At 59.6% G+C, this 139,823-nt stretch overlaps 2 protein-coding genes and 1 long non-coding RNA gene across 3 annotated transcripts; 2 read left to right on the forward strand and 1 right to left on the reverse strand.

Annotated features, from left to right (window-relative positions):
- Positions 1-26,206: 26,206 nt before the first annotated feature.
- LOC122471188 lies at positions 26,207-30,604 on the reverse strand. Its single transcript, XR_006294140.1, has 2 exons — positions 29,335-30,604; positions 26,207-28,676 (listed from the first exon to the last, which is right to left on the reverse strand). It is a non-coding gene; the product is annotated as an uncharacterized LOC122471188 (long non-coding RNA).
- Positions 30,605-39,198: 8,594 nt separating this feature from the next.
- Positions 39,199-88,065, forward strand: FAM20C (FAM20C golgi associated secretory pathway kinase). Its single transcript, XM_043559476.1, has 10 exons — positions 39,199-40,625; positions 42,492-42,670; positions 53,353-53,431; positions 76,948-77,040; positions 78,394-78,509; positions 84,489-84,669; positions 85,251-85,360; positions 85,527-85,608; positions 86,435-86,494; positions 87,068-88,065. The coding sequence occupies exons 1-10, from the start codon at positions 40,018-40,020 to the stop codon at positions 87,315-87,317; spliced, it is 1,758 nt and encodes a 585-aa protein (XP_043415411.1). The 5' UTR covers positions 39,199-40,017; the 3' UTR covers positions 87,318-88,065.
- Positions 88,066-101,813: 13,748 nt separating this feature from the next.
- On the forward strand, positions 101,814-103,919 carry FOXL3 (forkhead box L3). The gene is made up of 3 exons (XM_043561385.1): positions 101,814-102,246; positions 102,635-102,803; positions 103,094-103,919. The coding sequence occupies exons 1-3, from the start codon at positions 102,140-102,142 to the stop codon at positions 103,481-103,483; spliced, it is 666 nt and encodes a 221-aa protein (XP_043417320.1). The 5' UTR covers positions 101,814-102,139; the 3' UTR covers positions 103,484-103,919.
- The last annotated feature ends 35,904 nt before the right edge of the window (positions 103,920-139,823 follow it).

The raw sequence follows: 139,823 nt of genomic DNA on the forward strand, positions 1-139,823 counted from the left end.
TGACTCCTCTCTTCCTCTCGCCCGCACACCACCCACCAAGTCACAACTTCGCTTCGTGTCTACAGTCCCGGAGCACTGTCTCGACAACATCAACACCCTCTTCGTTCTCTCTAGGTGCCTGCCTTGCTGCTCTCTCCTGTACTGAACAAGACAGAAACTTCAGAAAACAGTACATTCATTTATTCATTCATTAAGCTGGTCAGGCAGCAAGTATTTATTGTGTCTGTCAGCTCAAATGACAAAGTCCACCCTGTACTTTAGAAGAGGTAAAGAGACACAACGTGAAATCAGCACAGTACTGCTATCAGTAACCGGTTGTGCAAGTGCCAAGTTCGGGAGCTCAGCACGCCCACGCAACCGGGATCCGCGTCTTCTCCACTGTCAGGAAAGGCTACCAAGACACGATATCTGAGGTGGGTCTCCAAAGACACAGTGCAGACGGAGGAACGAGGGAGCGTCCGAAAGGGCATCAGACAGACGATAAATTACGAGATGGGAAAGTGGACGAAACAGCATGGCAATCAGGGGGAGCACAGCAGTTCAGCAAACCTGGAATGCAGGGAGCAGGGCAGAGGCTCCTGGCAGGCAGAGAAGGGAGAGAGCGGGGGAGGGGGGGGGGCAGCAAAACCAGTCCATCAGGTAGGAGCTTAGGCTGGAGGGAAACAAATGTATTAAGGTACAGATATTTACACAAACACTCTATACACACATACACGTGACTTTGTTCACAGGTGCTGTCTCTGATAGTACCAACTTCCATCACCCAATTCTTTTTATAGACATTATGGTAATAAAAAGTACAATTTTACTACTTTAAAACCAGCCATTCACACACTTGAACAGGTTTATCTGCCAACCTGACAACTCCACTTACTCCTGAAGAGACAAAAATGGAGAAGGAAAGTGACCAAAGAATTTTTGGGTTCATCCAGAATACCAACTCTTCACTGGGGGGTAGGGGGGGGAGGGAATCAGAATTGCCAAGGAGAGTTACACAAGACTTGTAAAGGCAGTGGTTTGATAATACATGGGTATAATTATAAAAAGATTAAGAAATTACTATTTAGGGGCGCCTGGATGGCTCAGTCGGTTAACCATCCGACTTTGGCTCAGGTCACGATCTTGCAGCTTGTGAGTTCCAGCCCCGCATTGGGCTCTGTGCTGACAGCTCAGAGCCTAGAGCCTGGAGCCTGCTTCGGATTCTGTGTCTCCCTCTCTCTCTGCCCCTCCCCCATTCATGCTCTGTCTCTCTTTCAAAAATAAATAAATATTCAAAAAAATTAAAAAAAAAAGAAATTACTATTTAAAACCCTAATGTATGCTCATGATCGAAAAATACCAGAAAATATACAGTGCTCTTCATTTCCATGTAAGACATTATTTTTCTCAGCCAAGTTGCTTTTAAGGGACATTAATGAAAATCACATTCTTTCATAGCACACACGAAACACGAAGTGCCCACTGATGGATGAGGAGCAATGCTGCCTCTTTTCCTTTCTTTAAACACAGACAGTTGACAACAGTCAGGCAGTATGTCCGGGCCACAGGGACTCGGGCGCGCCGTCTTACTCCCTATTCTCTGCAGTCCTGGGAAGGCTCGGTCCCCCGGCGGCGGGGACACGGACAAAGCGGCGCAAGAGAGGGGCGCGGAGGCAGACCCGAGCGCTCGCAGCCGGGGTAGGGGGAGGACAGAGCGGCCACCAGCGGACGGCGGGGCTCTCCCTCCCGAGGACACCGAGGGGCACCACGCCGCCCGGGAAGGGGGTCGTGGCTAGCGACTGGAGGTGCCACGTTCACGGGGGCGGGGAGGGGACGAGGGGAAGGTGACAGGAGAGGAAGGGAGCTGGACGGACGGGGCGGGAGGCACCTTCTCGCGAGGTCATAGGGCGGGGACGCGGATGGGGGCCGGGGGCTTCCCGTCGCCTCCCGATTGAGTCACAGGCCTGCGCGCACCCTGAGCGCACAGCGCGTCACCCTAAGGCTCGCCGACTGGAACCCGGGCCCAAGTCGAAGCCGGGGCCGGCTCTCGACGCGCGCTCCTGCCCCGCGGCGGCCACGCGCAACAGGCACCAATAAACACCTGCGGAAGGGGGACCCGCGGACTGGACGGGCGACAAACGCTGAAGGACAGAGGGCCAGCCTCCCCCTCAGCCCGCCAGACTTCCAGAGTCTCGGCCTCCAAACCGCGCCTGCGCAGGGGCTGCCGCCACAGTACGCCTGTGCCGGCCTGAGCTACACTCCGCGCCTGCGCAAGTCCAGCTGCAAGCGGCGTCTGCGCAGCGCTGTCTTCAACGCGTTTTCTCCTCAGGCACATTCAAGTTTCTCGCTGAGCAGCTACACGTCGTCCGCTCAGTTCGGAGGCACACACAATATCTGGGTTTTCTTTAGCTCGCTCGACCACCATCGTGACCCGATCTTCCCCCACCCACCCCCGTGTCTCCCCTCGAGAGCGCAGGAGCCGCCTCCCCGTTTCCTAACGAGTCCTGCAGCCCTGTTGTGCCGCTCTGCGCGTGCGCGGAGCCCCTCACACCCCCCCCCCCCCCTTCAGCCGTTTGGGGTGGCGCTGTCGTAAGGCAGTCCGTTCTGCACGTGCGCAGAGCCTCTCCTTCCTCCCTCAGCCGTCTCTACAAGAGTGTCGTGCGGCGCCCTGCGATAGGCTCTACGCGTGCGCTGAGCCACCCCGCGCAGCCGGCTCCTGTGGTGGAGTCGTGTGGCGCTGAGCCTTTCCGGTCTGCGCGTGCGCGAGACCCGATTTTTTTTTTTTTTTTTTGGAGGGGGGGGTCCTTTGTGTCTGAGTTTGCACCTGTGAGGGTCGCCACCTGCTCGGACACACAGTTCTTCGAGTTTTTCATTTTTAGTGTAACCCTTCACAAGGACGTCATGAATTACGTTTTCTTAAACACGAATGATCTGCTTTGAACGTACATAGGAACGGTCACACTTTAATGCCCTCGTGGTGGCCTCGGTACCACTGATCATCTTGGCCTAATTTGAGTTCCAAAGGCCCGAGGCCAGCGAAGCTCCTCGCTACCTTGCGGGGTGTTTGTGGGGGAGGTCGCTACTCCGCAAGGTTCTCGGCCACCAGGAGCCCAGTTTGGACTCTGTGGGGAGCGTGGGGTCAGACCGGGGAGGGGGGGGGGACCTTGGAGGAATGAATCTGGGAAGTGGGTGGAGGCCACTCAGAGCTGGTTCACTGACGAGCTCAGCACCAGAAGGGACTGGAGCATTTCCAGTTTTAGATGGGGAAATCTGCGGGGGAGGGAGTCAACTAGGGGTGTCGCAGGAATCACTGCCTTTGCTCCAAACACAGAGGGCAGCCAGGCTTCCTTTGATGGCCCGCGGGAATGTGCGGTGCTTCACAGTCCAGAAAGTGGGTGGGAGAGGCTGGGTCAGAAAAGCCAGAGAGCATGGCCCAGCGTGCAATACAGAGGTGCCAGTGTCAATCCCGGGGATAAGTTAACCTGCACATAATGGACAGAGAAGGTACACACACCATGGCCAAATAGGCCCTGTGCGGTCTGGGGCTGAGGGGACAGAGTGATGCCTCCTTTACCCTTAACGTGAGAGATGGGCTGGGTGGGGTTGCAGAGGCTTCTGTTCAGAGTTTGCCCCCTGTGATGGTGCCGGGGAGCCCCCTCACACTCCACACCCCCTGAGAGGCCCAAGCTTCTCACCACTGTGTTTCTTGAGATCTGGGGGCTGTGGTTCTCGGGTGCGTGGGGATGGGAATGGGGAGATGATTGGGAGGTAGGTTCGTAAAAGACCATGAAAACAAACGCCAGAGAATCATGGCCACTCCTGCAGCCCAGTGTTCAAAATGAGACTGAGCAATCGAGGCCCAGGCTGAAATGGAGGCTGAGAGAGAGCCTTCAGGAGCAGGGCGGGGGACCTGGCACCTCCAGGGTGGAGGGGAGGCGAGGGAGCCTTGGACCTGGCAGACTGTAGGGGCCACGCAGCCGAAGCCAGGTCCTCATGGGCAAATTTGAATGTGCCCTGCCTTACAGGTGAGAGCAAGGTTAGACCAAGATAGATATGTATCAGTCCCAGAATGTCTTCTAGCATTTCTATTATAATTTGGTTTTAGATTATATTGCTGCTTGATCTGTCTCTTTCTCCTAAAAATGGAATACAATATAACAATTCTGGCTATTTCAGTTCTGGTTCATCAAGATTTTAGAGCACGAAGATTTTATTAGCTAATTAGAATTAATTATAATTCTGGGATACTTAACAATGCCATTAGACAAGTTTCCCCGTTGCAAATGGAGAATGAAATCAAGTGCACGTGACACTAACAGGATCTGTTCATCATCAGCAACTTTAATGGAGTTAAGTAAAGTAGCCCTGGGTGGGAAGACCCAGTCCATTGAACTGCCTTCACAGCCCTTCCAGAAGCCCCTAACTTAATTCCGGGGTGATGAAAGCGTTTCAGAGATCAAGGGAATAATGACGGACATAGATGAGACCGCTCGCAAAATCCTTCAATACGATCTTTTCAAGATCCATCAGCAACAACGTCTAACCCGGATGGCGTGGTCCTGAGTTCCTTCACGATCAATACACCATTTATCCTGGTTTATCTGAATTATTTATGCAGAAAATTCGTTTGGCTTACCCGGGAAGACTTGTTTATCTGCACATTTCTTTTTAGACAACCCTCTCTATTGTCATAGATTATTTTCTATCTATCTTTGAGTAATTCCTGGGAATAATGCAGAAGAGGCATTAGAAATGACCATCACCTGGATTCAGGTCCCAGTGTTTCCTCCAAAGTGCTCTGCTTGGGGCGCCTGGGTGGCGCAGTCGGTTAAGCGTCCGACTTCAGCCAGGTCACCATCTCGCGGTCCGTGAGTTCAAGCCCCGCGTCGGGCTCTGGGCTGATGGCTCAGAGCCTGGAGCCTGTTTCCGATTCTGTGTCTCCCTCTCTCTCTGCCCCTCCCCCGTTCATGCTCTGTCTCTCTCTGTCCCAAAAATAAAAAATAAACGTTGAAAAAAAAATTCAAAGTGCTCTGCTAAATGAGGTGAGAATAGAAACTGCTATATTTTTAGATAAAATTTCTTTGGGAAATAGCTTCTGTTTTGTCAGTAATCCTCTGGCTAATTTTTTAAACTGGTATTTCCAATGCCACTGAAGAGTTTTGGGATAAATGGATTGTAATAGAGAAAAGCTGTTCTAGAGTGCTGCATTGCTGGTGGGCCTCGGGAAATAAGGGAACGGAGAAGATGCCAACAAACGACGGGCCCCCCGGGCCAAGAGAGAGCACCTGACAGGAAGGCAGGAGTGAGCACATCTGTGGCAGGACCACACCGGTGCCTCCCATGAGGGGAACTGGATTGTGCCAGCTGTGCCGCATGTCTAGGACCAGTCTGTTCTGTCCATTTCTGACAACGTGAGGAGCTTGGTGCCCTGCCGGTCCCTCTGCCTCTCCCAGCTCCTATCAGATGGTTATTTTTATATTGCAAAGCTAGTAAGATATTCTCTTTTGTTCCATAACCAGAGTTAAGTCTCCCTTGGCCTCAAGTGTCTGTGTGGCAATGTATTTAGGGCCCAGGACAGCAGTCCCTCCCTGCTGGCCCAGAAGCACGAGCCTGAGCCAGTGGAAAGGAAACCTTGCCAGCACTAAGGCCAAATACTTTTTCCATCTGTGCCATTTCTTCTCTAACATCATGCCACATTTAAGTTTCTTTATGTTTACACTGATAGCTTTAGTTCTTAAAATTTATAAGCGCTGTTCTTTTTGGTACAAGAGATTAAATAAGGCCGACACATCACAGTCTCCTTCTCAGCAGTCTCTCGGAGGCTGGTCCTACATGGCTCCATCTCTTCTCTCACCGTCTGGAGTCTCCAGGATTCTGGGCCATCCCTTCCCCGAGCTGTCCCCTCCCTCCCACTGCCATGCTCTCTTGGTCTGGGACCTGCTCTGTTCCACATCTGTGCCCACAGGGAGCTGAGAGTTTCCTGCAGCAGCAGCTGGAAAGCCCCGAGCAGCCTTACGGCTCACACCTCGGTGGCCTGGTCTTTCCGGAGACATCTAGGGGAATACTGATTCATGGGCACTCCTGAGGGGGCAGAAGGCTGGCCCCGGGAGCCCGTAACCGGTCCCTGCCCAGAATACCGTGTGGATGGCAAGGGTCACCTCTGCAAATGCCAAGACCGGGCTAGGCTGGCCTTCCCCGAGCACAGAGTTGGAAGACGTTGAGAGTCTCACGGGGCAGGAGTATTTGCCCAGGCTGCTTCTGAACAGACCCCCTCCCCGCCCGCCATGGAATACACGGGGCTGTGTGTGCGACATGTGGTACAACTCACAATGCCCAGGATAATCCCGGAGACATCAGGTGACGGGCGGTCATGGGAAGTCTGTGAAGCTAGAGACAGTCCCCACAGGCCACCCAGCCACAGCCAGCTTCCTCTTGGGACTGGCCCAGGAGGCCGCACAACTGCAGGGTGAGGCCTGGATGGAAGGAGGGGAGGAGGGCTTTCCGGTCACTTCTGGATTCTCCTTGGAATGAGGAGGCAGCCCGTAAGACCCGCATTCAGGCCCGGCCAGCAGCTGCAGGAGCTTCTCCTCACCACCTCTCTGCCATCCACACGGACAGCGTTGCTTTCAGGGTGTAATTGAGGAAAAAATAAACATTACTGGAAACATTACAGGATGCGACACTTGCTGCCCTCTCTTCCCAAAGCTGTAAACGTGACGGATGACCCATTGTTGGATTATTATGAAAGATGAACCAGCTTATGAATTTCAACAAAACCTAAAATATCATCAGCGAGCCCAGTGAGCTTAACGGTTCATAAACCAGATGCTTAATTGTTGTGACACAGAAGGTCGAGAAAGATTGCCTGGCCTTTTTCCAAAAGAGGTTAGCCCAAGAACATGGACTTCCTCAGTAGCCTTCCGGTTCCTTCTCCTCCACGTACTGCAGCCAATGTCCCGGAGCGTCACAGGTCGTGAAGATAGGGCACAGGATCTGCCGGCAGGACAGGTGTGAATGGGGACACACAGAGTGTGGACAGAGAGGGGACGGCGCCTCTCAGGACGGCAGGCTGCAGGATGTTTACTGCACGGGGGACTGTGGTGGGTCGGGCCAGGGGAACGTGTTGGAGGACACGGCCAGCATGCCTGTAAACGACGGGACACGCCGCACAGTCAGGGGGGATGTGGACCTGAGTGCGTGAGGAGACTGGGCGGAGCGTGTGAGCAGAGACGGCAGTGTTGAAGGCGAAAGGCCGTGCAGGGCTGGGGCCGGGGGCTCTGCTGCTGAGGTCCCTAGGGGAAGGGAGCCGGGGAGGCCAGATGAGAGCAAACAGAACCAGGCACGAGGTGAAGGGGGGAACCAGTCAGGGGCAATTCATGGTGTAGAGTGCCGCTGGTCAAGCACAATCAGAGGGTGGCAGAGAGGGACCTCACGATGCGGAGGCCATGGCTTTGTGGAGAGAGTGCGTCACTGCCACGCAAGGGAGGGGTGGCGCTGTGCAAGCCTGCCGTGGGTCTGTGTGGGGCGCCGTGGCCACCCTGTGTGGCCTTTTACCTCTCCTGAGCCCAACCACCAACCGGGTCTAGGACTTTTCCATAATCGGTTTACACTGAGGGCTGTGAGACCCCTTATCAAGTTGTGCTTCTGGCGCCAGGCTCTTCCCACCCTCTTGCCCCTCCCCCTCCTGCTGACCTGAGTTGTGCTGTGTTACTCAGCTGTTGGGAAACAACCCTAAATTATTTGCATCCCTTTTATTTAGGAAGAGCCTATGAAATATGAATTTTAATGGCGCAGTTCTGATGATCAAAGCTGTTCGCGCTCAGCAAATTTTCAGGTCTATACAGACGTCCTTCATTACGAGGTGCGGTTCAAGGCGGCCTGCTTCTGATACCCATTCTCATTCCAAACTGGGCTCGTCCGAGGCCCCTTCCCGAAAGCCACACGGCGTACATGGTGAGGCACAGACTCGAGGGAATCAAAGGGAAGAGGAAATATGCGCACAGTGACGTTTTTCTCCTGGGTTCCCCCCCAGCCTCCAGAGCCGAGCTCCCCGCTGCCTGCGGGGGCTGAGCTCTGTCACGGCCCGAGGACAGTGCCGGTGTGGCGCTCAGCCTCAGAACTGTCACCTGGCCTTCCCATGCACATCACCTTCCGGGAGAGGCGGCAGCTGCTGAGCACAGGCCCAGAGGGACCCGCAGAACTGCCCGGCAGCTGGTGGGGAGGCCAGTGGGGCAGCGAGCCCCTCCCTTCTCCCTGGTCCTCGTCAGTGCGGATCCAATGAGAACACTCAAGGCGTAGAGATAACACATGGGTCACCCAGCAGATTTTATCCTCGGTGACACGGGTCTGCATCAGAATCACCTGGGGTGTTCGTAGAAGGCACAGACTCCAGGGACCTGCCCAAACCTACCAAGAGAATCCATGGGTGGGCCTGCCGTTCCCATCAAACAGGCCCCTTCAGTGAATCCCAGGTTTGTTCAAGCCTGAGAGCCACAGGCATCTGAGTAGTGACTAAGGTGGCTGGAGGTCAGGGAGGCTGCTCCTGTTCTAGCTGGTGACTTGGGCAAGTCCCTTTGCCGGTCCGTCCTAGTCCATTCTCGTCACTCCCATACAAATACCACAGCCTGGGCAGCATATACACAACGACATGTATCTCTTGAAGTTCTGGAGGCCCAAGATCAAGGCGCCAGCGTGACTGTGTGAGGGCCAGCTTCTCACCGCAGTCCTCACCCGTGGAAGGGTGGAGAGCTCGCTGAGTCCCTTCCATAAAGGCATTAATCCCCTCTGAACACCAGCACCTGAGTGTTCTTAACTTAAAAGGCACCACATGAATTTGGGGGGCACTCGAGCATTCAGTGCAATGCACCTTCAAAGCCTCAAATTTCTCTGATGTGAACTGGAGTGACATCTTCCTCCCATGGTATAGAACTAAAGATTCTTCTGGTTCTAAGCGGTAGAAATCAAAGCCAAACCAACAGCCAGAGAAAATAAAAGTTAAAACATAATTTTATTGGCTCAGTTCATTGAAAACTTCCTAAGATCCAAACAGTGCCCCTGGGCCCCCTCTTCTATGTGCCTCACTCAAGAAGCCCCTCGCAGAGGGCAGCCAGGGAGAAACACTGCCCCGGGGCTGGTGTCACCCTTGGAGCTGGCGTTCACATCAGCCCGGGAGATGGTCTGACCCTGGACCAGGCGTGTGACCAGAGGGACGGGGACCCTGATGGGCCAGCCTCTGCAGGGAGCTGCTCCCACAGGTGCCCCCGACCCCAGCGGGTGGAAGGGAGAGAAGAGGTAGTGGCCCCAGCACGGCTCACCCAGGGCCACCAAGGCCGCGGCTGCTCTCCACAGGGTAGCAATGGGGGTGCTGGTGCCATTCCCTGGGAGCCTTCCAGCCCTGCTGACAGGCCAGGTCACGTTCACAGGTCCTTCCAGGACACAGGGGCCTGAGGCGGACGTGCTAGAGCAGAGGTATCACCATCACACCCTGTTCTGATTCTGTTGGCCCCTCAGGTGGGTTTCCCGCCCCTGCTGGATTTGGGGTCGGGCACTGGGGTATTGAGGCAGAGACCTCCTGCGAAGTTATGCATCGCCCCTTCCCCCGAAGCCTGTGAGAGAGGTTGTACTGGCAGCCGCCGGGGAAGGATTCAATGAGCAATCTTTTATTCTGCAAAGTAAATATAAAACGCCCAGGTCCCTGTTTACTGGAAGGTAAAGAAATCATAGTTATCAGAGGCAGCAAAGTAGTCATTTAACTTGATATGAGGCATATACTTAAAGTGTCTGGGTGTTTCCTGATGGAAGTATTTTCAAGGGTACTTGTCTCAGCTGCTGGTTCTGTTGGCCGGCCACACAAGACACTCACACCCACCTTGGAGGAGGGCCCGGGGGACGGTTCACAAGGACACGGGAGCAGGAGAGCCGTGCTGCCCGGGGCCACCCCTGCAGAGTGGGGAGCCAGGGCCTCTGTTGGCAGCAGCGCCTGGGGGGGGCCACCCCAGGGGGCCAGCTCAGGCCCCCAGCACCCAGTTTCACCAGCATGCACCTCAGCTCCCCTGGGGGAAGACCTTTGGGGCTCAGGGAGCAAATCCGTCACCAGCCCGATGTTCTCATTTGGACTGCCACCCGCATTGGCATCTTTTCATGAGGTCTGAGCCATTTGCAAGGACTGTGTCCTGGGTGCTCTGAGTAGACACCGTTACCGATGGGGACTGGAGTTCTTGGGCGACCTGTGCCCTCCACTTACGTCACCCTCGGCTCACGGGGTCCCAGAGGACAGGGCTGTGAGGCAAAGCCAGGTGAGCGACCAGTTCCTCAGCAGTGAACTGGGAGGTCAGCTCTCAACCCAACCGTGTGTGGAAGCCATGTGCGGGGGCTCTTAGAGGCAGCTCCCTCCCTCCCCTCCTGCTGTAAGAGAGGACGATGCTCTCCCAGCTGTGAGCTTAACTTGCAGAGGACTCTCAGCTCTGGAGCCAGATCACACACACACACGGTGGTCGTCTGGAGCACCAGACAACCTGGCTGGACAAGCTCCCTGCACCCCAGACAGAACTCCCCTCCTGAGGGACTAGAGACGTTACTTCTGGCCAGTTGCTAAGTGCCTCACATGACCCCCACCCCCATTTTCCCTCCACCTCCGACCACCCTTTTACGGGAGGGGACACGCCAGCTGGGAAGGACGAGGTTCTCCTGCCAAGCCTCCAGTCCAGACAGGCTGAATGTCTCTCCCCCTTGGTGGGTCCCCTCACCATCACCCTGGGGGCGTGACATCGCTGAGCAGTCTCACACACAAGTCGGTTGGATAGATAATACCCAGGGCCACAGCAGTCCCCTTCCAGCCCAGAGGACAAGCTGGTGGTTTTTAAACGATTGTGCTCAGGAAACACTTTACAAACCAGTCACGCCGGCAGGCATCCTAGAAAGGGTCACGTCACCCACACAGGCTGTCCCCATGCAGCACTGGGCTGCTTTGGCACAGACGCGTTTACGGCAGGGTTCCCGGACGACCGGTGAGCACACAACCATTTCTGATGGCAGAGCCAGGCATTCTTGAAACCAGAGCGTCGTGCCAAAGTGTGCCACTAGCTTCACACGACGCGCTCAGGCGAGGTGCTGTCTCGAGGGCTGGTGGTCACACAGCGTGGCACAAGCACGACTCTCCCAACCCAAGCAGGGGCTCCCAGCCCTCAGAGCTGCGGGCAGGAGGCACTGGGGACAGTGGCCGGCCCATCTGCAGCATCCCCGTGGGGGCAGCCGCCCCCTCCCCACCGCACCGTGAACACCGGTGGGGTTTGACCACGGCCCGACAGTCGAACCACGTGGGCCAGATCTGTGGGGTCTTCGTGACTGGTCACCCCTGCACCAGGACGGTGGGAGCCGATGGAGGTGCCCCAGCCTGACGAGGGCTGAGATGCAGGTTGACCCTCCAGGAGCACAGGGCCAGGGCCGGCAGAAGGCACCAGTTCTAGAGTGGCCCCCCCCCCCGACAGCCCTGGGTGCCACCCGCCCACTCAGATCTGCCCGGTGAGCACCCCTCAGCATGGCTGTGGGTGAGGCGCACGGGCCCCTCAGGAGCCCTGAGCTGCTGGCAAGACAAGCAGAGGTTGCACAGCCCTGATAAGAAAACCGGCGGAGACCTTGCCCGGACCGGGAGGCTGGCCGGAGGCTCGTAGGGTGAATGGTTGGGGAGCTGCAGGGGAGGGCGGGGAGGGGGGCCGGCCTCTAATTTGATGTGCACGGGAGAATCTCCTCTCCGCGGGCTGTGGATGCGAAGATGCCGCAGAGTGAATTACCCAAATTTAGCAGCTCCTGTGAATGAGCACGCACCGTCCCGCGCAAGTTGGGGAGCATTGGGTCTGCTTGGGCATCTGCTTGGGTCTGGGTCTGCTCTCTGCGTCTCTCATTCTGGGTCCGTGGTGGCGGCAGGAGCTCCAGAGAGAGCCCAACCCCCCAAGCGCACTGCAGAGCTGGCCAACATCCCACCCACCAACGTCCCACTGACAGACAGTTTCCACACGTGGCAGCCAAGGGCAGGAGAGGTACCTGCTGAACAGGAGTCAAATCTGTTCCCGCCTCGGCAGCCGTGAGGCTCACCGCAGCGCCTGCTGCGGTCATAAGCACGGAGCAGCCACACAGCCCGTCACACACCCCGAGGAAGGAGTAAGACTGCATTCCCAGCTCTCGGCCCCAAGGTTAGAGTCAAACTCCCTAAGGCAACGCACAGCCCCTTGAGCACTGCCCCCACTTGCCCCAAGGTCACGCACAAGCCCTTCCACCCCTTGTGGACGTGCAGTCCCGGCTTGGCACTTTTGTACCGTGGCGTGCAGTCCGTGCCGACAGACGCTGCTTCTTCCATCTCCACCTGGAAAGTTCTATTAACCCTTTAGGCTGGGGGAAATCAGCAGGGTGTATTTGGGGAGGGACGGGGTCCCATTCTGAGCTCCAGGCTTCCTGCCAGGAATGCTAGGAGGAAGGTCCCGTGGGGAGGGTGCCGAGTCCAGTCGCTGGGCAGGGGTTTGGGGGTTTCTAGCAGAAAGACTGTGGATCAAGTGGTCTGGGGATTCCTGCCCGGAGGCTTCACACCTGCCTGACTCTGAGTGGAGTGGGAAGGAGGGTGGGGAAAGTGAGTGCCAGGTGGTCAAGGGATGTTCCCATTGGTACCTGCCCAGGAGTCCAAGGCTGTTATGCTCCTGGGCAGAAACCAGAGCCCAAATGAGGGGACCACGTTCAGGGGCTTGGGTGACAGGTCTCAGCTGCCAAGCACCTGGGCAGTATCAGCTGGATAATGGCCTCGAAGCACCCTTGCCTCTGAGAACAAAGACATTGCCAGTGTGCCTGGGAGGAAGGCAGCCTGGTGCCAGCCTGGCAGTTAGTTGAGCACAGCAGCTGTGGGCGCCGGGAGTGAACAAGGACTCGGGGACAAAGTTCTGGAACCTGGAGCGCAAAGGGAAGGTAGATTCGCAGGAGTAAATACGTGTGAGGAAACTGACACCAGATTTGCCCTCGGTTGAATGTGGCACCACTCACCGTGCTGGAGGCCACTGTGGCCACGGTGAGTGGCCATCACCTCGCCAGAGGCTATGATGGTCATTTCCTGCCTGTGAACCTTCACAAAGCCCTGTCTGGCCTTGGAGAAGAGGGAATCCAGGAGGCTCCTTGCAGTGCACAGCGGGACATCAGGGTCCGAGCAGACGGCACGGTGCGGCACGGCCTTGTCATTTGTCACCAAAGGCGTCGGCCTGGTGTTACGGACGGTGCTGTGAAAACACACCTCACCAGGAGGGCTGGGAAGCGTGCGTCTTTATTTTTAAAAACTTGAAATCTAGACCCAACCTATGGAGAGAGAAAACATACTGCTCCCAGGACAGAAGTCTGAGCAGGGAGCTGGGTCTGGGGCCCTGAGGGACCCAGAGCCTTCCCAGAGGTGGGACAGCCTTCAGGGGGTTCCTGAATTCACCACTCTCTTCTCAGAGAACAAAATGCAAAGGCATGTAATGCCCAAAATTGAGGTTGGTGACAGAGATGGGCCATTCCATCAAAAATGATAAATCGGCATTGTGGGGGGAAGGCTATTATTCCGAGAGCAATAATGTGGTCCCCTGAGTTCCAAAGCCCGGCTTGGGGTGCGACTTCTCTGAAATGACAAAGGAGTGACTTCCTGGTGACTTTTCCCAGGGTTTCCGTGGTGCCCAAAGCAATTCCATCTACTGCCTAACGCACCTGATGTCCACCTTCTCTCCCGATTAGGTCCCCAGCCCTGGGCTTCACAGAAGCCTGAGGAAATATCTTTTGGTAGGCATGAGGTGATGCTGGTGGGGAGAGAGACCGGGAAGGAAGTCTTCTCTCCACGGAGCACTCACGTGACAGGGAAAGCTGGCACCAACCCAGTCGGGGGAGCTCGCTCTGATTTGCTGTGCACCTGGGAGGTGAGGTTCGTATCAGCTAAAGCACCACATCCTGGGATTGTGTCATTCACCCACATTTGCTCAGTATCTACCAAAGTATTTACTTAGAATATGTTCTTTTAAAATAACTGGTGTTTATCAGATAAATTATCTACACGGAAACTTTCAGTCATGGGTTTGAACTTTTAATAATACATTTCTCTTAATATACCTTAAAAATGAATATTCAACTGTTATCAGAAACAGAAGCTGAGACTTGGAAATAAGGCAATCTGTCAAGAACTGCTCAGGGGGTGGGTGGGGGCACTGAGACCTGTCCAGGGGCACTTAGTTAGTGTTCTTGTTCACTGTTGAGTAGAGACCTCAGGCTCAGGTACATCACCGTTACCCTGGCAGAAATGCAGTAATTTCTGTCTTGTGGGACAGGTCACCCCACAATTCTTACCAGTCAAATGATCTCATCATAACATTTCTTTGTTAAATTGCCTATAAACACCCTGCATTCCAGATGCTCTCAACAACCAGAAGTAACATCTTGCTGATTTCCTCATCGATGAATGAGTTAACTAAAGTCTTTGACACGTGACCATTTTCTGGATGTTTGAGCGTTGTTACTTTGTCTCTTCAAAAATTATATTTGGCAATCTTTAACTTTTTAAAGTGCACATAGGTATGTACCACTTTGCAGTCATTATGTACTCCTTCCAGGACTAAAGGCTGGGACAAGGAAGGAAGGGAATAAAAGCCATTGGGTGGTCTTGTGCAGACCACCCTGATGGGAGAGAGGAGTGGCTGGTTTGTAGAAGAACACTGATTCATCTATTCATCTATTAACACATCCACCCGTCCATATATGCATCCATCCATCCATCTATCCATCCATCCATCCATCCAACTATCCATCTATCCATCCAGCTTCCATTCATCCATCCATTCATCCATCCATCTATCCTTCCATCCATCCATCCATCCATCCATCTATCCATCCATCTATCCATCCATCCATCCAACTATCCATCTATCCATCCAGCTTCCATCCATCTGTTCATCCATCTATCCATCCACCCATTCATCCATCCATCCATCTATCCATCCATCCATCCATCCATCCAACCATCTATCCATCCATCCATCTATCCTTCCATCCATCCATCCATCCATCCAACTATCCATCTATCCATCCAGCTTCCATCCATCCATCCGTTCATCCATCTATCCATCCACCCATTCATCCATCCATCTATCCATCCATCCATCCATCCATCCATCTATTCATCCATCCATCTATCCATCCACCCATTCATCCATCCATCTATCCATCCATCCATCCATCCATCCATCCAACCATCTATCCATCCATCCATCTATCCTTCCATCCATCCATCCATCCATCCATCTATCCATCCATCTATCCATCCACCCATTCATCCATCCATCTATCCATCCATCCATCCATCCATCCATCCAACCATCTATCCATCCATCCATCCATCTATCCTTCCATCCATCCATCCATCCATCCATCCATTCATCCATCCATCTATCCATCCAACCATCCATCTATCCATCCAACCATCCAACTACCCATCCACCTTCCATCCATCCATCCTTCCAACCTTCCTTCCTTCCTTCCTTCCTTGATTATGCACCTCACCTGTGAGGGTCTCACAGTGACCTTGGGAGAGACCTATGGCAACAGGCAGACAGAGGGGGGTGTGGGCCACTAGACAAGGCTGGGCCACTGAGTGGGTGGGTGGTGTCTGTTAAGAGGAAGTAACATCTGAATAGGCCTTGGAGGTGGTGGTTAGTGTTTTAATGAGTGGAAGCAGGGGAGGAGCAGGTACTCACATATTTCCGGAGGAGATGGTGTGGAAGGAGGCACAGAAGTGGCAGGGCAGAGCTGATGAGTTGAGGAAAGTGCTGGGCTCATAGAAGATGTGAGGAGGTCTGCTCATGGGTTAGCTTCACTCACTGTGCACGTGTGGGGCACATGGATGTTCATCAAAGATAGCACGTAGCAGGGCCTTGAGGCACCTGAGCATGGCCCTCTGAGGGCCCAGCGAGGGCCTGGCTGCCTCGGGGACATAGGATGCCAGGTCCTCCCCTGCCACCTTTGGGACCTGGCTGCTCATGACAGGATGACACGTGGGCTCCACACGCATTGAAAGTGTCCTCCTTCTTTGCAAATGAATGCTTGTCTTGTGTCCCTGGTGACAAAGGATATTTGCATAACCAAACACCCCTTTCTCAGCCTGAGAAATGTCTGTGTTCATCTTGGCTGATAAGCAAACCCCTCAGTGACTCTGTAGACTGCTCAAGAGGCCCAGCCCTGACCACCGCCCTCCACCCCCAACAGTGCCCTGACCTGGAAGCCGAGGTCCCGGGAGCAGAAAGGGCTGCGAAGGAGAGGGCTGGCCCTGCGCTGGGGAGGAGCAGGACTCAGGGGGTGATGGAGCCTCCAGAGGAGTGGACCCTAGGGAAGCCCCAGACTCGGCTGTCTGTGTTCTGTGACTATTCCATGGGCTGGCCTGTGGCTCCGCCCATCCTCCGCCCACCTCGGGCCACACACAGGACATGCTGCTCAACCTTCATGGGCTTCCTCTTTCTCCTCCTGGGTGGTCCCCCAAACTCCCTGATTTTGTCACTTCTTGGCATAGCCATCAAGACAGCGTGAGGCCACCCTGCCTGTCAGTCTCAGAGCATCTGAGGGAGGCCCAGAGACAGACCCGGATCTCCTGTCTGCAGCCTGGCCGAGAGACTGTGGGGTCTCTGTGCACAGGCAGAGGGGGAGCCCAGGCCCCTGAACACGGGACAAAGGGTCCTGGGGGGCGGTCGTCTGGTCAAGTCAGCAAATGTCTGGGGTGGCTCTGGAGGAGGCATGTTCCCGGTCAGCGCCTAGTGGGAAAGAGGCTCTGTTTGGTTGCTCATGACTATTTCTTAACAGCTTAAAAAAAACCAGCTTCTGTGGCCCCAGCGATCTTCCCACCAGGCATGCACTTTCAGCCTAATCAGAGCACCACGTCCGAGAACCGAGGGGACTGTGATCCCCACTGTCCTGGTTTATTACTGTCACCTCCCCATCGGAAGTTCAGGACCAGCAATGGAAAGGCCCAAGACACATAATAAATATAATTTGCCTTTTCCCTTGCCGGGTGCCCGTGTCTCTTGTCTGGCACACATGCTCATCACCGTGCGCGACCAGGCACGGGCAGCGTATGCAGACCCACAAGGACGCCTGGATGAGGACTCACAGAGGCTGCCGGTTTGCAGCTTACTCTGGCTCGGGGTTTGGCATCGTGGTGAACGGGGCCCCAGGAGGGTCCTGGTGGCAGCTGCTCGCCTGGGGAGTGAGGCGGCTTCCTGGCCACACGGCACCCTGCCTGACTGGTTAGGGGACATGTTGGGCTTCCTCTGGTTGGTCTTGAGTCAGAAGTGATGGGAAGCAATGATTCAGGCTGACCCCTAACTTTGCAGCCGCTGAGCAGGTCCCGACCTCCTGGGCCAGTTGCTGCCAATGTGTGTGTGCGACCTCTCGGTCCTGCATTGAGATCTGGCCAGGCCACACGTTGTCCACTGTCACACCTCTCTTGCAGGAAGAAGCCAGATCCGCCAGCCGTCCCAATTCAGGGTCCACTTGGAGGGAGTGCCCGTGTCGTCAGGCTGGTGCACCCAGTCTTAAGGCACTGCCGGGGCCTGTCAAAGTCTAGGGTCTCTAACACAGTCCCTCAGACCCTGCAGAACTGTAGGGGCCTCTCTGGAGCCATCAGATGGGGGTGAGGAAAGGCCTGGGGGAGATTCTAGGCCCCCACCTTGGCAACTCCCTAGCGACTCTGTTGTGATTTTTAATCCACTTTTATCTAAAAACTTATTGCAAATAGAGCATAAAATCATTGAATCCAAAACACTTCGATGTGAAAAACCAAGTTCAAAGGGGAAATGGACTTGAGTTGCCCCCTGCCTCAGGGGGAGACCCTGTCTGTGAGATCTTTAAATGGAGCCTTCTGGAAAGCAAGTATCCTTAGGTCAATTCGGCCCTGTCCTGGTGCCTGAGGGCACAGGTGTGTTCTTCCCTCTGCTCTGGCTGCCCCTCCCCCCCGCCCCCCAGAGCACCCTGGCTGTGTAGGGGCTCCTGTGCATTGGGTGGGCATCAGATGCCTCCTGCCAGGGGATGCAATTTCCTCATTGTGTGGGTGCTGGCCTTACTTTTAATAGCACCCACACCATTACCAGGAGGAGGAAACGGGCCCACTTACTCTGTGCAGATAAGAATTCCATTAATGTTCTAAGAATTCCATTAACGGTCGCTCTGACCTTTGCTAATTCCAGCATCATTAGCCGTGCATACGTTTCAAAATCTCCTTAATGCCAAAAAGCAGTAATGGGTGTCTGCTATGCTTGCTTAATGAGCCATAAAATGAACCAGTGGGTGATGTGTTTCTTGCCATCAAGCCCCTGGTTAAGTAATGGCCAGGCCGCTGGAATGAGGCTCTGCGTCCTGTCACCAGACAGCAGCTCAAGGCACTGGCTCTTCTAATCACAATTGATTAAAAGGTAAAAATATTTGTGTGCACACACCTTATTTCCCATATCCTAGAAATTCTTCTCAGTAATTAGTTTCTCCATCATCATTTGGGGAGAATGTTAACACCATTGATCTTTGTTTAATTATGATAAATCCTCACAGGAGGCTCCCCACCGGCCAGGCCTCCCGCACCCCGACAGGCCTGTACCGCCTGCCGACAGGTCCTCACGCCCACTGTCAACCTCCCCGCTCAGACCCGCCTGGCTGCTGTCCCACCAGCCACCATCCCCAACTCTGTGTTGGCAAAACCTGTGTCTTTTCCTCAAGGGGAAATGAGAAAAACACGTACCCGAAATTCTGATGCTCAAACAATACTCTTCTACGTTTGCTCACATCAAATAACATCCTCAGTGTGTGTGGACATTTTAAGTGCTTTCCTTCTTAGTGCACATGTAATACTGTTTTCACAGATAACGGCACTATTTTCTCAAGATCTGAGTCATTTTGGAAACCGTTGCATTGTACTCCGGTAACTTCGAAGTTCAAGATTCACCTCCCATCCCTCCGGTGCTGGGATACCCTTTTCCCTGATCCATCTAACTTTACCAGGTAACGCCACAGACATCCTTAAGAACGGAAGCTTGCCTGTTTGTAGTTGCTATTATGTGTTTGTTTCTCTCTTCAGTTGAGTAATGTCTTTACAGGGGCAATGGAGACGAATAGCTTGAAGGGGTCAGATTTACAAAAAGGTTGTGCAGGTTTGCAGGGTGGGTTCCTTCTGCAAGGAACAGGGGTCACGTAGGGTTGTTCTCACCCCTGTGTTTTATGACCTCCTCCCAGGCGTCAGCTACCCTGTGCAGTGTCCCCCCCGCCCCCCACTTTGTGTGGCCAGGACCCAGGGACTTGCTTCCAACGGCTGGCTGGCTCTCTCTTGACGACTGGGTAGAGAAGAATGCGTCTGGGGCCTCTCTCTCCCCCTCGCCCTCCGCTTGCTCCCTCTGAGGAAGCCCCTGTCCTGCTGATGGAGAGACCCAAATGGCAGGGAGCTGAGGGCAGCATCTCCAGGGGCCCGGGGCTCTGATGGAGGTGCTGAGCGTCCAGCATGGAGGCCAAGCTGTGGCCAGGCTGGGGTTAGGGGCTGGTCTGCCTTCCCTGACCGCAGGCCTGCAGGAGTGATTCCAAAGGGGCACCTCCCTCCCTCTCCAAGACCCTGTCAGGAGCCACACGTGGTGACCTGACCCCAGGCAGAGGCAGTTTCTCACACCTGAGAGTCTCTTTCTCTGGGCTTCTTGGCCCTGGCTTCGCTCTATAAGCAGAGTTGGAGCACTCCCCACTTCCCCCACCAGGCTGGTGTGAGGGGACAGGGCATCTCAGAGAGCCAGTATACAGTAGGTGCTCAATGTATGCCAGCCCCCAGCCCCCCCACCCGCCCCACGCATCTACCCCCCGGGGCCTGACGACTTTGCACACCCCTCTTTCACGTCAGACTGTGGACGCAGTCGTCCGCTCCTACGCCACCTCGCAGCTGCTCTGGGATGGCTGTTCACTTATCACAGGGGTGAGTGGGCCGGAGGGTCAGTCAAAGGCCTCCAGGTAAGGGCAAGGCCACCACCAGCCCCAGAGGACTCTTTCCAAGGGTCAGGGTTGGGAGGCCACGTAGTCAAAGGTGAGGGGAGCGGGTGGGTCCGGGGGCTGGATGGTTTGCCTGCCGTCCCGTCGTGGCTTCTCCTCTGTTCTCCTTCCCAGGGCCTGAAGCCAGACGAAGCACGGAAGGGGCAGTGGGGGAAGAGAAGTGGAGTGTGGACGCAGGTGTGCCAGGGGAGAGCCAGCCCCTCCAGACTCACCCGGCCTCGCCAACTGAGACCCGCTGCCCTAATGCCCCCACCCTGGGCATTACTCGCGTCAGAGCTGCTCCGGGACGGCGGGGGGGGGGGGGGGGGGACGCCCGCCCTTCCGGGTGCGGCTGGGGCCTCCTGATCCTTGCAGAGGAGGCTGATTCTCAGGTTGTGCACGCACACACACGCCAACTCACGTGCACTCGAGCGCACGTGCCGGCATGCGTACACGCAGGTAAACGCGTACGTGTGTGCACCAGAGACCGCGTTCCTCATTCCCTGGGCACCTCCCACAGGGGCTCGTCCTAATTCCCTGTGACAGGATGGTGACAGGAGTGCAGCCTGCAAGGTCTCAGGGCTGCTCAGGAGACGCCTCGCTGTGCGGCCGGGCGCCCGCGGCCGCCTGTTCTCGCTGCTCCCCTGCCCATCAGGCGCCCAGGACCCGGGCTCACTCCCTGACTAACCTGGGCACCTGCCTGGCCTGGCTGGCCTCAGTTTACCCACTTGTGCAGTGAGCAGATGGGCCCGAGTGACACTGGGGCCGCTTCAGCTCCCACGGTGGAGGACTCGACCCCACGCTGCCGAAATCCTGGCCGGTTTTTCCTGCTTCCCTGTGGTTTTCTGACAAAGAGGGGCTAGGACTTGCTATTTTTGCAAAAGGCCTGAACACAATTGTTAAAAATAGAAATAATGAGGGAGAGCAGAAGCTTCTGCCCTTGAGTCAGGAGGCCAGGACGGGCTCCCAGCACCCTCCCCGGCGCGTGATGGTAGACGATGGTCGCGCTGCATGTGTCCTTAGCTCATTTATCCTTGGCCTAGAGAGAGAAAGTTTCTGCCTGCTTTTTGCTTTTTTTTTTTTGGAAGGCTGGAAGGGTGCTTCAGGCCCAGTAGCTTTGCCTGCTCTGCACTGTTTTGGGTGCTCTCTGGCTGGCAGTGCTGGGGGGCGTGCCGGGTCCTCATGCCTCCTGTTCTGGCCAGAACCCAGACCCCAGCAGACGTCTGGCTACGTGCCAGGAATGCCCCCCCTCCCACCCCCTGCATCTTTCTGCTCTCCTGAACTGCCTCAGCCCCCTGCAAAGGGACCATGAAGGCTAGGGACCCTCCAGCACCCTTGGGAGGCTGTGTGTCAGGCCGCCCTCCCCCATGTCCCTCACAAAGGCTGTGTAGGGCAGGGCCAGGGAAGTGGCAGGACCCCAGCATCTGGCTGCTGCAGGCCTCATATCTTTTAAAGACGCCGGAGAGGTTTGCATCTGGAAGGGGCCTCAGCATCCCTCCTACCCGGGCGCAGGGGCGGGGAGGGCGTCAGGACACCAGCCTCTTTCCGTTCTCCCTCACACACACTGCCACTTCTCCCAGACAAGAGGAGCCCCCACCCCTCGGGAGCCATAGAGAGAGGCAGGCGGTCTTCAGAGAGGTTGGCATCCAGCACCGGGAACTGAGCTGCCCCACGCGGGACTCAGGTCTGCAGGGATGTAGAGGTCCTTCTGCAAACTCTAGGACGGTCCTCAGGGCTCGCGGTTGTACCTCTACCTCCAGGTGCTGAGATGGGGACAGATTCAGGGGGAAACAAGTCAAAAGACCTTCCTGCAAGCCTCAGTGTGTGGAGAAGGGTATGCAGATGCGGCCAGAAAGTACAGATCCACGCAGGAGAGCAGGTGAGGCACCCTGGCCGGAGGGAGCACAAGGGTGTGTTTTGGAGACGGGGTGGGCACGTTTGATGTTTTGTCTTTTACAAGCTACTCCAGTGCGGGTTCTGGACCAGTCCCAGGAGCTGCCTACGATAGCTGATTGTACCTGTCTGCTGTGGCCATGGGGACACTGGCATGGACGTCCCCTGCCGCCCTGCTTCCCTAGCTTCTGCGTAATTCACGATCCCCTTGTGTGCGCACCTATGTGCGTGCGTGTAGGTGCAAAAGCGCTATGCATGCATGTGCCTGAGCGTGCATAAATGTGCACACGTGCACACCACAAATTTGCCTGTGGGTGCAGGTGTGAGCGTGCCTGTGTGCACCCATATATGACACTTGTAGGGGTTGTGGCCTGCTCCTGTTCCCAGAGTGGAAACCAAGGCTTTGGCCCATAGAGTTGGGCCGGGGTCTGGGGTCCCCTCCTGTCCAGGGGCTTCTGGCCCCCCTGCCGTGCCACAGCGCTTCCCTGCAATCATGGTGCATCCCGCACCCCAGCCCAGGGACAGGCAGACAGAAGGTGCAAGGACAGACGCAATGGGCCCCCGAAGAGGGGACGTGCACCAGTGTGAGCTCAGCAGGCAGGCTGGACGCAGGCGGGATTTGCTGGGCTGGACCCCTACGTGGCTGCTCGTCTTCCCAACAGACACTCTGAGGCTGGGTCCTCTCCCCTCTGAGAAGGTCAGCGGTAGAGGGTCTGGCTGCCCACCGTCCTGGCCCTGGATGTGGCTCCAAGTACGGAGGGTCTCTGCCTACCCTCCTGCCCGCTCTGCACGGCCTCGCTGGGAACAACATGGGCTCTGGGGTCCTCGGTTTCCTCGCCTCAGGTGGGGTGAGGGTACCCACCTATGAGGTGTCCTGTGACATAACCGAGTGGAAGACACCCCGCATTGCACACAGAAGGCATGCACTAGGCGCACTGGATGCTAACTCCCAGGTCCACACTGCCTGGCCTCCTTCGGCCTCCGGCCACGTGGTGCCTCCTGCCTTCAGCCAGGGCCCTCCCCCAGCACACCGGTGCCAAGCTGCACCCCAGGCTGCGGAAGACGGAGGAGCCCAGCCTGTGACCTGCTCAGGGCCCGGCTGAGCAAGGACGGAGGGGGACCGAGAAGGAGGAGAGAGAGGCGAGCTAAGATCAGGCAGGCTCACGATGCCTAGACACTGGGAAGAGGCCCTTGAGGCCTGTGTAGGAGCTCACCAGGAAGGTGAGTGGACGGCCCACCAAGCCACGGGCCAGCGTAAACAAAGGCCCTGGGTCCCCGAGCCTGGTGAGGGCCTTCTGAGGTTTCCTGCTGGCTTCCTGCTCTTGGCACCAAATGGATTTCAGCAAACACAGGCTTTGTGAGTTCTCAGTTTCTTAATTAAAAAAAAATTTTTTTAAACATTTATTCATTTTTAAGAGAGAGAGAGAGAGAGAGTGAGAGCATGAGTGGGGGAGGGTCAGAGAGAGAGGGAGACACAGAATCCAAAGCAGGCTCCAGGCCCCGAGCTGTCCGCACAGAGCCCACCGTGGGCCATGATTCTCGTGGTTTGTGAGTTCCGGTCCCGCGTCGGGCTCTGTGCGGACCGCTCCGAGCCTGGAGCTGCTTCGGATCCTGTGTCTCCCTCTCTCTGCCCCCACCCCCATGCATGTCTCTCTCTCAAAAATAAATAAACATTTTTTTAAAAAGAGAGAAAAACGAAGAGACCCCAGAGAGCCCTTCTGTCCTGTCGGCCACGCGAGGGCACAGGGGGAAGGCAGCAGTGTAGTGATCAGGACGTGAGTCCTCACCAGACGTCAAATATGGGGGGTGGCGGCTTGATCTCGGACGTCCAACCTCCAGCCACCTGAGTGGACTCGGACCCCTGCTTAGGCACCCTGCCCGGAGCCGGGCCAGCCCGTGCCCACCGCGCTGGCCCTGCGGGCAAAGCAGGAGCTGCAGGGAGGTGCAGACAGTGGCAATAACCCTTCCTGCGGGCCTGGGTCTCACCACCCTGTTTACCTACAGAAACCCCGAGGGGTGGCGGAGCTCGGGGCCAGAGCGTAGAAGGCAGGACGGACAGTCGGCCTCTTTCACATTCACTGATTTTAGTCTGTTAAGTTTTTAAAATGGCATCGACCAGATTCCAAACACCGACTTTGTCCCTGGTTCATCAAGCAGGATTGGGTCTGTGGTGCGGGCTCGGGCTGGGCCGGGCCGCTGCGCAGGGCCGCCCTCCTCCCTCTGGGCTCTCCCCAGTGGTGGTGCCACACCACAGTCCAAAGGCCAGGGCCCTTCTGCAAGCTGCATGGTTCCAGTGGTCACCTCCCAGGAAGTCAGGAATGCATGCCCCCAGCTGGCACCTGGGCTTCAGCCGCCCTGCAGTGCTGGCCTGTGGCCAAACCCAAGGCCAGAATCAGAGCAGAGCAATTCCAGATCCCTGGGCAGCCCGTGCTGGGAAGGCCAGACTCCAAAACTCCTGACTTCCCCCAAGCCCGTCGGCAGAGTGAGGTGTGTGGGCAGCCGAGGGGAGCTCCAGCCCTGGAGCACAGGGACCTGGACCCAAAGGCGTCAGCGTTGCTGTGGAGTCACTGTGGGCGTCCCGCGTGCCTCCACCCCTTGGCCCTGCACCTCCACTTTCCTTTTCCTGTATTTATGTCCAAATTGTTGCGGCCTCTGGGAACATCCAAGTCTCTGCACCTGCATTCTCAAGATTGCCTTAAGGGCACCGGCGTGGACCATGGTCAGATCCCATCTCACAGACAGCCAGGAGCAGACTCTGCTCAGAGTGATGGGAAGAGAGGTCACCCGGCCATGGGTGGGGAGGGTGGTCTGGGAGGTTCAGGGCAGGGAGCCAGCAGGGGAGTGACAGGAGAGAACAGGCTCTTTGGTCTTGACCACTAGACACAGGCCTGAATTGGAAGAGCTCAACAAACAGGAATTGATTTCGCCTCCCGATAGACAGAGGAGGTTGGTCAGCTCGGTCCATGCAGATGGCCACTGGGCAGAGGAGGGAGGAGGAAGGACAAAGACCTCAGTGCGGGGCCCTCGAGTTGGTGGGGGGGGTGGCAGCCAATCCCCGTGGAGGCCGGCCCGCCTCAGGGCTGTGCCTCAGGGCTGTGCCCAGATTCAGGGGCACCAGCAGCTGTTCTGCTGCACTGACTCCACTGGCAGGAAAACAGACTGGGAAATGGACCTCAGTCAGTGTCGTCCGGGGACCCCTACTCAAGGCCAGACCTGCAGGCTGTGCCCGCTGCACCCGCTCAGGTGCCCCCGGCCGCAGGGCATCGCCACAGCCCTATTACCATAGCGATAATGCAGAGGTGTGATAAAAGCCACCTGTCATTCATAAAACGTGGCGTCGCCTTTTTGCAAAGCCATAAGCCATCCTGGGGCTCAGCCAAGAAACGGCCTATAAAATCCTGAGTAATGACCTCAAAGCATACTTTCCAATATAAGGAATATTCTAGGCAGCTGTTTGCAGAATATTTATGTGCAATAACTTTACACCCCCCCTGACTTTTAACATGTTCATAGTCTGACTCCCTCCCCCAGCAGCTCCCCCCCACACACACAACCTTAGTAGCAGTAAAGCATCCAGAATGTGCCTGACAGTCCTGGGAGCACAGGGCCCTGTCCCCTGGGTGACAAGTGGCAGTGCTGTGCTCAGGTGCAGTGCCCTTTGCCATCGGATGCCTCGGCATGGCAGGGGCCTAGCAGAATGCCAGCTGTCTTCGGGATCTCCAAGTTACCAGGGAGGAGGAGCTCAGCCCTGTCCTGAATCTGTTCCTACGGTAACGCTGGGAACAGCAGGTTTTGTCTGGGTTGGACGAGGGTGGGCATCCTCCCTGGCGAGGGCTGGGGGGGGTGGGGGGGGACCCCTTCGGACCACATGCCCCAGACAGAGCCTGAGGTGTGCAGAGGACAGGGAGCCTCAGGAGGAGGGCCCACCTCGGGCTTGCACCCAACAACTGGAGGAGACCCGGAACTTTCGTGATTTGGCCAGGAGGCTGTCATTACTGGCTGCGTTACCTGAAGCCATTGCTGTGACAGGGGAGGGGCGGAGGGGGGCTGCAGTGCACCTGAAGCAGCTGCAGGGGTCACTGCTCCCCAGGGAGGACTGGACAACCCCACACCTGCTGGGGTGTCAGCATGGGGCTTTTGCTCCAGACCTGGGCATTCGAAAGCTCCGAAGAAGATGTTTTGTTGTAATTTCGTCTCTCTCTTGAATCTCGCATTTGCCTCCAAATATCAGACTTTATTTGTCTGATATCTGAATTTTCATGTCTAATTGGCAAACCTATAAATTACATTATGCATAAAATAGCGTATGGCAAATGCCTTTTAATTCCAAGTAATGCCTTTCCAAAATTATTCCCCTCTACCCAGGAAAAGATGGAATGATCACTGGCAACTTGGAGATAAACCTGTCTTGCAAGTTCTATCCAGTTTGGCCTTCTTCACTCAGATCAGCAAGCGCTCATGGACATCAGAGTGATGTCCTCAATGTTGAGAGGAAGGAGACAGTCTGATTGAAAACATACTCAATTACTCTGTCCCGTCTTCCCCCAGACCCCCGGGCAGCAGGGATCTGACACCACCAGACTCGCACAACTCTGTGTCCACCCCTCTGCTTTCTGTGAGGCCTCTGCAGGACCTAGAACACGGTGCAGGCGTCCTGGTGGCACTTCACCGAGGCTCTGTGTGTGCTTATTAGAGGCGAACAGCTCCCACATGACTGCACTCAGCTGAAAGCCTTCATTTAGGAAGCAGGAAAGCCAGAGAAATCGCTTGTGTTCATAAAGCATCCCCTGTGCTACGCGCAGGGCTAAGCCCCGGCCACTCAGAGCTCTGGCTCTCCGTTGGACACATGGAGCCCACTCTCCAGCACCCTTCCCAAAGCCCTGGGGGGGGGGGGGGTATACCTGCCCACCATCGCTCGGGGCAGAAGCCACGGCTCAGAAAGCCAAGCGATGGCCGGGTGTGGACCTGGCTCATCTGGCCCAGGGCCTCGCCCCCAACGACCCACCAAGGCAACGGAGAGGTGCTCTAAGCGTAGGGACTGAGCCGCGTGGGAACGGAGGGGTCTGAGCACCGGCATCAGCATGTGAGAGGCACCAAGTGAATGGCTTCCTTGCCACACCGCGAGGCGTGAACGTCCCCTTCCAGAGCGGGGCCACCGAGGCCCGAGAGACGTCTGCACACACTCAGTGTCACTTTGCCGGTGAGGGACGGGCCATGCTTAGCCCACTGCAGGACTCCCCACTCGCCTGCTGGCCTGGTTGTCCCACAGGACAACCGCCCCGTCGTGGGGCTTGAACTCCCGCCCCAAGGAATATGCAGCTGTGGGAGGCAGTCGTGTGAGCCGCGGGCCCCGGCTCTCTTGCAGGAAGTAACAGCGGCAGTAAAACCCGCTCTGTGTGGGCGACTTACCGTGTGCGAGCCGCTGCGGGTGGCTGTCCGTTGGGCCCACCACCACCCCTCTCTTCTTCCGGGCTGCGTTTGGAGCAGCGTCGGCACCGGTGATGTGGCCCCAGTACGGGCCCGCCCCTTGTGCCTGCAGGGTAAGGACCCCTCTCCCACCCCCGAGGCGGCCGGGTCTACTGTGTCCCTGGGCCTTCCCGGCAGGTCTCCAGGCACGAACTGCCTGCCAGACAAGGGAGGAGGCCTCAGTGCCTGGGGCCCCTTCCCACCGGGTCCTGGCTTTGCAGGGTCCTGCTGAGGGCTCAGGGAGCAGAGGCCCTGGCCGTTTTCCGAAATGTTTCAAATCATCGTGATCCGTGGGCTTCAAAGTTCAGCCACGGCTGTAAGAGTCTTCCTGGGATGGGTTCCAGGTGACGGGATCATGTGGGGTCCCGGCCTCCCGCAGAGTCACCTTGGGGGATGACACTCACCGAGGCGGCGAGGTTCACACGGGGGCTCGGGAGAGGAAAGAGACAGTACAGCAGAGGGAAGGCCGTGCAAGGCAACCTCTAGCAACAGGGGCCACTTTGGCCAGAGCAGACGTCAGCCTGGTCCCGGCCCCGCTGACCCACGGACCCAACAGACTCCGAAGAGACCTTCAGCCACGTCCTCCTTCCTTCCCGTCTTCAGGGGCTGACAGTGTGGACTCTGGGACCTTCACGTGACCATGAATTACCCGCTAGCGGCCGAGCGGTCACTGAGTGTGTTTTCCACGGCCAGAGGGTGATACACCGTGAGAATCTTCCGGCGCCTCGAATGTGTGCTCTCCTCCAGAGCCGGGGGGAGAGCCCTGGGCCGTGGCCCGCGTACGAACCCAGTGCCTCCCTGGGAGGCATGGTCTCAGACCGGTCCCTTGGTGCTGGGTTCGCCCTGCGATTGGGAATTACGGCTGCTTCTTCCTTCACCGTCACCAGTTTACTCTGCTGAGGGCAGCTTGGTCAACCGTCAGTGAGCACGTTTTATACTTGTAACCCGTAATGCTCCAATAACTTTTTTAAGACCCACATACTGAGTACGGGACTGCACCTGCCTGCCTGTGTGGCTAGGACCACGCCCCCTGCTTCTGCCCCCACGAAGCTCTCCACTGGCTCTATTTCCCCCCAAGGCAAATTGTATAAATTCTGGAGCATCGTTTTATCACATAAGCTCACTTTCCTCCATAATAGAGTACAGACACAAGGTGTGGTCAAGGTCCCTTAAGATCGCTTCACCAGCATCGAGTTCCAGCTTCCTTCCTTGTGTAGACGGTGATGGGAAGCTCAGGTCTGGCCCTGCCGGGCTGAGAGCAGGGGGGCGGACACACAGCAAATCTTTTCATCATATGCTCCTTCCTAGGTGGGTGACAATTAAGTGATGTGACTAAATATGTGGCATGGAAATGAAAACTGAGGTCTCACATACATGATGTCAGGTGACGACAGACTATGCAGAACAAGGAAGCAGGGTGAGGGCCATCAAGTGAGGGCAGGGGGGCAAGACTTGACATTAAAATGGAGATCTAGGGGCGCCTGGGTGGCTCAGCCGGTTAAGCGTCCGACTTCAGCTCAGGTCGTGATCTCGCGGTCCGTGGGTTCGAGCCCCGCGTCGGGCTCCGTGCTGACGGCTCAGAGCCTGGAGCCTGCTTCTGATTCTGTGTCTCCCTCTCTCTCTGACCCTCCCCCACTCATGCTCTGTCTCTCTCTGCCTCAGAAATACATAAACATTAAAAAAAATAATAATAAATAAATAAATAAATAAATAAATAAATAAATAAATAAAATAGAGATCTAAAAGAAGTGAGGGAGAAGCCCACAGATGTCTGGGCAAATAGTCCCTCAGTGGCACCTGCAAAGGCCCTGGGGTGGACGCCTGCTTGCCTAGGAAGTAGAGGAGAGAGAAGTACAAGACAAATCAAAGAGGTGGGGAGGAGACAGGTTCTTGACAGCCTTGCAGGCCACGGCCAGTGCTTTGGATGCAGAGCAAATGAAGGGCTTTGAGCAGAAAACCCACCTATTCGATTTGTCTCAATACGATCACTCTGATGCCAAATGCAGCATGCAGTGGAGGTCAGGAGGGCAGGGAAGAGGCAGTCCCAACGGTCCAGCCATCAGTGGCAACTTCAGGAAGCAGTGGAGGTGGTGAGGACCTGTGTTGAAAACTGCGTTAGCAAGATTTATGTTCAGGATGATTCCAGCATCTTTTGGCCCAGGTAAATATTTCACTAGGAGGAATATGGCGTGTGTGTGGCGGGGGCGGGATCTTGGACATGCTGGGTTTGAGATGTTCCTGCCACCCAAGTTCAGAGAGCCAGTTGGACATCAGTTCTGCAGATGTGGACGTGGGGTGCCAGTGCACCAATGATATTTAGTGGGACTGGAGACCAGGGGTGCGTGGAGACGGGGGTCCTGGGACTGAGCTGGTGTCTCCAGGTGCAGGAGCCTGGCAATCACACTGGCCCAGGAGGGTGGCAGAGAAGGAGCAGAGGGAGGGAGGAGGGGACTGAGCAGGGGCCAGGGATATGCTCAGTGATCTGGATAGTAGGGCCGGTGCAGAACGATGGTGGGGGCGGGGGAGAAGCCCTGGAAAGTTCCAAGCCCATGAGGACACGGCCGCATGTGTGTTTCCAAAGCTCTTCCTCGTTTGAGCAGTGTTTGTAACAAACCTCTGGTGAGTGGGAAGGAGCAGCAGCTTCCCGTGGGTGCCCCAGTTGGAAAGAGGCAATTTCCTGCTCTTCGTGGTTGGCCGAGATTTTTTAACACCACTAAGTGTTGAATTTACGAAGTGGATTTTCAGCACCTACAGGGGATCAGAGGGTTTTCTCCTTCATCTGCAAGTGAGCAGAGCAATCGCTGTTTGGAGGTGGGACGGCCTTATCTGGGGGACGTCAGACTACAGGAGTCCCCGAAAAGACCAGTGACTCTCCATCCATTCCTGCCACTTTGGGGCAATTTCCGTAACATCTGTTCCTGGAAGGTCTGATGAAGGTCAGGCAAAACGGGCCTGCCTTCTTTGTTTAGGCATTAATATTTGACCGCTTTCAACTTCTCCTATGATGATGGGTGTCGAGCCATCGTTCAGGGCTTCGTTTGAACTTTGCTTTAAAATGCCTATTTTGTTTGTGCCATCAGGCTGGTATCCCGTGACACCGTCTCTTTGGGGACTTTCAAGCCCGCCCCACTCCCAGCCCTGAGCCTCGCTCCAGGACTCTCCCCTGTACCTCTTTCTGTCTCTCCTCGCTCCAGGACTCTCCCCTGCACTCCCTTCTTCTGTCCCTCCTCGCTCCAGGACTCTCCCCTGCACCTCTTTCTGGCCCTCCTCGCTCCAGGACTCTCCCCTGCACCCCCTTCTTCTGTCCCTCCTCGCTCCAGGACTCTCCCCTGCACCTCTTTCTGGACCTCCTCGCTCCAGGACTCTCCCCTGCACTCCCTTCTTCTGTCTCTCCTCGCTCCAGGACTCTCCCCTGCACCTCTTTCTGGCCCTCCTCGCTCCAGGACTCTCCCCTGCACCCCTTTGTGTCCCTCCTCACTCCAGGACTCTCCCCTGTGCCCCTTTGTGTCCCTCCTCACTCCAGGACTCTCCCCTGCACCCCTTTCTGTCCCTCCTCGCTCCAGGACTCTCCCCTGCACCCCTTTCTGTCCCTCCTCGCTTCAGGACTCTCCCCTGCACTCCCTTCTTCTGTCTCTCCTCGCTCCAGGACTCTCCCCTGCACCCCCTTCTGTCCCTCCTCGCTCCAGGACTCTCCCCTGCACCTCTTTCTGGCCCTCCTCGCTCCAGGACTCTCCCCTGCACCCCTTTCTGGCCCTCCTCGCTCCAGGACTCTCCCCTGCACCTCCTTCTTCTGTCCCTCCTCACTTCAGGACTCTCCCCTGCACCTCTTTCTGGCCCTCCTCACTCCAGGACTCTCCCCTGCACCCCTTTCTGGCCCTCCTCGCTCCAGGACTCTCCCCTGCACTCCCTTCTTCTGTCTCTCCTCGCTCCAGGACTCTCCCCTGCACCCCCTTCTGTCCCTCCTCGCTCCAGGACTCTCCCCTGCACCTCTTTCTGGCCCTCCTCGCTCCAGGACTCTCCCCTGCACCCCCTTCTTCTGTCCCTCCTCGCTCCAGGACTCTCCCCTGCACCTCTTTCTGGACCTCCTCGCTCCAGGACTCTCCCCTGCACTCCCTTCTTCTGTCTCTCCTCGCTCCAGGACTCTCCCCTGCACCTCTTTCTGGCCCTCCTCACTCCAGGACTCTCTCCTGCACCCCTTTGTGTCCCTCCTCACTCCAGGACTCTCCCCTGCGCCCCTTTCTGTCCCTCCTCACTCCAGGACTCTCCCCTGCACTCCCTTCTTCTGTCTCTCCTCGCTCCAGGACCCTCCCCTGCACCCCTTTCTGTCCCTCCTCGCTCCAGGACTCTCCCCTGCACCCCTTTCTGTCCCTCCTCACTCCAGGACTCTCCCCTGCACCCCTTTCTGTCCCTCCTCACTCCAGGACTCTCCCCTGCACCCCTTTCTTCTGGCCCTCCTTGCTCCAGGACTCTCCCCTGCACCCCCTTCTTCTGGCCCTCCTCGCTCCAGGACTCGCCCCTGCACCTCTTTCTGGCCCTCCTCACTCCAGGACTCTCCCCTGCACCCCCTTCTTCTGGCCCTCCTCGCTCCAGGACTCTCCCCTGCACCTCTTTCTGGCCCTCCTCGCTCCAGGACTCTCCCCTGCACCCCTTTCTGTCCCTCCTCGCTCCAGGACTCTCCCCTGCACCTCTTTCTGGCCCTCCTCACTCCAGGACTCTCCCCTGCACCCCTTTCTGTCCCTCCTCACTCCAGGACTCTCCCCTGCACCCCCTTCTTCTGGCCCTCCTCGCTCCAGGACTCTCCCCTGCACCTCCTTCTTCTGTCCCTCCTCACTCCAGGACTCTCCCCTGCACTCCCTTCTTCTGTCCCTCCTCGCTCCAGGACTCTCCCCTGCACCCCTTTCTGTCCCTCCTCACTCCAGGACTCTCCCCTGCACTCCCTTCTTCTGTCCCTTCTCGCTCCAGGACTCTCCCCTGCACCCCTTTCTGTCCCTCCTTGCTCCAGGACTCTCCCCTGCACTCCCTTCTTCTGTCTCTCCTCGCTCCAGGACTCTCCCCTGCACTCCCTTCTTCTGTCCCTTCTCACTCCAGGACTTTCCCCTGCACCCCTTTCTGTCCCTCCTCGCTCCAGGACTCTCCCCTGCACCTCCTTCTTCTGTCCCTCCTCACTCCAGGACTCTCCCCTGCACCTCTTTCTGGCCCTCCTCACTCCAGGACTCTCCCCTGCACCCCTTTCTGTCCCTCCTCGCTCCAGGACTCTCCCCTGCACTCCCTTCTTCTGTCTCTCCTCGCTCCAGGACTCTCCCCTGCACCCCCTTCTGTCCCTCCTCACTCCAGGACTCTCCCCTGCACCCCTTTCTGGCCCTCCTCACTCCAGGACTCTCCCCTGCACCCCTTTCTGTCCCTCCTCGCTCCAGGACTCTCCCCTGCACCCCCTTCTTCTGGCCCTCCTCGCTCCAGGACTCTCCCCTGCACTCCCTTCTTCTCTCTCCTCGCTCCAGGACTCTCCCCTGCACCCCCTTCTGTCTCTCCTCGCTCCAGGACTCTCCCCTGCACCTCTTTCTGGCCCTCCTCACTCCAGGACTCTCCCCTGCACCCCTTTCTGTCCCTCCGCGCTCCAGGACTCTCCCCTGCACCTCCTTCTTCTGTCCCTCCTCGCTCCAGGACTCTCCCCTGCACCTCTTTCTGGCCCTCCTCACTCCAGGACTCTCCCCTGCACCCCCTCTTCTGTCTCTCCTCGCTCCAAGACTCTCCCCTGCACCCCTTTGTCCTTCCTCGCTCCAGGACTCTCCCCTGCACCCCTTTCTGTCCCTCCTCGCTCCAGGACTCTCCCCTGCACCCCCTCTTCTGTCTCTCCTCGCTCCAAGACTCTCCCCTGCACCCCTTTGTCCCTCCTCGCTCCAGGACTCTCCCCTGCACCCCTTTGTCCCTCCTCGCTCCAGGACTCTCCCCTGCACCCCTTTCTGTCCCTCCTCGCTCCAGGACTCTCCCCTGCACCTCCTTCTTCTGTCCCTCCTCGCTCCAGGACTCTCCCCTGCACCCCTTTCTGTCCCTCCTCGCTCCAGGACTCTCCCCTGCACCCCCTCTTCTGTCTCTCCTCGCTCCAAGACTCTCCCCTGCACCCCTTTGTCCCTCCTCGCTCCAGGACTCTCCCCTGCACCCCTTTGTCCCTCCTCGCTCCAGGACTCTCCCCTGCACCCCTTTCTGTCCCTCCTCGCTCCAGGACTCTCCCCTGCACCTCCTTCTTCTGTCCCTCCTCGCTCCAGGACTCTCCCCTGCACCCCTTTCTGTCCCTCCTCGCTCCAGGACTCTCCCCTGCACTCCCTTCTTCTGTCTCTTCTCGCTCCAGGACTCTCCCCTGCACCCCCTTCTTCTGTCCCTCCTCGCTCCAGGACTCTCCCCGCACTCCCTTCTTCTGTCTCTCCTCGCTCCAGGACTCTTCCCTGCACTCCCTTCTTCTGTCCCTCCTCGCTCCAGGACTCTCCCCTGCACCCCCTTCTTCTGTCTCTCCTTGCTCCAGGACTCTCCCCTGCACCCCCTTCTGTCCCTCCTCGCTCCAGGACTCTCCCCTGCACCTCCTTCTTCTGTCCCTCCTCACTCCAGGACTCTCCCCTGCACTCCCTTCTTCTGTCTCTCCTCACTCCAGGACTCTCCCCTGCACTCCCTTCTTCTGTCTCTCCTCGCTCCAGGACTCTCCCCTGCACCTCTTTCTGTCCCTCCTCGCTCCAGGACTCTTCCCTGCACCTCTTTCTGTCCCTCCTCGCTCCAGAGCTCTCCCCTGCACCCCCTCTGTCCCTTGCTTGGCTGTCACAACTCATGGGCTGTCCCACTGGCCTTTTCCATCTCCTTAGCCACCCCCGCTCCCCGCCCCCTGCACCGCTGGCTCCCGGCTGTGTTTGCTTTGGTTTGTCTTCATTTGGGCATTTGGGCTTTTTCCTACTGCTCTTCTCTGAGCTTCCTGGACCAAAAGTTCAGTTCAGGGACGTTTGGTCCTTACGGGGTTCTGGGAGCGCGGCCATGGCCCCAGCCTCCCTCCGCCCGCCCCCGTGGTGGCATCCTGCAGGTTTAACGGGTGCTAGTCCCACTTATGCTCATCTTTAAATAGCATGCAATTTCCCTTGTGGTTTCCTTCGTGACCCCCAAGTTATATATATATATATGAGTGTTTTTATTTGTGATATTGACTTCCAGGTAGAGACATTTTTAAAGCATAGACCTTGTTCTTATTAAACTGCGTTGTGTTCAGCGAACAGATTACAGGTCACACACGCGTATGTTTTTGTACGAACGTGTGTGTGTGTGCATGCTCAGTGAGCACACGCAGATTACCTATCTGCCTTTGCAATTTCTTGACAGTTTCCCTACGGTCAACAGATGGCCAGTTTTCATGGCTGTTCCACGTATGATAGAACATAAATCATGTATTTGAGCAAGCCACAACGGAAAAAATAAACTCATGTTTATTGTTTTATTTGTTCCTTTTTGGTTTCTTGACCTGTTGCTTTAAGGTGGGACAAAGAAGCTCTGTTTTCTAAAGACCCCTCAGGCTGTGGCCATGCGGCTGGGGAGCGAATCGGCCGGAGGCCCCCCTTGTCCCCCGAACGCTTCCTGTCCCCCTGCCCCAGCACAGAGGACACGGGTCTCAGCTCACCTTCTCCTGCGGGGGTGTCTCTCCTGCTAACAGTACCTCCCTGTGTAAGTTCCACAGGCCCAGGCCCATTACCCCACCACCCTGCCCGTTGCGTCCAGCTCCACCAGACAAGGGTTAAAACTGCACAGCCCATGACGCCTGGACACAGGTGCCCGGTGAAGACCATGACCTGCCCGCCTCCAGCTCCCAGAATAGCCTGTGGCCAGGGCTGGCCTGTAGTAAACAGCCCCAGGAGCCTCCCTGGTGGGTCCCGGATGAGTAATCCCTAGGAAAACATCGAAGGATCCCAGAGGTATAGGTGCCAGAACCTAGTGGGTGGGTCCCTCTGGACCTCCCTCCTAGGCCCTTCTGGAATATTCCCCAGCTATTTGGCCAGGAGAGGAGCCCGCAGCTCCCAGGACAGTCTTTCCCCAGTAGCTCTGTCTCCTCACCTCGTCACACACCCCCAAAATCTCTTCTCCACCCTCATCCTTGTGGAGGTGGGGGCCCACTTTCCAGACGACTTCTGTCCTGGCCCTTCCGCACCGCCCCTGTCCCTCACCCCACTGTCACCTGCATGCCCTTCCCACACTGCTACTCTTCCTGGGCCTCACATCCACCACCTGCAGAAGCCCTGTATTAACGGGGCCCTTCCGCCAGGCCAGCTGGTGGCTTCGCGCACCTGGGGAGGCTCAGGGCACAAGGCTCACCTCCAGTGTGCTTTGACCAAGACCAAGGAGGGACTTGTAGCGGGGGAGCCTGGACAGACCTCCTGGCTGCCCCAGGTAGTGTCCCCCAGGGACCCGGCCACGTCTGCATCCTGCGCCCGGGCTACTTGCTCCCTCTCTGCCTGGAAAGCCCCTCCCTCCCCAGTCCACCGCGGACCCTTTTTCCTGCTGGCCCAGAACTCGCCATCCCCACCACTGCAGCCCGTCACCCTCCCCTCGCCCCTGCAGGGTCTTCCTGGCCGATACCCTTGTATATATCCTTGGTGCCCTGGGGACCACACTCCTGCTCAAGCACCCTCAGAGAACCCAGAGCTCAGCTCAGCACCCAGGCTCTCTCACTGGTGGGAAAGGGAGGCTGGTCCTGCCTTGCCCTCAAGCCACCGCCCCATTTCTCCACTCCTTTCCACACAAAGTTCCTCAAAAGTCACATCTGCCCTTGGTCTCCACCACCCTCTGCTTCCCTCAGGACTCCTGCCAGCCTCACCCCGCCCCACCAGGGCCGTCTGGATAAGACCACCAGTGGTCAGCCTCTGGGCCCCACCGGCAGGCCATCGTGGCCTCCTGGTTCATGGTGCCCCTTCTGTGTTCGCCTGGTTGTTCACACGCCTCCTGGCCTCAGGGGCAGAGGTCCTGGGGCCCAGGCCTCGGCCCCGCCGCCCATTCCCACCCGGTCCTGCGGGCACATCTACCCGTGGCTCTGTACGCTGGCACTCACAGTCCAAAATCAGACTGCTCATGCCCAGCACCCAAACCTGGGGCCCTCAGTTTCCCCTGCCCCATGGCTGACCCCTGACTCTACCTTCAGGGGGTGTCTGAGCCCGAGATGCGGGGAGCCCACCCCACCCAGGTCTGAGTGGCCACCTCCCACCAATAACCGGCCCCCCTTTGCTGTGCTGGCGCAGCCCCCAGCCGGCCTTTTCCGGTCCTGAGGTCGCATGTCCCTCTTTGTCCCTAAGCCTCTGCTGGATGCTGGCCTGACATGGCCACCCTGGCCCGCTGTCTCCCCCTCACTCAGTTCCAACCTTGAAGAACATGCCAGATGCACTCCTACCCCAGGGCCTTGGCACTTTCGGTGCCCTGCCCAAACACCACTCCCACAGACTTCCAAGTTGCTAATTACCGCACAGGCACGTTTCTAGTCAAACGTCACTTTTTGGGGGGTCTTCCCTGGCCACTCTGTATCAATAGCCCTCACCTCACCCAGAATGTCCAATCCCCTCTCTGCTGCAGCAACTTTATTTTTCTATGTCATTCTTGTTACCACCAGACATATTCTACATTGGCTCATGGGAGCTCCAGCCTTTAGGAGAAAAAAGTCCCCCAAATCTTTCCCTGGTCTCTGACAAGGCCTCACGTGCGGCTCCTGGGGCCCTTCCCGGAGCAGCCCAGCCTGGCCCACCTGGCACCTGCTCAGGGACAATAAGACAGAAGCCTAAGGGAGCTTCCGGCCCCACGTGCATGTGTGTCTCTGCAAACGTGTGTGTGTATGTGTGTGTGTGTGTGTGACTGGATGTGCCTCTGTGGGTGTGAATGTGTGTGTTTGCTTTTTGTGATTTCCATGGATGAATCAACTGGACCGCATGCAATTACTCCCCAGAGCAAAGTACAAGGAACCAGGCAGAAACATCTGGCCAAGCGTTTTCATGCTATGTCCCCTGTGGTGTGGGCTCTGTTTTCAAAGGCCATTTCACGTGTGCACCTTAGCCCGCTGACACCTAACCCAAGTTGGATGGTGGCTTGTGGTCTGCTCTGGGCACCCGCTCAGCACCAGCACAGAGCTGTGAGCGAGGCATCATGGGAGGCTCCCACTTAGTGGAGCATGTGCATTTGGGGGGAGACGAGCCATAAACCGGAACAGAAGAGTTTCCTTCAGATAGTGACGGCTGTTGTTAGGGAAACAGAGTGGTGGGACATTGAGGGAATGGGGGTGGGGATGCTTCGAAACCATGTGGACAGTGAGACAATACTTCCTCAAGGTGATAGCTGAGATGAACCAAGAACTCCACAAGGGAGCCATCGAGTGGTAAACAGGAGTCCAAATAACACCTCAGCACCCAAGAGAGGTCAGCGGGGGTGGGACGTGAGGCCCCCTACACGATGTCTATGGTTCCTGGGGGCAAGCCACCCCACGGCCACCCTGAGGACACTGGCCGGCGGAGGGCAGGGGGGACAGAGGCTGCAGAACCCCACAGTCTAGGGAGACATTGTGGGGCTCAAGGTCCTGCTCCCCGGGGCGGGGGCTGCTCACCAATCTCCGTTCAGACTTCATCTCCTAGGCCACCTCCTAGGCCTCTCTCTAGGTAACCTCGCCCAAAGTTCCCTTTGCTGCACACAAATGGTGCAGTTGGTGTAGAATGGAGGGGGAGCTCCAGCTCCAGGTCAGGCCCACCTTCACACCTAGTCCCCTCTAACCTCCAGCTCCAGAAGGGCTGAGCAGCCTTTCACTTACTTCAGATGGCCTCCGAAAACCTTACTGCACTGATCAGTTGGGCTGAGACTCCTCTCCCTCCTCAAGTATCTAGTGGGCGCCTACTACATGCTCGGCACTGGGCCAGACACAGAGATTCAATGACGAGTCTCTTCCTGAATGCACGGAAGAGAACACTGAAGTCCAGAGAGGGCAGTGAGATGTCCAGGCAGCACAGCAAGTGGAGGGGAAGGCAAGGGCTCCCTCCTAAGCGCCCCACCGCAGACTGCTTCCCTTCTCTCTGCTGCCGGAGAGGCTGAGAATGTGCGCTGCCTGTTTGCTTGACGGTGGATGTGTTTGGACCGCCTTCCCCAGCCAGGTCATTACCCTTCTCACCAGGACTTTGGCCTGACATTCACATTAATATTCCCCACTGGGGGCTGGGGGCCCAGAGGCTGTGTGGGCCCAGAAGAGGTCATGTAGAAGGGCCACGTCTGGGTATGGGTGGTTGGTTTTATGCATCTTGCGAAGCAAATGACACACACACACAGGGGCGAGCGAGGGAGGTGCGGCCTCCGCAAACACCAGGTACCTCCCAGCGCCAAGCAAATCTTAGGCGGGGAGCGCGCCGGGGCCACTAGAGTTAAGGCGCAGGCGTGTCCCCTTGGGGTGGGATGGGGCCCCAGCCGGGTGCAGGAGCCTCCCCCCTGCTCTGGCACCCCCCCAACCCCCGCCCCAGATTGGCTATTGGGGCCAAATACCGAGCTCCCCTCCTCTCCTCTCGTCCGAGGCGGGGGCGGGGAGGGGGGCACAAGGTCGCCGCCCGGCAGGGAGCTCATCCGGCGGCGCAGACGCCCAGCGGCTCCGGGGAGGGACTTGGCCGGGGCTGCGGCCCTCCGCTCATCTGGGGAGGAGCCGGGAGGCTGCAGCTGGCGGCGGCCGGCCCTGGGCGGCCGGAGGTCCCGGGGAGCCACAGACTGGCCTGAGGGTCCCTCCCCCCCCCCCGCCCCCGGCGACAGCGCACCCCCCGGGCCCCCCGGGCCTCTCTCGGCAACCGCGGGAAGAAGGCGCCCTCTCCTTAGCGGGCCCGGAGCTGCAGCGGCAGCGCGGGGCGCGGCCGAGGGGAGGAGAAAGGAAAAAGGGAGCGGAGTCGGCTCGGCCTGGCGGTGACTCGTGGGGCCGCGTCTCCGCCAATCTGCGGGCGCTGACGCGGGGGGCGGCTCCGGGCTCTCGGATATCTGCCGGCCCGGGCGCGGGGCGCCGAGAGGCTCGGCCGCGCGGGCGCTGCACCTGCCCGGGGACCTCCCCGGCCGCTCCGTGCGCCCCCCAACCCGGTGCCCGGCCCCTCCCAGTCCCCCCCCCCCCCCCCGCTCGGCCTCAGGTCCCCGCCTCCGGGGCCCTGCCCTCAGGAGCCGCCCCTTCTCCTGCTGGCCCGCCCGGCGCCTAGCGCGGCCCACGGACCCGCTGAGGGGTTGGGGGGAGGCGGTGGCGCGCCGCACCCCCCGGCAGCCGCACCCTGGCCTACATGGGCCTTGGCGTCGCGCTCCTGCGCGCCGGATGAGCGCAGAGACCCCACGCCGGCCGCTGCGTGCCCGGGGCCTCACCCGGCTGCGCCCCCAGCTCCGCGGACGAGGGCCGCCGGGCGCGGCCGCTCCAGAGAGGCGACAGGGGACGGCCCCGAGATGGCCAGGCCAGCGGGCGCTCTGGCGGCGGGCGCCCTCCACGTGGTGCGGGCCCGGGGGCAGCCCCCGAGCTGGTAGCCGCCCGACGCCCGGTGGACGCTGAGCCGCGCCGCGGCACTTGGGTCGGGCCAGGCCAGGACCAGCCGGGGCCCGGGCGGGGCGCGCTCCCGGAGGGCACCCGGAGCCCCAGGCCGCGCGGCCATGAAGATGATCCTGGTTCGCAGGTTCCGCGTGCTGATCCTCATGGTGTTCCTGGTGGCCTGCGCTCTGCACATCGTGTTGGACTTGCTGCCCAAGCTGGAGCAGCGCGCCGTGCGGCCGCCGGGGGAGCCCGGCTGCTCGTGCGCGCAACCCGCGGCCGAGGCGGCGGCGCCCGGCTGGGCGAAGGCGCGGGGCCGCCCCGGGGAGCCCCCGGCCGCCGCCTCGGCGGCCGGCGACGCGGGCTGGCCCAACAAACACACGCTGCGCATCCTGCAGGACTTCAGCTCCGACCCCTCCTCCAACCTCACGTCCCACTCGCTGGAGAAGCTGCCGGCTGCCGCCGAGCCGGCCGAAGGAGCCTCGCAGGGGCAGGAGGCCGGCGGCCCCCGCGCCCGAGACCCCGCGCACCGACCGCTGCTCCGGGACCCCGGACCCCGCCGGTCGGTGCCGCCCCCTGGCCCGAGCGGGGACGGCTCCCTCCTGGCTAGGCTGTTTGAACACCCACTCTACCGGATAGCTGTTCCACCGCTGACGGAGGACGACGTGCTCTTCAATGTGAACAGCGACATCAGGTTCAATCCCAAGGCGGCAGCTGAGAACCCTGACTGGTGAGTGAGGCTTCACGGAGGGGGCAGGGGCGGGGAGGGGGGGGGGGAGGTGCGGGCAGGCCCCGACCCCTCCACCGGGCCTTCAGCCTGTGCTCCCTTCCCAGGAAAGGGCCTTGCACATCCCAGGCATTGTGTAAAGAGGCCAGAGGCTCAGGAACCCTGGGAGGGTATGGACCCTCACGGCCAAGCAACGCCCCACCCAGGGGAGCTTTGTGGGGTGGGGCAGCATGCTGTCTCTTGCTCAGGGCACTGCCTTTGTCTCCAGAATGACTGCCTCCTTGAGAAGGGCTGCTGGGTGGTTTGGGGACTGTTCCCTGTGGAGCCAAGGGAGGGTCAGTGCTGCCTTCATAAGAGAGCCATGCTGGCCTACAAGCTCCTGGTCGCTGGCTCCAGAAGCCCAGTGGGGCAATGCAGGCACGGGCTGGCAAGGGCATGAATGAGAGGATCCACTGCCCCTGACCTTTCCCCGGGGAGCTGCCGGCTGCCAGGCCTTCCAGACACTCGGCCACGTTTCTCTAGTGGGCACATCAGGAAGGTCTGCAGAAGCCTAATGAGCCCTGTAAGCCAGGGGCCGAGAACAAAATTAGCAGAGGGGCGTGCTGGCCCCAATGAGGCAGAACAAAAGGGCTCTCCCAGCCAGGGTGCAGACAGCAGGCTCCCTTGGAATGGTGCCAGCTGCGTTGGGTGACAGCTTCATAAAAGGTGAGAAGCATATCCCAGGAGCACTTCTCTAAACTGTCCTGGTGTAAGCCCTTCCCCCCCCCAGGCCCTCCTCAGCCACACGGAGCAGAATAGGCAGATGCGGAACCCAGAGAAGTGAAATATTAACTAGCAGCCAGGCCGGAGTAAATAGCTACCTGCAAGAGGTTACCCAAGCAACGCAGGGAAAGGCCAGGTTTCCAAAACATCTCATAAAAATCCTTTCTACCCTGAAACTTGACCAGGCCCAGGCTTTTCTGTCTAAATACACCAAGGTGTTCGGTGGCCTTTGAGCTTTGACTGCGGGCCAGGTTCAAGGAAATGCTCAGAAACTTGAGAATCAGAGCAGTGGCCCAGACCTGGAGCTCTTCACAGGAGAGACACAGCCCAGGGCCGATGGTCAGTGATGCGGCCCCTGCGGGACAGGACTTGGGGCCGGAAGGGCCCTATGTGCGGGCGAGTTGGAGTTAGGAGAAGCAGCTCCATTTCCCTCCGGCCCAGCAGGAGTCTCTGTGCTCCCCCAGACCGGCCCCCCCCCCCCCCCGGGGCTCCGGAGATGTCATGTCGGAGGATGCGCCACTTTGGGCCTCAGCGGGAGTGAGTGCCTGCTTCTTTCCTCGCTCCCCACCCAAGACTGCTCTTGTTAAAATCAAGTTTAGCTTCTTGCATCATCTCTGCCCCTGGTTGTTGGGACCAAAAGAGAGTGCCCAGGGAAGGTTTCCGACGGGCGGGGCGTGTCTGCGTGTGCGCATAGCGCGCGGTCAGAGACGGCTCGCTGGTCTGCCCCCAGGAAGAGCTGGTGGCCTCTCGCCCCCCAAGCTGACATCGGGCTTGTTGGGCTGTTTGGGTGACCCCAGGACAGACGAGGCAGGGCCTCGCGCTGATGTTCTGGACTTGGTCCTCACGTAGTTACAGCTGTCTGGGTGTCTCCCGAGCGCAAGTAGGAATTACGGCCTTTCGCTATGTCATTAGTTACTAGAACGGCAGCCGCAGAAAAAGTGCCGACGTCCGCAGGGTCCTGTCTGAGCAGAGGCCCCTTTGAGTACGTCTGCATCGGTTTGGACCCAAAGTGAAACCCTTGGCGTGGGCACCAGCTCCTCCTTATCCATCCGGGCCTCAGCACTCCGTTCCCTCCCTGCTGACTCCGGTCACCTTAATTTTCTGCAGGCCGCGCGAAGGCACGGAGAACGAAGAGTTCTTGCCCACCGGGGAGGCGGCAGTGGACTCCTACCCCAACTGGCTAAAGTTCCACATCGGCATTAACCGGCACGAGCTCTACTCCAGACATAACCCCGCCATCGAAGCCCTGCTGCATGACCTCAGCGCTCAGAAGATCACCAGTGTTGGTAGGTGCAGGTCTGGGGCTGCAGACAGGCACCTGCAGAAGGCAGGGGCTGCCTTCCTCCGCAGGAGACGGGTGGGGGGTGGGGAGCTGTCGCTCCTCGGCTCCTTGCCGGAGCATCGCCTCCTGGGATGATTTATGCGGCACCTTCTGGGAGGGGAGCGATGCTTTCGATGCCGTCAGCGGGCCAGGGGCTGCTGCCCACTGTGACAAGGCTGGCGAGGGAGAGAGAGGGGCCTCAGAGCCTTGCTGTTGCGTTCCGCTGACCCCCTTGAGGAGGTCCCCCGGAGGAGCACCTCCCAGACCGCAGGTCTCCCCTCCAGGGGTAAAGAGGGGACACACACCCCTGGTGGCTGCGGCCCCTCCCTCAGCACAGCAGAGGGACACATGCAGAACTCACAGGCGTGTGGTTCGGGAGGAGCTCTGCATCAGAGCTCTGCCAGCTGCTCCTGTCATCTCCTGTGCTCGAGGAGTGACCAGGGCTTGACTGTCGGGGGTGGAGGCCCGAGCACTTAGTAATTCAGAGGCAACATCTCTGAGTACTTTGGGATCTGCTGACTCGGACAAAAAGGGGCATCCAGTTACCGATTTCAGGCAAATGTGTCAGGGGCAGTTTCTGAGCACGGAGGTTTGGTGCCATTGTTCTCAGGCCTGTAAGCAATCGTTTGTGAAGGTCCCCACTAGTCACCGGTGGTGGTGGCTCAGTGGCGAGAGGGATGGGCTGAGGCCCTGGGGTGGAAAGAATAGTTCTGGGGGTTCTGCCAGGAGCTGGCCTCGGTACACACAGCCGGGAAGGGGTGGAGGTAGGCCAGTCGGGGGGTGACATGTGTAGGTCCCCACCCTGTGCTGTGGAACAGACGGACAGTTCTCTGACACAGTCTTCCTGGCGTTTTCCCGAGGAGCCACGGTGCTGAAAGGGCCCCAGTGCCCTGGGGCTCTGTCCAGTTGCTGACTAGGGGAGTGAGGCTGGCAAGTGGGTTTTGCGGGGGGCTTTTAGGGGCTGTTTCCGGCCCTCTCTGGCCGGTGCCGAGCTGTCTGCTGGGCACCTGCCACATGCCAGGACTGCTCACCCGCGTGAAGGAGAGCTGGCAAGAACAAGCTGGCTTTTTCCTCTCTTAGCTGGCTATGCAGGAGGGGTCTGAGCACCTCCCCAGACCCCAGCCCTGTCCCAGCTCTCCCCGTGGAAAGCCCAGCCTCCCTTCTGCCTGTTGCAAGTGTCAGGGGCTTTAGGCGGTGCTGGGAAGCAGGCCGTGTGCATGACAGGAACTGTCCCCAGAGAGCCACAGCCGGGTGCCCCCTTCACTCTTGAGAGTAGACGAGGCCATTAGAGACATGTCCCGGGCATCGACCAACTCACTGCTCACCCATTGAGCAGAGTTTCTCGGGCACCTGCTGACCTCTAGGCCCCGTTCTGCCTGGCGGTTTGAGGGTGAATGAACCTCGACAAGATTCCGCCGTGGATGACCCAAGAGGCCCAGGGAGGCCAGGAAACGGACACACTGAGGAAGACAAATGCTTTGAACGCTGTTTGCACAAAATCTAGGAGGAGGGTTTAGAAAGGAGATGACCTTCATCTGGGAGGAGGGGTACGGAGGACCTTCTGTGAGAAAAGACATCTGATCTGGGGCTTAGATGAAGTGTTTGCAGTTGTCATAGAAGGGGGCAGGGAGGGCTGGGCTTTCCAGGGAAAGAATAACATTTTAAAATTTAAAATTAAAAAATTTTAAATTTAAAATTAGAAATGGTTTTAGACAATACAGTATTAAAAGAGCCTGCTCTGCGGCTGTCCGTGGTGCCCCTCTCTGCCTCAGTTTCCCCATCTGTCCAATGGGCTTGTGCCCGCTCAGGTACACTGCATTTGTTCTAATAAGATGGCGCGTGTGAGTCTGCAGGGTCACCACTCTCAAGTGCGGGGTCTGGGGTGCAGGAAGGGCTGCTGGGATTCCAGAGACTGGCCAGGCTCACCATCTCCTTCAGGGAACAGACGGCCTCCAGCTCTCCTCGGACACCCGCGCGATGCAGAGGACAGGGCCCGGCAGCTCAGGGAGAACACAGGCACCCTGCTCTCTCTGCCCCCCCAGGGGTCTGGACTTGAGGCACCTCCCACCCACTTTTGGCCTGCCCCTGGGCAGGGGTGCCTAAGTTTCCTGACCACGGTGGACTGAGCCAGGGGCTGGGGATCTCATCCCAGGGTCCTGCTTGGCCCAGACCTGGTGGTGTGAACGGGGAGTGAGCTCCTGATGGGCTGTCTGTGCTGATCCCACTCACTCCTAGACTGCTCTGACCTCGCTGGTCTTTCCCAGTCACTGTGCAGGACCCAGTCGGTGCTGGGAGTCTGACGGATGCCCCTGGTGCCTGGTGTGGGTCTGGGTTGGCAGATTAATCTCAGGTACTTTGGGTTCTCACGCGGAACATAAAAGATGGTTATGACCTAGACCCTATCGTCTCCACTTGCAAATCTGAAATCCAAGTGTAACTCGTTCAACAGCAAAACCTGACCCAACCTGAACTTATATGGAGGCAAAACCTTAATTCACAAGGCTATTTATGAACCTTTTTTCTCTCCCTTGGAGTAAATATTCACATGTTCCTCTGAGGCAGTAAGAGTATGTTTAATTACGGGGTTCTGCCCAGACCTATCGGGGCCGCCACCTAATGTGTGGGAGGGACACGTAATTTGCGCCTTCTGTCAGCTGAGATGTTTGAAACCCTGGAGCGCTTCTGTCCTCCGAGACTTTGATGAGCGGCGTGGCCCTACGAAACCTGTATCACAGGGCTGCCGAGAGGCTTCGATGAGCGAGTAAGAGAAAGAGGTGGGAATAGAGGCTAGGGAGCGTCTCTGCAGGCAGGTGTGTGTTGGGGCAGCGTTCCAGGGCAGACCAGAGCCTCCTTGCTTGCCCAGAGCAGCGCGAGCTGGACAGGCCAGGGGAAGGCCTCGGTCGACCCTTGGCCCCGCACTCCCTGCTGCCTCAGTGAGCCCCCAGGTGAGCTCACACTTGTGAAAAGGCTCTGGTCCACAGGCAGCAGGAGGAGAAGCGCTGGCCCTGCTCTGGGGCTGCAGGAGTGCCTCAAAGATGCACACTTCCTGGGCGGTGTGTGCTCCCACATCCAGTGGGATGTTCTGGTTAAAAACCCAGCTGCTTGAGGCCTTAGCCCCTGGCGGGGCCCTTGGCTTAGGAGAGCCAGCCGGGCAGGTCTGTAAATGCAGGCCCTGGGTAGGAGCTGTCTGCTGCTGGAGGCCTCTGTGCCTGTCACTGCTGTGACCCGGAGTCGGGCACAGCCTTTGAAGGTCTCGTGGGGGACCCCAGATGGCAGCCCCTTTCCTGGAGCCCAAGCCTGCCTCAGGGCCAAGGTTCGGCAATGCCACCCACCCCCCTGAACACGAAATGGGAGAAAGACGTAGAAATCACACTGACCCACACTCGTGGTGTACAGGCGAGTCTAAATCTAAAGAGCTGGAGATCCAACCCACTTCCAAAGCGCCTTCTGCAGACCGGGAACCGCCCCCACGAGGCAGGTCTCGCGCATCCCTGCTCAGAGCTCTGTCCCTTTCACCTTCAAGTTGTGCATCCCGCTACCAAACGCGAGCCCGGAAACATGGCTTCTGCAAGCTTCCCAGAGCTTCCCCTCGGAACGGTTCCATTAAATCGCCCCCGTTCGGAACCGCTCGATCCACTTTGAAGCACGTGTGGCCTTCGGTACGGCTGCTGTGGCCGACAGAGATTTATTTATAGCCGGGCTCCTGGCTGCTTGGTAACGGCCGTTCGCTGCCTTTAAAGAGGCTTGGGACGTTATCTACCTCTATTCAGCTTGAAATCAGGCATGCAGCGCCTTCGGCTCGGGCCAGTGATAATTAAATCGCTATCGTGCACAATTATGGATGCAAAGAATAAATGACACAATTAACCGCTCTGTACTTGGAATTGCTTAATAAGGAAAAGAAGTCACTAGCATGAGAGGATTCAGGCAGCCTCCAGCTGAAAGACGCCACCGATACTCCATCCAGGTCGGGACACGACCGTGGTCGGTCCCTGAACAAAGAGCCGCTCCCTGAGACCGAAGTTTTGGGCGCTAATTGATCTAGCTGGGTCGGGACTAATTGGCCAGTGAGCTTCCAAGAACAAAGGCTGTGGCTGGGACGGCCAGGGTGGGCAGCCGCCCTGGGGGCCGCCCTAATTGGTCGGAGGCCAGCTCCTCAGGAAGGCAGTTCCAGCCCCAGAGAGGCCACAGTCCCCCTCCCGCCCTGGGGGCCACTCGGGGCCCAGACCCCAGATGCTGGCTCTCCAACCTGTAAACTGACCAGTGCCAAGGCTCAATCCGCGGGAGGCACCGTAGGTCATCAGGGAGGAAGGACACAGCCCACCCAGAGGACGATGGCAGGCAGCACGCCAGAGAAGGTGATACAGCTGAGCCCCGCCCCCCCCCCTCGGTTTCCCTTCCAGCCATCTGGCCTGAGATCAAGAACAAAGCCCACCAAGTGGGTACCTGCTTTCTCCTTCTTGAGCAGACAACAGCTGGGGCCCCGGAATCCCACAGACATGTATTCTACTGTGTCCCTTCCCATTGCAGGGAGGGTGCGGGGTTCCAGCTGGGGCTGTCCTGGACTTTCTCTTTGAAGTGCATTTAATTATCAAAATAAAAGTGGGCAGTCTTAAAGAGCATGGTGCGCATGGCCGTCTAGGCTGGGGGCAGCTACCGCTCAAACATCCTGGGGGTGCCTGTGAGGCACGGAAGTTCGGTGGAGGCCTGCCAAGGCTTCACAGCAAGTGGGACGGGAGGACCCAGGCCCTTGTGGCCGCTTCCAACCCCTCGCTCCGAGCAGCCCCCTTGATGCCAGCACCAGGGTACCCACCAGTGACGGCCAAGTGGACACGCCCCCCACTGCTCTCCGAGGGTCCACGTCCCTCCACGCCCAAAGGCAGTACACGGGGCTCTGCATGGCACCCAGGGGTCTGGAACACGGGTCAGATCCCACTCCCGCCGGGGGGGTGAGGTGCGTGGGGTGGGCAGGGACTTAGGTGCTCCTGGCACCACAGTTTTCAAATCTGAGCTGTCCATGGCAAGGCCTTTGCTTCCTCTGACCCTTAAAACAGGCAGTGGCTGTGAAAATATCCGGACCACCTGCCTGACCGCAATCCCTAAGGACAGACATGGGTCCCACTTCCCAGACGAGGTGACAGAGGCCAAAGGCAGTAACATCAGAGGCCCCCCCCCCGACTGGTGTGGCGGTGCTGGGGTCCCTGGCCGGGACGGCACCCCTTTTCCCTTCAGGGCTGTCTCTCTCCTCCCACGGAGGCTCTTGGTCCTTGGCCCGACCCCATCCTTCCTCAGGGGGATCCCAAGAAATGTAAAGCCTGTTATGGTTGTTCTGGGGAGAGCTGTGTTCTGGGGAAAGACAGTGAGCAAAACCCCAGACTGTCCAAGCGTCTTCGTGGTCACGGAATTACAGCGTCCGCAAACATTAGGTAATAAAGTATAGGGTGTGCTATTCGCACAGATTGACACGTGTGCTGACTGATGCATGTGTGCTAATGATCGCTGCTCAGTGCTAACCTACCCCGTACTGTGAACGCATACTGGAGGGTACGGTTCCCAAGCGACAGCAGGAGAGACAGAGCTGACATCTGTGGTCTGAATGGGGCAGTCAGTCACCTGCAGGAAGCCGGTGAGGGAGGAGAGAGCGTAGAGGAGAGGCGACGTCGGTGGGGTAGAGGGAACCAGGCCAGACACCGGCAGGTGCCCCTCGTGTGTTAGTGACCGGATGACAGTGGGGCCCAGGTTTGGGAGGGGACACGGAGATGGAGAGGAGGTGGCATCTGGGCAGGTGCCGTGACAACCCTGGCCTTAGCCTGGCCTCACCTGTCACAACCGCTCAGTGGGGTCGCCTCCTGGGATTAAGGCTGGCCAGGTTTGGATGGGCCCCCGTCCCCTGGGAAACGTGGAGACCCAGCCAGGTGAGGGTACGTCCACACGGGGCTCTTGCCGCACACCTGGGCCTCTCCCCGAGTTTGCCTCTGCTTCTGTGGCACCTCGCAACCCTGCACCGGGCCTCACCCCTCAAGTCTGCCTTCAGGAAGAAACCCCACACTGACACCCTGCCTCTTGAGGCCTGGTCGGCCTCTGGGCCCTGCCACCTGGGCCCTCAGCCCCCCAGGTCCCCGGGCCCATCCTGCAACAGCAGAGCGAGGCCACCCACTTCCGAGCACAGGCGTCTGGGGGTGTCTGCCTCTCTCCCACCCCAGGTGCACACGTGACCTTCACCATGGCTTAAGGCCGTTTGCCTGTGGGTTTTGGCAGGGAGACCACACTTGACTTTCGAGCAGAAGTCCAAGCGTCTTCCGGCTGGCAATCCCAGCTCGGCAGACGGGACGGTGCACCCAGACGGGAAGGCACACGTCCCCAGACAAGACAAGGGCGGTGTCCACAGCAGGGAGTCCTTAGTCACTGGGAGGTTCTAACGTACTTTAATTTCTAGTTATTCTCTTGTCTGTGGGGAGGAGCCCGTAGCACAGTGGGACACAAGGGGTGACAGTGCATGGGGAGTCTCCTTCCAGAACAAGAATGAATAAACAGGCCAGATTTGCATAATAATTTAGTATTCAAGAAGACCAGGACTACGGGTCCTGGAAAGAGCTGATGTGCTGTCGCAGATTGGCCCTGGAAGGAATAATTAAATCCAGTGACCCCAGTTATTACATGGAAATGGGGACATCGAATGGGGCTTAATCGGGCCTCTAATTTTTTTAATAATCACTTCTGTGTTCATGTTATTAAAAACGTAATAAATGTTCATTGTAGAAATTTAGAAAGCACAGATAAGGGAAAAAGGAAATTAAAATCATCTGTGGCTCTACTCTGGGGGGGTCACCACTGAAGCTTCTCTGTGCATCCAGATTTTCCCACGCACTTGGTAGACACCTTCCAAGGAGGCAGCTCACCGAACGTAAGTGTTCAGAAGCCACTTTGCTTAGTAAGGAAATCCTAAGCCGTTTGCTGTGTCTGCAGAGTTCCTGGGAGGCAGCAAGAAGGCTGCGTGGTGCTCCTTCACACGGGGTGACCTGCGTTGTGCGTCTGCCCCCGGGTTGCGCATTTGAGGTTATTTCCGGTGCTTTGGAGTGAAGTAGAATTTGTTGCTGGCTTTGCTTTCCTGAGGAGGGTGCAGGTTGGAAGAGCATCACCACAGACCCACGTCGCAGGCTGGTCTGGGGGAACTGTGCCTCTAGCATCACCTGACCCCAAGACCGGCCTCGGACTCTGCACGGGAAGGAGCGGGCTGTGGCCAGGTGGGGAACCGGGGTGGGGGGTGGGGGCGGGCTGGGCCTCGGCCGTCACAGAGGCCCTGAGACCACGGAAGATGCTCAGAGAGCTTCAAGCTCCTGGTCATTCTCCACGCTCGTGACTGTCAGCCGTCTTGAATGTGCTGTGTGCCCGTGGAGTTCTAGATGCTTCACGAGCATTACCCGCCTGATTGCGACAGCAGTCCTGGGAGGTAAACAGGACTGGCATCCCCGTGCCGCATGTGAATTGGCTGTGCCAAGTAATACATTTCCCTCATTTGACTTGACCCTGGCCACAGCCCCTTGACGGAGGCTGGGCAGGCATCTAAATGCCATCTAACACAAACCAACAGTAGGGAGGATGAGGACTCCTTCCAGGGTGCCAGGCCATAGGGAGCTGGGCACAGACTCCAGCCTCAGGGCTCCTCCACACCAAAGCCCCCCAGTATAGCAGCCCCCCAGTATAGCACCCCTCCAGTATGACACCCTCCAGTATGGCACCCTCCACTATGTCCCCCCCAGTATAGCACCCCTCCAGTATGATGCCCTCCAGTATGCCCCCCCCAGTACAGCACCCCTCCAGTATGACGCCCTCCAGTATGCCCCCCCAATAGCACCCCTCCAGTATGATGCCCTCCAGTATGGAGCCCTCCAGTATGCCCCCCCAGTATGGCACCCCTCCAGTATGACGCCCTCCAGTATGGCACCCTCCAGTATGCCCCCCCAGTATGGTAACCTCCAGTGTGGTGCCCTCCAGTATGCCCCCCCCAGTATAGCACCCCTCCAGTGTGGCGCCCTCCAGTGTGGTGCCCCTCCAGTATGGCGCCCTCCAGTACGCCCCCCCAGTATGGCAACCTCCAGTATGGCGCCCTCCAGTATGCCCCCCCAGTATGTCACCCTCCAGTGTGTCCCCAATAGCACCCCTCCAGTATGGCGCCCTCCAGTATGCGCCCCCCAGTATGGCACCCTCCAGTATGGTGCCCTCCAGTATGCCCCCCCAGTATAGCACCCCTCCAGTATGGTACCCTCCAGTATGGCACCCTCCAGTATGCCCCCCCAAGTATGGCACCCTCCAGTATGGCACCCCTCCGGTATGGCGCCCTCCAGTATGGAGCCCTCCAGTATGCCCCCCCCAGTATGGCACTCCTCCAGAATGGTGCCCTCTAGTATGCCACCCTCCAGTATGGCACCCTCCAGTATGCCCCCCCCCAGTACAGCACCCCTCCAGTATGGTGCCCTCCAGTATGGCGCCCTCCAGTATGGCACCCTCCAGTATGGTGCCCTCCGGTATGCCCCCCCCAGTATAGCACCCCTCCAGTATGGTACCCTCCAGTATGCCCCCCCCAGTACAGCACCCCTCCAGTATGATGCCCTCCAGTATGGCGCCCACCAGTATGCCCCCCCCCCAGTATGGTAACCTCCAGTATGGCGCCCTCCAGTATGCCCCCCCCCCCCGAGTATGGCAACCTCCAGTGTGCCCTCCCAATATAGCACACCTCCAGTATGGTGCCCTCCAGTATGGCACCCCTCCAGTATGGCACCCTCCAGTGTGCCCCCCCCAATATAGCACCCCTCCAGTATGGTGCCCTACCAGTATGGAGCCCTCCAGTATGCCCCCCCCCCCCCAGTATGGCACTCCTCCAGAATGCTGCCCTCCAGTATGGCACCCTCCAGTATGCCCCCCCCAGTACAGCACCCCTCCAGTATGATGCCCTCCAGTATGGCGCCCACCAGTATGCCCCCCCCAGTATGGTAACCTCCAGTATGGCGCCCTCCAGTGTGCCCCCCCCAGTATGGCAACCTCCAGTGTGCCCCCCCCAATATAGCACCCCTCCAGTATGGTGCCCTCCAGTATGGCACCCCTCCAGTATAGCTCCCCTCCAGTATGGTGCCCTCCAGTATGGCGCCCTCCAGTATGGCACCCTCCAGTATGGTGCCCTCCGGTATGCCCCCCCCCCCAGTATAGCACCCCTCCAGTATGGCACCCTCCAGTATGGCGGCGTCCAGTCTGGTGCCCCTCCAGTATGGCCCCCTCCAGTATGGCACCCTCCCCCAGTATAGCACCCCTCCAGTATGGCACCCTGCAGTATGGAGCCCTCCAGTATGGCGCCCTTCAGTATGGCTCACGCCCAGTATGGTGCCCCTCAGTCATCCTGTAGTCACCTGGCCTTGATCTTCACCTCCATGCACATTCTTCCCCACCCATTCGCTGACCCCCTGGAATCCAGGAGTCATCCTAGGTTCCTCTCTCACCTCCATACCCCACACCTACTCCACTAAATGATTCCTTGGACCCCCAGATATTTCTTTAATTTTTCCATTTTCCCCACCTCTGTCATACAAACCACCATCATCTGCTGTGGCTGCCTCAGCTTCTTTCCCCTGGCTTGCACCCTCCACCCATGTAGCCGCCCCCCCTACATGGTGAGGGGCGGTATCTACCTGGTTCCTGGCTGTTCTACTGCCTTCTGCCGACCACTCTCTCCCTGCTGGCAAAGGACTGCCACACGGCCAGGTGCCCAAGCCACCTCCCTCCCACCCGCTGGGATGGGCGGGTGCACAAGCTTGCTCCAGGCTGGAAATGTGCTCAGCCGCGCCCTGACTCCCGCCTGTGACAGAAGCAGAGCTGGTGCCTGGTGGGGATACAGGAGGCCCTCTGTGTGACCTGTTTCACTTGGTCTGGCCCTTGCCACATAGATGGTGGGGTGGGCCAGCCTACCCAGCTCCTGAGGTGGCCACAGGCCAAGCCCAGCCTCCTACCCCACATCTTATGGAGACCCCTGTTTCCCTTCCTTTAGCCCCATCCGTAAGAGAGAACCGCAGTCTGGGGAAGAGTGGGTCTTTTCAGGGATTCTTTAGACTTCTGAGCTGGTGCAGCATCTGGGAAACCATAATGATGCTTCTGGAGCCATGTCCATCGGGAGCCCCCCGGAAGGCCCCTATAATGAATGAGCTGCTTCCAGCCAAGGGGTCTTCAGGGTCTCAGACTAACCCTGCTCAGGCTTCCAACAGAACCCCAGAGACTTAGACGGGGCAAACAGCGGTGTGTAGGCATGGGTGGGTGGGTGGGTGGGTGTGTGATGAGGTCGTGCAGGTGTCTGGGGGAGGGAGGCGTGGCTGGCAGGTACCTATACCTGGCCATCCTTTCTAGAAGCCATTCCCTTTGTCTATGGGTCAGACTGCCTGGGAGATTCCGCCCACCCACAGACCCAGCACCTAAATATCAAGGTGGGATGTGTATCACTGTCAGTGCAGGAAACCCCAGACCTCCCAGACAGAATGGAGCCCGCAACCACATCCAGAGGCCCAGGCGGGGCCTCGGGACCAGGGTGGCAGCTGCTCACTTACCCACAGAGGGACGAGCTGAGCGCAGCAAGTGACCCCGTGTCTCTTTCCCTCTCTCCTGCAGCCATGAAGTCGGGGGGCACGCAGCTCAAGCTCATCATGACATTCCAGAATTATGGGCAAGCACTGTTCAAACCCATGAAGTAAGTACTGGGGGCTGGTTGGGACTAGGGTGCCAGGTGTGGGCATGGTCTGTGCTGGCACACGCAGGCACCAAGTTTCTAGTGGAAAATGCAGTGTTTCCTCCCAGAGGTGTTTCGGGTGAACTATGGGTGACTGCTCGGGGCTTTCTCCCCATCAAGGCAAGCGGGCAGCACGAGGGTCCGGTACCCTTACCCGCTCCCCTTCCTCCCTCTCTCCACCTTCATCCACTCGCAGATCATTTCTACCCCAGGGAGCATAAGTGTTTTAAACAAGGAGCCCGAATATGGGCACCAAAGAACGCCCCTAAAGGAGGTGACTTTTGCCTCTCCTGCCTGCCTTGGGGGTCAGCACACTTTTTTATAAAGGGCCAGCCAATAGATATTGTAGGTTTTGCAGGCTGTATGGTCTGTGTGTCCACTAATCAACTCTGCTGTCCTAGCCCCAAAGCGGCCAAACAACGTGTCGGTAAACAGACGTGGCTGTGTGCCAATAAAGCTTTATTTATAAAACTAACAGGGGGCTGGGTTGACCCCTCACCTGTAGTTTCCTGCTCCAAATAAAGCAGAAACCATGCTACCAAAATAAACATTAGGGTGCTCGTTGGCACACGAAAATTTGTGGGAATGGTGGAGAAGGGATATTTGACATCCAGGCCATCCCCAGAAAATTCACAAGGAGCATCGTGGTTTTGATGTCCGCTCCGGTGATCCTGGGGCTTGGGTACCCACGTGGTCCAAGGTTGCTCTGCCACCCTTTGTTAGCCCCAACAAGGCTGTTTGTGCACCGGCAAGGGTTTGTTGCACCCCCGAGTGCCCACAAGGACCGTGCAAGTTGTGTGAGCCTGCCGCTCTGGGGGGTGGTGGGACGAAGGGAAGCTGTCTTTTGTTCACCAGATCGTGGCCATTTGTCCTGATTTTCAGAATAAGCTGGAACATCTCTTCTGCTTAATTTTCAAACGTTGAGAATGATGGTCACTAATCGAGAAGCATTCCAAATACCTTTCGGGCCAAAGAAAATATAGCTGCTAGTGTGTAACTTGTGACCGAAGGTATGATTTTGTGTCAGGGTGCTTCTGGGACTCTTGCTCTCATTCCTTGGGCCAGATGTCCTGCTGGGGGCTTCCCCGAGGCTCCGCTTGACTGGTCTGTGGTCTGGGGCTGCCTGGAGCAGGTGGGACCTTATTCACACAGGCAAGACGAAGGCACCAGGGGAGGGCGAAGGCCTGGGGCTGCCGGGATACAGTGGGCATGCCCCATGCTGAGGAGTGCTGATGCCACCCCTGACTGTGTCGAGGGTCCGTGAGCACAGCACCTCCTTCCCTGTGGCTGCAGGAAGGGAAGTTGGCACCTCCGTCGGGAGAATCGTATAGAAGAGGGAGCCGTTAACGGGCTTGGCTGTCTCAGGAGGACGGCTGGAGGCAGGTGTGTGGACAACCAGCATGGTTCATGTATCCCCGACTCACGAGGGACGACTGGGGTGAGACAGCTAGAGGGTATGCAGCCTGGGGGCAGGCACGGGCTCCTCGTGGAACATTCTGGAGGGGACTGAGGCCTGGAGGGGGTATGGGCTTCTCGTGGAACATTCCGGAAGGAGGTGAGGCCTGGAGCAGGCATGGGTTCCTTGTGAAACTTTCCACCCTCCTTGGGCTTCTTCACGGTTTCAGCCCCTCTGCCGAGGGGAAACAGTTGAGAGGTCGCAGCCTCTCACAGGGAGCTGAAGTAGAACAGCTACTTCTAGGTCCCTTAATGTCACAACGGTGCCCTTCCTGTCCCTCCATGGAGTGACCTGTGCGAACGCCTGCGGTCAGGACGCCCCGTGTGGGCGGAAACACAGCAGCATTGGTGGCATTGCCTGAGTGGCTGCTCTGTGCAGGCACTGCCGTCCTGGCATTTCCTGGGCCAGGCTCTGTGCCACGGGGTCACACATTTGTCGTTGTGTCTTCAAAATGCCTCTGTGAGTTACAGGAAGCAGTATTATTCTTGCTGTTGTTCTGCCACATAAAGATGAGGGAACCAGGACTCGGAGAAGTCGTATAGACTGCCTGAGGTCGAGCCAAAAGTCCAGGGAGCCTGGCCTCCCCCCCGACCCCAGCCTCCCTCTCCCCTGGGCTTCCCCTCCTCCTAGCCTTCCCTCCCCTGGCCTCTCCCAGCCTCCCCTGGCCCTGCCCCAGCCCAGCCTCCTCCTCTTCCAGGTCTCCCCTCCCCTAACTTCACCCCCCTCTGCCCTCCACTATGGCCTCCCCAAGCCACTCCTTCCCAGCCTCCCCCGGGGTTCCTCCTCCATGGTGGGCACCATCACCTCCATGGTCATGGAGGAATATAGCGGTCTGGCAGGGTAGGGCAGCCAGGCTCATGGGTCCGCGGAAAGCTCACATAGCTCACGTCGGCCCCTTTTCTCCTGAATTCTCAGCACCCAGCCTGTTTATAGCAGGAGGGATGTCTGGTCCTACCTGTTTGGCATCTGAAGGCTGAGGCCACCCGTGGACCATCTGGGACAGGGTTTCTACCAGTGCTCAGCAAAGGCCAGGGGGATGTTGAGGCCAGGCTGAAGCCATGGAAACAGGGTTGAGAATCTCTAGGCAACTGGGGAAAATGAGGCCAGAAAGGGAGCGTGTATGCCCATGACCTGCCAGCTAGACTGCCAGAGCCATGGTGGGCATCCTGAGGTGGGCCAGGCCCCTTCCCCTGCACACAGCGTGGTCCTAGGCAGAGGACTGGCCGGGCACGGTGGGCACAGGGCAGGGGTTCCAAGCTGATGGTGTTGCCCCCTCTCGTCCCATCCTCTCGCTGCTCTGCTGGGTCGTATCCAGGCATTTCCTGGCATCCGGACTCCCCTCCGCTGACCGTGCCCTGAGCCTGGCATTGACTGTGGTCCTGTTGCCAGCAGCCTCCACTCCCCTGAGGACCCTGGGGCCCAGGCCCAGGACCCCAGGAGGCTGCACACGCCATTCCTGTCCCCAGTGGCTGTGGTCTGAATATGAAAACAGCTGTGGTTTATGACCATGGCATTAAAAAACTAAAATCCATGATTAATAGCTCTTTTTAAGAAAAACTTTCCTCTCTGAACTCCTGAAAGTTTTGTAAGTTGTCAGTCCAATATTAGGAATTAATTATATGCTAGTACTTTTCCTCCAAGGTCTCGAAGGATATAAGTTACGAGGCTCTAGAAGAGGGTGGCTGGTGAGATGGGGGTGGAGACTGGGGGTCCTGCAAAGTGTGGTTTCTGTGCATGGGGATGACCACTTAAAGTTTAGCATTACACATTTTTAAAAGTCAATGAAAAACCCACCCCTAGCACATTAGCTCACGAGTTTCTGGACTTTCTTGCTTCAGGGTTAAAGTAAGGTTTCTAACAAGTTAGGGGCAAGATGTAATTCACGTATCGTACGGTTCACTCACTTAAAGCCTACGACTCAGCAGCTTTTAAATTTTTTCTTTTTTACTGTTTATTTATTTTTGAGACAGAGAGAGACAGAGCATGAACGGGGGAGGGTCAGAGAGAGCGAGACACAGAATCTGAAACAGGCTCCAGGCTCTGAGCTGTCAGCACAGAGCCCGACGCGGGGCTCGAACTCACGGACCATGAGATCATGACCTGAGCCGAAGTCGGCCGCCCAACCGACTGAGCCACCCAGGCGCCCCAACTCAACAGCTTTTAGTGCATCCACAGAAATGAGCATCCATCACCACAATCCACTTCGGAACATTTTGGTGACTCTAGGAAGAGCCCCATGCAGTGTTGCCGTCAATGCCCGGGTCCCCCTCGCCCACCCTGTAGGCCCAGACGCCACCAATCCATCTTCGGTCTCCGGGATTTACCAATTCTGGAGTTTCCTCCCAATAGAATCACACATAAACGTGACCAGCTTCTTTCGCCGAGCACCGCGTCCTCCGGGATGACCCATACTGTGGCAGGTGCCGGCGCCCCACTCCTTTCTGGGCCGAACGATACTGCCTCGGGGGGCTGGGCCACATTTTATTTGTACTTCCACCTGTTAATGGCATTGGGGCTAGTTGCAGTTTGGGGTTGTTGTGAATATTGCCGCCATGAATACTCACGGACGGGTTTTTGCATGGACGTGTGTTTTCGTGTCTCTTGGGTCCACACATAGGAGCGGAGTTGCTGGATCTTCTAACAACTGAACTGACCTGTCGGAGAGACTGCCAGACTGTTTCCCACGGGAGCCGCTCCCCTTACGTCCGCGGCAACCCTGCATCCTGGCCAGTGGCCGTTATTATCTGTCTCTTAGATCCCGGCCCCCCTGCGGTGTGGTGTCTGTCTCCTAGTGGTTTAGCCCCGCATTTTCCTGATGACTAATGATGTTGAGCGTCTTGACGCGTCCTTGTTGGCCATTTGTGTATCTTTTCTGGAGGAACGTCTACTCAAATCTGCCATTTTCCAGGGGGGTTGTCTCTTCATTAGGAAGCTGTAGGCATTCTCTATGTATTTTGAGCCCAAGACCCTCATCACGTGTGTGGTGTCCTTTGAAGCACGGGAGTTTTTGTTTTTAAGTTTATTTAGCGTTTTGAGAGACCGAGCGCACGCGCTAGGGAGGAGCAGACAGAAGGAGAGAGAATCCCAAGCAGGCTCCTCACGGTTAGCACAGAGACAGGCACGCGGCTCAAACTCTCAAACCGTGAGGTCATGACCTGAGCCAAAAGCAGGTGTCGGACGACTGACGGACTGAGCCCCCCAGGTGCCCCCTGCAGCCCAAGGCTTTTGTTCTGTGTGTTCTGTGTGTCTACTTGGTGGAGGCTGTGGCTGTGCTTTCAGCATAGCATTCACGGGTGAACGTTGAGACAACACATACGCTACGTCGGCGATGAGCTGTGTGGCTGAGGTCTGCGAGGCCGATGTGTCCGCAGAGCAAGCAGGCATGGCCACGGGCACCATGTGCCCCACAGGCGGCTGCAAGAAGCCGGTGGCTTGGCCACAGTGGGTGGACTCAGTTGGACGTTCCAGAGAGTACGGCTCGTGGCGACGGACTTCAACCTGCTTCTCGAAAAGGAGCCTTCCGGGCAGGCCCATGACACGGGCTGTGACCACCCCCCAGCACAAACATTCACAGCCATCCCACACATGCCCACCGAGCCTCTGGGCCTGGCCTTGTGCCTCGGACCCACACTCTGTGCGGACTCCGCCGTCCCGCCACTCAGATGGGACAGAGAGCAGAGTGCTCCGGCAGTGCGGCCCCAGGATGGGGGCCTGGCTCACGGGTGGTGCCTGTGCACAAAGCGAATCAGGTGGGCAGACGGCGGCAGACGGGGGGAGACAAGCTCCCCTCACCTTTGAGTACGACCGGGGCTGGCTAGTGCAGGGCAGGCGGCTGGAGGGCTTTCAGAAGGGACCTCCTCTGTGGCCCACCCTGCTCCAGCGTGACCTCCTATTAACCATCACGCCCGCAGAGTCCCTACTTCCAAGTAAGGTCAGGTTTGTGGATCCCAGGGTCAGGACTCAGAACATTTGCGGGTCCCAGGGCCAGGACGCGGGAGGTTCGCGGGTCCCAGGGCCAGGACGAGGGAGGTTCGCGGGTCCCAGGGCCAGGACGCGGGAGGCTCGCGGGTCCCAGGGCCAGGACTCAGAACATTTGCGGGTCCTAGGGCCAGGACGCGGGAGGTTCGCGGGTCCCAGGGCCAGGACGAGGGAGGTTTGCGGGTCCCAGGGCCAGGACACGGGAGGTTCGCGGGTCCCAAGGTCAATATGCAGGAAGTTTGCGGGTCCCAGGGCCAGGATGCAAGAGTTTCGCGGGTCCCAGGGTCAGGACTCAGAATGTTTGTAGGTCCCAGGGCCAGGACGCGGGAGGTTCGCGGGTCCCAGGGCCAGGACGCGGGAGGCTCGCGGGTCCCAGGGCCAGGACGAGGGAGGTTTGCGGGTCCCAGGGCCAGGACACGGGAGGTTCGCGGGTCCCAGGGCCAGGACGAGGGAGGTTCGCGGGTCCCAGGGCCAGGACACGGGAGGTTCGCGGGTCCCAGGACCAGGACGCGGGAGGTTCGCGGGTCCCAGGGCCAGGACGCGGGAGGCTCGCGGGTCCCAGGGCCAGGACTCAGAACATTTGCGGGTCCCAGGGCCAGGACACGGGAGGTTCGCGGGTCCCAGGGCCAGGACGAGGGAGGTTCGCGGGTCCCAGGGCCAGGACGAGGGAGGTTCGCGGGTCCCAAGGTCAATATGCAGGAAGTTTGCGGGTCCCAGGGCCAGGATGCAAGAGTTTCGCGGGTCCCAGGGTCAGGACTCAGAATGTTTGTAGGTCCCAGGGCCAGGACGCGGGAGGTTCGCGGGTCCCAGGGCCAGGACGCGGGAGGCTCGCGGGTCCCAGGGCCAGGACGAGGGAGGTTTGCGGGTCCCAGGGCCAGGACACGGGAGGTTCGCGGGTCCCAGGGCCAGGACGAGGGAGGTTCGCGGGTCCCAGGGCCAGGACACGGGAGGTTCGCGGGTCCCAGGACCAGGACGCGGGAGGTTCGCGGGTCCCAGGGCCAGGACGCGGGAGGCTCGCGGGTCCCAGGGCCAGGACTCAGAACATTTGCGGGTCCCAGGGCCAGGACACGGGAGGTTCGCGGGTCCCAGGGCCAGGACGAGGGAGGTTCGCGGGTCCCAGGGCCAGGACGAGGGAGGTTCGCGGGTCCCAAGGTCAATATGCAGGAAGTTTGCGGGTCCCAGGGCCAGGATGCAAGAGTTTCGCGGGTCCCAGGGTCAGGACTCAGAATGTTTGTAGGTCCCAGGGCCAGGACGCGGGAGGTTCGCGGGTCCCAGGGCCAGGACGCGGGAGGCTCGCGGGTCCCAGGGCCAGGACTCAGAACATTTGCGGGTCCCAGGGCCAGGACGCGGGAGGTTCGCGGGTCCCAGGGCCAGGACGAGGGAGGTTCGCAGGTCCCAGGGCCAGGACACGGGAGGTTCGCGGGTCCCAAGGTCAATATGCAGGAAGTTTGCGGGTCCCAGGGCCAGGATGCAAGAGTTTCACGGGTCCCAGGGTCAGGACTCAGAATGTTCGTAGGTCCCAGGGCCAGGACGCGGGAGGTTTGCGGGTCCCAGGACCAGGACGTGGGAGGTTCGCGGGTCCCAGGGCCAGGACGCGGGAGGCTCACGGGTCCCAGGGCCAGGACTCAGAACATTTGCGGGTCCCAGGGCCAGGACGCGGGAGGTTCGCGGGTCCCAGGGCCAGGACACGGGAGGTTCGCGGGTCCCAAGGTCAATATGCAGGAAGTTTGCGGGTCCCAGGGCCAGGATGCAAGAGTTTCGCGGGTCCCAGGGTCAGGACTCAGAATGTTCGCGGGTCCCAGGGCCAGGACGCGGGAGGCTCGCGGGTCCCAGGGCCAGGACTCAGAACATTTGCGGGTCCCAGGGCCAGGACGCGGGAGGTTCGCGGGTCCCAGGGCCAGGACGAGGGAGGTTCGCGGGTCCCAGGGCCAGGACACGGGAGGTTCGCGGGTCCCAAGGTCAATATGCAGGAAGTTTGCGGGTCCCAGGGCCAGGATGCAAGAGTTTCGCGGGTCCCAGGGTCAGGACTCAGAATGTTCGTGGGTCCCAGGGCCAAGACGCGGGAGGTTTGCGGGTCCCAGGACCAGGACGCGGGAGGTTCGCGGGTCCCAGGGCCAGGACGCGGGAGGTTCGCGGGTCCCAGGGCCAGGACGAGGGAGGTTCGCGGGTCCCAGGGCCAGGACACGGGAGGTTCGCGGGTCCCAGGGCCAGGACGCGGGAGGCTCGCGGGTCCCAGGGCCAGGACGCGGGAGGCTCGCGGGTCCCAGGGCCAGGACGCAGGAGGTTCACGGGTCCCAGGGCCAGGACGCGGGAGGTTCGCGGGTCCCAGGGCCAGGACTCAGAACATTTGCGGGTCCCAGGGCCAGGACGCGGGAGGTTCGCGGGTCCCAGGGCCAGGACGCGGGAGGTTCTCAGGTTTCAGGGTTAGGACTTCAACATATCTTTTTGGGGCACAGTCCAACCCGTTTGGGCACCCAGATAAGCACAGTCTCCTTGTTCACCAACAACACCTCTTCTCAGTGCCGTGGTTGACAAGGGTACTAAAGTCTTCATCCTCACTGTTCGTCAATTTGCCCTCCAACCATCTTGCGACCTCATTTTCTATGTGTTGAGAGATTAGATTAGACCAAGAGCAAATATTGTAAGTGTTTGTAAAGCCCAATTCCTGCACATAGACAGCCATCCCTTGTCCTCCTGTGCATGGAACCCTATGCTGCTGTGCCCATGCTTGTGTTTTTGGAGGACCCTGTTTTGGGGGGATGGAATGAAGTGCTTGGTCATAGGGTGGGGCTGTGTTTGGCTGTAAGAGGTCCTGCCAGAGCCGTCCGGAGGCCATACAGCGGTCTATAACCCAGGGCGAGGTTCCCAGGGTGGAGCCTGGTGCCTGGGCTGGAATCCGATGTCTCTGCTCGCTGTGGGGGCTGTGCTGGGGACTAACGGGCAGGCGAGAGGTTGTCCACACGGCCTGGAGAGGTCACAGGCAGTGAACGTGTTGATCCCAAGGTCTGGGCCTCGGGTCCCTGCTCCCCTTGCCTAGGAGGGCAGGAGGCTCCCTGGGTTTGGGAGAATCAATGGATAGCATCGGGGCCAACTGTGCGCGCACAGCTCTGTGACACTCGTCGGTGGTGACCGCCCCTGTGCGGGGGGAGCACGCACCTGCTTCTCTTCCCCCTTCGCTTTCGTGTCTCCACGTGGATGCAGAAAGAACGTGTCCAAGGCTGCCGTGTGGGCTCTGACCCTCGGACTTCCTCCTCTTTGCACATCTATCAGGGTTGTTCGGTCGCTGCTCTGGCCAGTGAGGGAGCAGGTGATGGATAGCTGACAGCTTTGTCACTCGCACCAAGTCCTTTGACCTTTCCAACCACAGAAGTAGGCTTTATTTGTATCGCCAACTCCCCCTCAAGGAGGAGGAAACTGAGGGTCCAGAGGGTTTACATATCAACGGGGGGAGGGCAGCCGGCCAGGGCTGTGGTCCAGGCTCCCGGATGCCAGGTCCCGGCCCTTCAAGCGTCATCAGGGTGAGGCAGGGCTGTGGTGGGACCCACCTTGCTGGGGCTGGGGTCTGCTACGTCTCCCAGCCGGCACATGATGAAGAGGCCTAAGTACTCCGATTCGCCTCCTGTTTGCTGTTTATCTGTGTTAATGGAGCACAGGGAAGCGCCTCCAGTGCAGCATGTCTTGTCCGCCTTGAGTCACCTGTTCTCTGCACGGCCAAGCCTTGGCCCAGTGGCTGGAGGCCTCCACCGTGTGTCCTGTGGGTGCTGCAGGGCTTGCAGACTGGCCATCTGCTTGTCTCTGCAAAGAATGGAAACGTGTGCGTGCGTGTGTGTGTGTAACCCCGAGAAACCGTCCTCAAACGGCTGTTTGAGGCCCAGGAATTCCGAGCAGTCGAGATGCATGCACAGAGGCAGCTGCACAAGAATGTTCCGGCTGAGGCAGTATCTCTACACGCAGAGCCCCGAGCCTCCCTCCCGCTCTGACCAAGCGTGGCCCACCAGGCAGAGTGTATCCTGAGAGCAGGAGGCACCAGCAGGCGAGCAGAGTCCCCTCTGTGATTACGACCTTGGTCTGAAGGCCCGCTCCCCGTGACCTTGGCCCTGCCCTGGGCGCAGGGCAGCTGCCTCCCCCACGAGCTGAGGGCCCAAGAGGCTGTGGGGCCACGCCGGGAGCCACACGCTGGAGACCACTGAGTGACCACCACCCCCCATTAACCTGCAGGCCCCCCACGTGGCCAGTGTCTGACCAGGGGCCAAACTCCCAGACAGGCACCCGCCTCAGGGACATTTTCCTGAACTCTGGGTCGGCCCTGAGCAGCCCCTGGCCCTCACTGGGCCCCCGTCTGGATGTGGGGTGAGACCCCCGGAGAGCCTGAGCTCCTCGGCTGGCAGGGGTGCCCTGCCTTGGGGCCGCTGTGGGGCAGCAACTCCTGAAGTGAGGTCCGTGTGGCGGCTGCCTGATGCAGAGAGGCAGCTGGGAGCTGCTGGCTTTCGCCTGCCCCACAGGCCTGTGCGGGCAGGGAGGCCGCGGTAGGCTGTCCGTGGTCCCCACCGGGCAGTGCCGAGGCTGACCCTACTCGGGCCACAGGCTTCCTCCACGCACGCTGCTGTCCTGAGGCCCAGAGGTGACCTGGGAGGGCTCTGGCGGGCAGGTGAGACACTGCTGGCATCCAACACAGTCAAAACCCAGAGACCCGAGGGTGGCCACGGGGCTGTGTGAACAGCAGGTGCGGTTCTGAAAACAGATGCTCCTGAGAATGATTCACTGATCCTAGGAGAACCTGTGGTCTTGTCCCGTCCTGTGCTCACTGTGCTGGGCGCCTGGCACGGGGCCAGAACAGCTCCCGGGGGTGAGAGCTCAGCTTGGCTTATGGACGGACCTGGGCACAGACCCACGCAGGACCACTGACGAGGCCGTACAGGGTGGGAGGGCAAGAAAGGAGGAGTCTTGGCCGCCAAACAACCTTGGGAGGAGACCTTCGAGCTGGGTTTTGCAGGGTGAATAGGAGTTCTTCCTGGGTGCGGAAGGACTTCGAGGCACTGCCTTACATACTAAGGCTTGGGGAAATAAAAGATTCTGAGGACCAGTGAGCGGGCACTTAGCGGAGTTTCCAAGGATTTGTCATTCTCTTGATAAATAATTCATATTTTCTCTCCACCGGTGCCCTGACCCGGGCCCCTAAGGCAAACTGACCGCCCAATAGCCAGCCACGGGGTGTGGAGCCAGCAGAGGCCTGGGCCTGACCGGAGGTGAACAAGGACCGCTTTGTGTCTGTGCTTAGCGTGGGCCAATCTGCGAGCCCGCTTCCCACCCTCCTCCTGACTGGCTTCCAGGAGCGCCAGCACCCTCCCCCGTGGGCAGCCCAGCCAGCTTCGCGGGTCAGACCGTGACCCACCCCCCCCCCCCCAGAAGCTGCTAGAGCCCCTGTCTCTGCTGTAGACCCCTCGTGAGTCCTGGTGATTGGGCCCATTGTTGTTCTGCACCCCCACTGGCCTGGCTTACGGCCGACTTACTAGCAATAAGGTCCAGCCTGGCAGGGAGCCTAAGTTCTAGTGGGGAGGACACGAACGTTTCAGAGGCCACATCGTCCCAAGAGGGTTCCGGCTGAGCAAGGCGGCAGAGACGATTTGGCGACAGGCCTCTCCCCTGCTGTGTGTAGGTTCCTCCCCCCGGGGAACTGGCAGAGCGTCGCCCGCATGCGGGCGCGGCTCTGGGCCACGTGGCAGTAGGGGGTGTGTAAGGCGTAAGGCGAGCACCAGACACGGGAAGGTCTAGGACAGAACATTCTAGCAACGGGCCACCTGTGGTCCCGTCTGAGGCCGGTGGCCCACACGGGTATGGAGAGGCCAGGGCAGGGCAGGGTAGGCTGAAGACCCGAGCAGGCACGCCCTGCTGGCCTCCCTGTGACAGGAGCCGAGTGCGGCTTTGCGCACGGGGTAGTGTGGTGCTGCCTCAGGGCACCGGGGCTCCCTGCCGACCCTCAAGAGCACCCCGACAAGAAAGCGAGGTTTTACGGCGGTCAGCTCATTTCCCGTGGGGCTCCCTGAGTGCCACAGCTGGGGAGGCGGGACAGGAGAAGAGCCCACGGGCAGTGGGGCGGGTGCCTCACGGGGCTTAGCCAGGAGCAGCCTTCTCCACACGGCTGGGGATGGGGCAGATCTTGTGATCTGAGCTTCAGCAGACGAGAAGGCGTTGGCCAACAGAGGCACCGCGCAAGGACGATTCGGGGTGGCTGGGACCCATGGCGTGTGGGGGGACTCTGGGCACCGGGGCCGGGACTTCAGTGGATGTGCCGTGATGGGGACAGTGCTACAGTCTGCTCCGCTTCTGAGGACACTCCCAGACCAACGTGGGCAGGTGTGGAGGACGTCCCTGAGAGCACAGGGCAGCGGGGTCTAGGGTCCTGGCAGTGAGGAAGGAGGGAGGCGAGGGTCCCAGCCGCGCACTGCCGGACGTCTCCAGAGCAGCCTGCTGACGGCATCGGCCTCCCCCCAGGGCCCGAGTCCTGGGAACCCACAAGAGACGAGGTGTGCATGTGTACGTGAGTGTGTGCACGCATGCAAGTGGGCACATGGGGAGTCAGGACCAGCACCGTCCCCCCACCAGAGCTCAGCGGGTGTGGGACCCGCTCCTCTCTGGCTGGTTGCGGGCTGTCAGCTCCTACTGGAGCAGCGACCAGGCTCCCACATAGACTGTGCGGCATATTGCCACTGTGGGGCTCAGCCATCAGCGGGGAGAACTAACGAGCATCTCGTTGTCAGGAGGACGAGCCCGCTGAGGACTCACCCTTGCAAGTACCCCTCCTCCCAAAGCCACACAAACATCCGCGGCTCGCCCGTCGCAGGGCCGGGGATCGGCGTCTATCTAACCATTCCCTGCTGGCCCGTCGCAGTGCCGGGGATCGGCGTCTATCTAACCGTTCCCTGCTCACCGGTCACAATGACAGGGATTGGGGTGTAACCGCTATCTGCTGTCCCACTAGACTAGGAGCTCCACGGGGCGCGCCCCAGGCCATTTTCCTCAACTCTGTGTCTGCAGCCCCAGCTGCATAGTAGGTGCACAGAACGAGTGAGTGAAGTAGAGTGAACGAGTGACCAAACAGACAGATTCCGAGGGGCTTTAATGTGTGTAACCCACCAGCCAGGGGCATGCGGGCTCCTGAGGGTTCAGAGCAGCACCTGGCGTCTGGGTCGCCAGACGGGCCACAGTGGTGCCCGCTCGAAGGAGCAGGACCCCAGCAGGCTGTCCGGGCTGCTGCAGGTGCTCACACAGGGCTCCCAGAGGCTCAGAGGCCAGGTGCTCCAGACCCCAGGGCAGGGGAGGTCCACAAGGTGGGGTGTGCTCTGGTCCCTGCAGCGACCTGCAGGCAGGGTCGGGCACGTGGGGTTCTTCGGCTGCGATGCCGCGTCCCCCTGGGGGCCTCCGGCTGTGTCCCGAGCACGCAGCCCGCGTGCCCCCCGAGGCTCTGGGAGGGACAAGCCGATTCCACGTGTCACACGGCCATTAACCTCACAGGCCCCCTGCTGTGTGGCACACGGGCCGTCTCCAGCTTTGTGGGTTATTTTTAGAGTCAGAACAAAAATGGACCCTATTAACTGAAAACCAAATAAGCAACACCTGAACCTGGCTTTGGAGAGACTCTCCTGGGTCTTCCCAGGCATCTCTGGACAGCCCTGCCAGCCCCCAGGAGGCCGAGCTGCTGGGACCCCGGTGGCCCAGAGCGGCCGGCGTCTGCCCTGGGCTCCCTGCCCTGCAGCACCATCCGAGTAAGCTGGTCACGCCGAGCTCCGCCACACTGAGAGCGCGTCGGACTCAATCAGCTCGAGAAGACACGGCAGGACAGGCACCCTTGGGGACAAAGTGGGGCTCCTGACCTGCAGGGTCTGTGGCCGGGAGCACCGTGTGGGGCCTTGGAGAAGGGTTTCCTCCCTCACCGACCCCAGCTGCCCCCGAGCCCCCCATGGACTGACCACCAGCCAAGACTGCATTAATTCAGGTTGACCGCAGAAGTTAACCGTCTTCTCTTGCTTTTACTTGGCACCCCGGAATCCCTCTGCTTAGCAAAATAAAAAGGAAAGGAAATTGTTAACAATTCTAAACTGGTTGCAAGAGTCTGGCAGGAAAAGGACTAAACGGGAAAAACTGAGCAAAACCTTCAGGGAGTGTGGTTCCGAGCCGGCACCTGCTGTGCCCCCGCTGTGCAGATGGGGAAGCTGAGGTCCGTGGGGGGAGCCGCCGTGGGGGACCTGGCTCACGCTGTGGCGTGCGTGTCCTTGGAGGGATCTGAGGAAGATGATCCCCTCTGTTTGAAGGCAAACGAGCAAGTCCTTTTTTGCCCCAAAATGTTCTCCCAAACAGCAATATCGACAGTGTCTTTTTGTGCTTTTCTCTGGCTATCACGGTCTCTGGCTATCACGGCTATCAGGGGTGCCTGTCAGCGTGCGGGCCACGACTCTAATTGTCTCAGAAGAGGGGAGGCTAGCAGGAGGGAAGGAAGGCAGGTCTCCGTTCCCTTGTGCTGGGAAGGAAACGGGGGCCGGCACTTCTCTCGTCTGCCTGTTCTCATTCCTCAGAAGGGAATTCTGCAGACTCTGGGTCTCCTTAAACAAGCCTTGGAGAACGAGCTGGAATACAGCACCCCACCCCCCCCACCCCCCACCCCGCCATCTAGAGTAGTTTGTTTTTCCGACCGGAGAGAAAACAGCATCACAGCAGTCACGTTGGTGCTGAACGTTCAGGCCCCTCAGGAGACGGGACACAGTGGCATCTCGTCTGTTACCTTGAAAAGAACGGCGGGCCACAGAGGTTTCACTGCGCAAGGACGCAACCACACAGGTCCCTCCCTAGACGCGCTCACCCTAGACCCAGGCACTTGGCCAACCATCTCATATCCAGACGGGACCAGAGCCGGGTGACTGAGCAGCAGGGGGCACAGCCAGGCCCACGGCCCCGCTCCCGCTGCACCCCAAGCGCCCTCCCTGCCAGGCCCCGCAAAGGCCAGTCCGCTGGCCTGTCTTCACGTCTGGGTTAGAAGCTCTTGTAACCTTCACACCTCCAAGTTCTTGTGGGACGGGCATGCCTTCCAGGGCTAAGGGCACCTGAGTACGTCTTCTGCTCGGCACACTTTATGCAGGGCCCCTCTCCCCCCATGACGAGTCTGCACTGGGGCCTCCCCAGTCTTCCCAGACCTGCTGCCGCCCTCGCTCTCAAGGGTTCTCTGGCGTCCACACCTGCAGGTGTGGTGAGCAGCGGCAGGCTTAGTGGGCACCGGCTGGGGTGGCAGCCAAGCCCCGGGGGCCACGTCCCCTCTGCAGCCACTGAGGGCCTCGAACTTGCCATGGCAGCTCAAACAACACGGGTCAGACATCCATCACTAAAGACCGGCCGGCGTGTTTCGCCAAGTAGGCCCCCCACACTCACATGGCACCAGGGCAGGTGACAGCCACCAAAAGTAGCAAGAAATACTGACAGTGGGTTATAGGGCTGAAAGGTCACGGTGAAGTCAGCTGCCAGGGAGAGGCCCTCCTCTCTCCTTCTAGAACCTCCGCCATCCGAAAACCTGATATTAAACGGCTTAATATATCTCTTTAATGACAAGGTGGCTGTTTTCTGCTGTGTGAGTGATGGGAAGATTATCCAGGATAGAAAGGCTAATTTTTGCTTCTGTGCCTTCATTTGGTGAGTCAGGGACCCGCTGTGTGTTTAGAAGAAGGGAAAGCGTTCACCTTATCTGGTGTTTTGCCTCCTGAGGTGATCCTGGAAATGGGAACCAGGGCCCGTCCCTTCTGTGACATCTGCCCCCAGGGTATCAGCCCCCGGGCACGGAGACCTGGAGATGAGGGGGGTCACCCTGGATTAGCCAGGTAGGCCCTGAATGCAGCCTCAGGTGTCCTCGTAAGAGGGAAGAGGAACCCGAGAAAGTGATGGGACCGCCCTAGCGAAACCGCTTACGTGGTCAGGTGACAGGCTGATTTGTCGCACGGGCTGGAGCCGGCCAACTCCTACCTCGGCATGTGAGTGGGGCCGAGTCTGTTCGTTAGAAAAGACGGTGGGGCCACCTGGGTGGCTCAGTTGGTTGAGCGTCCAACTCTTGATTTCAGCTCAGGTCATGACCTCACAGTTGTGAGATCGAGCCCCGAGTCTGGCTGGGCATGGACGCTGCTTGGGATTCTCTCTCCCCCCCACCCCCGTCCCTCCCCTACTTGTACATGCACTCTCTTTCCCTCTGAAAAAAAAAAAAAGTAAAGATGGTCAAGGACCAGAGCACTGGGGACAAGAGCAAGTGCAAAGGGCCTGCGGCAGCAACACACAGACTCCACCAAGTTCTGCCCGTTCACAGCGCGATGGACAGATGGTGACAAGTGGTACTGGGGTGGCAGCAGGGCCGCATGGTGATACGGGGTCCGTTGGGAGTGCCGCGGGGGGCCCTGGGGGCACGAGGTGGTGCTGATCACACACCCTGGGTGGGATCCCCTCGGGCGCAAGGTCCCAGAGGGAGCCGCGCTGGCGGCCACACTGCACATCCCCGGCAGGTGAGGGTGTTGGTGGAGAGCCCGGGATCGGCTAGGTCACCAGCCTGTTCACGCAACAGGCCGAGCAGGGAGCCCGGCGGCCCTGGCAGGCTGTGGGCATGCAGCGGCGGGGACGAGCGCGTCTCCAGCCACATGGTTGTGCAGGGACATCGGTGGGTGCGCCTCCTGGCGGTCCCTCCCACGGCCTCTAAGCTGGCATCTTCCCTCTGCTCCCGTCCAGCAGGCTCGGGCTGTGTGGCCGTGCCTCTCCTTCACACACAAAAGGTTTTTATGTGGCTGTCTCTGGGCCTCAGTTTCCCACCTGCACTCAGGGATCTGGGGGGGGGGGGGGGGCCTTAGCTCTGACCAGGATGCCTGAAACCGCTGTGTGACGGCTATCTGGGCCCCTCCTGGGTCCCCTTCTCCGGAGTCTGACCTCACAGGGTGCTGTCGGTTCCATTCTGGCTCTCGCGCCCCACTCGGCCGGCCTCGGCCCCGTACTCGCCGCGTGGAACCTGCTGACCAGGCAGGCGTTTCGCTCCCCCGAGCGGGACTGGATGCTTCCTCCCCTCTGTGTAAGCCCAGCAGCGTGGCAGCAGGGGTGGAAAGGACCACGGAGGCATCACCTCCGAGCGGCCTCACCTGCCACACTGCTCCGAGGGGGCTGCGGGCTCCCCTGTTCCCCAGCAGCCCGGCGAGGGTGGGGGTCAGGGCAGACAGACCCTTCTCCGCCAGCTGTTTTCCTCAGGAGTCAGCGGAGTGAACGCGTCCCCGCCCAGTCCTCACCCAGCCTGCGCATCGGAGGCACACTGGGATGAAGCAGGGCCTTCCTGTGGCAGCTGAGACCTCGCTGGCTGGCTGGCTGGCTGGCTGTCACTTGCCTGTGGATGGGGACCCTTCCCAGGCGGTCGTCAAGGTGTGGGGAGTGAATCCACACAAAGTGCTCAGCAAGATGTTCAGCTCATAGTAAGAGCCGGGTGTCTCTTGGCTTTTCTTCCCCCACAGGCTTTGGTTAAAAGCTGCCAATTTCCTGTATTTTTGACCAAGCACAAGATTTCTGTTTTCCCACAACCTAAGGAACACTGAGACGTTAATAGTGACGGTGGGAACTGGGTCAGGGGGCGTAAGTGCAGAGGAGGACGTGAGTGGTCGTCGCGGTTGCTGGAGTCCCGCCCGGGGAGCCTGGCCCTGACTCAGCTCCAGGCCCGTGGGGTGTCCTAGCCCCCAGAGGTGGTTCTGATCCGGGAGAAAACACAGACGTACAGCGCCGGCTGGAGCCATGTCTGACTTTGGGGGCCCCTGAAGAGAACCCAGGACCTGCCGTTTCTAGCCGTGTGATTCGGCACATGCCTCTTCCGTTCCCTGACCTCAGACTTCCTTGTCATTGAAGGGGGGACAGGGACCAAAGCCTCGGAGGCTCATGTGATTCTTACCGGATTCTGCCTCTTTGGCTTCTGTGAAAACAGCGGTGCCTTCTTCTCAAAATGCTCTGCGTCAGGTCTTAAAAGTCTAACGAAGGGAGCCGTGATGGCAGGACCAGATCCGAGGAAGCAGGCCGCATTCCACAGCCTCCCCAAAGCTGCTACGTCACCGTGTCCCCCTACCACTGTGGTGTTGCCAAAGGTTCTATATTCCTTGCCTGCGCAGCTGGTGCAGACGACCTCACAGTTAGCGGCTTAAAGCAACACGAACGTGTTCTCGCACAGTTTGGGGGGTCAGCAATCTAAAAGGGACCTGCAGGCTGTTCCTTCTGCAGGCCCTCGGAGAGAACGTGTTTCCTTGCCGAGGAATGCAGGTGGCCTCCAGAAACTGGAGGAGGTGAGAAAACAGATCCTCTCCCCGAGGCTCCCTCTTGGAAGCTACCATGTGGCCTCTTCTGCAGTCAGATCTCCTTCTGTCTCCTTCTCATAAGGACCCTGGGGATGGCATACAGAATAATCTCCCCATCTCAAGGTCGCCAACTTAATCATAACTGCAAAGTCCCTTTTGCCATGTACGGAGATTCAGACCACAGACTTTCTGGGAGAGGCCAACATAGTAGTCATTCTCACTGTAGTATAAAGCACATGATCAGTTCTTCTTGTGCTTCCTTCCAAGCTAAGGGAAGCAAGTCCCTCTACGGGAAGGGATTTGGTACGGTCAGCTCCGGAGAGGAAGGACAGAGGGAATGGGAAAGTGTAGCCCCCAAAACTGGTCCTGAGCAGCCCCTTGCCACGGTTTAGCCGGCTTGGGCTTAAAGGTGTCAGGGTGCTCGGGGTACCCCCGGGGGCTGCCCTGGGACCAGCCCGTTCCCTTCCCCGGGATCCGGGCTCCTGAATGCACCAGGCTCTGCCCTTCTTCCCGCCCTGACCCTCGGTTGCTGATGCCAAGGACTGACTGCACCTGATCCCTCAGCTGCTGTTTTCCGAGGGAAGTCAGCCATATACACCTTTCCATTTCCCTGCCCGCTCAGCCCTGCCCGAGGCCGGGTGGGGCCCACCCTGACCTCGAGGCCCATCAGGGTGGGGCTCTGAGGCACCGACTGCTCCCCGTGTCGGGGGCAGTGACCCCGTGGGGGGCGGGGGTTAGGGGGTGGCCAGACTAGGAGGCTCCTCCCATCCCTGAGCCCCTCGGAGTGCCTGCCACCCACCCCTGCCCTCTCAGTCACCAGGGGAGGACCGTGCCTTCCCAGTGCTGTGCTCCCCGTGCCGGCTGCCTGGTCTCCCCACCCCTCCTCCCAGGCCAGGCGCAGGCTGTGGGTGCCGAGCCAACCCCCACAGTACCCGATAGCATCTCCCTTGCGCATTTCCACGGCCCACGCCCCCGGAAGAGGCCCAGGTGGGCCGCGCCCTCGCCTGCCCCCCACACCCGGGCCCAACTTCCGCCTCAGCGCCTGGAGAAGGAGAGGCGGCCGGGCGAGCGGGTGCAGCTGAGCGAGGGGTCCCGCCGAGCGAGGGGTCCCGCCGGGTGCGGCGGGCTCAGTACTTTTCCGAAGCGCTTCCCCAAATGGCTGGCTCGGCGGCAGCTCCGGCTCTCTGGGGACTCTGGGGACGCGCAGGAGGTGGCGGGAGGCTGGCATACCTCCCCCCCCCCCCCCCGGGAGGGGGGGCACCGTGTCCCTCCCCTGCCTGCCCAGCGTGAGGCCGGAAATCCCTCCGCCCCGGCTGCCCTGCTCTACAGACAGCAACGACACCCCGCTCTCGGACCCCCCAGGTTCTCCCCGCAGGCAAGCACACCCTGCAGGAGTCGGGCTGCGGCTCCGGCGGGCGAGGGGCCGGGCGGACCCCACGCTTGTCCCGCCGGCGCACGGCTAGGTTTCCGCGATGCTGGGTGGTCTCGGCACAGACCTTCAGCGGTGAGACCAGCAGGGAGCCGGCCTCGCCCTTGGGCACCCTCACCAGGTAGTCCCGAGCGTCTTCCTGCCAGCCCCGGCTTCACGCTCCCCGCTTGCGTGCGAGCGCTGACCCCTTGGGCGACCGGAGCCACAGCCAGCCGGCCACGCCCAGAGCCCTGTTCTCCTTGCGGGGGTGGAGATGCACGGAACGAACCCATTTGACAGCTGGAGCAACGGAGGGTCTGGAAGTCTAGCACACTCGCCCCCCCCCCCCCCGCCCCCCCAGTTGGCGATGGGTGCTGACCTGGGCGCCTTCACTCCCACCCAAGGGCACGAATGACTGGAGAGGCCCACACCAAGCCTACCTTCCACCCTGCGTGCCCCTCGTATCTTTGCGTGTTGCCTGAGCGCCCAGCCTGGCCCTTATCAAGACGGGTTAAGCTAGGACCCCTACCCAACTTGCTCACAGCCTATAGGAGCCTTAAAATCACCCAGGGGTATTTCACATATCTGGAGGCATGCCCGAAGAGCACAGAGGCCCCAGGGGCACCTCGCAGCCTCTCAGGAGTGAAGACAGCCACTGAGCACACAAACAGCACTTCATCACCACCTCTCTGCACGTCCAGGGTCATTCTGCACAGGGGTATCTGGAGGCCAAGACAGCCAGGCGGAAGGCTCGTGTATGGCCTTGGGGTTGCGGGAAAGAGCTGCCTCTCTGTATAAACAGCCTGGGGACGGAGGTCACTGGAAAAAGCCCTGAGGTGGAAAATGTGAGGGAACCAGGAACTGTTCTGGAACTTGGTCACAGGGCTTCCGAGAAGTGGCTGGTCTCTTCGCAGAGTAGCAGGGCTCAGAGCCACCCGCTTTTCACGTGTTTGACCTGATCAGAGGAGCGGGCTGGAGTAAGGGAGAAATGAACAGAAGCCCAAGCACTGGTAAACAGAAATGCTCACGTGTTAGCGTTACATATCAAGCCGCTGTGATCACATCAGGCACATCAGGCAATAAGGGGTCAGTATGCAGTAGGAATAATGGTTGTGGAGGGGAGAGTGGTGACGCTGATGGTGATGATGATGACACTGGTACAAACTGAAGAAACGAGGGTGGGAGGAGCTCAAGGCCGTGGACCGGTTTGTGCCCCTTCGCCGTCCTCCCTCCATCAATGTTTCATTTGTTTATGGCACACCCGTTCTAAAGCGGGCGCTTGGCTAGGCACTCCTGTCCCCAGACCCTGCAAACAGTGGTCTAGTATAGCAGTGGTAAGCTCCTCCGTGGGAGGCCTGGGCAGGGGTGGGGTTGGGACAGATCTTGGGAAGGATGGAGAAGGCGAGTGCCCGTGGAAAGCCCGGCACAAAGGTGCAGAAGTGGGAAAGGCCTGGGGCTGGGGCTGGGAGTGGTCTGGTGATGGAGCCACAGGGGTGAGGAGAGAGGAGGGCAGAGCTGGAGATGGCTAGGAGGTTTGTGCGGGCAAAAGTCCTGGGTTGGAGGTGGGTGCCACAGATATGGGGTGATGGGGGGCACGTTTGGGAGGCTGAGCCTGGCCAGCAGCCTGTGGCTTCACCCACCCTCGTGGCCTCTCCCTCCCGCCTGGGCCCCCCGCACCTGCCCGGGGCTCACAGCCACAGGCGCGCTGAACTGGCCAGAAGGCCTCGGGGCTGAGGGCCCAGGGCCCACGGCCTGGCCACAGAGCCTGGGCTGGGCCTCCCCCGGACCGCCCGTCCGCTGCCAGGCCAGGAGCAGAGCAGCAGCGGCGGGATGTGCTTAAGACTGGAATCACATCAGTCACACCCATCTCTGGCCCGTGCCAGAGAGGAGGCAAAGGACCAGGCCCTATTCTCTCTGAGACCCTCCTGAAGCCCTGTCATGGCGAGGCGTGACTGTGAGTGTGTGTCTATGTGTGTGTGCACCTGTGTGCACACGTGGGGTGCAGCAGGCAGGCAAAACTCTGGGCCCTCAGCGACCCTCAGGGTCGTCACCAGACCTGCCCCCTGGACTCACCCCCTGGATAGGGTGAGGACAGGTGGCCCCCAAGGGTGGGGAGGTCTGTGCTGCCCAGCAAGGCCAGCCGTAGCCCCTGAACGGGCCTCTTAGGGCTGGAACATCATTCAAGCCTCCACCTCACTGGCCAGGTCACACGTGATTCTCCCCACCCTGCGTTTTCCAGCACGGAGAAGGTCCCCGACATTTGGTAAATTCTTACCAGGTGGAGGGCTGAGTTAGTCCCTGCCCCCAGCCTGGAAGGTGGACATGGTCCTGCAGGTACGGGCAGGGGCACAGAACAAAGCTGGATTTAATGCAGGGAGCGTTTTTTGCTCTGACGTGATTTTGGAAATCCCCTGCTTGCCGAGGTCAAACACTTGCAGTCGTCATGCGTCCCTGCTCCCCAGGCGTCGGCTCAGTATCTGTGCTTACACAATGCCGTTCGCCTGTATAGACTGTAGAGAGTCCTGTGTGTGATTTCCTGTCCCCTGGCTGGGGCGGAGGCTCACGTGTTACTCCTTCGGGGCCTGTCTGCAGCTCACTGTGGGGCGTGGATGTCCGAGCCCGGGGGTCCCAGAGTTCTTCTGTCTGCCTGGGAGGAGATGTGGAGGCCAGGAGTGCACGCACGGCCAGCCGGGGGCTGCCCCGCCTTGCTCACCCCACCACACATGCTGCAGGTGGGGCAGCAGCTGGGGCTGGGCTCTGGCTTCGTGCGGGGCCATCGTGGGGTGACCCACAGCACTGCTCCAGACAGAACCCTCCTGTCTGCCCACCGGTCCGGGAGGGTCCGGGGTGAGCCTCAGGTCACCCCCACCAAGGCACCAGGAAAGTTTTGCGAGGGAGTTTGCCTTTGAGCAGCGGTTAGAAACAGCTTGCACTGTAGGCTTTAACCAGCAGTTCCCAAAAGTGCACAGCGTGGTAACGTACTACGAAAAAAACGGGCTCTGTAGTCAGTGTAGTGCTAAGAAACAGCGGCTGCAGGCCTTATCAGGGCCTTTATGGTGGTAATATGCACTGTTGAGACCCCAGAGGGTGCTCTACTAGGCATGTTCCCCAAACGCCAACCTCTCAGAGGGCTCCTTTTGTGCTAGAAGCCCCTGGACCTGGTTGGGTGGGACCCACATTCGGGAATGCTGACTTAGCCTTCGGGAGACATGAGAGGAAGCCTGTTCTGGGAAGACGGAACAGTGACAGCAAAGGCAGCAGAGTGGACACAAGTCGGAAATAGCAGATGGCCCTCACTCCAGCTCAGGAGAGGGGAAGGGGGGCAGAGGGAGCTGCCTACGGGGGGCGGGAGGAGGCCGACTGTACAGTCCCCAACGGCAGGTGCCTGGTGGAAAATGGACCACCTCTTTGGGCTTCAGAGAGGGGTCCCACAGGTGGCCCCCAAGGAGCTTCGCAGACTCCTTCACATCCCCCGCCCCCCAGGGGGACACTGTCTGGGCGGGGATGCTGGTGGGAGGCTGAGAGCAGCCAGAGGGACAAATGGCGCCGCCTGAGTCTGGCCCCAGCTCACGCCCCAGGGAGGTCCCCTTGCTCTGTGTCGGGGTGACTCCTGTGATGCCCTTGGCCCTCTGCCATCCACACACTCCCTAGGCTCAGGGGCCGGGGGCCGCCTGGCCATCTGCCTTTCTGGAGGACCTGTGTTTGGCCGGTGGTGCGGACCTGCTGGTGGGCTGAGCGGTATTTAGTAACCGGCTCCCTCGTGGGGGAAAAGCCTGCCTGGAGAGTTTGCACCTCCTCGTTGGCTCACGTCATGCTCCCAGGAAGAGGTCACTGAGGGGGGCTGCGGGGGCACGCGTCACCTCTGCTTGCCCCTGCGGATGCAAGGTGGGTAACAGCCCGAAGAAGAAACTGTCGAACGTCATTAAATAACCGGCCAGTGGTGCGATTTAAATACTTGTCACTTATAAAAGGTCACTTCTGGGCACCACGATCTCACAGTTCATGAGTTCAAGCCCCACACCGGGCCGTGTGTCGACAGCACAGAGCCTGCTTGGGATTCTCTCTCTCGCTCGCTCTCTGCCCCTCCCCCACTCACATTTGTTCGCTCTCTCAAAATAGATAAACTTTTTAAATAAGTAAATAATACAATGTGGCTCATGTTTATAAAATGACTTTAACAACCAGTTCACGAAATTCTTGCCAGTTTGACAGCCAGCTTTTTCGCCAGCCAGGACAAGCCTCCTGCACCCTTTCACCGGAGGGTTCGCACAGTGATGAAAAACCCTGTTTTCTTTAGGCAGACGAGGGAGCAGGAGACGCCCCCTGACTTCTTTTATTTCTCTGACTACGAGAGGCACAACGCAGAGATCGCTGCCTTCCACCTGGACAGGTGAGCCCTCCCGCCTGCACCCCGGGCCTGAGCACCGTGCGGGTGGGCCCGAATAGCTCTCCCGACACCCTGCCGAGGTGTTGGGAATCCTATAATTAGCCCCATTGTACAGATGGGAAAACCGAGGCATGTAAGCCTCTGCCGCACAGAGCTGGAGTCTGGCCTGCAGATGTTACAACACCCTGCGGTAGGGCCCACACCACGAACGGTGCCAGACAGGAGATCCTCGGGAGCAGTTGGGGATCAGAGTGTGGACGTGGCCCGTTGAGAATAACAAAGGATAGAGCAGAAAGGACTATGAGTGCTGGGAATTTTAACCCAGAGTGTTTCAGGGTGGAACCTCTGGGGCCACGGTGACACCAAGGGACATGAGCCTCCTCCCCCATCACCCATCTTCTGGGCTGGCTCTACTGGGCAGAACGTCAATTCCTCCCTGGGCTCCACGTGGCCCCTTGCTGCAGGCGAGGTGGGCAGTGGTGTCGGGGGCCGTGGGGGGGGGGGGGCCTCTCAGCAGCCACCCTGCTGGCCCAGAGATCCCTGCCCTGCAGGGACAGTCACGGGGCTGGGTCTCGAGTCAGTTCCAAGAGTCTAGGGGGAGGAGCCTCCCCGACCGCCCCGCAGGGTCCTGACCTCCAGCTCAGGGTGTGCCCTAGGCTGCAGCTTCCAGGTCACCCAGGCTGGTTAGAATGCAGATTCCCGGTCTCCACCCCAGACCCTCTCTCTACACCACACGATTCGTGTGCGCACTCAAGTTTGCAAACCCTACTTTGCTTTGTTTTTCAAAGATCAAAAATCTTGTTTGGGGGCCACAGAAACCCCAAGTCAGATTTTCAACAATGTCAACTATCGTGCAGCCTAAACCCAGAAAAAGGCCTTTCTGTGAAAGGAACAGTTGCCACGAAGCCGATGAGGGTTCCTCATTCGGAAAGGTGAGGCCTGTTGATGACGCAGGACAGCTCACGCAGCGGGCGGAGGGCGGGCGGCACGCAAGACGCCCACACTCCCCACGCGCAGCCGCTGCCCCCAGAGGCCGCTGCAGGCCCATCGGCGTCCCGTTTAAGTGAGCGAGTGCAGCGCAGTTAGAGAGCGTCCCATTAAAAGCAGCTAATTTAACGTTGTTCCGACCTGAGCCCTGAGGGCCCAGGCACTGGCAGGCCGGTGCTGGGAAGTAGAACACCACCCACCGTGGTCCTCGTGGGGCCCATTTTCGTTGGTGCCCGACGGCACCAGTCAGAGCTGTGGGCCCCGCGTTGGGCCTAGCGGGACTCGGAGACGGGAGCGTTCACTCCGCACCAGCCTGGCGAGGGCCGGGGCACGGAGGTGAAGACCCTTCCCCTGTCACTTTCCCGCCAGGATCCTGGACTTCCGCCGGGTCCCTCCGGTGGCCGGCAGGATGGTCAACATGACCAAGGAAATCCGGGACGTCACGAGAGACAAGAAGCTGTGGAGAACCTTCTTCATCTCTCCAGGTAACCTGCACTCGGGGAGGCCCCTTTCCTGGCTCACTGCACACAGAACAGCGAGCTTAGTTACCTTTACGGAGAAGAAGAAAGAAACGTATAGTTTCTTCTTGCATAATGTGGCCCACCGCCTTCACGGGACCACCCAAGGGCTGCCCCTTCCACTTCGGGGTGTAGCTACATCACGGTGTCAAAAGCCTGCGAGAAATGGCCAAGTCATCATCATGGAATTGATCCCCTGGGCTGGGCACGGAGGTGTTTTCCTACCATTTGTTTTAAAGGGAGATGAGTGCATTTTTGAAAATTCTCGGCCTCCCCAGAGAGTCTCCTCCAAGTGGTCCGGCTGGAGCAGACCTCTGTTCCCTGAACTTCCTCCCGGATTTAGGCACCACCACCCTGCCCCCGCCCCCCGCAGCAAGACCCTCACACAGCAACAAGGGCTCCTCTGCCTCCCTCCCCCGGCTCAGCAGGGAGAGCGAGGAGAGTGGCGGCCTCCCCTGGCGCCCTCGAGGGCCAGCACAAGGGCCTGCCACAGAGCGGGGCTAATCATCAGTCTCAGACGCACACAGACTCCTGCCCTACCGAATCACCTGCCCCAGGAGCTTTTCGATGTGGCATTCAGGGCTCTGCGATCTGTCCGTCCGTGCCTGTGAGCACTTCCTTTGGGCCAGGCCCCGTGCTGAGCACCCCATGCTTGCTGGGCCTGAGGGTGGGGACACCTTCTACCTCGTATTCGGTTCTGGAAGGTCCCGGCGATGGCAGAGAAGTGGAGTGCGGTGATAAGTGGCACCCACCCCGAGACAGATACCCTCCTGGTGGTGGGTCCATCTGTCAGTTCGTGCACATAAAACCCACGTAGAGGTTATGTGCCCCTGCCCCCTGTGCTGGCAGCGTCTCACCACCCGACCAGAAACCAAAGGGGAGGGGGCTTGGAGGGCTTCTCATCAGCCTTGTCTAAGCCTGCCCAAGGCTGCAGGCTGCTTGGACGCCCCCGGTGACGGGCAGCCCGTCGGCTCAGAGGTAATTCAGCTCCTGTCTGCACAGCCTGAGTTGCTGGAAAGGACCTTCTTTTCCAAGGGTGAACACCTGCCTCTCCAACCTTGGGTTCTAGTACTTTCCCCTGGAATCCCCACCCACCCACCCCCGAGACAGCAAGCTCCTCCTCCACCTCAGCCTGTCAGGAACTCTGGGATCTCTCGTCCTCCAGCCTGGACGTCCCCAGCACCTTCACCGTCAGCCGCCCTTGCTGCCCCGGCTGCTGCCCCACGTGGCGATGAGCCCTCCGAGTCTAGGCTGGCCGCGCTCACAGGCCCCCCAGGCCACGCCCACAGGACACTAGGCCACGCCCTCCGGGCCACGGCCACGCCCACACGGCCCAGGCCACACCCACAGGGCACTAGGCCACGCCTTCTGGACCACGGCCACACCCACACGACCCCAGGACACGCCCTCCGGGCCACGCCCACAGGCCCCAGGCCACGCCCACAAGAGCCCTCCGGACCACGATCACGCCCACACGGCCCCAGGCAACGCCCCGGGCCACGGCCACGCCCACACGACCCCCAGGTCACACCCACAGGACACTAGGCCATGCCCTCTGGACCACGGCCGCGCCCACACGACCCCAGGCCATGCCCTCCGGACCACGGCCACGCCCACACAGCCCCAGGCCACGCCCACAGGACCCCCCCCCCCCCAGGCCGCTGCCCCCTGTCAGTGGTCTTTCCGATTCTCATTGCAGCATTTCTAGTGACGTCATTCAGTGTTCAGAACTTAAGATGAAACACGCCCGCTCCCCCGCGCCCATCACCCGGTTTCCCCGTTAGAGGGATGCTCCTCCACCTGTCTGACCTGGACGAGTTCTGGGGCCTCGATCACAGAGCCCGCCGAGAGACTGTTCTGGTGCCGGCGGAGGGGCCGAAAAGGCCTGTTGCTGCTGAGAGAGGGCCGTGGGTGCACTCGGGCAGGATAATGTCCCCTCAGCCTGAAACAAGTTTGTCCCCCCGTGAGCAGCCCCCAGCCCCTTCAGACAGGGCTGCTGCTGCCCGCAAGGCCTGCACCGCGGGCGCCGTGTCCTCCACCTTAGCCACCACACGGCAGGGATGTTCTAGGCGATTCTACCGCAGCAAGGGAACACGGACATGACTGGGCACCTGCGGTATGCCAGGCACTGGTATGCACCTGCTGTGGGATTCCACCTTTAATTCTTAGGCCAGCCTGTGGGGGCGGGTTGTTTCCTCACCCCCCCCTCCCCATTTTAGGCATTTTGTTGAGGTACGATTGGCATGGTGTAGACAGTATCAACGTGCGAAGTTCGAGGAGTTTTGACACGAGCAGAGAAGCAACGAACTGGCCCGTCTGCCCCGGTCCCATCCTGCCCTGTACCCCCAGCAGCGCTATCTGCTTTCCGTATCTGAGGGTTTCTTTGCTTCTTGTATGGTTTTGCACAGTGGGGGTGACCGGCGGTCTGTCTGTCTTCTGTTGCTCGACAGCACTCTTCTGAGGTCCCTCCACATCGCCGTGTGGTGTCTTGCATGTTGCTCTTTATGTCAGGGTCCCGTGGCCCTGGGTGGGTGCGTCCCATGTCGTTTACCTGGTCATCTGGTGATGGGCACCGCTGAGAGGGGACTCAGTAACCCGCCCCAAATGAAGTGGAGGAAATGTCAAGAGAGGAAAATGAGTCAAGAACTTTCTACACTTTGCTTTCTTGGTGCACAGCGGCCTCCCTGCAGGAACCCCGCTTCTGGGTCTCGAGGTCTCACCGGGGCGCATGGCAGCTTTGCCGGGGGCTCTCAAAGGGGCCACGGAGCCACCAGTGTCCAGAATCCCGGCGCTGAAGTCCCACACGTGGTGGGTGAAGAAGGGTGTGGATCCCTTCCTATAAACAAAAGGCGGAATCGGTTCCTAGTCTAAGCAGATACGTCTTCTTTCAGGAGAGCAGCTAAGCGCCCCCGCCAAGCAACAGTGCAGAGACAGGCTGGGTTGGAACCCAGTTGTGCCAAGCCCCACAAAAGTCTTTGTACTTTGCGGTAAATCTCCATGGACACATCTCATACATCCTGGAAAGTACACGCATCCGTGGGTTTCTACAAGGGGAACCCACCTACGTAAACACCTCTAGGACAAGACACAGACTGTGAGCAGCTCTGGGAGCCCCTCCTGTTCCCTCCCAGCCACTCAGCCCCACATCTTTCAAGTGACTCTTTTTCCTGCTACGCAGGCCTGGGTCTGGCTGGGTAGGCACAAGGCCTCTACCCACACGTTGTGGACACAGCGTCCAGTTTAAATGCGCACGAGGGTAAGAAGTGTCCCCAGAGCTGTGCCCGGACACCTTCAGGTCACTCCTGAGCGATGGTGGTTCCCCAGCATTCCAGCCCCACCTGAGAGCCACCCACACCAGATCCATCCAGGTGGGGTTAGGACGGTAAGCGTCCCGTTCTTCTCGACCCTCCTCCCGGCCGTGCAAAGGCCAGGAACACTCCCGGTCCCAATGCTCAGCCCTCGAGCCACATGCTTTCCAGCTCCACAGAGACCAGGTTCTCGCTCGGGGTCGCCCGTCCTGCCCCCACCCCCCCGAGGTCCCCGGAGTTGGAGGCGGTGGCCCCAGAGTGGTAGGGAAGCAGGTTCTCCTGGGCTGACTCTGGCCCCCACCTTCTCCCCGCCGTCTGCTGAGACGTCATCGCTGAGACGAGAAAGGGCTCATGTCCCCTCCTCCCCCTCCCCCGTCCAAGTGCGGGGGTGACCTAGTGACCGCTCACCTGCACTGCCCTCTGACTCAGTGTCAGACATCTGATCTTACCCGCATTTCCTGTTTAATACTCCCAAGCCCATGAGCAGGCACTACCGGGGCCCTCATTCAGGTGGGGAAACCGAGGCACAAGGAGGTGAAACACCACACCGATTTTGCACCTCTGGGCAGTGTTCCGGGCCCCACCCTGGCTGCTCCTTCAGAAACCAGATTTGGATGTCTGACGAGGACCGTGCTGTGCACTCAAGAAATGCCTTTCTCTCTGAGCAAAGCCAGCTTAGGCTCTTAGCTTAGCAAATCCCAGAGCTCCGGCCAACAGGATCAGATAGATTGTCCCCCTGAAAGTGGGGCTGCCGCCTCGGTTATGGCTACACTGTGTGTCGGGGGGTCACTGATGAACTGCGTCAACACGCAGGCGAGACCACAGACTGACCTTTCCCAGACTGTCCTCACAGCAATTCCCCAGCACCGGCTCGGGGATCATGAGGTCAGGGGCAGGAAGAGAGAGGCAGGCGATCCAGGCGGAGACTCCCGTGTGCCGGCGGGGCGCGGCGGGAGCCCCTGCACCGGCCCCCCATCTCCTCTGGACGGCTGCCCATGGAGACTGCCCACCAGATACGGAGACTGCGGCTAGAAGGGCCTGCCAGGCTCACGTCAGGAGTCCACGGGGAGCGAGCGCGTGGCCAGAAGACTCGGGAGCCTCGTGACTGCCATGCGGGCAGGGCGTGCAGCCGCACAAAAGGAGACCCCTCGCCTGGGGAACTGGCCGTTTGCACAGCCGGGAGGGGGCTTCTGGCTGCTGCACTCCCCGGGCTCTCGAGGGTCTCTCCACCAAACAGACAAGTTACTGAACGCAAGATTCTCCCGGTAAATACACACCCGAGCGCCATCGCGCCCCTGACCGGCAGGGGCCTGTGGCAACAAATCGGCGTGCCGTCTGGTCAGCAAGAGGTGTCCACTTTCTAAATTACTTGTTTCACCGAGACATGATTCGGGCGCCATGAAATTCATTAACTTCTTTTGGGCAACAAAGTGACCAGGGCGTTTTATTCTTTAAGTAACTGCCTATACATATTGGTTAGATCGAGTTAAATTTGCCCCACGCTTTTTTTTTTTTTTTTTATGAAACTCGTCATCTTGAAGTGTGCCATTCGGTGGCTTTTGGTACATGCGTCACGTCGTGCCACAGCCCCGCTGATCTCCGCACGCTCTCCTCACCCCAAAAAGGAGCCCGTCCCTGTTAGTCACCCCCAGCTCCCGCCTCCCCCAGCCCCCGAGCCACCAATATTTCTGTGTGGGATACACTTCACGTCAACAGCATCTGACGACACGTGGTGTTCCGGGTCTGGCTTCTCTCACGGCAAGCGCGTTTCCGTGGTTCGTCTGCGGCGAAGTGTGTGTCGGGGCTTCGCCCCTTCTAAGGGTATGTAGCATTCCACGGGGTGCGTGGACCACGCTGTTTGCCCACTCACCGCCGGATGGACGTCCAGACTGCCTCCGCTCTTCGGCCTCTGTGACCAGGGCTGCTGTGGCCCCCGCGTGCAGCACGCTGTGGACACGTGCCCACGTCTCTTGGGTGCAGAACTGCTGCGTGGCGTGGTCATGCTGTGCCTAAGTTTTTAAGAAGCCTCCAAACTGGTTTCCACGGTGGCCTCCCCCGTTTGTGCCCCACCAGCTCTGTCCGGGGCCCCGGTCTCTCCCCATCCTCCGCAACACCTGTAAACGCCTGTTCTCTTGACCAAACCCAGCCTGGTGGGTAAGAAGGGGCGTCTCTGTGGACTCCACCGCATTCCCCTGACGACCGAGGGTGTGGAGCATCTTCCCACGTCCCTGTTGGCCCCTTGCGCCTTTGCAGTATCTGTTGAACTCCCTTCCCGTGCGTCAGTTGGATTATTTAGCTTTTTACGCTCCTCACATGTGCCACACGCCAGACCCTCGTCGGATCTGCGATTCGCAGACATCCCCTCCCGCCGTGGAGTGTCCACGCTTCCGTTATGCCTTTTAAGCCTCTGAGCGTTGACTCTAGAGTTTCCGTCAAGGCCGTCCCGTCTCCCACAGCTGTGTGGCCTCGGGCCGCTCAGCCGCCCTCCGTGTCCCGTACCACAGGGTCGCAGCAATGGGAGATCCGGGCCGCGCGAGTCCGACGGACGGTGTGGACGCGGGAGGCCCAGGCGGACGTGCGGGAGGGCGGGCGTGGGACGTGCCGCTCCCTACTCACCCCTGTGTCTGTCTGCCGCCAGCCAACAACGTCTGCTTCTACGGCGAGTGTTCCTACTACTGCTCTACGGAGCACGCGCTGTGTGGGAAGCCCGACCAGATCGAGGGCTCCCTGGCGGCCTTCCTGCCAGACCTGTCCCTGGCCAAGAGGAAGACGTGGCGGAACCCCTGGCGGCGCTCCTACCACAAGCGCAAGAAGGCAGAGTGAGTGCCGGGCAGGCCGAGCCCAGGCCGGGCCCACCTGCTCATTCTGACAGCGCTTTGCTCCGAGGGGCCTCGGGCCTGTCCAGGGGTGTCGGGGAAGGGAGGCGCGCCCAGCTCCGCCCCCGACGCGGACGAGACCTCCGCTTTGTGAATAGATGGCAGGACAGGGCTTCCTCACCCTGAGAATCAGAGGTGCCCCCCGCGGTGGCGCTGGCCAGCCCAGAAGCACAGGCTCTCAGTGTCCAAGCTCGGCTTGCACTCCTTAGCCCTTCCTGTCCCTCAGACGAGAGGGGTGGCCGTGGAGGTGTCTCTGTGGGTGGGGTGTCCAGGCTCTGCTTCCTAACAGCGACCCCCCCCCCAGAAACCTGGCATCTGGGGCTGATGACGGCCTCCAGACATGGCTCGCTCACCTCCCAGCCCCGTACTCCGTAAATGCAGTCTCGGCCAGAGGCGCTATTCTGTGCTGACGCCTCTCTGCACCCCCCGTCGTTGCTGTGGTAATCCCGCCGTGCTGAGCTGCTTTGGGCCTCCCTGTCCACACAGAGGAGGAACTCAGCCTTCTCACAGTGGCTCCCCTGCAGGTGGGAAGTGGACCCCGACTACTGCGAGGAGGTAAAGCAGACGCCCCCCTATGACAGCAGTCGCCGTGTGCTGGACGTCATGGACATGACCATTTTTGACTTCCTCATGGGTATGTCGGCGGCCCCGGCCTGCACCCGGGGCTCCCACCCTGCACGTGACCGGCTGTGGCCACGGCACACGCTTTGCTCCGTTGTTTCGGCTCTGGTGTCACACAGGGGTGGGGGGGGGGGGGGGGGCGGGACAGCCCTGGGTTTTCAGCTTGCTTCTGTCCACAGGGAACATGGACCGTCATCACTATGAGACTTTTGAGAAGTTTGGGAATGAGACATTTATCATCCACTTGGACAACGGAAGAGGGTGAGCTGTGTTCTTGCTCCTACAGATCTGGGGGGCCCAGACTGTGGCGGCGGGGAGGGCCATTCCCCAAGGACATTCTGTGTGTGGTGCAGGGTGGGGGCCCCTGGCCTCTGGCTCCCGTCGGCAGAAAGTGCCTGTCGTGTTGCTCCTTCTGACCCTCAGGGTCAGTCACCCTGTGCACTGGGTCCTGTTATGTCCCCACGTCGCCCTGGGGAAACTGAGGCCCAGAGAGGGTGCTTGCCAGGAAGGACAGGGCTGTGAGGAGCCCTTTATGCCTCATGTGGATGTCTGGGACTGGCTGGCAGGGACAAACGGTCCTCCCTGCCCCCTTTGTGGGGGCCTGTGGCCACTGCTGGCCGGAGCCACCAAGGAGGGCCATCTGCCTGATTAGCAGGGAAGGGACACAGGACCTGCCCTCCCCAAATGGTTAAAGCTGCCACTAAAGCTATTCTCAGATGCCTCGGAGAAGTGGGCACCGGGCACCCGGACAGTTGACATGTGGGGGCCACGAGTTCCCAGCATAAAAGACGGCCCTGGGCTGAGCGGACCACCGACTGCCTTCTCCACCCCGCCTGCCTAGGACCCTGCGTTTATGAGCTCCTGCCCCACGCAGCGGCCAGAACCCTAGGCTACCTTCCAGGACCTCCCTCATCCCAGGCCCTGCGTCCAGTGCCGGGGACAGCGGGGGCCGGGCCACACGGCCCTGGCGTCCCAGCAGGGCACACGTGAGGTGCTCACTCCAGGGCCCTGGGTGTCCCCGGGGCTGCTCTGTGGTACCCTCGGCATGCAGGCGACACCCTGGACAATTCTCCTCTTCGTTGGGCAGGTTTGGAAAATATTCCCACGATGAGCTGTCCATTCTGGTGCCTTTACAGCAATGCTGCAGGTAAGGCCTCCACTGCCTGCCCCCTAGGGAGCCCCGGCCCGTCCCCAGGCTGAGCAGAAACCCCCCAGTCCCTGCAGCATGCAGGCCAGAGCCCCAAGGCCCTTCCCAGCACACAGCCCACAGCCCCCATAACGGCCCACCTTACGGCTGAAGACACTGGCGCCCGGACAGGGGTCCCGTCCCCAGCACTCTCTGCCACCCTCTTCGGGGCTCCCCACCGGATCCTCCTGTCAGGGCCGGGACAGCAGTCTGCGAGGCGCACTGGGTCTGCCCGGCCCAGGCAGGCGTGTGCCGCGGAGCCGAGCGCTGTCTCCCGGGGGGTCAGGCCGTCCCTCCCCGCCCTGCGTCTGCCCGTGTACTGCCAGGCCTCACGTGGCCCCCTGCTCTGCCAGGCGGGACCCTCACCGTGGCGCCTCTGGCACGCAGGGGCCTAGGCAGGCCGAGGACCGACCCGTGGCCTCCCCGCCCGGGGCCGACGCGGTCCCTCGTCCTGCCCCAGCGCCCCGCGCCCAGTCCTTAGAGGCCGGGCACCGCCTCCTGCGAGCTGGCGCCTGACCTCCCTCTCCCCTGCAGGGTCAGGAAGTCCACCTACCTGCGGCTGCAGCTCCTGGCCAAGGAGGAGTACAAGCTGAGCCTGTTGATGGCAGAGTCCCTGAGCAAGGACCGCGTGGCCCCCGTCCTGTACCAGCCTCACCTGGAGGCCCTGGACCGGAGGCTCCGCATCGTGCTGCAGGCCGTCAGGGACTGTGTGGAGAAGGACGGGCCGCACAGCGTGCTGGAGGACGACCTGGGCCCTGAGCACAGAGTCCCCCCCCGCAGGTAGTGACCGAGAGCCGCCGGCCTGCCACGGAGGAGGGGCACGTGCGTCCACACCCTGCGTTCAGTGACTTTGGGAACAGACAGGCCACTCCCAGAGTCCGGGAACCTTCGGCGGTGGGTCCGACAGGACACGTCGTATTCGTCCTCGAGACCGGAGGAGGTCGGGGAGCGGGCGCTCTGTGCTCACGGACGGAGGCGGCCTGGCGGCGGGGGCGACCCACCTTTTTTGTATGGAAAGGAAGCGTTTATGTACTATTTTGTATTTATACATGGCGTGTATGTGCATAGACAGAGACCGACGCCCACACACACGGACGCCAGCCCAGCTACCAAATGCACACGAGGGGGCAGAGCCCACGGGGCTGGCCTCTCCCACCAAGTTTGCCCACATCTGGACCTAACTTGAAATAAACTCCCGCCTCCCCTCCTTCCTGGGGGCCCTGCAGCCGGACGGCCGACTGTCCCATCTCGGTGCCCGGGGGGCTCCTGATGGAACCGCGGGCTGGTCGACAGACTCCTGGCTCCAGAGTGACGTAAATGACCACGTCTTCCATTTCTCAGAGCCGCTCGGCAGCCCCGGGGATGCTCCCCGGCCGCTGAGGGTGCTGCTGCTGTTCTGACTTTGCTCTGATGGTTGTGTAAATACGTCACACGGGCCCCTCCGCGGGGCTCAGCAACAGGCTTAATTTTGCAGCATTTTTGTGGAATAGATTGCAATGTGGTAAAAGTGCAATAAAAATACAGCAAATGTGTATTGGGGTCCAGGTCCCCACACCCTGAGCTCGGCTGCCTGCCCACCCACCGTCCACAGAAGTCAGTCCTGGAGCTGGGAGCACCCAGGGTGGCCCGTAGGCAAGCAGGAGGTGTGGGCCCGGGGGCAACCGCCCATCCCACTCCTGCCGTGGAAGGCACTGACAAAGCTGGGAGGGGGTCCCCGAAGACACGGGCTGGTCCCAGAGGGTGGCATCACATCTACACGGCACTGGCACCTGTGGGCGCACCACGTTTGCCCCGCCCTGCTGGCCGTGGGGCCTGAATCCTTCCCCGGGAGCCCGCCTGGAGGCTCCCCAGACCCTCTCCATGTGCAGCACCGTGAGGACAGAGGGCGCTGTGACAGGCCAGCCCCGAGGCTTCCAAGGAGAGCACGCCACCGAGGGCTCACGTAAACCCTGCAGCATGAGAACGCCTGGGAGCAGAGGGCGCTGGAAATCAGAGCCCCCAGTGCCTCCTGGGCACCCCCTCTTATGCTCCCAGCCCCACTGCTGCCCCAGGACCATCACTTTCCGTGTGCTCGGCACCTTGCAAAGCAGCCGAAATGAACTGTTACTGGTCTCTAAAGCAACATGGCAAGGTCGATTTTCTTTTCCTCGTTTCACAGATGGGGAAACTGAGGCTCCGTGAGGGTCTGACACTGGGCCCCAAAGTCAGCTCAGGTTCCCAGAATGGCCAGCTGTTCACTGAGGGGCAGGAGGGCTCCTCCACGTCCCTGAGCCCCACGCGGGCCGCGCTCAGGTGCGGGAGGCCTGCCCACAGCCCAACTACAAAAGAGCCTTAGGCTGCAAGGAAGTAAACGGGGGACGTGGCTCCCGCTCCCTGCCTAGCACAGGCTTCCAGCCCGGCGCTCGCCCGATGGCCGGCACCCACGTACCTCTGGCCCTGCCCGCCACCCTTCTCCGGTCTCCCGCTTCGGTCCCTGTCCCTGCCACGTGGGGAGGAGGAGAGTGCCCAGGAGGGCCTGCCGTGGTTCCACGAGAGGGAGCAGACAGCTCCGTGGCCCGGACGGTGCATCCCCCCCACCCCAGGCCTCCCCGAGGGAACGGAGTGCTGGTGTCGCGGCCTCTAACTCAGGGCCAGTCGGTGCTGCACACGGCTCCAGCCACCCCCCTTCCCCCCCGTCCAACCACCATTGGTCCAGTACAGTTGGCCGGGCGGCTTCTGCAGGACCCGCTGGCGACCCAGCGGACATCACCAGAGGTGACCGACCCATGCATATGGCACAAATTAGGCCACTCCAGACAGGGACGGACAGGGAAGGGACAGAGGTAGGAGAGACCCTGCTCCCAAGTTCCTGGGTGGAGGCCTGACCCCCACTGTAAGTGCATTTGGAGATGGACCTTTAAGGGGGCAATGAGGTTGAGTGAGGTCAAGAGCTGGGGCCCCAATCTGCTAGGACTGGCCTCCTCGTAAGAGGAGGGGAGTCTTCATCCCCGCACAAGCAGAGGACAGGCCACGTGGGGACAGGCAGGAGACAGCCACCTGCAGGCCAGCAGGGGACCCCACCAGGAGCCGCACCTGCTCTACGAGCCCGTGCGTAAGCTGCCTGGTATGTGGGGCTCCCGGGGTGCCTGTGGCATAACAGGAAATACACTTTGGTCTTTTTTCTTGGGTCCCCACACAGAACCCCCAGGTCTTTTGGAGTTTCCTGAGCAAAGACAGAAGGAAAAAGGTGACCAGAGAGAGTGAGCGTGCGGTTGTCACACAGATTCAGGTCTGGGCCCGTCTCTGTGGCCCGGACTCCTCTTGGTCCAGGACGGGGCACACCCTTGCACGTGGGGGTTCCCCTTCTCAGTGCGAACGTCCCCGGCAAACGGGTAAGTTCCACCCCACTTCAGAGTATCTCCTGTGTCTGCTGACTCTCAAAACAACCAGCTCGAAACAATCCTCACGCCATAGAGGCCCATCTCTGGGTGACATAATCTGCCGCCCTTCAAAAGCCAGGCAGCATCACTGGAACCAGAACGTGCAGGTGCCTCAGAGAAAGCCCAGCGTAGGCTGGCAGTGAGAGCAGACTGTGGGCACAGGGACGTCCCTGTTCACCCAGGCTCAGCTCAGGACACGGCGTGACAAAGCGGGGATTCGCAGCCACAGAGCAGGGGGTCAGTGGACTGGAAATTACTAAGGAGGCATGGGGTCAGGATTCTTGCTGAAGCGGGCCGGGGGGACCAGACAGCCCCTGGGGGATGGGGACCCGATCCGACATCCAGGGCGAGGCTCTCACTAAACTGACTTAGAAGCGTCCTTGTTAAAATCAGCCGTGCGAAGCCGACGCACAAGTCCGAAGGCCGAGGCCACTTGGGAAGAGGGCGTCTCAGGCAGAAAGGAGGCTCCTCGTCCCCGCGACACAGGGAAGCACTTTCCCAAGGCTCAGCCACTGGGATACGACGGGCACGCCGCCAGAAGCCACATTCCCTCAACGGCCCAGCAGGCCGACCGCCCACCGAGGAGCCTACCGGGCCTGGGTGAGGACACGGGCCCTGAACAGCCTGTGCCCAGGAGGACGTGCCAGAGACCAGCAGACCAGGAAGAAAGTCAAGACGGGGGGAAAGCAGGAACAGGGAGGGATGCCAGCCTGGATCGGTGGGCAGAACGGGGGCGGGAGGGCCGTGTCCAGGAAGACGTGGAACAGCGAGGAACCAGCTCTTCGGTTGTTTCGAGGAACCAGAAGAGACAACAGCACAGCCCAGCCGGTGACGAGCACCTTCCGGGAACCAGGCAGACAGGAAAGGCCGTTCTGTCCAGAGGATCAGCTCCTCGGGAGAGGATGTACAATTACGGGAACTCACGACTCAGCTCTGGACGGTATTTACAGACACGCCCCACATTATTTTCCAAAGAAAGCACAGTGGTGTGACCGAGGCGGGCCGGGGCCGGGGAGGTCGTGGTCTGAGCGCTAAGCCCTCTCTGCAAGACGCCAAGTCGACAGGTGTTAGGTGAAACTCAAACTATAAAGTTTAACGTACGCCGGTCAAGCACGGAGGTAACACAAAAATGGAAGCGAGCACATCCAGGGAAACGGGCGGGATTCCCCGGGGACGCGGCGGTGGGAGCAGGAGGGAAGGAGCAGGCTCTGCCGTTCCGTGCGGCCTGATGGTGGGGTTACGCAAGGCTCCGTAAGGTGCGCCCATCAGCTTCTTTGGCACACGTCCGGAATGCGGGTGAAGATACAGGGGGAGGAGGTGGGGTCAGAGGCTGGGCTGCGGGCCAGGAGGCCGGAGGGTCAGCACCGCCCGAGAGAACCCCCCGCCCAACTATGCCATTTTACAGCTGTCACGACTGAGTCCCCGACCGGAGAAATGACGTTCCTGAATCCGACACGGTGAGCGAGAGGTGTTCGGGGCCTGGATCGGCCAGACCCTTAGACGCAGGAGACCCTCTTTCTGTCTTTAAACTCAGACCACACCTTGCCCCTACACACCGTCAGCTGCTGAGAGAGGACACAGACCCGACACCCAGACCGGCCTGCCCCGGGACTCCTATGAAACCTCGTGGGGTGGAGAGAGGCGGGGGCAGAGGGAGCCGGTCCCAAACAAAATGAAGAAAAAGGGCTTTCCACAAAACTCCTCTTGGTGCAAGTCGGGTCTCCTGGGGGCGTCACCCAGCCTGCCTGGTCCACAGACTGGACAGAATTTTCAAGAGGGGCCCAGGAGAAAGTGCGGGCGAGAACTCAAATGTGATGTAAACAGAAACAAAAACAAAAAACCGGGTGGTGGGGTGGGGGGGGGTGTCAAAACCAGTGACCCCTCAGTGAGCCGGGGGACTCATTCTGGAGAAGTGAGGGGCAGGCGGGAGGTGGGGGGTGGGGGGGCACCCAGACAGAGGCCGCAGGCTCTTGGCTCGGACCACTACCCAAATTAAAGGAAGTAAATAAACAAGGAAACCAATATGTAACGAGGGACCCTCACGAGGGGACAACATGGCTGGCTGCAGTGGGGCTTAGTAGTGCAGGTGGGTGGACCCCCTCTTGTTTCCAGGCCCCCCCATCCAGAAGCCTGAGATGCACAAACAGCAAAGGACACCCCCATGGCCCACAGAAGGGTGACAAAGGAGCCTCACGGGCTGCAGGACTCCTCCCCACTCCCCGGTGGCCCCCACAGTGTACCTGGCACCCGGTCACCTGGGAGTAAGCTGAATGCACAGACCCCTGGGGCCAGAGCCCCAAAGGCCAAGCCCCCAGGCAGAGGAGCTGTCCTCACCCCACTGGGACAGGGTGAACACAGTACCCAGCGCCCAGGTGGCCCGGCCACAGTGCCTCGCCCAAGGGGCTCCCACCTGCCCTCACACGTCCCTCCCACACCCTGGCCAGTCTCCCAGGGAAACTCCTCCACGTGTCCCTGAGGGACACCCCTCCCAGAGGGACCTTAACAGAAGAGGCGAGCAGAGGAGGCCTCGAGCAGCCTCCGCCTGGGTGTGGGCTGTGGTGGGCGGTGAAGGACAACAGGTCCCCACGTCGCGAGGAGGGCCCCACGTGCGCAGAGGGCTCTCCCCACTCTGTTTGCAGCTGGCCCTGGGAAGGAGGGGGCTCAGAGCCCGCTGGCAGCTGCCCGCCTGGGAACTGGGTACGGTGTCCACCCCGTCTCAGTGGGGTGAGGACAGCTCCTGGCCTGGCGGTCTGAACGGGAACTGTGGGCTGAAACCTTTAAAGAGGCCAACCGCAGGTCAGACCGGATGGGGTACGGCAGGTGTGGGGCCCCGACCAGGCTAGCCTGCGGTAGGAGACAACTCCCCACCACTGGCCGCCGTGGCCAGATATGTCCCGCGGTCACCATCGTTCGGGAAAGGCCCCAGGAAAGGCCTGGGGAGGCCTGCACCAAGGTCACTCCCCATGCCTGGTCCACTAGCACCACCTGGAGGAGAGCCCGTGAACAGCAAGACCCGCTCTAAAAGGCAGTGACCCCAATCCAGGGCCTCAGAGCGGAGGGGCCGTGGGGACGCTCATCTGCCTGGCAGGTGGGTCCTCAGCCAGCCACCTGAGCACCAACCAGGCCCGCCTGTCCTACAGCGACCACGACTCGGTGGCCCTAGGCGAGGGGCCTCTTCATTGTCCCAGGAGGATCGGTACGGTGCCTGCCACTCAAAAACTACCCCCGAATGGATGAATTATCCTCACCAAGAATTGAGTGGAAGTTCTGTGCACCAGTAAACACATACAGACACTCTCTTCAACACAGAAGAAGTCTGGGGCTCATGGGGAGGGCAGTGGAAGCTATGGACGCACCACCTCCATGGTGCCACAGGGCTTTTGCACAGCCTCCCATCCTAGTGCTCTCTGCCCCACACCAACCATACTTTTGTTCGTTCCTATTCTTTTTTTTCAATATATGAAGTTTATTGTCAAATTGGTTTCCATACAACACCCAGCGCTCATCCCAAAAGGTGCCCTCCTCAATACCCATCACCCACCCTCCCCTCCCTCCCACCCCCCATCAACCCTCAGTTTGTTCTCAGTTTTTAAGAGTCTCTTATGTTTTGGCTCTCTCCCACTCTAACCTCTTTTTTTTTTTCCTTCCCCTCCCCCATGGGTTTCTGTTGAGTTTCTCAGGATCCACATAAGAGTGAAACCATATGGTATCTGTCTTTCTCTGTATGGCTTATTTCACTTAGCATCACACTCTCCAGTTCCATCCGTGTTGCTACAAAGGGCCATATTTCATTCTTTCTCATTGCCATGTAGTACTCCCTTGTGTATATAAACCACAATTTCCTTATCCATTCATCAGTTGATGGACATTTAGGCTCTTTCCATAATTTGGCTATTGTTGAGAGTGCTGCTATAAACATTGGGGTACAGGTGCCCCTATGCATCAGCACTCCTGTATCCCTTGGGTAAATTCCTAGCAGTGCTATTGCTGGGTCATAGGGTAGGTCTATTTTTAATTTTTTGAGGAACCTCCACCCCGTTTTCCAGAGTGGCTGCACCAATTTGCATTCCCACCAACAGTGCAAGAGGGTTCCCGTTTCTCCACATCCTTGCCAGCATCTATAGTCTCCTGATTTGTTCATTTTGGCCACTCTGACTGGCGTGAGGTGATATCTGAATGTGGTTTTGATTTGTATTTCCCTGATGAGGAGCGACGTTGAGCATCTTTTCATGTGCCTGTTGGCCATCCAGATGTCTTCTTTAGAGAAGTGTCTATTCATGTTTTCTGCCCATTTCTTCACTGGGTTATTTGTTTTTCGGGTGTGGAGTTTGGTGAGCTCTTTATAGATTTTGGATACTAGCCCTTCGTCCGATATGTCGTTTGCAAATATCTTTTCCCATTCCGTTGGTTGCCTTTTAGTTTTGTTGGTTGTTTCCTTTGCTGTGCAGAAGCTTTTTATCTTCATAAGGTCCCAGTAATTCATTTTTGCTTTTAATTCCCTTGCCTTTGGGGATGTGTCGAGTAAGAGATTGCTACGGCTGAGGTCAGAGAGGTCTTTTCCTGCTTTCTCCTCTAGGGTTTGGATGGTTTCCTGTCTCACATTCAGGTCCTTTATCCATTTTGAGTTTATTTTTGTGAATGGTGTGAGAAAGTGGTCTAGTTTCAACCTTCTGCATGTTGCTGTCCAGTTCTCCCAGCACCGTTTGTTAAAGAGACTGTCTTTTTTCCATTGGATATTCTTTCCTGCTTTGTCAAAGATGAGTTGGCCATACGTTTGTGGGTCTAGTTCTGGGGTTTCTATTCTATTCCATTGGTCTATGTGTCTGTTTTTGTGCCAATACCATGCTGTCTTGATGATGACAGCTTTGTAGGAGACGCTAAAGTCTGGGATTGTGATGCCTCCTGCTTTGGTCGTCTTCTTCAAAATTACTTTGGCTATTCGGAGCCTTTTGTGGTTCCATATGAATTTTAGGATTGCTTGTTCTCATTTCGAGAAGAATGCTGGTGCAATTTTGATTGGGATTGCATTGAATGTGTAGATAGCTTTGGGTAGTATTGACATTTTGACAATATTTATTCTTCCAATCCATGAGCAGGGAATGTCTTTCCATTTCTTTAAATCTTCTTCAATTACCTTCATAAGCTTTCTATAGTTTTCAGCATACAGATCCTTTACATCTTTGGTTAGATTTATTCCTAGGTATTTTATGCTTCTTGGTGCAATTGTGAATGGGATCAGTTTCTTTATTTGTCTTTCTGTTGCTTCATTGTTAGTGTATAAGAATGCAACTGATTTCTGTACATTGATTTTGTATCCTGCAACTTTGCTGAATTCGTGTATCAGTTCTAGCAGACTTCTGGTGGAGTCTATCGGATTTTCCATGTATAATATCATGTCATCTGCAAAAAGCGAAAGCTTGACTTCATCTTTGCCAATTTCGATGCTGTTCATTCCTATTCTGAGCGCTGTTCAAACATTCCATCGGTGGAGGGGAGCGCCCTGGTCCTTCTCCCCAGTGCCTCAGTATGTCCTGTCACAGGGCTCCTCCCCCTTTTTGAGACTCCCTGCTCCCCCACTGGGCTGGGAATGGAGACCAACTACTCCCCCACTAGGCTGGGATTGCTTTCTGCTCCGCCTGGCTCCCAGCACATAGTAAGTCCTCACTGAACATTTCAGATGAGCAACGTCGCGTGGTTCAGTCCCCACCAACCTCCCCCCAGCCCCCCACTTGTCTTGTGCACTGAACTTGTAACATTCCTCCAAGGCACCTCCCTCTCCCACACTGAGCCCTGGCACCCGCCGGCTGGGTCCTCAGCACTTGCTGATTCTCTACTCCACGGCATCCCCACTGCTGGAGTCAAGGGTTCCCACTTCTCATGGTCCCGTGTGGGCACCGTGTGGTCCACGCCTCCTGCTGTTCACGCCCCTGTGGGCCCCCCCCCCCAAGGTGGCACCCAGGTTGGTCTGAGAGGCCAGTAGAATACAGGTCACTTCCAAAACTAGGATACAGAAGACACTAGGCTTCTGCCTCTCCTGTCAGATCTCCTGTGCAGGGGAAGTTACCCACCTTGTTGGGAGTGGCTTGATGGAGAGGCCTGCGTGGTGAGGACCTGAGCGCCCCACCCCCACCCCTGCCAGCAGCTGGCACCAGACAGCAGGCATGGGGGAGGCTTCTTGGAACGGGAGCCCCAAAGAGCCTTCAGACGACACAACCCTGGGTGACACCTTAACTGCGGCCTCCTGAGAGACCCCGAGTGAAACCAGTCAGCTAAGCCACAGCAGATTTGACTCTCAGAAACCCTGCAAGACGTCAGATGTTTGTTAGCCTAACCCACTAAGTCTGGAGTGGTTTATCACGCAGCGTAGATAACAAAATACACTGTGTCAAAACTTTTACATTAATTGCAAACACTTTTCCATCTATGCACAGTTGCTCAAAGCTGGCTTGTCAGGAGCAGAAGGGCTCACCCTGTCTACATTTCTACTCGTAGCTAGCTATCCCTGTTTCTAGTGAGCTACTGCATCCGCCCTTGCAATGAGCAAAACGTAGGACAGTCTGTTCTCCACCACAGCACACTCTGCAATATGCCTGCAGCCTGCTGGCAGCCTCACGGCCAGAGGCAGGCCTTCCTTCGTTCTACTGGACCTGTGGCTCCTCCGTAGGGAGTGGTTGCCTTGTGAGCCTCCGTCCTGTGACCTGAGCAGATCTGACCTTGCTTCCAGGCACCAGGGCTGGCATTTCCAGGGCAAGAACTGCAATCCCCCGGCTGCAATGGGTGGAGGACAGCAGTGACCCTAGCCAGCCAGTGGGAAGCGACACAAGGCATTTCCTGAGCCATCACAGAGGGGCTCTCCGTGGGCAGGAGCGAGCGTCAGGCACACCCTCCCCCTTTGGGGGCAGGATTTATGGAATTAGCTATGTTCTTTCTTTGGCTAAAGTGTGGGGTTCCAGGGTCCATGCATCACCCACTGGAAGCTGGGAGCAAAAAAACCAAATCCCCCCCCTCCTGGCTCCAGGGGGCTCCAGCACAGCCACTCAGAAAACAGTGCAAGCTGCCGTGTGCGTGCCGCGTCGGAGGACCTCTCTCACAAGGTCAGGAACGTGGCACGCACCCCACCACCACCAGCTGAGCAGGAGCAAGCCTTGAAGGCAGATTCTGCCCTTTCACGTTGGCACCTGATTTTTAAGGAAACTTAGCAGGAATAGATCTACAGGCATGTATTGGAGGATCCGCAGAGTGAGGCTCCTGAAATTATTTGCGTTTATCTTTTTTTTTTTTTCAACGTTTATTTATTTTTGGGACAGAGAGAGACAGAGCATGAACAGGGGAGGGGCAGAGAGAGAGGGAGACACAGAATCGGAAACAGGCTCCAGGCTCTGAGCCATCAGCCCAGAGCCTGACGCGGGGCTCGAACTCCCGGACCGCGAGATCGTGACCTGGCTGAAGTCGGACGCTCAACCGACTGCGCCACCCAGGCGCCCCAAGAAATTATTTGCGTTTAAAATATGACTTATACGCGAATTCTGACACATTCAACATTCTTTTTTTTTTTTTTACATTTATTTATTTTTGAGAGACAGAGAAACAGAGCACACATAGGGAGGGGCAGAGAGAGGAGGAGACAGAATCCAAAGCAGGCTCCAGGCTCCGAGCCGTCGGCACAGAGCCCGACGCGGGGCTCGAACCCACAAACCGTGAGATCGTGACCTGAGCCAAAGTCGGACGCTCAACCGGCTGAGCCACCCAGGCGCCCCACATTCAACACTCTTTACCGTGAAAAATCGAATTCTTGAAGAATACTACGTGTTGGTATGGTTCCTGCCTTCCGAAATCGAAAGGATATGTTCCAGCACACGATTTTTATCTTCATACCTTTCTGTACCTTTTAAACTTTCTGTAACAACTTGCAATCATGAGCAAGCTGTAACAAGATGCTCCGGAGACCCTCTGAAAGCCCTGTGTTCCCCTCCCCCTCCCCACCCTCTTTCCCTCTGCTCCAAATACGAGTTTATCGAGCACTGCGTTGCCACTCTGGGTGTGGCGGTGAGGCCCACCGAGGCGCTAACGCTGGTCTCGGACAGGATTCCCGCGGCTGGTGCCCCCAGGTTCCCTGCACACTCCCATTCCGTGTCCTCCCACAGCCCCCTGGACACACGTGTGGGCGTGCCCCAGGCTGCCTTCTGACACCCGCAGTTCCTGTCACCTTCCTGGAGGGCCTGGGTTCAAACCCCCTCCCCACCACACACAGATAGTGTGACGTGGGGGGACACTGTGAGCCAGGAATGGCCAGGAGGGTTACTCGAGGGGCCGTCCTGAGAAGTAAGTCAGTTAATATATGTAAAAAAAAAAATCTTAGGACGTTGCTGGTCCACGTTTGCTGCTGATGTTACTATCACGAGTAGTATTTTCAGGACGTTTTGGCTCAAGATCAGAGAACCCTTCCTTCTCACTGCCAGGCCCCGAATAAATAAGTTAATTTTAAAGTAAGTCAAGCACGTGTTTCAGAATTCTAAGACCCCAAATCTGTTAGAAAATTTCCTAACTGACCAACCAGTACTTTCTACGCAATCGACCAACAACGCATGTCGTTCCTTCAATGCTCCGAAGGCCCCCCGCCTGCCCCCTGCGACCTCAGGAGGAAAGTCCAAGACGGGGTCTCCCAGCACCTCGGTGGAGGTGAGGTGAGGGACACTGCAGGCTTCTCCCTTTCCAGGCGGCTCCCTGACCAGACCGACACCTGCCGCCGCGCCCCCTGCCGGCCAGAGCGGGGAGGGGCCGCTGTGCCCAGGTGAGCAGGTGCTCTGCCCTCAGACTGGCCCGTTTCCCTGGAACCTCGGTTCTGTGACCGCCCAGAAACAGCCGTGACTCGGTAGTTTGACTGGCAAGTGGGAGGCGAGCGAAGCCACGCAGTTTGTGACAACTGGTTCCACAAGAATAGAAACAGTGATCAACGTGAATTCACGTAGTACGTTTATTACGCCAGAAACGCACAGTCCTTGTCAAAACTAAGCTTCTATGGCTGGTTCTCTCCCCAGAGATCACCAGTGTCGTCGGTGTACGACGACTCGTTCTGCGTCTTTTTTTGAGAGAGGTGAAAGGCATGACTGATGCCCTGACCAGGCCACGTGCCAGTCCACGCAGAGTCGTGAATGGATTGAGTGAATGGATACACAGAGAACTCAGAGCAGTCCTGGCCCACGAGAGTTGTTGAGAAAACTTTGGTCCTTGTGAGCGCTGGGCATTTATATGCATGTACGGGCCCAAACGAAACAGGTGGCCATGTCTGGCTTAGCTTCTCGTGGGAGGCGTCAGACTGAAGGCAGGTTCAGCCGGTTGCTCCGAGAACTGTCCTCTCCTTGGTGGTGGCTTCTGTCTCTCGCGAGCTCAAATGGACTGCTCGTCCTCACTGGTGGGTTTCAAAGCATCTGGCGGGTGACTGGGATGCCGGCTCCTGGATCCCAAGGGATGAGCCAGAACCAGACTACGAGCCAGGTCCCCAGACAAGGTCTCAGACCCACAGACGCGGAAGGGTGATCTGGTTTGCACCTCCAAACACAGACTCCACCAGAAGCGGCCAACCCCTCGAGCGTGTCTGCCCGTTTTTTTTTTTTTTTTAATTTTTTTTTTTCAACGTTTATTTATTTTTGGGACAGAGAGAGACAGAGCATGAACGGGGGAGGGGCAGAGAGAGAGGGAGACACAGAACCGGAAGCAGGCTCCAGGCTCTGAGCCATCAGCCCAGAGCCTGACGCGGGGCTCGAACTCACGGGCCGCGAGATCGTGACCTGGCTGAAGGCGGACGCTCAACCGACTGCGCCACCCAGGCGCCCCCGTGTCTGCCCGTTTTACACGGGTCGCAGCATCCCGCCAGGACGGTCTGGGACCAAATCACACTCCACGTGGAGGAGCCCGGACGGCAGCTGGGAAGGACGGCCGCACCACGCCATGCTATTCTGACGCCGTTCTGCGTCAGGTCCCGGAAGGGACACACAGACAGAGCGTGGGTCTTCGAGAATGCCAGCTCTTGAGTTCCAACTGGTTTCAAACTCGGGCTCTGCTCTTCAGCAGCTGTGGGCCTGGGATCCTTGTCATCTGTTTCTCTACAGGCCGGGATGTGGCCTTCCGGGGGGAAGGGATCGTTTTCAGAGGATGGGCCAGCACACATGGGTGTATAAAGGGCTAGGTGTGTGGCCCCAGCCTGGAGGAGACGGCTCCCCACGAGAGGTGAGGCAAAAGGGGAACATGGGGGTTCTGGGTTCCTCCAGCTCAGGGACACCCCCCCCACTCCTTGTGAGGTTAGGGTTTGCGGTGGCCACAGGAGCCAGTCGCTGAGATTTGGAAGGCTGGAGTGAAGTGGCCACGGTTGTTGCGTGCTTGTCCATCATATGTGTGACAAAGGCTTCAAGGTCCTTAGCGTAAGCCCCAGTGAGCAGGGTCCCTGCTGCTGGCTGACCTCGCTGGCCGGGACGGGGGCAGGCCTGGAGCTCTGCCAGCTGCTACCTCGTCTGTGTCCACTGCTCCTGCCTGACTGTGGGGCTCCCGGGAGAGCAAGTCTCCGAACCCAGCTGAGAACACGCCCGAGCCTGACGGGAGGGAGGGAGGGAAGGACAAAGACAAGAACAGGGCTGGCAGGGGGCACGCCTAGACACGGGGATTCAGCAGAGAAAAGCCCCAGCCGGGCAGGGGCAATGGGAGTCTCTGTCTTTGGCACCCACTGGTGACCGCTCTGTCTCGAGTTTGTTCCTCATGGGTGGCCCCTTCGGGCCTCAGCGCCGTGATGGTAGTGGGGGTGGGGGGGTAGGCAGAGGGTCTCCAGGACCACTGCAGGGTTATGTAGTTGAACTTTTTATTTTGAGATAATTGTAGATTCCACATGTCACAAGAAATAAAACAGAGATCCCATGGACCCTTCACCCGGTTCCCCCTACGGTGACATCTTGCAGAACTCCAGGCACAATCCCGTAACCAAGGCCCCCGCACTGATACAGTCAGGACGCGCACAGCGTGTCAAGGCCACAGGGGCCCCTCCCTCCTGCCTGCACCCCCCCTCCCCCCAGCCTCTGGAAACCACTATCTGTTCTCCGTTTCTCCATTTCGTCGTATAAACGGCAGCATGTAGTCTGTGAGCCCTTGAGACTGGCTTGTGCGCTCAGCTGGAGACCCTTCCAGGCTGTTGCTGTGTCAACGGCGGGCTGCTTGGCTGAGGGCCCTGTGGCGTGGAGGGACCGCAGCCTGTGTAACCACTCCCCTGTCCGGGGACGTGCGGGGTTGTGACAAAAAGAGCTGCTGTGAACACGTGTGTACAGGTGTTAGTGCAAATCTCAGTTTCCATGTCTCTGGGATAAATGCTCAGAGTGTAATCGCAGGCTAAGACTGCGGTCACTTTCGTGTTTTAACAAACTGCCAAAACGTTCTCAGGAGGGGCTGTGCCCTCTTGTACTCCGGCAGCCCAGCGTCTGTAATTCTGACGTCTGATAGGACGACGCGGAGTCATCGAACGTGTTTGAGCCCCAGGCTGCTTCCCATCCCAAGCAGAAACCAGCCGGGGCACCAAAGCTAGGAGGCGCGAGGGCACAGCCCCTTGGGTGCGCTGGGGGACCAGCTGCACCTCGCGGGCCTGCCCGCCCTTCTTCGCCAGGGGCAGCAGGGGCCCTCATGGTGCACAGACCCGGGAACTCTGAGGAGACCTCCACCAGTGCAGGGAGCCTGCCAGGAGCCCCAGCTCGGGCTCGGGACTGTGGTGCGGGAGGGCTGCCCAGCGACTCTGCCTGGAACTCTGGGGCCCAGCGGAGGGAGCCGGAGCGCGGCGACGCAAAGCAAAGCGGCAGGGGCTGGAGGCGGGAGTGGCGCCCCGCCCGTCAGACCTCCCCGGGCGCGCGGCTCCCTCCTCCCTGGGTCCGTGGGCCGGTCAGAGGGTCACCAAAAGCCCCGCTCCGCAACCCTCCGCAGCTTTGCCGGTGGCTGGGGCCTCCCCCGCGCTGGGATTGGATGCGAGGGAACGGGGTGGGCGCGGGCGGGGGACCCCATAAGCCCAGGTTCCCCGCTCAGGCGGAGAGCAGCCCACAGTGCAGACGCGGCTGGCGCGCGTCCAGCAGGACCTCAGCAAAGACCCGGCGGGCTGGCGGACGGCACGGAGGAGGCGGCAACTGCCACGGTGGCCCCTGCGGGTGCCGGGCGCGCCAAGATGTTTGACAGCTCGCAGTATCCCTACAATTGTTTCAATTATGACGCCGACGACTACCCGGTGGGCAGCTCCGACGAGCAGAAGCGGCTCACGAGGCCCGCGTACAGGTGACCCGGGGCCGGGGGGGTAGGAGCCTGGGGGCCAGCAACCTTCTTCTCTAGGATGCGCCTGGGAGGCGGGATGGCTGTCTTCTCGGGGCGGGGCAGTGCCGGGAGACGGGACGCGTCTGCACGTTTAGAAGTAGCCAGAAAGGCTCTCTCCGCCTCCCTGAAGAAACTCCCAAGTGTGAGGGAGAGCTTCTGGGGTCTGGGCAGAGGCGGGGAGCGGGGAGCTCCAGGGTTCAGGCTCCCCAACAACCCCAAGCGCCCTGGGGGCAGAGGCGCGCGCCGTCTGGAGGGGCCCCTGGCGCAGGGAAAGGCTGGCCAGAGGGGCCTCCAGGCGCTGGGGGCGGCCTCCGCCTCAGCCCCGGGTGGCCCCATGCGCCCCTATTTGCAGCTACATCGCGCTGATCGCCATGGCCATCCAGCAGAGCCCCTCGGGCAGGGTGACCCTGTCCGGCATCTACGACTTCATCACGCGCAAGTTCCCCTACTACCGAGCCAACCAGCGCGCCTGGCAGAACTCCATCCGCCACAACCTGTCCCTCAACAGCTGCTTCGTGAAGGTGAGCCCCCATCACCCACCCACCCCCCCCACCCCGCTCCCCGGAGTGGCCCCTGGGTGTCCTCGGCCTGGGGACTCCTGGGCCAAGTCCTTCCTGGCTGGGGGCGGGGATGGACTGTAGAGCAGCGAGCCTCCAACCTGCCCCGTGAGCAGCGCCACCCACTCCAAGGTCAGGCACCTGCCCCGGGGCTTACCCTGGAGCCCCCCGTGAAGCCAGACGCCTGGAGGGGCGGGCGGGAGCGCGCCGGGAGCCAGCCCCTCCCCCCCGCGGAGCCCCTCCCTCTCCCGCAGGTGCCTCGGACGGAGGGCCACGAGAAGGGCAAGGGTAACTACTGGACGTTGGCGGCCGGCTGCGAGTCGCTGCTGGACCTCTTCGAGAACGGCAACTATCGCAGGCGGCGCCGGCGCCGCGGCCCCAAGCGCGAGGGGGCGGGGCAGGCGCGTGCGGGGGGCGCGGAGGGGCCGCAGGGGCCCCCTGAGCCAGCCCCAGGCCCGCCCCCCGCCCCTGCCAGCCCGGCTGCCCTGGGGAAGGAGGAGCACAGGGGCATCAAGTTCAGCATTGACTACATCCTGTCCGCGCCGGGCCCTTTCGCGGGGCTCAAGGGTCCCTATGGCCAGCAGGAGGGCAGAACCCCCCCGCTGGAGGCCCAGCCAATGAACCTCCACCTGTGGACCATATGAGGCCGGGCTGGCGCCCGGTGGGTCCCGGGGCTTCCGGGCGATTTCGGCCCCACCTCCAGCCAAGAAGCCAGGTTTTGCCACATCCCGCTAACTTCCGCAGACTCGTGTTCCCTGCCGAACATCAGCATGGGCTGGAGGGACAAGAGGTCAGTCTTCTGGCTTCATCCTTCACAAGTTCCCCTGCAGGAAGACCCATGGGGTCCTGCCCTAGATTCACTGAGCAGCCCCACTCTGAGGGATATGAATACAGGTTCGGGGCCACACTCACTCACAGACAAGGCAGCACCTCATCCCTCTGTCTTCTGAGAACTGGCTGCACAGACCCCACACCCTGGAAGGTAGCTGCCCGTGAGCTCTGGATGCAGATGGTGAGGTGGGTGGGCATCTTCCCAGAGCTAAAAGTGCAAACGGTGAAACCAGATATTCCTTGACCCCATGAACGTCGTCCCCGAGTTTTTGACCGTGGCCCTGTTACGGACGATGTGATCGGAAGTTTAAGCGCAATTTGTGTTGCGGACAGAATATCCAACGATTGCTTGCTTCAGAAATCCCATGCACTGTTTTATACAGGAAAGAAGGCAGGAAGACGGGAGGAGCAAGGGGGGCTCCAAATTTGGGACAACATGGGGGGAAGCACACTTTTCTTGGTTCTTGGGAGCAGGGAGTTAGCTCCTATTTGGGCGTGTTCCGCCCGGCTGGTCTCCCAAGAAAGCAGACACTACGTAGCAGGCGGCTGACAGATTCTGTTACACTTGAGCTGTACAATTAGGGAGTGCACAATTACAGGCATTGGAGGTGGGTACACTCCATTTGAAATGTAAATGATTTAATTACCGTGTGGAGACGGGCATCTTAAAAAACACAATTATGCACAGTGAAACTATTTGACCAACCTTATCATTTTTCACCAGCCCATTTTTGCAGAGTTAATTGCTTTCCATGACTTAATTTGAACATTAGTATGGATTACACCTAATCTGATCCACTAGGTGACAATGATTGGCTAATTCCGTAAACAACAAAAACACGCCCAAGAAGACTGGCTGTCTCAGCTGGGAATTACATGGTCGGGCTTTATCGGACTCTGAAAAACCCAGACCAGTAAAGGAAGGCAGGCAGGAGGTAGAGACAGAGCCACGCAGGGACTCACTCGGACTAGCTTGCTTCCGATTCAGACACGTCGTTAAACCGCCACAGTATCACTTGTCCACCCTGTACAGACTCCTTGGGTTGCCGTCATTGTTTTGAGAAGAGGGGAGAAGGCCGTTGCTTGCAAATGTTGTGAAACGCCTGGTCCCTGAGTCCGGAGATGACCCCTGGTGGTGATGCGCCCACCGCCTGCCCGCCCGCGCTCTCTCCGTTTGGCCAGGCCTTGCCAAGGGGGCAGCCTGCCAACCTCGTGGGAGGAGGGGAGCCCTGCCTCAAGGAGCCCTCTGGAAAGCAGGAACAAGGACACCTCTCCGAACACGCCTGCTGCCGGATCTCTTGCCTGGGGAGGCACCCGACACCAGTGGGTCCTGCTGCCCGCCGGGCACAGCGCTGGCCCCCCGTCTGGGGCTGTCTCCGGAGCGGGCACACCGGCCCTGGTTGACGGTCGCGTGATTCCCCCTCCCTGTGCTACAGACGGGGCCCGGCGAGCAGGCGGGTCCGGCCTGTGGCTCTGGGGCGAGCAGGCGGGCCCGGCCTGTGGCTCTGGGGCTGGGCTGCTAACGCTTCCTCCACACTAAGGCTCGTGCGGCTCGGAGGGGCCCTGTGCATGTGTGCGCGTGTGTGTGTCGTCCGTGTGCACGCCTGCTATTTACGGCCCTTTGCCGGTTGTGCGGAGAGCGCCGTTTTAACGGTAGTCGAGCCGGCCTGGGTGGTGGTGCGACCCGGCTGGTGCCGTCACACATAAGTGGGGGGCACACGGCGTCCGAAGGTGTATTTTTTCTGCTACCGATGAAGCGAATACGATGTGCGTTTTATCTTTCGGGTTCTAGCCGTGTTCTTCCTGTGTTTTGTGCCGGTGAGCACAGCCTGACGGCGAACAGGAGATTCCTATGTCCTAAACAGGGTAATTTCGGAAGAAGGTCCAGCCTTGGTGGGGGGTGGGGGGTGGGGGTGCGCCTGGGGGGCCAGACAGGCGGTTAGCGTGTGCTCCCTGCGCACGCGGTCTGGGGCAGACGCTCACCGGCCACCGGGTGGCGAAAAGGGTGGCTCCGGGCAGGTGAGGTCTGGGCGCCAGGAGGTGTTACGTTTGTTTCGCAAAGGGTATCAATCATGTTCTCGAACGCGAAGGGACATTTTCAATTTGCCAGCGTGTGATACCCCCACGACTTCCCAAAGTCTCCCAGCCCTCAGAGTGAGTGGCATTTAATACCAGACAACATCGCAGGGGTGAGGGCTGGCTCTGGCCTATTCAAATGCCACTGCCACCACGCAGACTCGCCCAGCGCCGTTGTAATTAAAGACTTTATGCCTCTCTTGCAAATCCGCTGATTGATCACCGATACGTACATTACCCCCACATCACCCCCGAGCAGATGTCTGCCACACGGTTACGGATCACCAGGTTTCCATTAACAAAGCTGGGAGGCGCTGCCGTGCGGGAGTTCAGGGGAGGTGTGTGCAAAGCACCATCGTGCCGAGCGAAGTTCCCGGCTGGGCGGCATCCAGGCTGAGCTGCTCCTCACCCAGCCCCTGTGGGGGGCTGTCCCTCCTCACAGCGGCTGGAGACCGACGGAGACCACACCCACATTCGGGGGGACAGAGAGAGAGCCCTGGGACGGGAGCAGGGGCAGGACTTGGGTGCCCAGTGCCCTCCCTTGCCCCATGTCCGCCCTCGGGGTCCAGGGAGGCCTCCCGTGGCTGACAGCACGCGGTCTGGGGCAGACGCTCACCGGCCACCGGGTGGCAAAAAGGGTGGCTCCGGGCAGGTGCCTCCACACCTCCACACCAAGCCATCCGTTGGCTCTTGATCTGCCCCCAGGGAAGCAGGGAAAAGGCCTCATCTCTCCTCAAATTCCTTCCTTCCTTTATTGAGCAGTTCTGAGGCTATTTGTTCATTCATTCATTCAACAAACGTCCAGGAGCCCTGTTCTAGGTGCCGGGGTGCAACTGTGAGCAGGCTGTGTCCCTGCAGCGTGTACGGGGAGCCCCACGCCTCCACGGGGCTGGGAAGCAAGCCTGCTCGCGGGGTGCTGAGAGAGAGCACTTGGGGTTCCACAGCTGGCTCAGAGAGTGTGGCCAGGCAGGGCCCCACAGGAAGCCACCTCTGGGCTGGGCAGGCGCACGTGTGCCAGGGGGGAAGGGCATTCCCGGCGGGAGGTGGTGAGCCAAGCCCCCGAGGTGGGAAGGACGTGGGGCTGGGGGCGTGCAGAAGGCCAGTGTGGCTGGAGAGGACACAGGCAGGGAGAAATGAATGAGAAGACCCCAGCCCCCAAGTCCAGGCGGAACATCCGTTTCTCGAGACTCTGAAACGCATCTCCTGCATTCGCCTGTCTGTCACTGCTCTTTCTGGCACCTGGAGCTCCTACAGGGCAGCCCCCTCCCGTGTTCGGGCGCTTCGCCTTGGCTCATGTGGCCTCCACACTGGCTCTTACTGGAGCACACGCACCGCGTGTCTCCTGCTCCCGTTCTCAAACCTCTGTCCCCGACCTGTCCCATCTTGTGCTGGTGAAACCAAGATGCAGGTCCGGGCTCGGTGGGTGATGCTGGTGAGAATGGTGTACAAAGGGGGGAGGGGTCCTCTGGAGTTCCTGTCAGCACCGGCCTCCTTGGCATCTTCTGAGCCTCGGTTGGCTGTCCCAGAGTGACCTTGGAGGCCTTCGGACCCGTGGTCCTGGTCCCCCCCCCCCCCCCGGGCGGGGCCCGGAAGCAGCACCAGGCTGGGAGCCTCGAGGTGTGTGTGCTCAGACAGGGCACCTGCCCACCGGAGCCCTGGGGTCTGTATCTGTGGCACGGGCCACCCCAGAACCCCCAGAGACGCAGCTGAGATGGAGTAGTGCCACGCCCAGGCCACGCCCAGAACCCCGACTGCTAAGTCTGTCTTCCGTCTCACGTTCCCCCCTCTCCGCCCCCCATGTGCTCAGCCCAGACCCAGGGAGGGAGTCAGGGAAGGGACTGGCTCACTGGGCTCTGAGGGGCCTCATGGAAGCCGGACCCCCAGGCCGGGCAAGTCCTCTGGGCACCTCCCTTCCTTGAAGCAGCCCCCAAGGCCCCCGCTCCTTCCCTGGTACCCCAGATCTGCCCTGGGCGCTGCCACAGGCAGGCAGGGGTGGGGTCTGCCTTCAGAGGGGCAGGGTGGCCCCGGAGGGCTGTCCTTCTCCCACGGGTATGGCTTCCACAGAGTCTACTCTGGCCTCCCATTCTGGGGCTTGGGCAGCAGTGCCCTCTCTGCCTCATCCCTGCACTGTGGGCTGAGGCCCTCAGCACTGAGCTGGGTGCAAGGACACAGGTACCTCCTGTCCTGTCCTGCCACCCCAGGGTCTGGGCTCCCTCGGAAATTCCTCTGGTGCCAACCCCCGGGATAGACGCTGGGCTGTGTGGGTGCAGACCCAACAACAGTGAGATCACCTGGAGGCCAAGGACTCTGGGACCAAACAGGCCTACTTCTAAATTTTTTAATCTTTTTTTTTAATGTTTTTTACTTATTTTTGAGAGAGAGACAGAGCACACGCAGGGGAGGGGCAGAGAGAGAGGGAGACACAGAATCGGAAGCAGGCTCCAGGCTCTGAGCTCTGAGCACAGAGCCCGACGTAGGGATTGAACTCGTCAACTGCGAGATCATGACCTGAGCCAAAATTGGACGCCCAACCCACTGAGTCCCCCCGGCGCCCCTAAAGGCCTATTTCTTACCAAAAGTATGTAACTGAAAAGAAGCATTGCAGGCTGAGGTCAGGTAGTGGCCTGCCTGGGGCAAGGGTCCCCTCCCGGTCCCTCTGTGCCCCCCACCCCAAATCCCCGACACATGGCCCCTCTGTGGAGGGTCCTTCCGTGTTTCCCATCCGGGGTTCTGACCCAGCTCTGCTGAAACCTCTCTCCTGGCCACGGGAGCATATCTGGAGCAGATCTAAGCTGCCCAAGGAGGCCGCAAGTGGGGAGGGCCATGGGAGGGCCTGAGGGAGGGGGCCTGGCCTCGCAGGGGATGGGGGAGGGCCATGGGAGGGCCTGGCCTCACAGGGGAGGTGTGGGGAGGGTCATGGGAGGGCCTGAGGGAGGGGCCTGGCCTCGCAGGGGGGGAAGAGGGCCATGGGAGGGCCTGAGTGGGCCTGGCCTCACAGGGGGGGGGAGGGCCATGGGAGGGCCTGAGGGGGCCTGGCCTCACGGGGGGGGGGGGGGGGGGGGGGGGGAGGGCCATGGGAGGGCCTGAGGGAGGGGGCCTGGCCTCGCAGGGGAGGTGTGGGGAGGGCCATGGGAGGGCCTGAGGGAGGGGGCCTGGCCAAGCAGCGGTGGGGAGAGGGCCATGGGAGGGCCTGAGGGGGCCTGGCCTCGCAGGGGAGCGGGGGAGGGAGGCCCTTGGCTTTCACTCCTGGTGCAGCCACTGCCCCAGGCACCAGAGGCTGACTGCAAGGGGCCTCCCACCAGAAGTGAGACTTTACATCAAGGCCATGGACTCACCACACAGGTGTCCAAGGGGGCGAGGGGGCAGCTCCCCCGGAGAGGGGTGCTCATCTGACAAAATGCGGTTGAAGGCAGGGCTGGGGAGGAAAATCCTCAAGGGTTAGTGACCAGGCCGAGACCCCACAACAACCCACTCTCAGAGGACGTCCGCCCAGAGTATGTGTGAGGACAGGAAAGGGCCCCCCTGGTGCAGGACCCTGGTGGGGAGGCCCCACCCACCCCCACAGATGACAAAGGCCTGGAAGTCCCCGGGGGGAGGGCGGAAGGGCATCTCATCATTCACAGGTCAGCTGTGCTCACCCCGCAGACCCCGGCCTGGCAGTCGGGGTCCAGCCCAGACGACAGTACCAGCAGGTGCTGGTCTTTGCTGGGGGCTCCCCACATGCTGGGCACTGTTCTGAGGATCCCCGAGCCATACGAAGTGGGTCAGGTGACTCCCTCCATCTCATGGGTGAGGCAGAGAGAGGGTGCCGTGGGGTGTGAGCTTCTGGGGTCCGACCACACCTGTTGGCAGCTTGTCTGGAGGGCCCCAGGGTCACTGGCCAGGCAGGAGTGTGACAGCTGGGGTCACTCTGGGAGGTGGGAGAGTACAGGGCCAGGCGCCCGGGGTCCCCACAGTCCCTGGGAGCCTGCCCCTACCTGCCTCTTCCCAGGATGCCCCCTGCTCTGTGCCCTAGGCAGGTGGCTGAGGACAGGGAGGGGGCAGACCCAAGATCCATTTCACAGGGGAGGAAACTGGGGCTCAGAGACGCCTCACAGAGCTTGTTGGGGCACGGGCAGGTCCTCAGTCCACCCTAACCCATCCAGGTGCCTGGGATGCCAGGCCGAGGGTGTAATAACACCTTCCGGGCTAGAGGTGAAATGTAATCAGACTGGGGCCCCACCGTCTGCCAGCTGTGGCCACCATTTGACCCTGAGCAAGGGCCAGAGACCTCAAATGTGGGAATGTGAGGCAGCATGGACCTGTGCAGCCCATCTTCCCAGGTCCCTGCCTTCCAAGCAGGGGACATGAGAACCGTCTCTCCCTCCCCACGGAGATGAGCCTGGGCCGTAAACACTCCACGAGGAACCTGGGGGAGGGGACGGCGCACGCGGTCTATCACCTGTGACTTGATTTTGTATCCAGCCAAGTTAACAACCCGCGAACATTTGCAACATCACAGTTTCCATGCCTCTAAACACGCAAGTGCATCTTTGCTGGTGGGCCTCGCCCGAGCGCCCGCTGCTCTAGAGAAGCTCCCGGAAGGGAAGGCGAGCCTGTCAGGCCGCGTCCGGCCGACTGAGAATTAACGGCCCCGCGCGCTCTTGCCTGGCTGCGTTTCTCCAGCTTTAGGCCACTTGAGACGGGGTCCACACGAGATGTGAGCTCGCTCAACCGAGACAGCAGAATTAGGTTTATAATGAAGTACAGTCACACAGCCACGTGGTTTCCGAAGAAAAGGAAATTGAGTGGGAACATCTGAGCTGATTTAGCTGTCGGTGCGAGCCCTGTGGGGAAGCTGCCACACCGACCGCTGGCCGCCGCACTTCCCCGTCTCGCGCACTTCTCTGTGTGCCCTGTCAGGCGCTCCTAGCAACCGCTGGACATCCCCAAGCTCACTGCGCCCACCTGGTCCCCGGGGGACCCGCGAGCACTCCACCTCGTTCCCGTTCCCGTGAGCCCAGGACTCACACAACCGCCAAAGCCGCTGAGCTTCTGGGTTTGAGAGACACCATGGTTTTTGTTCCTGGGTTTGGAGCAAGGACATGAGCGTTAGAGCAGCGCCCTCATACGCTGGTTCACGGGAGCTGATCCCAGACGGCGAGGGTGTGACGGCCATTCCCAGCCGTCCTCGCCCGGCTCAGTCCCTCGGGGAGTGCCTGTGGCCAGCCGCCAGCCCCGGGCCTGGAGCCTCGTGCGGCACTCGGCAAACACGGATGGACCTAGAGCCAGGGCCCCTGGGGCTCCTGGTCTAGACCCCCTCTTACGGGCCACGGTGGCAGGAACCCTGGAGGACAGAGAGCAGGGAGTTCTGCTACCCAGCAAGAAGTCGGGGCAAAGGGGCGGCACATTGGGGGCCAGTGGGCCCGGCAGCGGCACAGCTGGGGCCCCTCTCCACACACAGGGAAAGGAAACACGGGAGGCCAGCCTGGTGCCTCCGGGTGGCAGTGCAGCTGCCTCCCTCGAAGACACAGGTCCGGGCTCTGGGCACCTGCACGCGGTGGGGACTCCGGGGCGCCCACGAGAAGCCGCTTTGTCTCTGCTGGCCAGACTGCCCAGGCCGGGGAGCTGTGTTCGCAGGGAGGTCCGGTGCACAGGCACACACGCACATGTTTGCACACATGCACGCAGCACCCGCCACGGGAAATGCACGGGCTCAGAGAGAGAACAGGCATCTCACCGGGTGCTGGGCTGACCTCCCTGCTGCCGTGGCACCCGCGGGCCCTGCCACCTGGAGCTGCCTCTCCCAAAAGCCCTCTTCCACCCTCACGGGCTCGCAAAACCCCGTCTGCCTTTCAAGCCATGGTGCAACACAAGTCTCCTCCGTCCGGGCCCCCGGCGCCCGCGGGCGGAACAAAGCTACCGGGGCACGTACTCAAGTGAGAGAGCAAGCAGCACTTACAGGGACACCTCATCTGCCCCGGCGACACAGACGAGGGAGCAGAGCCTCAGAGGGATGTGCCAGGGCCGCATGGCTCCGGGTGGGTCCCTGGCCTCCACCCCCCCACAGAGGCAGGGCCAGGAGCTGTGCTGCCCCCCGCCCCGCCCCTCCTCCTGGAGGCATCCGACTTCCTGGCAACCTTGCCCTTGGTAGGTGCTCAGTGCACGTCCCGTCCTTGCCTCTTGCAGGGCCTTGGGCCCACAGGGCAGGACGCTCCAGACACGAAGACAAGCCAGGCACATGTGTGTGCGGTTGATGAAAAGCTGGGAACAATTTTTCCCCGCTGTTTTCTGTTTAGATTAACTGACTTGGCCGGATGCTGTCCGGGAAACCGGCTGCTGTGTCCTCCCGTCAGCCTAGAGGGGCAGACCAGCAGACCCCAGTACCCGGGCACGAAGGGCTGGCGGAGGGGGTGGTCTGGGCCAGGCTGGGAGACCGGGGCCAGGCCCAGCCCCAGAAGCCCAGTGCCCCGCGCGTGGAATGTCCACTGTGGTCCACCCTGTCTGTGAGCCAGTCCCGGCGGGGCTGCTGGGGACACCTGTGCTCTACTTCTGGCCGCCCCCCTCAGGGCCAGCACTCGGGACCCCAGAGTCCAGTCCTAGAGACGAGGGGCCCTCCCAGGCACTGCCCACAGCACTTGAAGCAAAAGAGGCCGGGCGGCCGGATTTGATCCCTCTACAGATGAGAGGCTGAGAAAAGAGGTGGGTCTGTGTGGTTCTTTGTCCCCCACCAATGGCCCTTTGAGGGCCTCACGTCACAGACCGTGGGACAAGGGGTGGCTGCAGACGCCTGTGTCCCTCAGCAGCACTCCTGGTCCATCCTGGATTGGAGCCTATGCATCCTATGTTGGCTCTTTCTGGATCTGCCTCTCTGGCTGCCGTTCTTGCCTCTGGAGCTCTCCCCTAGCACCCGGGGGCTTCGGCAGGAGGAGCAGACCAAGGGGCCCGGACCCTCCCAGAGCAGGGTGTCGCTGGTGGGGAGGGTGCCATGTTGAGGCCAGAACTGGGGCAAGCAGCATCTGCTCGGAGGAGCCCGCACCTCCGACGGAAGAAGGTCTGTTCTGCCCAGAGGATCATCACTGCAATCAGTCCCTGTGGCTGGCTGTCCCCACCCTGCTCCCTTGGGGACATACCCTCCCACCTATGGCCACCTGGCACACCCTTCATCCTTGAATGGATCCAGACTTCCTCAGTCAGATTACTTCTTCCCCTTGGCCACAGAGATCGGTGTAGGGAGGGTCACAAGACCCCCCACAACTGAAGAAACCCCAGTCCCAGGGCCTTTGCTGAAACAGTGGGCAAGAAGGCAGGTAGAACACGACTCGAACTATATGTGGCTACATACGGCCATCTCGCCCTTGCCTAAGAAAATCCCACTGGAGAATACGCAGCACACTCAGAAGCAGAGCAAAAAGATGGGGAGACTGATCCTTGACAGCAGGAGAACACCTAGATCCAGCCACGCCTGCAGCCATTACCTTGCAGTTATCTATGCCAGTAACACTCTACGGGGCTCAAGGTAGTTTGATTTGCGATTCTAACACTCCCGACTGAAGGAGCCTTGTTTATACACGTGTTTCGATATTTGCTCCTCAACGGGGGATAAATGCTTTAGCCCAAGAAATATATCCCTAATGCAAGAATCATGACCAGTGGGACAGACAGAGCAGCTTAAAGGCCTTCATGCTCAAGCACAGGGTGGAAGCCTGGCCCACAGGCCACTGAGTCTGAACCCCCTGGGAAAGAAATGCAGATTCTCCCACAAGTTCTGAATCAGCACAGCTGCGGGGGGCCCTGGAATCTGCATTCTCACAAACCTTCTGATGCGTGACAGGGTGTGGGAACCACAGTCCTGGTCTCCCTGCAGCTGGGGCAGTTGCAAGAGGGCATTCGGGTAGTTAAGACCCTTGTGCTGCCCGCCTGCCCCCGCCCTGCGCTGGGGGCTTGGTCTGTAGACTCACACGTCGGGGGAGGGGTGGAGACGATTCTGCCGCACCCTGTGTCCCAGAGAGAGGGTGGCCCCCCCAGGACACGACCCTGCTGCCGAGGCCAGGACCGCACTGACCCGGGCGGCCAGCTGGGAAGAGAAGGGCGGGGGCGGGGGGGAGAGGGCTGGAGGGATGGCCACCCCAACCATAAGAAAGGCTCAGAGCCGGCACGGCCAGGGCGGGCACGGCAGCGGGCGAGCCCACGCAGACACAGCCTCCCGTCCAACAGAGGAGGCAGGGCAGACTCAGCTGGGGCTCCCGCCCCTCCAGCCACACGGCTGAGCTGAGGCAACACCGGCTCCCTGCGCTTGAACTTTTGCACTTACACCACTGCCCACCCGCCCCATCCCCTGCCGGGCTCCCCGGGGTCACTGCCGACACATTTGCTGCAGAGTCTGGCTCGGGCCGCGTGTCGAGGACCAGCTGCTGACCCCGGCCCGGCCCCTCCCGGCAGGCGTGATGCCCAGCCCTGTCTGTCCAGGCGCTCTGGACCAGGAGCAGAAGGGGCTTCTCCCACCATCTGTTCACCAGTGTGGCGTTCTCGGTGTGAGTGTGAACACGGGTGTTGCCGAGGGCCGGTTTGTGCCTGAGGATATGAGCGTGTACCTGCGACCGTGTGCTCCTCTGAGTGTGCACTATTGTGCATCCACGTGCAACCGTGCATAGTGCAGGTTTTGCTGGTGACTGTGCGTGTGCACACGAGTGTGCAAAGCGTGGGTTCTCTGGATGTGTCTGGGGGGGGCGTGTCTCACCCTCCAAGTGACAGGCGGCTGGGGAGGGCGGAACAGGCACGCGCAGGGGTCTCCGGGACCTCACGCTCCCTCACTCCCAGACGGGGGTCTGTCGCCGCCCTCACGACCGGCTCACATCGGCGCAAACCCGGCGGCTTCTCCCAGTCTTTCTGTGCCAAGACGTGTGTTCAGTGGCTCCTGCGAGGGCCCAGATCCCGCAGGAGTGTCTCCTCCCAGGGCAGGCGGCGGCTGGGGTCTCGCAGGGGTCTCCACGGTGAGCTCACCCGAGGAGCCAGCACCATGCGGCCGAGGAAAGCAATCAGCACGCCGCCCCGCTGAATGTAAAGGTTAGTACATAAATCAAGGGAAATGTCAAACGCCTTTTTACACTGATTGAGATGTAATTTAGGGCGGGGCCGTGCCGGTCACTGGAGCGCAGGGAACCGGGAAGAAATCACGTCCATAATCACCTAGAGATTGATGGACCCTCACCCCAGACCCAGCCTTTGTAGCCTCCCAGGACACAGTGACTGTGGCCGGTGTGGGTCCTGCATCCGTGGGACTGACCCGAACCCAGGATGCGTCACAAACACAGGCCGGGACACAAGAACTCTCCAAATGCCCCACCGACAGCACACATCCTGGGATCATCCCTGAGGGGCCGGGGAGGTCGTCTCTGGACATAAAGCTCAGCTCCACAGGCCGGTCTCTCCTCAGCCAAGACCTTCCCAGGCACTGGGTCTCCTCCTCTCCCCTGGGGCCCCCGACCGACAGGATCCGGCCCAGGGCCTAGCGGCTTATGAGGGAGGTGGGGCTCCAGCCTCACAGGTGTGACAGGCTTCAGATACACTTTGTATATAACATTATCCTCCCATGAGATGATGCACACAGTCTGTGTGTGTGTCAAGTGTGTTATTGAACACAAGCATTAAAAACACATTTAAAAATCACAGCCCCGGGGCACCCGAGTGGCTCAGTCGGTTAAGCGTCTGACTCTTGATTTCAGCTCAGGTCGCGAACTCGTGGTCCGTGCAGTCAAGGCCCACGTCGGGCTCTGTGCTGACCTCATGGATCCTGCTTGGGACTCTCTCTCTCCCTCTGTCTCTGCTGCTCCCCTGGTCAGGCTGTCTCTCTCTCTCTCAACATAAATAAATAGATCAAAGTGGCCCCTTCCCTGTCTCAGCCTCAAGAGACCCTGGCCGTGCCCTGCTCCCCGACCCCGCACTGAGGCATCCTCCGGGTTCCCGAGCTGAGCCTGGCTCCCGGCTTTCTGCTGTCTGCTAAGGAGCCAAACATTAGTCCCTTGTTCAGGCACCTGCCTTTGCAGCCTGGCCACCAGACACTGTGCTCTGAGACTCAGTGCTCAGGCTGCCTCCTTCGGGAAGACTCCCCGCTGCCCTTCCATCCAGGTTAGGCCACCTGAGGACTCTCACCACCTGCCCCAGGGTTTCTGACTCTCAAACCCCTTTCCTTCCTGTCTGGATCACAGCACCTCCCAGAAGGGGTTCCAACAGCCCCTCATTCCCCTTGGGAAAGAGTGTGCCTGCCCACAGCACCCCGGCAATGCAGAAGGACGGACCTCGAACGCTGCCTTTCCTCACCACGTGGGCCCTGAACTTGCTGATTATATGGCCCGTAACCATGGCTTTATTTTCTGACTCAGCTCACGGGGTGTCACCCAAAATAACGATCGTGGTAATGGTGGCTTTCCCTGCCCAGAGCTTCTGACATGCTGTTACAGGCGCTGGGCCCATGTTCACTCATTGAACGGTCCCAACAGCCCTACCCGGTTGGTGCCACATCACCCCACTTTACAGATGAGAAATCCAAGGCACAGGAGGTGGAGCCCATGCCCAAGGTCACACAGTCTGCGGGGTTGTGAGGCCAGCGTTTGGACACAGGCATCCTGGCCCCAGAGTCGTCATCTTTATGCATTCTTCCCGAAGGATGTCAGGTTTAATCTTTACAGAAGAACCCGGACTTTACGTAAGTCTGGCCTTGAGGGGGGAAGGCAACTCGACTGGAGGGCTGCTAGCACAAAAGTCCATGCCGGCAGGAAGGCAATGGGGCCGGATGGAGCAGGAGGGACACCGACGCAGGTGACCAGGGACGGGGCAGCGGGGACACCCATGTGGCCGACCAGGGGCGAGTGCGAGCGGGCATCCAGCGCTCACGTTGTCCCGTGGAGCTGCGTCACCCGGTAATCATGACAAAGGGACAGCTCTGAGGGGATGGGAGTCGAAGGCTCTGAGGCTGCAGCCAGACGGGGGAGGGCAACAGACAAGAGCAGGTCAACAATATATTTGTATTCCCAGAGTAGCCGTAACAAGGAGTGTTTTCGCTAACAAGTTAACAGAAGGCAAGAGCTAAGAAACATTTGATCCGTTCAGGGGGCGCCTGGGTGGCGCAGTCGGTGAAGCGTCCGACTTCAGCCAGGTCACGATCTCGCGGTCCGTGAGTTCGAGCTCCGCGTCGGGCTCTGGGCTGATGGCCCGGAGCCTGGAGCCTGTTTCCGATTCTGTGTCTCCCTCTCTCTCTGCCCCTCCCCCGCTCATGCTCTGTCTCTCTCTGTCCCAAAAATAAATAAACGTTGAAAAAAAAAATTTTTTTAAATAAAAATAAAAATATTGGGGCGCCTGGGTGGCGCAGTTGGTTAAGCGTCCGACTTCAGCCAGGTCACGATCTCGCGGTCCGTGAGTTCGAGCCCCGCGTCGGGCTCTGGGCTGATGGCTCAGAGCCTGGAGCCTGTTTCCGATTCTGTGTCTCCCTCTCTCTCTCTGCCCCTCCCCCGCTCATGCTCTGTCTCTCTCTGTCCCAAAAATAAATAAACGTTGAAAAAAAAAATTTAAAAAAAAGAAAACATTTGATCCGTTCAAAGAAATCAAAGCTGAGAAAACATTTGATCCGTTCAAAAGAAATCAAGAAAAAACAGGGAGCAAAACCCAGAGAGGCGAAAGGGAAAGCGGACAGTAAGAGAGTTGACGTACGTCACATCTAAGGTAAAGGGACTGAAAACTCAGCGACACTCACAAGACCAGTCTAAGCACAAGGTCACAGTAGGGTCAGAAGCAAAGCAGCAGGGACCCGGGCCAGGACAACACGAGCCAGCAGGACGTCCGCTGATGCGACTTTACTGACGTCGTACGAGGCAGACGCGCAGAGATACAGAGGGGCACCTCGGAACGGTAGACCGGAGCCCCGTCTGCAGCTCCAAACAGGTCCCAACGGAAACGTCGGCCGGCCCAGTCGCTGGGTCGAGACACGAGGTCGTCACGTTCGACGTCGGATGCGGTGCAGAGACGCAAACTCAAGGATCGAGAGGACCCGAACTGGCAGGAAGACAGTAAATACAAAATGCAGATGCCCCGGCACGGGAAGGGAGGCGGCCCTACTCAGGGTGTGCACGCTGTTGCCGGAGCGCGAGCCGCAGGAGGAACTCACAGGCACAGAAACAGGAAAGGAAGGGACAGTCACATCGCGGGCGACGTGGCTTCCTATGCAGAAAAGCGAAAGACTACACACAGACTGTTGTGTTTGGTCGGCTGTATTTGCACAGCGTGGCAGGAACGCCCCTCACGACTGTTTCACACACACAGGAGCACGGGGAGCACGGACGTTACCGGGAGGAGCTCGGCGGTAAAGGGAGAGCGTGTCGCAAGCTCAGGGCTGGAAGACCCGGGGCTGAAAACTGCCGATTCCCTGAAAACTACCCTGTAGATTCAGTGCAATCCCAATAAAAATCTCAGCAGGTAGCTCCTTCTTGTTGTTTTGTAAATTGAGGGCCCATTCTAAAACTCACATGGAAACAGTGTCGAGAAAACCCGGGGCGATCTCAGAGGCGGACAGAACCCGTGAGCGGGAGAGGCCCACGCACAGGGCACAGGGTCGCCTGGCTGGCCACACCCCGGAAAACACTCCCAGATGGAAGGAATGAGGCGGCCGAGAGAAGAGGGACTGGCCGCCTGCCAAGCCCGGGCGGAGGGGACACAGCTCAGGAGCATCTGCACAGACGCCTTTCTCTGCTCCTGCTCCCGCGGGCAAAGACTGGAGCTTCAGCCGACGGCCCCTGGGGGTCAGCAGTTCCGGAAGCAGCCGGCCACACGCTATGGCGGCACCGTCCCCCCCAGCACTCAAGCACGGTTCCAGCTGGGGGAAGGTGCTGGAGAGCTGGCCGTGGTTGGCATGACGTGGACCCTGCGGTCTGACCCGTGGCCGGCCTGTGGCGCTGAGCGCCCAGAGGACAGGAGTCCAAGGGCAGAGGGCGGGCGGGGAAGAGCACGTCCCTATCCACGCAGGGGTTGTATCTCCGCCCGGCGTGACCCGGGGCCAGCGCACGTAGGCCTTGGAGCTGCAGCGGGCAGGCCTGGCCTTCAAGCCCTGCGTGCTCCTCTCCGGCCACAGTGGGGATGTCGCTTGGGCCCCTGATCACCACTTGCGTGGTGTGGGACCCTGTGACCAGGCTCTGGCTCAAAGGCCGGGACACAAGCTGCATGCACCCCCTCCGGGTCGGATCCTCAAGTGGGAGGAATAGGCTTCCTCCCCCACCGACCCCGTCCCACCGCCTGCCGGCTTCCCGAAGAACTCAGACGGAAGCCATCTGTGGAGGGCGAGCGAGCTACAGGACGGGGTCCCCCTGACCCCCAGCCAGCCCCACAGCACCCACCTGGACTTCTCTGACAGACAAATGCGCCCAGTGGCTGCTTAGCTGCTCCGCCCTGGATTTCTCTGGCATAAACCCTTCCCAAGGCATCGCCAAGGGGACTGCTCCCCCTGGAGATGGGACAGCAGTCCCTGGGGCTGGAATCAGGCTTCCGAGCGGCTCCGCATCCGCCCGCCCACACTGAAGAGGCCCTCGCTGGACTCGGTCGCCTGCACGAAGCCGGTGTTCTCACCGCCACATCCCCATCTCAAGGCCACGTCCTCGGGGCAGCCCTGGGAGCGGGGGAGGGGAGCGAACCCACATTCCCAGGATGGGCAAGGAGCCCCCGAGTGTCCCGGTCCAGCGCGCAGGCCTACCAGTGGTCACGTCTCCCTGACCACGTTCCCGGTGCCACTGCCCCCAGCTGAGCGCACGAGGGGCCCCTCAACACGGCAGGGCTGGGGATGAAAGTGCGGCCACAAAACAGGGTCACCACAGACCAGACCCAGGCTGCCAAGGGCAGAACCCAGGCCTGAGGACGGAGGGAGCGAAGGGCACAGCGGTTGGGGAAAACGCGAAAGGGACGTGGGTGCCAGCCACAGTTTGCTCACCGTCCTCCTTCTTGCTCTGTTCCCCGTAGTGCTCCAGGGAGTGATCCCTCCTCCCCAGGACACGCATGGCAGAGTCTGGAGGCAACACAGGTGATCACAACTGGGGGGCGGTGCCCACGGTGTGCACTGTGCAAAGGCAGGGATGCTGGTGAACACCCTACAGCACGCAGGACAGCTCCCACCGCGAAGAATTATCAGGCTCCAAACGTTGATGTGCCCAGAGTGAGGCCCTGACGCAGGCCGTCCGGTGTCTCTGCGTTACGTTTTAGACCGCCGGTTGTCAGATGGGTTTGTGACTCAACGAGAAGAACAGACGTTACCGGGTGGTCGGCACCTCCAGCGTGGAGGTGGACGTGGTAACTGATGAGACTCCACAAGGCTTCTGAGTACAGTTGTGCAGGTTGTGCACGGCCCCTGTCTTTTTATCGCCCTGCTCGGTGAGTGCTTGAAAAGAGTTTCCAGATGTTGGCCATTTTCTCCACGGACCGCCCATTCCTGCATCTCAGACCTTCCTTTTCGGGTCAGTTTTCTCCTTCCTGAACTATGTCCTTAAGTTCTTCTCTCCATTAGTGGTCCTTTCTCAGCCTGAAGATGTCTTCTTCCTCCTCTCCTTCCCTCCCTCTTCCTTCTCCTCCCTACCCCCCACCCTCCTGCCGTCCACCCCTCCTGGCTTCCGTCCCTTGTTCTGACTTCAAAGGGAGAGCATTCAATCTTCACTGCTCAGTGTGATAGCACTGGGTTTTATAAACAGACGCCCTTTATCAAGTCAAAGAAGGTTACTTGTATCCTTAGTTTGTGTTGGGAATGGGTATTGGAATTTGTCAAATTCTTTTTCTGCACCTACGGAGAGGATTACGTGGCTGTCCTTTTCGACTTCCTAGCATGGTCAGCTACGTTGATTGATTCGCAAACGTTACAGCACCCTGCGTTCCTGGGACGGGCGCCCTGGGTCATGGTCTATTTTTCTTCTTACACACGTTGGTACCCATTTGATAGAATTTTGTTTGGACTCTACGTCTGTGAGGGATACCGGTCTGTAGTTTCCCTGTCATGACTTTGGAAAACAGTGCGGCCACTGCTCCAAGAGGGAGGCACAGACTTGCCTTGTGACCACTTGTACGTGCGAGTCTCGGGGCTGAGCAGACACCTGTGGACGCACTCTCACGGCAGCCAAAAGGTGGAAACGCCCCAAATGCCCACGGATGGGTGGGCGGACGCGCACAACGTGGCCTGTCCAGACGGTGGAATATCACGCAGCCATAAAAGGTGCAGAAGTGCTGGCCCCTGCGACCGCACGGACGTGCCCAGAGGCGTGCTGAGTGACAGAAGCCAGTCGCCGGGGCCAAGTGCTACAGGAAACACCCAGGCGAATCTGGAGAAGCCCAGGGAAGGGAGGAGGAGAGACTGGGGAGCGACCGCTAACGGGTGAGGGGCTTCCTCTTGAAGTGATGAGCGTGTTCCGGAACTAGGTATGTTGCTCGGCCTTGTCGGCCTACTGGAACACTGAACCGTACAAGTTAAAATAGTGAATTCCGCGCCATACGGATTACCTCCCAAGTTTTCCACTCCGTGCGCACACACACGACCTAACCTGGGTGAGCCCTGACCACGCGCTCGCTGCCATGGAAACTGGGACAGTGTCACTCCCTCAGCGTTTGCTTCCTTGTGTCTGAGAGGGGGGCAATAACCCTGACTCACAAGGTGGCTGTGCCAATCAAGTCAGATAAGGCACGGAACACCCTGGGTTATTGTGCCAAATGAAGAGATAATGCGCGCAATGTCACCCGAGGCTCAAAGGGGGGGCCATTTACAAAACGTCACCTGGCCCTGTTCCCAGCACACCTGTGGGTGATTTGGGCCTGACACCTGGGAGTCAGCCTTCACCCCCCCCCCCCAGCAACTCCTCCCTCAGCCTTCTCCCCTGGGCCCTGCTCCCCGCCTGCTCCAGCCACAGTGGGACTTCGAGAATCACACCGTGCCCACGCTTTCCCTGTCATGCCCTGGGTCCCCACTAGGATTCTCACACACCTACAGTAAGTCCACGTCTGTACTACAGTCCCACGAGGCCTTGGGATCTGCTCGTCCTCACCCCGCTTTCTCCTCCGTGCTGCCTGCCTCTCCCCCACTCACTGGGCTCCCGCTGCTCCCACCCCAGGGCCTTTGCACCACTGTCTCCTGGCCTGGGATGATCTCCACTCCGTGTCCTCACTCACATCTCTATAGAAATGTCACCCCGTGGAACCCAGCAGGGCAGCAATCACCGGCCTCTCCCTCGGCTTTGCTCATAACTGCACTTCCCACATGAGACATGATGATGTTACGCTCTACGGCGTTATGGTTGATTAAGTACATTACAATTTGGGGCATTGGTTTCCTTGTTCACTTGCCTTCCCCATTACAATACAGGCTCCGTGTACACACCAGACCTTTGTTGGGGGCTCTCCCCATGCCCCAGGACAGTGAGCGGATGCAGCGGGAACTAATGTCCTCACGGGCGAAGCACCACGGCTCCCCAGGTGCAGCGCAGGTGGTCCCACCACAGGCAGCAACGCACTTGTCAGGGACCCTCGAGGCACGAAAGCTGAGTCCAGAGGGGTGGGCAGCTTCCCCTCCATCCCCACCCTCTCCCTGTCACTGCGTCAGGGTGGCCTTCCAGGAACACGAACAGCACCTGCTCGCCCACAGGTGAGGCCAGAGGTGCACGCCCGCGCCGCGACACCAGGGGGCAGCAGAGCGCCAGGGAAGGACCCGTCCTCGGAGCCCGAGCCGGCTGGAGCCCGCGCAGAGTGGTGATCGGGCCCCGCCCCTCGGCCCAAGCCCCACCCCCTGTCCAGCCCCGCCCCCGGACCGAAGGGACCCAGGTTTGGGCTGCAGGGTCTTCCCGGGGGTCGGCATCCTGAAATGTGTGCCATGGGCGACGGAGCTGGGGAGTGGGGCGGCGGGAGGCCTCCGCCAATTGAGGTGACTCGGCCAGGCCTTTCTAAGGCCCTGGACTCCGGTTCTCCTGAACTCATTACCGCCACCCCTGTTCCGAGGGGACACTGCCAGGGAAACACCGGACGTCTCGCTGGAACGCGTGCAGCCCGGAGAAACCAAGTGGGGGGGTGGGCTGAGGCATCCTGGCCCCTCCCACAGCCTGTACAGCTCCAGCCTGGGCAGAAACACTGGGCCCGGGGGGGGCCTCAGACCTGGGCCCAGGCCCGGGTGAGCTCTCTTGACCCCCAGCCCAGACGGGCTTCCTGGCCCCGCAGAGCCCTTCGGCCCTGCCTGCCACTGCCCCTCACTCTGCTCTGGTGGGGTGGGCGGGAGGATCACTGTGCACTGGGATGCGTGGTGAGACTGAGCCGGGAGGCCAGAGTCAGCCCAGGTGTCCAGGTCCCGTTGGACCTCACCCCCTTTCCCCTGTCCACCCCCAAACGCCACTTTAGGGTCTCTGGATCTACTCCCAGGCAGCCTGAGAAAGGGTCTTGCTCTCAGCGGTGGCCAGGAGGGACCCCTGCCTGAGCTGCCGTCCTTGAGGGAGACCCTAGGGAGGTCTCTCAGACTGGTACCTGCAGGCACCCCTTTGAGGGAGCCACGGAGTCTGGAAATCCCACACAGATTCTAACCTGTCCCACTAGTGTTTTGTACGAAAATATACACATGTCCTCCAGCACCGAATTCGGATTTTCCATTAAATCCGGTTTAAAAAACAGAAACGTTGAAGAAAATCTGGATCTAGGGAGGGCTGTTTGGGGTTGCGCCCCCAGATCCAGGTCAAGGGCACACTGTTCGTGTCCTCCGGGTTTAAGGGCGTACCCACAGAAAGGCCCCAAAATGTCCATCAGCCACTAACACCGCAGTAAGAGTGAGTAAGAGTGAATTTGCCAGGAGTCTGGAGGCAGTAGCACCTGTATGAGCAGGTCACCGACAGCTGCGACATCCCAGCCCCATGGGGGGCTCTCCGGAGGGGGGTGCAGGGCGAGGCGGGCGGCTGTGCGAGCCCCCTCCAGCTTAGCATTTCCATCTTTCCTGGAGCCCTCCCCAGGTCCCCAGGACCCCCAGGATCGCCAGGCCCTGCCCACTGAGCCCCAGACCCCACCTCAGATGACCAGGGTGTGTTCAGGGGTTGTTCCTGAAAGGTAAGATCACGACTAACATACAGGCACAAAAGGTATCCGAGACTGTGTGGCACTCATTAATGAATGAGGAAACCAGCAGCATGTTGGAACTGGCTGGCAGGAAAATGCAATCCCCACATCGCCCAGGACAGAGGGAGAGCTGAAGGGAGTTTATACACGACAGGAGGCAGGTCTCCCTGCAGGGCAGTGATCGATCACACTTGCCAAACGAAATGAACTTCATTTCTAGGGCCGCGCATCGGTTTTCTGCACAAGAGCTCACCGGAGAGGCAGAGGTACCCCGGGGTGGGGCGGGGGGTGTGCTGGAGGAGCCCCTGCAGAGCCTCCCACAACTCCTCCCACCTGGCCAGACCACCTCCTTGCTCTATTGTCTCCAATGCCACAGGTCTGAGCCCCTAGCTGGGCAGCTCCCTGGGGCCGGGCTCCCCGTCCATGCTCCCTCCCCACGGCCTCCATGACCCACACCTAGGCTGTCCCGACCTTGCAAGCTTGCATGTCTCCTCTCCCGGAGCAGCTGGCCCTGCGCTTGAGAGTTACGCTGGAAAGAGGCTGACGGGACTAGGTTCGAATCCCGCCACCGCGGACTGGCCATGTGATCCTGAGAGCCGCCGCCGCTCTGTGCCGAGGTCTCCACGTGGGCAAGGGGGGAGTGCAGAAGTGCCCACCTGACTGACCGGTTGTGAGGGCAGAATGGGCGGAGCGAGGGCCAGAGCTGAGTGTCAGGAGGGTGGGTAGGGGTGCCGGCTTCCCCCTCCCCCATCCACCCCCTACCATCCCCCCCCCACTCCCCATCCCCCACCCCGCAAGTCCTCCCTCTGGGGCCTCACGGCCAGCTTCCTGCCAGGACATGCTACTCCTCCCAGGTGAGGCAGGGGACACTGGCCTGCACAGACCTCCCTCTGTCCTGCCCGCAAGGCATCTCTCGCCTTCGAGTTCATAGGAAATAATACCCAATGCCTTGCTGCAGCACGCGGGCTCTGTTCTGTCCGGCCCTGGGATGCATAGTTCTGGCCCTGTCTCCACGGTCTTGAGCACGAAGACTGCCCACATCCCTCCTCCCTCCCCATCCCAGTAACCACAGCCCGCGTGCTTGGGGCCTAGAGATGCCCGCGCCCCCTCTCTCAGACAGGGCCTGGACTCACTCATATACATCACACCCTCCTCTCCTGGTCCCAGGCCCCAGGGAAGCGTGGCTGCGTAAGCTAAAGGTCCAGTCAGGGTGGTTCCCTATGTAGACGGTTGGCACAGACCTTCTCTTTCCTCAGATGTCAAGTCTGGAACTGGAGCAGCCATTTTGTGCCCATGAGGGAGAGCTGGATTTGGAACGAGGCCAACTATGCAGAAGGCACACAGGGATGGAAAGAAATTCACAGCATCACTGAGCCATGGATCAAACCAACTCTGAGAAAACACACACACACCCCCACCCTGCCGTGTCTCAGGGACTCCCAGTACCTTCTGCCGTCAGCCCCGTTTCAGTTAAGGCAGTTTGGTCTGGCCCCAGTGTTCCTCGTGGACACCCTCCCCTTGTGTGCAGCTGGAGCTGGGTTCCTCCGTCTTTGCCCTTATTTTCTGGGACACTTCGGGCATCAGAGCAGCAGCCCAGCCGGCCCGCTGCTCTGCTCGCCAGCTAGCCGGCACTTGGGGCCAAGCTCCCAAAGACCCCGGAAGGGGCCCCTGCCCAGAAACAAGCCGTTCCCGTGTGGGGAACCTGATGCGGCTGCCCGGCTGTCGTCACACTGCTCGGTAAAGGACACAGCGGGTCAGGGACACAGTGGCTCCCCTGCCTTCGGGGTCCTCGGCGTTTTCTCCGTAAGTACTCCCTCCTCACCCACCCTCCAGAATACACAGACGGAGACCTCCACCCCTGGGAGGCGGCGAGGAAGCTCCAGGCTGGCGGTTTATGGACAGATTGGCCGGCCCCACCAGCAGGCCCGAGACCTGCTGACTCCATGCCATCAGGTAACGAGAGCCCTGGGGTTTTCCTTACACAGCAGCTTGAGGTAATCACCAAGCCCGGGGCGCCCGGCACGCCGGCCCGTGTCCTGTGCTTTTCAAATACCCTGAAATGCGCGTCATGATTCTGGAAGCTTCAGGGACGGCTGGGCGGCTCAGTCGGTTAAGATCACGGTTGGTGCGTTCGAGCCCTGGGGTCGGGCTCTGTGCTGACGGTTGAGAGCCCGCTTGGGATTCTCTCTCTCTCCCTCTCTCTGCCCCTCCCTGCTTGCTCTCTCTGTCTCTCTCAAAATAAAAACTAAACTAAACGCAAGAAGATTCCGAAAGCTTTGGCCAGTCTGCAATTTCAAGTAGCCCTTACGAAAAGTCCAGACAGCCTCCCCGTATCAAACGAGATTAATCAGTAACGAGCTGTAATGTTATGAGGTCATCTCCCGACACACGGTAACTCGGGGGCAAACCTACCTGATTGGCCAGCACGTAGAGCCTCGGGAGCTCCCCCACACTTATCTGTGCCGCGAGCCTTACTCGAGATGTTTGTCTTGCTTGAGTTACGTGTGGGCGTTGTTTCGCTGCGCACGTCCCGGTCGACCTGGCAGGCGTATCTCGTGGGGCACATGCCACGCACACGGCCACCTCAGGCCAAGACCACGAGGAGAGGTGTGGTTCCCGTAAAGGGGAGGCCCTCGCGTGCGATGTGGCCAGAGTGAGTCTTTGTGACGTCCCCCGAATCTCATCGTCCACAGAACCTGCTTTCGGCGGACCTCGTCCCCCTCGTGCTGGCCTGGCCCGCGTCCCTGCCGGCCTGCGCGCCCGGCCCCTCACCCTGCCCTGGCGGCTGACCTCCACGGCCGCACGGTGTGGCCACCCCTGCTCCCCCGTGGCTCTCCCTGCAGGACCCTAGGGAGGTGTGGGTCTCCTACCGACAAGCTGGCCCTCCCTCCATTCCCGGCGGACAGAATCCACCCGCGGTCGTGGAGGGACCGTGCTGCTTTCCGCCACGGAGTTGTGGGGCGCCCTCGCACCCGGCAGCAAGACCGCAGGCTTCCCCCGCCGGCCCAGCTCACCTCCACGTGCCCTGCGCGGTGCCCCAGTGCTGCAGGCTGCGAGCTGACCGCCCGGGTGGATGAACGCGTGACTGTGACAGACGAGGGGCCTGGGGAACGTGGACCCGTGAGAACCTCCAGAAGGGGGAAGCGACGGGCTGCAGGGCTCTGGGGTCTCAGTGGGTACGGACGTCCCTGCTCCGACGGCCAAGGAAAGAGGACTCTGCCCACACTAGGACTGTCCGGGCGCTGACGTGGGAGGGAGGCCAGAGCCTGGTCAAGCCCAGTGCCCGGCGCCCAGCTGTGGACCCTGCCACAGAGGAGGGTCACCCACAGGGGAGGGCGGAAGGGATACCAGTCGTCCCAGGCACCGCCCAGCAGGCAGCACAAAGTGGCTGGTCCGACCTCAGACGGCCCTGAGGTGGGGAGCAGCTCAGAGGTGATGCAGTGGGGCACAGAGAGCGGAAGGCCTGGCAGGCCCCCCGCTGCCACGTGTCAGAGCCAGGAAGGGGCCCCGGCCACTCGGCTGAGTTCACCTCAATCTCGCTTTTGTATCTTGTTAAAGAAACACACTTTTTTTTTAAATTTTTTTTTAAACATTTATTTATTTTTGAGACAGAGAGAGACAGAGCATGAACAGGGGAGGGGCAGAGAGAGAGGGAGACACAGAATCAGAAGCAGGCTCCAGGCTCTGAGCCGTCAGCCCAGAGCCCGACGCGGGGCTCGAACTCAAGGACCGTGAGATCGTGACCTGAGCCGAAGTCGGACGCTCAACCGACTGAGCCCCCCAGGTGCCCCAAAGAAACACACTTTTAAAGCAGGCGGCTTTCTGTAGAAAGTAACAAGAACCTTGCCTCAAACTGGCCTCTGTGAGTCCCCCCAAGCAGACATTTTGAGAGGTGCGCAGGGTTCTGGGGGGCAGGGGGGGACCCAGCTGCTCAGCCAAGTGTTCCCGGAGCAGCGACAGCCCGCCAAGTGGCTGGCGGGACAGCTGGGCCCCCAGGCCCATGACCCACCAGTGCTGGCTGCCAGGAGCACGGCAGGTGTCGGGGCATCCAAGCGAGGGGTCCCCGACGCGGGTCCACAGCTCGGGCGGAGACAAAGGTAGTGCTTTATTGTCAGGTGGCCTTTTGCGGGAGCAAGAGGGTAATTCTCTCTCCAAAGTGGTTGCTGCCATCCTGTTTCTCGTTGTATCATATGCACGCACACAGCCAGTGCCCCACATACGTACTCAAGCATACAGCCATCTGTAGCCATATACGTGTCTTTACGACCTCACCTGAGGTCACTACGTGCTCCAAAATGCCACGCGGAAAGCTGCCTGGGATCCCGAGGTATGGATGGCCTAACTAACCTGCCAACCCGCCCTCTGAGCCAGGCGGTAGGCCCCCTCGCAGCGCACTGCTGGGATGAAGGAGGGCAGGACAGGCTCGCACGGCTCTCGCTGTGTGTGCTGTGCATGTGTTCTCTGGGACGGCTCTCCACAGTGGTCTCTCCTGCGGAATGGGGTTCTTCTAGCCGCAGTCCCTCTCACTCTGGGTTTCATCCCCCAAAGGATCCTTCGCCACTTTGCTGTTCAGGCACTGGGGAACTTTCACGTCCACGGTGTGTATTCCTTTGTCATGTGGAAATGGCCGGTCCACGTGCCGGGCCCAGGTTCCACCCGGGCAGCAATCCCACCCGGTTCAGCCAGCTGCCCAGCTGCCCCCTGGGTGGCCCGACCCCTCAGGTGCCTGAGTAGCAAGCACAGTTCATCTGTGACAAGCCGGTCCCGACCACTTGCCTGGCATCACCCACCGGTCACCATCCGATGGGCATTTTGGGGTCCTGTCTTTTTCAATAGATTCTGAATGATTCACAAGGACTAAATCTTCATCTCTGGGTCTCCTCAACACCCAATAAAGCCTCTTCACTCAGAGAATATTTTAAACGATAGGTGGGTGCCCATTAAACATTTGTCATTTGCCCAGTTGGTTGGCTTGACCCTATTTAGCATTGCCAAGAGTGCTGGCCTCAGTTACCAAGCAGAGAGATTAAACAGCATATTTTAGTAGCAGCAAAACAACAAATGCCTAGGAATAAACATAACGAGAAACACGCAAGATATATACATAAAGAAAATATTAAGATACTACGAGTAAAGCCGAAAGACAGTAAACCAACTGGAGTAAAGATATTAACAATTTTATAATAAACCATGAACTAATCTCCAAAATATGTAAAGAGCTCCTACAAAACAATAAGATAAAGTCCGGCGACCTAACTGAAACATGGGAAAAGAATCCAAATAAGCAACTGGCTTTTTAACGAGATGCTCAGTCATACAACAAGAGAATGTAACTTAGAACTAAGGGAGGGGCTCAGTCAGTTAAGCGTCTGACTTTGGCTCAGGTCATGATCTCACAGCTTGTGAGTTCCAGCCCCACACGGGGCTCTGTGCTGACAGCTCAGAGCCTGGAGCCTGCTTCGGATTCTGTGTCTCCCTCTCCCTCTGCCCTTCTCTGCTTGCGCTGTCTCTCTCTCTCAAAAATAAACATTAAAAAAATTAAAAACAAAACAACTAAGGGAGATTCCACTTAATTATCAGATCATGAAAGAGCAAAGTGCTGGACAACCTTCCATATCAGTGAACTCGTGGGAAAACAGACACTCTCGTACCCAGCTGACAGACACACAAGTTAGTGCGACCCTCACAGTCGGGAAGTGTCACCACCAATACGAGGGGTAAACACCTGTGTCCTCTGGCCCAGTGATTCACTTACCCTGTGTATACAGCCGCACTTCCCCGTGTATACAGCCGGACTTCCCCCCGTGTACACAGCCCCACTTACCCCCGTGTATACAGCCGCACTTATCCCCCCCCCGTGTATACAGCCGCACTTACCCGCTGTACACAGCTGCACTTCCCCCCCGTGTATACAGCCGCACTTACCCCGGGTATACAGCTGCACTCCCCCCGTGTATACAGCCGCACTTCCCCCCGTGTATACAGCCGCACTTCCCCCGTGTATACAGCCGCACTTCCCCCGTGTATACAGCCGCACTCCCCCTGTGTATACAGCCGCACTTCCCCCCGTGTATACAGCTGCACTTCCCCCGTGTATACAGCCGCACTTCCCCCGTGTATACAGCCGCACTTCCCCCCGTGTATACAGCTGCACTTACCCGGTATATACACCCGCACTTACCCATGTATACAGCCGCACGTCCCCCCCGTGTATACAGCCGCACTTCCCCCCGTGTATACAGCTGCACTTACCCGGTATATACAGCCGCACACAGGTGGATGAGTCCCATGCAAAGTCATTCGCTGCATCATTATTCACATGACCTAAAAGCCCATTAATAGGAAACTGTTAAATCATATCGGGTCCATAAAATAAACACAGTTTTTAAAACGAATGAAGAGTCTGATTCGGGCTTTGGTCAGCCAGGTGGGAGAAGGCCTCTGCCTGTACACATCAGACGGCCAAACGGCCAGGGCGTGGAGGCCGGAGCTCGGTGCCTCTCCTATGAAGCAGGTACAGCTGTGAAATGGTGCGAGCAGGGGTGCTGAGAAACAGAGGGAGGCCGCTAAGACACAGGGCAGGTTCAGCAGGGCTGGCAATGCCACCGGGGGGGAGGACGACAACATCGAGGTTTGGGGCCCCCCACACAGCCAGGCACTCGGCAGCAGGATCCCAGCAAGAAGGCTTCCCCAGCGGAAAGACCCACAGGCGTTGCAGGCAAGGCGCTCAGAACCACCCCCTCCACTCACACCTGCTCCCCACTGGCCACTGCCCTCTGGTCTGGCCCCCACCGCCCCCCCCCCTGGGCTGCGAGATCCTGTCTGGGCCCCGCGGCATCAGTGGCCCTCGGGACAGCACTTGCAGAAGCACGAGTCAAAAGTCCAATTTCCTTAGAATGCCTGCGTGGTCAGGCCCACCTCTCTATAGTTTCTTTTAGAACATTCTCAGGTCTACAGAAAAGCTGTACAGGAACCCCAGGACCCATTCTCTCCTGTCACTAACATCTTCCATGCGTGTGGTGCGTCTGTCACAATTCATGAGCCAATAAGGGAAGTGGTTAGCTGAAGCCCACACTTTATTTGCATTTCATTGGTTTCCCCACTGGGCTCCTTGCTATTTGCAAGCCTGACTAGAGTTGTGACCCATGTGACTATGCTACCTGTTAATTACATTTTTCCATTTCTTTTTCGACCATGTCTCAGTGGGCCCGGACCCACGACTCAATGGTTCGAGGACCCATGGGCCCCCACCCGTGACACCACAGCAGAAAACACCCAGGCCAGGTCAGGCTGGTTCAGGGGCTCCCCTCCTGGGCAGGGAGGGCGGTGAGGACACTGAGCCTCCGGCGCGTCTGAGCCCTGAAGGGCAGAGACCTTGGCTGGCCTGGCCTCCACTCCGCCAGCAGACGAGGGAGGACAAGGTTCAGGGCAGAGAGACAGGGGGTGTTTTCCCCCGGCTGCCTGGAGCTCAGCACCGTGGCAGATGACTGACAGTGTTTGCCTCCTGACCTCCGGTGATGCCTGCTGCAGCCTGTAGGGCTGCTTTCCAGGAGAAATGCTATCTGAAGTGTGAAATCAGCCATTCCCGGGGCATGAAGTCACTGCTGGGGTTGGGCAAGGAGGGGGCCCCGGGCCCGCCCCAAGCCCTGACCTGGAACGATCATTTCCCAGGGAAAGTGCGGCAACCCTGCAGGTGCCAAGGCACCCTGGGGCAGCGACGAAGCAGTGGGCTCCCCTCCCCTGAGCACCCTCACCAAGCCTTGGACCACCGTGGCTGAAACAGTGCAGGCCCAGGGCCCCTACAAGAGCGGCTCAGGGCATCTGCTCACCCGGCCCTGCACCCTCCCAGGAGGCTGCACCTTGACCAGCTCTGTCTCCTAAAGAGGCCACAGTGCCAGTGACAACCCCTCAGCAGCCCCGCCCTTAGAGCAGGGGTCCAGCCCCCAATCTCGGTTTGAGGGACTAAGGTGGTAGGAGAATCTCCTCCAAAAGAGTCCTGAGGGGCGGCCTGGGATCTCCCCAGCACAACGGCAGTGGGCCCCGCGGCTCACCCTGGACACCCAGTGCATGCTGGCCTCGGGGGATCCTGCCCCCAAGTCCCTGACCATCTGGCCTTGCAGCTCAGGGAGCGCAAGGCCTCCCCCCTTCCCACCCCCCCACTCCCCCACGGAAGGGGCAGGACCTAGCTGCCCCTCCTCCACCCCCCAAGTTGGAGCTTTGCGGGGTAGGCCCCTCAGGGGCCTGCTCCTAAGGGCTGCCCTGCTGCCTCAGGCCCTGCCTCCCCCCCCCCCCCCCCCCCCCCCCCCCCCCCCCCCCCCCCCCCGCCCCACTCCCCGCCCCCGCCCGCCGCCAGCCCTCTCAAAGGCCTTTTCATCCCTGTGTGGACAACACCACTGGCCGCATCAAAGAACTTCTATGGAAAGTCATATTTTTCCCCAAACCAGAAAAGTTCAGGCTCAGAGCACAAACATTCAGCTCATTATTTAGAAATAACAAGTCCTCTGGGTCCTGGTATCAGATCAAAGCTCAGAAATTAAATTCTCCAGAAGAGGAGGAGGCCTGGGATCAGCAGATTTGTGTTTGCTTATTTTTTTCATTCGGCAGCTAAAAAAAGGGGATCGAAATCTGCCTAGCGGTTTGGAAGTCTGGCCGGGGTTTGCGAGCCGAGGAGACAGCGTGCTCCGGAGGCTCCTGGGCGTGGAGGCTGAAAATATTTGGTTGACATGACAATGGAGACGACTTGGCGGCGGCTCAAGCGCAGGTCTGCAGGGGAACGCGGCCCCACCTCCCCACCCTGGTTCACACACGCAGGCGCACACATGTGCATGCGTACACACGTCCACCGCAGCATCTGCACCCCGGAACCCACACGTGTGCACGCAGGGGGACCCGCCCACCACGTGCACAAGCGAGTGCGCACATGCACAGAGCAACCGCCAGAAGAGGCGCCGGGAGAGGCGCGGCTCTGCGCTTTCACCGCAAACCCAGGGAAGACCCAGCGCACGTGCTCCAAGGCCCCCAGCCCCAGCGCCCCCAGACCTGGGGCACGGACCCCACTCCTCTGCCCCTCCACTTCTGGGGCTCCCCTTGGCGGGCCTCCACCACCCCGCTCCGCAGACCCTGACCCTCACCTGGGGCGGTAGGAGGGCGCGAGCCCCTGGAGCAGCCGGAACCTGGATCTGAAGCCCCGCCCCTGGCCCTGGGATTGGCTCATCCGTGGGCATGTGACCTGGCCCCAGCCAATGAGATGGCAATAGCCCGGCACAGGTGCCGGGTGGTCCGTCGCGCTGGGTAAGCCAGGTGCAACGTAGCCTCTCTGAGCGCTGGATCGCATGGGCCCTGAAGCCCACATCATTGCCCACGTCCCAGTCTCAAGAGCCCATACACGCCTTTATTACCTCAGGTAGTTTGAGTTGGGCTTTCTCCTAAATGTGAATCCTGGAGGTTGGAGCCAGTGGTCAGCCCTTCCCCGTCTGTCATGAAACGGGCTGACAAGGCGATCTCGGCCGCTCGCCGCCCCTCCGCCCCCAGAGCCTAGCGGGGGCGACCCCTCGGGCTCTGCACTGCCTGGCTCCCTGCCTCCCCGCCCCCATCCTGGCACTGCACACTATCCCTCCTCAGCCTCTCCAGTTCTCCCCCCTTTACGTCCTTCCTGCCACTTGGCCTTGGCCTGGAGACTTCCTCTGCCCGAGACACCTGTCCCCGCCCTCTTTTCCCCCTTCTCCCTGTGCACCTGATGCACTTGGGGCCCTCCCACCTAACCCAAGACAGCGCACCTCAGATCAAAGCCCCATTGTCATATACTCACCTGTGACATTGCCAGTTTCCAATAACTAGGATGTGGATATCTGAGCAGTTTTTTTGGGGGGGAGGGGCACATTAGCCAGCCTACCCCCTACACATGTAAACCTAATTGTGTATGCGTGTACACACAGGTACATGACATGCACACATGCTCACACATGGAAACAGACATGATCCTCTTGCCGAGGTTCCCTCAAAGCAGAGCCTGAGACAAGGATTGGGGTGCAGGTGGTTTCTTTGGGAGGAGATTTCAGGCAGCAGGAGTGTGAGGGCATCGCTGAGAACAGGAGCCTTTGCAAGAGGACACGCCCTTGGCCCCCGGCCTGCCTGCACTGGGCCCCTCTGAGAGACCACAAGGCTGGAGTACTGATCATATTTATGACGCAGTCAGTTGGGGGTCACTCCTGATGCATTACTGGGCCAGCACTTCTGGGGTCCACAGACAGAGCCTTGATGCGAGTACACTGGGGCAGGGGCCTCAGAGCCAGACATGCCCGCAACTCACATGTGGCAAATGTCCTCGGCTGGCCATGTGCTTGAGCCCCCATGGCACCCCGTGTCAGGAATTTGTCCCAGAGCAGGACACATCAGCACATCCCCGGAGGGGGCGGGGGCTTGTGGGAGCAGACACAGACTGAGAACGCACTACTGCGAAACGGGGCGGATGGCCTTGAGTTTCTCCCAGAATTCCTGTCCATCCATTTAGCAACAAACATCGAACAGAGGGGAAGAAATGGGAAGTAGCTGGAAATGCTGAAATGTGAGGCTTTTTTCCTCAAAAAATGACAAAAACTGTATCATAGATAAGCTCATCTTCCAGGCAATGTTGTCTCAGGCTGTGTGTATTAAAGGCGTGAGAATGAGTACAAATTAAGTACTCAGGTGCAGCTGGCCACTGGAGCTGATGGGCGCAGGGCACTGGCCAGGGCCTGGCTGGGGCTTTCGGGGTGGCTGTGCTCTGGGCACAGGCCGGGGAGACGCGGTAGCCCCTAGGCAGCCGGCGGACCGGGAGCCAGCCAGAGCCCTTCCTGGACAGACCGAGGGCCCGCAGCATCGCGTTCTCCCACAGGGATGTCGAAGCGAACCGGTCCGCATGAGCCACGCCTCCACGAGCACCTAGGTGGGCAATGACATCGGTGATGTCAGCCCTCGTGCAGCCCCTCTCCGAGAGGACTTCCGACTCCTTCCACAGAGGAGCAGACTGGGGCCCGGGAAGATAGCTGAGTCTCCCTGAGCTACAGAGCTGAGATAGGAGACACGGGTCTGCCCCACTCACCACACACCTTCCCAGGTCTTGGGGCCACAGGGCTCAGTACAGACCCAGCTGGAGCCCCACTGGCTGGGTGGCGAGGGAGACACAAAGGCCACCTCTGCAGAGCATACTGGCTGTCTGGCGTCCTAAGGACACGGGCGTGGGGTGGCGTCCCCCTGGGGTCCTCTGGGCTCTCCTGGCTGGGGCTGGGCACACCTGGGTTCCATGTTGCTGGTTGCCTGTGTGTGGCCCAGGGCAGGCCTCCCCCCCACTCCTGCAGAAGAGGCTGTCTGGTGGCCAAGAGGGCTTACCTGGGAGCTGTGTCCTGTAAGGCGAGTGGCACCGCAGCAGGTGCAAAGTGCTCCGTGATGACCCTTATCAGTGTCACTGCCGCCACCATAAAGCTCCAAGCCCTCAGGTGCCCGACCTGCCATCTCAGTGACCTCCGGAGCCCAGTTCTGCACATCTTTAGGACAGCCTGAGCTTCTGGTGGAATCCCCTCCTCAAGGACAGACCGAACCCTCTGACCCTTTGCTGTTTACAGCCTGCACGCCTGAGGGCAGAGGTCACCCTGCTCTGCTCCCGGGTCGTCCCAGCAAACGGTGCAGTGCTCACAGAGCATTTCTCGGCCGCTCAGATGACCAGCAGGTGCTCATTCCTCCCAGCTCCTCACCACCCCTTCGAGGCCCCTCCATCCTCAATGCTCTGAGCTGGAGGGAGAAGCCGTGTCTGTGCTGCCCGCCCAGGGAGCCCCCACCCCCCAGGAGCCTGGCCGTGGCCCCCAGTCGCCTCCAGCTAAGTCTCAACGTCCTCCCCCAGCAGAGGCTTAGACCCCCACGTCGGCCTTGGTTTGGGGCTCCTCACATCAGAGCCCACAAGAAGGCTGAGGCAGGGGGCGCCCGGTGTGGGCGTGGGGCAGGGAGACGGTCACTGGATGGTCCACCCGTGTGCAGATTCTGGCTGCAGAAGCTGGGGGCCCCCCCTTCATGGTGACCCGAGGACCTAGGACACGTCCCTCAGCGCGGTCCTCAGAAGGGTGGAGGTGGGGACGCGGGTCCGGGCTCCGATCTGCTGATGATTGCAAGGCTGCCCTGAGGGACGAGGGCTCATTTTTGTGGTCCCAGAGCGACCCTCGTGCGGAGAAGCCAGGAGGAGGAGCTGCCCGGCCGATGGGCGGCGGGGCCTGGGGCCGGACCCCACGCAGGACCGTGCCCTTCCCGCCCACGGGACCACGAGAAGTGGACCTCCACGGCGTGAAGGCCCCCTGGCCTGCGGTGCTCTGACAGCCACCGAGGATGTCAGGCTGAGGTGCCGGGTGGACGTGCGCTTCCTGTGAAGGGTCCGGGGAAGACAGCACTGACCCGCTGAGGCCCCGCTGAAGCCCCGCGGCCCCAGAGGACAAGCCCTGCAGCCTCGTGGCAGAGGCCTGCTTGACCCCGAGACCCCAGGTCGCCGGCTCTCGAGGGTCCCTGCCCTGTGCCCTTCCCACCAGAGGGGAGGCAGTCGTCCCCCCCCACTCGGGCTCTTTGGAGAACTAAACGTCCTCAACTTGAAGGCCGTGTCTTCAGAGGCGGCTTCTCCGCCCTCGTCCTCTTCAGCCTGGCACTCAGCCTGGGGCCCCCAAAGCAGTGGCATCACCAGCACAGGAGGCTGGGGACGCCCCAGACCTCCCGAATCAGAAGCTGTGTCCAAACAAGACCCCCCGGGGGCCTGCGCACGTGTCAAGTTCGAGAATCGCTGGCCGGTGGCCAAATGGACAACCTGTCCCAGACCGTGGTCACCTGTCCACGGCGGGGGCAGCCACGAGTAAGCAGCCACTCCCACCCACGGAGCCACACCAGGCGTGTCCTCGGGCCCAAGGTCTTAGCGCAGCCCGAGGCTCCAGAAATCCCGGGGTCTGCGCTCTCTCACCCTGGTGACCTCCCAGCCTCTTTGACCATCACACGCGTTTGCCTAGGAACCTGTCGCTCCTGGCAGAAGGCGAGCCCGCGGGGGCCGGTGCACTGACCGCGTCCCACGCGGAACGCGGGAAGGGCAACTGTGCTGCCTCCGAGGCCCCTGCAGCTGCCCTGGGCCCCTCTTCTGGCACTCTGCACCCGTCCCCCGCCTGCCCCCCCTCGACCCGAGGGGAAAGCAGGCCTGGCAGTGGGTGCAAGCCTGTCCCCGGCCCCAGCTGTGGAGCGGCTGAGCTCACGGGGAACCGGGCTGCGGCCTGAATGCGGCCCTTGTCTCCGGGCTCTTGTCAACAGCCTCCATAACCGCCCAGCGTCCTATTGACTCAAGATAAGTTCCGGGAGGCCCAGAGCAGCTCTGTCTGGCCCCGCGTCCGCCGGCCAAGGCCGGGCCGGGCCAGCTGGGCTGGGCAGGGCCTGCAGGCCGGGACCCAGCTCAGCACACACCCTGCCCAGCCACGTGCTTCGTCCTCACCCCGGGGCCCTCCCCGGGAGCCCTGCGGGCGGCCGCACTATCAGCTCCCCTTGGCGTTGGCAGGAAGGTCTGTCACGTGTCCCCACAGCTCTGCCCACAAACAGGTGCTGGAGGTGACATCATCGCTCATGGCAGGGATCACTGAGGCCTCCCGACTTCTATCAATATTTACGTTTCCAGCTCCGCGGAGGATCTAATCAGACTTCCGATGACACCTGCCGTGTTTCTGGCCCACTGTGTTCCTGGCTGGAGGGCCGCGGTAGGGCCCGGTCTGGGCTGGTTTGAGAGCTTATCCTCCTCGTCAGGGCCTGGGCAGCCGACGGGCGGGGCCTCTGGGCCACCAAGCGAGGGGACAGAGCTGGGTTAGGGGACGAGGCACGGAAGTGGTGCGCCTGGCTGGTGTCCGCTCCAGGCCCAGGCCCCGGGGGGGGGAACAGAGGGCCTGTCCCCTCCATCGGGGTCCTCAGGCCGCAGCCAATCTCCCCAGACCTCTGCACTCATGCCAGATGAGCAGGCCCTACACTCAGAGGGTCATCTGAGAAAGAAAGGGGGCGGAGAAGGTCTTTCCAGAAAATTCTTTTGGGAAAAAGCCACTCTGCAGAGGGCAAGTATGGTACAAGGCGGCCGGGACCACCAGGCCTGGGCTGTGCTGCGGGGATGTGACAAGGCTCCCGCCTGCCTGCCTGCCCACCACCACTCCTGTACCTGGTTGGCTGCAGGCTCACTTACCTCTCTGCTCTGGGCACCTGCACCCTTAAAACAAAGCAGCAACAGAGGCACCTGCGAAACTGCCCTGGCGGCTTCTGGACGCAGACCCTCACGCCCTCTGCTGCTTGGGGTCTGGGGAGAAGTAAGTCCCCTCTATGTGCTGTGACACCCCCCCCCCCCCGCAACCTGCCCCAGGGGGCCCCAGAGCCTCCGAGAGACTTCCCAGCAGCGTCTGGGGTTTTATTGACACGCCAGAGCAGGAGATAAACCCCACCTAATGTCAGAACAAATACTAGGCTGAAACCGGAGAGGCCCGGGAGAGATAAGGCAGGCATCCGCCCGGGGCTGTGAAGTGAGCAGGGGAGGGGGAGGCTGTGCCCCTAGCCACCCCCACCCCCACCCCCACCCCCACTCCCGGTGGGTCCAGGGCGAGGCCTGGCTCCAGGGGCCCAGACAGACCCGCCCCTGCCCTCCTCATACTCGGGTCTGGCAAGGGGCACGCTTCCCAGGTGACCACACAGCTGATGCACAGTGACGGGCGGTGGGCCCTCACCCGTTGGTGGCAGAGCTCTGGGTCTCTCGTGGGCGAGGGGCAAATGGAGACAGGTCAACCTGCCTCCGATTCCACACTCAGGAAACTGGACGGGGGTCGGAAGGGGCCCCACCCCACATGCCCCAGTGCTGTCTCATGACGTTCATGGAGTATCTGGACAGGGGAGGAAGACGTTGCCTCCAAAACCCCACCCCCCTGGGGTGAAGCGGACAGAGCTGGGCCCGCGGAAGGGCATCTTGCAGAATCCCAGGAGTTGTGCAACTTGGGTCGCCCCGGGGTCCCTGGCAGAGCGCCCCGCCTGAGCCCGAGGTGCCACGGCAGGTGCGAGGCAGAGCTGGGTGAAGCCTGCCAGGTTCCACGGGCAGATCTGGGGTCCAGTCCCTCCATCTCCAGTCTGGGCCCAAAGAAGCCAGGCGGTCAGAGAGGAACAGGCTGGGGTCCTTCCCTGGGAGAGCAGGGGGAGGGCCCAAGGTTGTCCAGGAGGTGGGAGAGGCCCCAGTGGAGGGGTGGGGACCGACAGGGGACCTCCTTCAACAAGGCTGGGAGTCTGCAACCCAGAGGCCCTGAGGGCAGGGGCAGGGAGCCCTGGGGGCAGCCGACAGGGGGCCTGGGCCAGACCGACCCCACTGGGCTCCATCATTTCTCTACTGTATGTCAACTGAATTACTTTATTATAATATAATAATTATATTTATGTCAACCAAGTGGTAATTTTAGATGAAATGGACAAATTCCTAGGGAGAAATGGCTCACCAGGCTGGCGCGGAGAAAGTTTTGGGGAATGTTGATAAGGATTTGAACTCCCGTTCAGTCCCAGACAAGCTCTGAAGCCGGAGAGCAGGTCCCTCTGACCCCAGAGGCTTGACTTTTCCCCTAAAAAAGAGACGTGTTCTAGCGAAGGAGGGAGAACTTAGCAGGCCCCGGACAGGGCCTGTACGTGTGTTGCGTATGTGTGCATGGATGTGCATGTAAACGTGTGTGCACGTGTGTGCATGCGTGTGTATGTGCCTGTGCAAGTGTGTGGAAACACGCGTGTGTGCGTGTGCACGTGTGAGTGCATTGTGTGAGCCTGTGTGCGCAGGCACATGGGTGTGCACGCAGGGGGAAGATGTGTGGGCCTCAATGATATTTAAATATAAAAACGGTTACTATAACCTTGCCTTCATTGATTAATGTTCAACCAGAAAGTAGTTTCCAGAGCAAACTCTATTAATCTCACATAATTAATCCTGGCTCAATTGTCCAACCCTGATAC

Source organism: Prionailurus bengalensis, chromosome E3, assembly GCF_016509475.1.
Source record: "Prionailurus bengalensis isolate Pbe53 chromosome E3, Fcat_Pben_1.1_paternal_pri, whole genome shotgun sequence".
In the NCBI taxonomy this organism is placed as follows: Eukaryota; Metazoa; Chordata; class Mammalia; order Carnivora; family Felidae; genus Prionailurus; species Prionailurus bengalensis.

Excerpts from the sequence above, each read along its gene's own strand:
- FAM20C (XM_043559476.1), top strand. The coding sequence starts at position 40,018 with ATGAAGATGATCCTGGTTCGCAGGTTCCGCGTGCTGATCCTCATGGTG. Across the intron at positions 42,671-53,352 it reads TCAGAAGATCACCAGTGTTG|CCATGAAGTCGGGGGGCACG; the intron begins GTAGGTGCAGGT and ends TCTCTCCTGCAG. Across the intron at positions 53,432-76,947 it reads GCACTGTTCAAACCCATGAA|GCAGACGAGGGAGCAGGAGA; the intron begins GTAAGTACTGGG and ends TGTTTTCTTTAG.
- FOXL3 (XM_043561385.1), top strand. The coding sequence starts at position 102,140 with ATGTTTGACAGCTCGCAGTATCCCTACAATTGTTTCAATTATGACGCC. Across the intron at positions 102,247-102,634 it reads CTCACGAGGCCCGCGTACAG|CTACATCGCGCTGATCGCCA; the intron begins GTGACCCGGGGC and ends CCCTATTTGCAG. Across the intron at positions 102,804-103,093 it reads TCAACAGCTGCTTCGTGAAG|GTGCCTCGGACGGAGGGCCA; the intron begins GTGAGCCCCCAT and ends CCTCTCCCGCAG.